This window comes from Muscardinus avellanarius, assembly GCF_963383645.1.
Source record: "Muscardinus avellanarius genome assembly, chromosome: 5".
Taxonomy (NCBI): domain Eukaryota; kingdom Metazoa; phylum Chordata; class Mammalia; order Rodentia; family Gliridae; genus Muscardinus; species Muscardinus avellanarius.
The window spans coordinates 70458122-70581472 of NC_137790.1; the positions used below are offsets into that span (position 1 = coordinate 70458122).

Here is a 123351-nt window from a genome sequence, read left to right on the forward strand (position 1 = left end):
GTCTATCCCCATTATATTTCTGTTTTTACCTGTGTGTTTTCTCATCCTAGGAGTACCTAATCAGGTCACCACCAATACTATGGAGGGGACGCTGACCACAGAAAGGAAGCTGTTGAGTACAGCTTTCCACCCGGTGCTGCCTCATTTTTATGAAGGCTCTGTGCTCAGGTCTTGATTCTCTCTGACTTCAGTCTCTCCAGATTATGAGCTCCCTAATAAGAGCCTGGTTTTTCATTTTCAACCATTTATCCCCAGCATCTTGCTTTAGAGCTGGTATTAAGGATTAAACACATGGTTACCAAATGGATTTATAAATGAGGAAATGGTAGGGAGAACAACTATTCCAGCTTGGCCAGGACTGAGGGGTTCCTGAGATACAGGGATTTCACTACAAAAATTGGAGCAGTCCTGAGAAATCCAGGACAGTAGATTAAACAAAGTGAATAAATTCTCTCTTCCTGATGCTGGGGTTCTTGTCCATTATCATCGTATTGATTGCTACATTACTACCAACATCAGATAGCCTGTAATTTTGATTGCCCATTATTTTAGATTGACACTGTCTGTTTGGAGGTCTATCAACTCCCTGAACTCCCCCATGCATTAACTTTTAAGAGTTTGACCTTGGGCTTCAGCCTCTGCTTATGGTTCTAATTCTTGGTCAGCCTTTCCTGGTCTTGTGGTCACTGATGGACAGACTTGTGTTCTTAGAATGAAGGCTTTCAGGTTGAGTATGTGGAAAGGAGCCCTAGCCTTGGTCCAGTCTTCTAGGTTTACTTGGCCCACCCATCCTGGCCATTGCAGGTCTGGCACATCAAGACTTGATTATAATCCACTTCCACCAGGTGTGGTGGTGCACGCTTGTTGTCCCACTGCTTAGGAGACTGAGATAGGAGAATCGAAGGTTCATGGACAGCCTCAGCTACTTAGTGAGGCCCTCTGCAACTTAGTGAGATCTTGTTTCAAAATAAAGAATAAAAAATAGGGTTGAGGTATAGCTTGCAGGTAGAATGTCCCTGCAAATCAATCAATCAATAACTACTTCTACAGAACACTAGCAAGTTTATTGAGTAATTAAGCTAGCAGCTATAGAACTTTTCAGATATGTTTCCACAAACGTTCTGGGTTACTTTACTGTGGAAACTGAGTTCTTTTTTTTTTTAACCAACCTCCACCCCTGAGACTAGCAAAAGGCAAGAGATTCTCAAGGAAACCACACACATGCGTTTTCAATTATGGTAGCAATGCTGCAGTCTCAATTAGGTCTTGTTGGGTTCCTGGTATTGGGGGTGAAGTGGCTCTTGAGAGGCTCCCAGCACTTGTAGTAGTTCTCATCCAAACAACTGGAGGTCTTGAGTCCCCACTTGGTGACAGCCATGCTTAGGGATGATTCAAACATAAATGCCTGTAGGAAATGAGGATGGAGGTGAGAGAGACAATAAAGTACATTTAATTAGCTGTCAAGAGAAGATAGCAGTGGGTAAAACCTTAGGCTAACCAACTGCATGTGCTAGCAAGACGAGCTCTCCAAGAGGCAGGCCAAGTCCTGGATTTGGGCTCTGGTTCTACTACCAAGAAGCTGATGAGACCTCAAGTCATACCTTCAAATACTCACAGCCTCAAGTTTCATTCTGTGAAATGGGATTGGGCGCTTGGGCTCACATTGTCCTCATAGCCTTATGGAGTGAATTCTGCTAGATCCAAGGGCAGGGGTGGGATAACCCTGGGATGATATTCTCAGTGGCTATCACTTACTGTGGCTAAGTCCTTGTGAAGGAAGGACATGCTTCCCCTTTTGTAAAAGAGGAAACTAAGGCTCAGAGGGGGGGAATGCGCTGTCTCAGGTGACAAGTCATGAAGAGCTGAGAGCTGAGCCTGCTCTTTCAAGATTCTGATCAAGAAGTGGGCTGGGAAAAGGCAAAGCATGGACAGGAGGAGTGGAGGGGGAAAGGCAAGGATGGCCGCAACACTCTTAAAGCCGTGTCCCAGGGGGTCTGAATGGTGGATGTCCTGCTGTGTTCCAGAGGTTTTTATCCACAACAGAAAGAACATACACATTCTCTGGGCCTCTTAGACATTTTAGCTTCATCAACATCTGATTTTCCTGCTTACAGTGGCTTTTAGAAATCAAGAACAATGCCGGGCATGGTGGCGCACACTTATAATCCCCGCGCTTGGGAGGTGGAGACAGGAGGATCGCGCTGGTTCGGAGCCAGCCTCACTGGCTTAAGAGACCCTGTTGCCAAATTTAAAAAATATATAAAATAGGTCTAGGAGTGTATCCCGGAGGTAGAAGGGCTTCCAGGAACCCCAGTACCACCAAAAAAAAAAAAAAAAAAAAATCAAGAACAAAACCAGCAGGTACAGTAGCACCTGCCTCTAATCCCAGTGCTTAGGAGGGTGAAACAACAGGAGAATCACAAGTTTGAGGCCAGCTCCAGTAATTTAGTGGGATCCTGTTTCAAAGTAAAAAAAAAAAATAGAAAATAAAAAAAGGGCTGGGAGTATAGTCTGGGATTGGAATGCCCCTTCAATCCTTAGTATACCCTCCACCCAAGAAAAAACTAACAACAAACAAACAAAAACCCCAAACACTACAATTCTTCTATGCTTGCATGTAAATGATATAGGACAAACAGGCAAAATAAAATAATAGAATTTTCTTGTGACACAAGCACCCACATTAATGTTGGGTCTCATATAAATGAACAACTTCTTGCCTAAGTCAAAGGAGACCAGTGTTCTTGCCTGACTTTCTACGGCAGGCTTCATGTGGGCCTAGATGAGATTGTATAGAGGTGCTCTGCACAGTGTAAAGCACTGTCAAGGTCTTGGGGTAATTGTTATGGGCATCACTAGTGCTGCCTTTTGCTGATCACTTCTTAGGAACTTTACTGTCTGGCTGGAGTACAGAAAGCCTGGAGACCAGAGGATCGCGGTTCACGGACAGCCTCAGCTACTTAGTGAGGCCCCCTGCAATTTAGTGAGACCGTTTCAAAAATAAAGAAAAAATAGGGCAGAGGGTGTAGCTCGGAGGTCAAATGCCCCTGGGTTCCATCTCTCTCTCTTTCTCTCTCTCTCTTTCTCTCTCTCTCTCTCTCTCTCTCTCTCTCTCTCTCTCTCGCACGCACACACACACACACACACACACACACAAAATAGGGCTGGGGATGTAGCTCAGAGGTACAATACCCCTAGGTTCCATTCCCAGTACCACACACACACAAAAGCCCCATCCTAGTTGAACTGTGAAGATAATAATGTATAAAGTTAACCACTCCGAACTGGAATAAGGATAAAGCTTATAGATTGACCTGGGTATAAATTACATAATGGGAAAGAGGAAGCCCTGAAATTGGATCTAGGTAAGGTGTTGGGTCCTCCCCCACCAGGGGTTCTGGGCTCCTAGATACCCAGGGTCTGCCATCCTCCTAATTCCCCTACATAGGAGAGCTTGTTCTTGTTACTAGTCTAGGCCCTAGACATTACCCCAGGTCTTGCTCCTCATACAAGCATCCTTCTAGTGTGTCTTGCTGTTGTAGAATGCTGCTCCCTGGGAACACTGACTATCCCAAGGCACCAACAGTTATTGGGTGGCATCTCTGGGGTAGCCCATTCACTTCCAGGAGACTCCAGAGGCAAGAGCTTCACTGAGATAGTCAAACCACATTGTCATATAAACACAGGGGTCCTACAAGAACCCTGAAGAAACCCTTGCAAGGGAAAAGGAGTAGAGTCCAAGAAGATAGGAGGTACTCTGTGTCTCTTCCTTCTCCAGAGTGGCTCCACCAACTTTGGCTCCAGGGTTGGGACTGAAAATGACTGCAGTGGACAGATGGACAGCAGGTGCACACCGCTTAGGTAATTTACAAGCTGGGCATGGAGTCAAGCAGGTTGGTATTATAGATTTTAAACCAGGTAGTGCTGAAGGCATTTCTTTAAAAATGTAAATCAAATTTGCATATGACTTAGCATAAAATTACTTCTTGTGGCCCATTAACTCTACCTGCAAGAATGCAAAAAATAAAATAAAATCAAGCACCGCAGCCAATTGCAATTGTATTCAGCCTCAGTGTTTACAGTCTGACACAGGAGGAATACAAAACAGGTTTTAAATCCCATCAGTTTCATTCTGTGCCAAAGTAGAGCAAAAGAAAATCAGAGGATAGCTGAGGACTGCTGTCCAAAAGCCTTGACTACAATCGAGCAAAGACTTCTTGATCTTCCTTGGCTCAAGACTCTGGCTGAAGGTGACATCCTGCCTCCCTTGGTATTGTGGTCCCAGAGGATTCTTTCTTAAAGCAGAAGACCCAGAAACAGAGCACAGGCACAGGGCTGCATATGGATACAGCCCCTCACCTAGTATTAATATAAATTAGAACAACCCATAAGGTTAACTCACAGCCATCTGCTGGATTGGATAGTTTAACTTTTCTACAGATGGGAAAATGGAGTACAGAGAAATTAAGTGACTTGTTTAAACTCACACCGTAAGAGTTGGGATTTGGATCCAGACCCAATTCCAAGTCCAGAACTCTTCCTAGATACCATACCAGGAGTCTAGTATATATACACATAAAAGTGTGCACATACAGACACGCGACTCTCCTTTGTCACCTCTGACACTTTGCAGAGAAAAAGAAGACAAAAAAAGCTATCTCCCTCTGAACAAGCTTGGGCTGCCCAGAGGCTACCGGAGCCTGGCACTTCCTTTGCTCACCATGGTGCCATCCGCAATCCTCTCGGGTTCCAGCTTGGCCTTGCTGGCCTTCTCAAAGCAGTCGGCATCTGGGCCGTGGGGGGTCATGGCGCTGTGCAGGCTGCCTCCACCCGGCAGGAATCCTCCTTGCTTTGCCTCATAGTGACCTTTGATGAGTCCCATGAACTCACTCATGCAGTTCCCTGGGAAGGTTGAAGCAGCATTATTTTTATTATCCAAGGCAAGAGCCTGGAATAATTAAAAACATCAAGACGTGAACAATAAGACATCAAGACATCTCAATCATTGTTATTATTATGTCTTACTGAGTTGCAAAGGGCCTCACTTAGTAGCTGAGGCTGTCTGCAAACCGCCCACGATCTTCCTGTCTCAGCCTCCCAAATGTGGGATTATAAGCATAGGCCACCATGCTGGGCTTTCAAACATTATTTTTGCAGAAGGCCAAGAGGATAGGAGAATCTGATCAATTTTGCAGGAATAATAAAAAGTATGAATTGACAGAAGAACAACAAGAAAGCATTCATCTGGTAGAATTCCTGGTAGCCAGAGGCCAGAGATCTACTCCATGGCCATGTGGAGCATCAAAAATCTCTAGTTCCTGTATTTGAAAAAAACTAGGCTAATATCTTAAAAAAAAAAACAAGGTGAAGAAATCATCATAAAAAGTGAATGGATTCTATTATCTAAGTTTATGGGTTCCGTATCACAGTCATTATTGTGGTTTGGATATAAAATGTCCCCCAGAGACAATGCAGCCAGGTTCAGAGGTGAGCCATGGTTGGAAGGATGACTCACTGAAGGCGTGGCCTTGGGGATTATATCTGTCCCTAGCCCCCTTCTCTCTTTCTCCCCACCCCCTCCCTCCCTCCTTCCTGGCCATCATGAGGTGAGAGTGGCTTTCCCTCTGTCATGGCCTGAAGTCCTGCCACCAGCTGGTTTCTGTCTTGGAGCCAGCCAGCCATGGACTGAAACCTTGGAAACCTCTAAAACTGTCAACAGTAAATCTTTTTTTCTTTAAGTTGTACGTGTCAGGTTTTTGGTCATGTTTTCTCCCAGATCATAACTCCTTCACAAACAGTTGTGTGTGTGTGGAAGATGATGTAACAGAAGAACCCTGGATTTACAGTCCTCTATCAAATGATAATCCCAGTACTTGGGAAACTAAGACAAACAATTTCAGATCTGAGGACAGCATCAGCAAAGTAGCAAGACCCACTTTCCAAATAAAAACTTAATTAGGACTGAGAGTATGGCTCAGAGATAGAATGCCCTTCAGGTCAATCCCTAGAACCAAAAATAAATAAATAATAAGTAAATAAATAAATAAATTAGGTATTCTGACAGAATCTTGGTGTCCATAAAACACAGATTATAAATGCTATTTATCACAATAAATATGATCATCTCTAATTTTTTTTTTTTTTTTGCAGTTCTGGGGAGTGAGCCCAGGAACATTTTACCTCCAAACTATACCCTCAGCCCTATTTTTTATTTATTTTTTTTATTTTGAAACAGTGTCTCACTAAGTCACTGAGGGCCTCACAAGTTTGCTGAGGCTGGCAACCTGTGATCCTCCTGTCTCAGCCTCCCAAGTACTGAGATTACAAGTGTGTGCCACCTCACCTAGTGATCATCTGTATTTGAATTGGAGATAATCTTATTATTCTGCTCTTCTAAAATACTAAATTCTTCTACTCAGTACAGAAGAATTTCTTATATTATTTTTAACAGATTCCTGGGTTCTGCCTACATGCTTTTTATGAGTGGAAGCTCTCTACAAAGCAACCTATCATATAATCGAAGAGCTCTGGTTGTTAGAAAGTTCTTTCCTATATTAGGTAGAAATTTACTTCTCTATATATAACATAAAATTTGACCAAAATCACTATTCTTTTACTCTTATGTTTCTATTAAAATAAAGCTACTTCTTAAAACAACACATTTTAGAGCCGGGCATGGTGGCTCACACTTGTAATCCCCGCACTTGGGAGGCGGAGACAGGAGGATCACGCTGGTTCAAAGCCAGCAGTGCTGGCTTTAGAGACTGGCTTTATTGTTTCCAAAAATAAAATAGGTCTGGGAGTATAGCCCGAAGGTGGAAGGGTTTCCAGGAACCCCAGTACCACAAAAGAAAAGAAAAGAAAAGAAAAAAAGCAAAAACAAAAACCATTTTAAAGCAAGAATTAAAGTAACACCTGAGTAAATTTAAAGTGTCCTTCCATTTCTATCCACCTATCTATCCATTCATCTATCCATCCAATGTCTATAATTAGACACTGTGCCAAGTACCATGATATAGAGAGGAACAAGTTATAGCCTGTTTAGAGCTGTGGATGGTGGTGCATGTCTGTAAACCCAGTACTTGGAAGTTGAGAGAGGAGGATCCCGGTTCGAGGCCAGCCTCAACTACTTAGTGAGGCCTCTGCAATTTAGTGAGACCCTGTTCCAAAATAAAGAATAAAAAATAGGGCTGAGGGTGTATCTTGGAGGTAGAATGTCCCTGGGTTCAATCTGGAGTACCGTTAAAAAAAAAAAAAAAAAAAAAAAGCCAGGCACAGTGGTGCGTGCTTGTAATCCCAGTATTTGGGAATCTGAGATAAGAGGATCACGGTTTGCAGACTGTCTTAGCTTCTACTTAGTGAGGCCCTTTGCAACTCAGTGAGACCCTGTTTCAAAATAAAGAATAAAATATATGGCTAGCTTGGAGGTAGAATGCCCTTGGGTTCCATCCCCAGTACCGAAAAAAAAAAAAAAAAAAAAAAACAGCCTATTTAAAGCTCCTCATAATCTGTCCTGAGAGTGTTGAGAGTGCAAACCTTGGATAGAGTAGAGAAATGTTCTTCTTTGCATGTGAAGTGTAAGCTGGTGCCAAAATATTTCTTTAATTCACTAAGCAGCCACACCATGGAAAAGCTGCTGCTGGGTCCTACACAGTGAGTGGATGGGGCAGTCCCTGCAGAGGAGGTGGGACCCAGGCCATAACTCTGCTTGCTTCTCCACAAAGCAGAAACAGAGGGCGAGATGCCAGTGGAAGCACAAATTGTATTTCAAAAGCACTTCTGCCCATGACTTAAATTTACTGTCAGGCTCCTCTCTCTGGTCTGTGTGCTCAGGGTCACCTTCACAGCTTAATTTTAAGAAGAAAGCAAGATGGAATTCAGCTTTGATCTGAATATGAATTTAGGTAGCAGTGAGTTTGGGGATGACATTTCTACATCACTTTCGATATTTCAAAGGACAGCGGGAGGGTAGACCTTGCCTTTCTGATTAAAGCTGAATCTCGTGGACTAAGATGCATTAAAATGACTGGAGGCAATATTTCTGCAGAAATAATTCCTGGCTTCCCTTTTAAAGTCACATCAAAGTAGCAAAGACTTTTGAGTATTGCTAAAGCAATATTTTTAATATCTCTGGTAAAACCAATTTCTAAGTTGGAGTTCTGTGGTGTGGTTTTTTGTTGTTGTTTTTTTGTTTTTTTTGCCAAGCAACTCAGGGCAAGCATACCGTTATGAGATTTATCCTGGGAAAAATTTACTTTGAGAGTCACTAAAAAAAATTAGAGGAGGCATTTCAGTAGACCTCTTTTCTTTTTTCCTATGTGGTCTGAAGTACAAAATGAGATGAAGAAGTGGGTTGAGAACCTATAGCACATAGTGAACTTGTCCAAGTTACACAGCTTTGTTATCCCTCCAGCTAGGTGGAGCAGTAAAGCCTTGGCCACTGTGTCTCAACATAAGGTCTGTTGACCTTCTGCATACACTAAACCTAGCATACATGAGGCCCTAGGTTTAATTCCCAGTCCTGAAAAAACAAAAACCAAAAACAGATCGTGAAGTTCTGTCTGAAAGCCAATGAATGATATAAACACTCTAGGGTTGGGTCTTAAGAATAACCTTTTATTTTTTTTTTCATGGTACTGAGAATTGAACCCAGGGGCATTCTACCTCTGAGAGACACCTCCAGCCCTTTACTCTTTTTTATGTTAAAATAGAGTCTCACTAAGCTGCTAGGGTGGCCTCAAACCTGTAATCATCTTGTCTCAGCCTCCCAAATACTGGAATTACAGACCTGTGCCACCATGCCCAGCTGAGAATAAATAAAAAAAGGCATTCGTGATGGTGACACCTGAAAAGGAATTGCTGACATGTAACCATCAAATGGCCTCCCTCCATCCTGAGGGTCTCATTTCCCTACCTCCCCAAATTTCTAAATTGCCCATTCAGTGCACTCTTGAGCCCTGGTCCCTGGGCTATTACCTGCAAAAAAAAAAAGGTAAGGTTAACTATGGAAAGAAATTTGTTTTCTAGAATGTTCCAGCCAAAATCCATTGTACTTTCCAGAACTCTATTTTCAGAAAATGCAATTTCTGGGAATCAGAATATACATCAACATTTAGATTTGGTTTTCAGCTAGCTATTGCACAATTAGAAAAGTCGACTTGATATGGTGCACACTTGTTATCTCAGTACTTGGCAGGCTGAAACAGGAGGATCACAGGTTCACAGCCAGCCTCAGCTACTTAGTGAGGCCCTCTCTAACTTAGTGAGACCCTGTTTCAAAATAAAAAATAGGGCTGGGGTGTAGCTTGGAGGTAGAATGCTCCTGAGTTCAATCCCTAGTACCAAAAAAAAAAAAAAAAAGACCCACCTGATTAAAGATAGGCATGGTGTACCTTACTCACTCCTGGGGATGTATTCACTTACTGTTATTCAATGTGTTTTATGTATTGAGTACTATGCAAGCTACTTCAGTTAGTGGCCATGAGCATCTGCTCTGCCAGCGGACAGGCTGCGATTAAATCTTGACTCTACCACTGAACTAGCTCTGAGGCCTGAGAGCTACTTAATCCTTCTGTGTCAGTTTTATCTTCTGGAAAATAAAAAGGGAGATACTGATCTTATCTATATTTTGCAGCTGTTAATAGGAATTAAATGACTTAATACTTTTTTTTTTTTTTTGCAGTACTGGGGATGGAACCCAGGGGCATTCTACCTCTGAGCTACACCCCTAGCCCTACTTTTATTCTTTATTTTGAAACAGGGTCTCACTGAGTTGCAAAGGGCCTCATTAAGTGGCTGAGGCTGTCTGTGAACCGTGATCTTTCTGTCTCAGCCTCCCGAATGCTGGGGCTACAAGCATGAGCCACCCCACCCGACTGACTTAATACTTATAAAGAACTTTTAACAGGGCCTTAGAAACTGGCCAGTAACCATTAGCCATTAGTCACATCATATTAATAAAACAAAAATAGTAGATTTGTTAGGTTCTATTCTAGGCAACAAATGCTCTTCTGAAACTCCTTCCAGAACAGTCTATGCCCTAAGGGAGGCAGCAATCTGCTTTGTCCTGCTAAAATAACTGTAGAAGGCATATTTTACTGGCTCTTGAACCAGACTTGGGTAATAAATGCCTCCAAATCAACAAATTAATAGCTTAGCTGTCACTCCCCAACCCTTAAAAGCAAGATGTGAAATGTGCAGAAAGTTCTTTCTTACCAGTTTACTGGGCTTTCTGCCTCTCTTCAGGGCAAGGGAAATGTGGATCTAGGCTCTGAGTCATGGTGACCCTGCCATTCCCGCGGGCAAGGTGGTGTGTGAGCAGCTTCCCTGGCCAGCAGTAGGACTGGGGAGGCCGGATTCTGAACTCAGGGCAGCACTGTGTCCAGAACCAGCTGGGGCATCATTCCCAATGCATGGCATTCACTGCTTTGCTGTCTGGCTCCCCACTGCGGCTTGGTGAAAGAGACTTACTGTGGTAATAAGGAGGCCTGAAGGTCTTATCAGCGACTCCCCATCGAGGTGGGAAGATGACAAAATCAGAGATGGCCACTCCAGTGCGGACAGACTTGGCGGTCAACACTGTGAAAATGGATGGGTCCTGTAATGCATAAGGAGAGACAGGCTGCCAGATGCAAGGGAGGTGACCGGACAGTGACATACACGTCACCCACACAAGAAGCTGTTCTCAAGTGACAGGCTAATTTCTGATTAAATGACACAGGTCAGGCTTAGAAGTCTGGGCTCCTGGTGGAGGTACACTAATCCCTCCTCTGACTGACCCCTTCCTGTGCTTGAAGCAAAACAAATTCACACCAGCTAAGAGGATTCTGAGCTGCCTTTTCACCCGGCTGAGCCTGCATCACACACATCCTACAATACTGTGACTCTGAGAGCCAGCGGTGCCTGCTTCTAATCTTGGGTCGGAGCAGCAGGGAGTTCTGGGCCAAAGAGATGCTTGGAGTAAGGTAGAAACAGAAAGAACACACTAGGCTTGGACGTGGATGTGGCTGTGGAAACTCATCTGTTCCAGATAGTGTCCAAGGGCAGGAAAGTCTGCGAACCGGTTCATTGCATTCTGACCCTTGATTGGCTAAACGACACCCTTTACATCACTAGTCTTGATTATAGTAGCACAGAGGTAGAGAGGATGAGGGACAAGATTATGTTTTAAATGGATTTTAGAATCCTTCAGCAGAAGGGCTGAGATTTAACTGAAGGCAATACCATGTTCACCTTCACATGCCATGCCAGCATCTGGAAAGTCAGAGATGATTAGGATCAATTCCCTGCCCCTTTAGCTGTAATTGGGGAGAGAGGAAAGTGGCTGTTTCTATTGAAAGGATCAGAGAAAGCCTCAAAGAGGAGGTACCTTTTAAGCTAGGTATTGGAGAAAGGACAGAAGAAAAGAAGAAAAGGAGGGAAGGGAACAAAAGATATTTTATTACGGAAACCAAGAACAGTATCAACGTGCACAGTGATTTTGGTAAGAGGAAAGAAGGTTAAAACCCAGGTTGCATTGACAGAAGGAAGAAGGGCAAGAGCTGGTGTTGGAAAGTGAGTCCAGGGCCAGATGGTGCGCGCATCAGGCCACGCTCCAGGGCCCAGACTTAATCCTGCACCACGGGAAGCCCTCAAAGGTCTTCTAATGCAATGGTGGAATGATCAGATCTGAATTTTGAAAAAATAACGATAGCAGTGGTGCAAAGAAGATCCTGTGTAAATTCAAGTGAACAAAAAAACCAAGCCTTACTGCTGGGAGAGTTAACATTTCTTCATCTGTAATGGGAAATGGTCTGAAACTACTAAAGAAAGGAAAGGTTAGTGAGATAAAAAAAGCTTTGTCAGTGTCTCAGGATGCTTTCTTATGTTGTTTGGGCTTGGCGCCTCGATTTTCTTTTCCCCTTTGGTTTTATTAAGACCTACTGTTGCTCAGAAAGGTAGTTTTGTTCCTCTAGAGAGCAGCTGAATTGACTCAGAGTAATCCTTCTGTCTCTGATTCTCTGGCTTCTGCCCTAATTATCCCTGTGGCTTGTGGGTTCAGTTAATCTATTATGAACTAGGTTGCAAAAGAAACTTTCCCCCAGGATCTTAGAATTAGCACTTTATCAAGAATATGGGTCCTTGGGGTCCTGAACTGTAGACCAGGGACCTATTTGTGGCCCCCTAATTGACTAAAAAAGATGGCCACGTCTGTACAATAGACTTTCTTTGGTTGAAGCTCAAGCACTGAACGTTATGAGTAACTTTGAAGTCTCTGCTCACTCATCACCAACAGCCAGGAGTGGAGGCATCTGGGTAGGCAGCAGGATAAGGGGCATAGACTTCGGACACTTGTGAGAAGGATAAGACTTGTTCAAATCCATAAATGCTATTTTCTCCTGACTCCATCACCAACATAAGTAAAAGGTTTTGTTTTGTTTTTAGGTACTGGGGATCGAACCCAGGGGCATTCTGCCTCTGAACTACACTGCCAGCCTTTTATGTATGTATGTATGTATGTATGTATGTATGTATATGTATGTATGTATTTATTGTGGTACTAAGGGTGGAACCCAGGGGCTTTCTACCTCTGAGATACATTACCAGACCTATTTTTTATGTTATTTGGAAACAGGGTCTCACTAAGTTGCTGGGAGCCTCACTAAGTAGCTGAGGCTGGCTTTGAACCTGTGAGATCCTCCTGTCTCAGCCTCCCAAGTGCTGGGATTACAAGCGTGCGCCACCACGCCCGGCTCTCAGCCTTTCATTTTGAAACAGGGTCTTTTCCAAGTTCAAGTGAGGGTCTTGCAAAGTTGCTAAGACTGGCCTTGAATTTGTGATCTTCCTGTCTCAGCCTCCCAAGTACTGGGATTACAGGCTACTCATAGGTAGCCTAAAACTTTAGCTTACCTTTGAGTGTGACTGTGCTCGCTCTGTAGAGTCAAGCTGTGTTCATGAGTATCTGCCTTGGCTTCTTCACCAGCTATGTTATTTGCTCTTTTGCCAAATGACAAATGAATATATCTAGGCTTTCTAAGGCTTACCTTGAAAATGCTACATCTGCAATGCCACAGATGTGCTGTGGACTCCTCCCACCCAAGGCCTGCCTCCTCCCCAGGCCCCTCCATGGCCCACACTTACTGCGTGGTCAAAAGCCACGGAGTTGATGACCATGAAGTTCTCCAGGTTGTACTTGTAGGGTGTGTAGTTCCCATGCCAGGCCACAACATTGAATGGGGAGACATCCTAGTCACAAAATACAGGAAAGGATGACTTTAGCATTGAATGTTATTATAGCTATGATCCTACAACATATACTGGGCGTAACTCCTTCTCTTTTTATTTGATACAGTTCTCAATTTAATTATACCATCCTACCCTCTACCAGGCCCTCAATTTAGCCACTGACCCTGTTTTTCTGGTCTGTAAGTTGCAGCTGCCTTCTGATCCATGTGCTGCAGAAGCACGGCACATTCACCAAGTGGTGCCTTTTAAATAATTTTTAACATAACTGGGAATCTGTGGGGGCCAGAAATCCTCCATCTGGGCTACCCTCTGTTTCCTGGTATAGCAGGCACTTGCTGTGACACATCTTCAGGATTTTGTTGCCCAGAGGAGCTTCCAGTAGACATGCTGCCTGGGTTGGTGAGTACAGGGGAGGGGAACAGACCTCTAAGAGTTCTAGCCCCAAGGATTTGATTTCAGAGTGATTCTGAGATCCTTTTGGTCCTGTCCTGGGGTAGGTGGGGATCAGTGTTCTGCTATAGGAAGGTAGTCTCCACTGCTGCTATGAGTCTATTGGGAAAAAGGATCCAACTAAGAATGTTTTAAAGATTTTAGTCACTTCCGGGAAGATGGCGACCGAGAAAAGCAGGGCTTAAGAGCCCCGCTAACAACCAATCTCCATTACCACAAAATCAGCGCCTTTCATAGCCAGAAAACACCATCACCACGCCGGGCGTGGTGGCGCACGCTTGTAATCCCCGCGCTTGGGAGGCGGAGACAGGAGGATCGCGCAGGTTCGAAGCCAGCCATGCTGGCGTAAGAGACCCTGTTTCAAAAAATATAAAAATAGGTCTGGGAGTGTAGCCCGGAGGAAGAAGGGCTTCCAGGAACCCCAGTAACAACACCAAAAAAAAAAAAAACAAAAAAACAAAAAAAAACCCACCATCACCAGAGAAACAAAAAAATCACCAGGCTCCTGAGAGAAAGTGGACTGAGAACAGAGCTCAGAGCCACAGAGGAGATACACCGGCCTCACGCCCAAGGACGCGGCAGCAGCGCCATACTGCCGGCGGCAGCGGCAAATTCACCGGATGGCTACAGCAAGCCGAGGTGAGCCGCTGCAGAACAGCCAGGTGGGATCTTTCGGCGCAGAGAGCATCTAAAGCTCCCAGTGGCTGAACTCAGCACACGCTGCAGGGACTCAGAGTGGAACTCAAAACCAGAGAAGAAAAAATATGCCAGCCTCACAGCCGAGGGCATAGCAGCGGCGCCATATTGCCACCGGCGGCAGCAGCAGTGAATTCACCGAGTCCAGTACAGCTACATCTGCGTGAGTCAAATTGCAGTGAGTCAAATTGCGGGCCACAGAGGAGAAATCCCAGTACTGTACTCCCTGGGACTTGACCCAGTCGGGGAGGGGCGGTGGCAGAGATATCACACCATAGGAGAACACCCAACCTGGCACCCCCCACAGTCTAAAGCAGCCTCTATCGACTCTCTGGGTCGGAGACTCTGTGATACAACCCAGTAAAGGAGTAGTGGGGTCTGAGATACTACTGACTCGAGATCCAGAACACCTTAAGTGAAGTCATAGTGACCCAAGGGAAGAACCCAGAGAAGGCACAAACTTCCGAAATCATGGGAAAGAGGAATAATACTGGAGCAATGAATGCCCACAACCCCACAACATCAGAACCCGATAAAACAGAAAATCAGAGATTTCTAGAAGATCAAATCAGGAAAATAACTGTAGAAATAATAGAGGTGCTTCGAAAAGAACTCAGAGAGAGCCAAAAAGAGATAAAGGATGCAATTAATGAAGTAAAGGCCTCAATTCAAAGCACAAACAACCGATTAGACCACATGGAGAACAGAATCTCGCTCTTAGAAGATGATCATTCCAAAAATGAACGCATAGTTTCTAATCTAGGAAAAAATATCCGACAGCAGGAATCTGATATTGAAGAAATATGGGCCCATTTTAAGAGAGCTAACCTAAGAATAATTGGAATAGAGGAGGGAAAAGAAAGTGAAACCAAAGGGATCAACAATCTCTTCAAGGAAGTAATAGCAGAAAATTTTCCAAACATAGAGCAAGAGGTTGATACACAGGTCCAGGAAACTTATAGAACTCCCTTTAGACAGGATCGGAGAAGAGGATCCCCACGCCACATAATTGTCAAAATGACCAATGTGGAAGCCAAGCAGAGAATCTTAAAGGCAACAAAAACAAAGGACCAAGTGACATTCAGAGGCAAACCAATTCGAATCACTCCAGACTTCCCAAACCAAGTCATGAGAGCCAGAAGGGCTTGGAGTAACATATTCCAAACTCTGAAAGAAAACAACTTCCAGCCAAAAATTTCCTACCCAGCAAAACTATCTATCAAATTAGATGGAGAAATAAGAAGCTTCCATGACAAACAGAAACTGAAGGAATTTATGTCTTCAAAACCAGCGCTAGAGAAAATACTCAAAGAGATTAACTACAAAGAAGAAATAGGTAACACTCACCAGAACCAGAGAAACAAGATTTTCCATCCAACAGACAACTAAGATTGGTTATCTGTGGAGATTCATTATTTATGTTAGTCTTTTACCTATCTCTAAATGGTATTGTTTGCCTTTATTGTTATTAATTTTTAGGATTTCTAGTTGGAATATTAATATACCCTCAGATATAGCATTTGGAAATATTTTATCCCATTCTATCAGTAACTTTTAACTCTGTTTACATTGTCTTTGGATATACAATATTTTTTTATTTTTTAGGGAGTTTGTATACTCTTCTGTTGCCTGTGCCATTGAAATCATATCCAAGAAATCACTGCCAATTTCAATGTTGTGAGGTTTTATGACCCAGATTTTCTCCTAAAAGTTTATAGTCTTAAGATTTATATTTAGGTCTTTTATCTATTTTGAGTTAATATTTGTATATGGGATTAGGTAAGGGTCCAATTTTATTCTTTTCCATGTAAGTATTATTTTTCAACAATATTTAGTTAAAAGATTATTATTTCCACCACCAAATGTTCATGGAAACCTTGTCAAAAATAAGTTGACAATATAGGGAAGAATTTAGCTCTAGGCTTTTATTTAACTCCAATGGTTTATATATCTGCCTTTAGAATAGTACTACACTGTTTCAATTATTGTAGCTTTATATGGTTTGAAATCAGAAAATATATATCTTCTAGCATTGTTCTTTTTCAAGATCGTTTTGGGTATCTAGAGTCCATATTCCATATTAGGATAGATTTTTTTTCTGAAAAATAAATATATAAATATATGATAGTTTCACCTAAAAAATAGAAAAAAAATATTCTCTGGTAAGAAAGAAAGTAAAAAGAAATATTGAAATGTTATCTTTAAGTCATCAAAAGCTTGGTATCAGACAAATGAAACTGTTATGTGAGATTATCATTTTTAATTTTGGATAAATTGCTATAATACTAGATGTCAACCACTAAGCCAAGCATGGGAGGGAGGGATGGAGAGAGAATGGGGTGGGGATCGGGTGGGGGCTGACTGGGCGTTGTGTGCATGTATGTCTACAAAAGTTTGTATGCCACTATGATGTATGAATACAGTGCACCAATAAAAAATAAATAAATTAATTAAAAATAAATAAAAATAAAAATAAAGATTTTAGTGAACAGACTACTCACAGAGGTTTGGTTAGGGTTAAGTGGAATCATTAAGAGGCGTGGAGGTATCTGAGTCTCACAGAAGTAAACAAAAAATATCATTCTTGGGCATGAGGAATAAGGGTGGAGAATATTGCTATAGGACTCCATCCAGAGTTAGAACCAGCTGGGTGTGGTGACACATTCCTGGAATTCTAATATTTAGGAGGCAGAGACAGGAGAATTGCAAGTTTATGGGCAGTTTTAGCAACTTAGCGAGACTCTGTTTCAAAATAAAATAAGAAGAGCCAGGCGTGGTGGCACATGCTTGTAATTCCCACGCTTGGGAGGCAGAGACAGGAGGATCACGCAGGTTCGAAGCCAGCAGCACTGGCTTAAGAGACCCTGTTTCCAAATAAAAAAGTATAAAAATAGGTACTGGAGTGTAGCCCGGAGGTAAAAGGGTTTCCAGGAACCCCAGTACAACAACAACAAAAAAACACCCCAAAGTTCAATCCCCAGTATCCCCCCCAAATAAAAACACTGGGAGACTTCAAAGCTGTGATTTATAGCATTTGCTCATTTCTAAGGTATCAATACTCTCACCATGATCACTGTTGGGCTGCCAGTGTGATGTTGTTGAACACAGAGCTGTGAAGAGAGTGTGTGCCAGCTCTTGCAGGTTGGCATGAACTGGCTCTAGCACACCACTGGGGCCCCCCACCAGGAGCCACTGCCAGAAACAGTCTCAAGAAGGAAAGGAGTAGAGAGTGATACCCCATCTTGTCTTCCAATTTCCTGTGGGCTGAACTCAACAAATCCAGGAGACCAGGGGCCCAGGTGGTACCACTTGTATAGAACAACCGCCCAGGAGGATGGAGAATAGGTCAGTGGGGCTCACACATAAAATAGCCAGCACAGGTTCTGACTGCTTCCAGAATGGCGATTCTCTACCAACTGCCTTTAAAAATGATCTAAGAACCTACTTAAAATGAATGCAGATTTCTACCTCTGAGCCCCAGAGGTTATCACTTTTGCCAAGCTGGAGTACTACCTATGAATCCGCCTTTTATTTGGTCCTGGGGACTGAACCCAGAGCCTTTCTACCTTCAAGCTACAAGCCCAGTTGCCCCCCCACCATATTTTTAAAAATAGGGTCTTGCTAAGTTGCCGAGGCCAGCTTTAAGCCTGTGATCCTCCTGTCTCAGCCTCCCAAGTACTGGAGGCTTATTATAAGACATATGCCACTGGTCCCAGCTATGGATGTGCACTTTAAACCATCTTTCCTGAAGAGTTCTGATACAATGATCCCTTAACCACTTCTGAGAAACCTGACCCTGAGAATATAGGTGACAATGTGTCTGCATCAGGGGTTAATTTTTAGTGCCAAAAAGGTTGGTCTCTGTGGTTTGACACAACCTCTAGATGCTGTTTAAGAAAGATAGCATGCTTTGGCAAATATAAGGAATAAGTCAGACCAAAAAAAAAAAAAATCAAACAAGCAATGTTAACAGAAGACATTTTGGGGTTATTTATAGTATACAATTAATTTATTCTAATATATATTTGATATGTTAAGCCATAATGCATAGGAACATACAGATTGTATATATTGTTATATTGTTATCAGTTTTTATTTTTTTGTGGTACTAGGGATGGAATCCAGGGGCATTCTACCTCAAAGCTACACCCTCAGCCCTATTTTTTATTCTTTATTTTGAAACAGGGTCTCACTGAGTTGCAAAGGGCCTCACTAAGTAGCTGAGGCTGGCCGCAAACCCTTTCCTCCTGTCTCAGCCTCCCAGATACTGGGATTACAAAGTGTGCGCCACCACGCCCAGCTCTATTGTTATCATTTTTAAAAATTATTTTTATTATTACCTGTACCTAGGTTTATGTTCTGAGCTTTTCAGGTTAATGATATAAACCAAGTCATGCTAGTTAACTGCATTCTATTTGTTTTGTATCAACTATTACTTGTAGTTGAAATAGGGTGGTCAATTGGGGAATATGTCTTGATTGATCTTGTTATCTCATTTTCCTTTTCAAATATATTACTCTGCTTTTATATTATATTTTCCACACCATTTACAGAGACCAACATATAGCTAGGATTGTCATTGCTTCATGAGTGGAAAGAACACAACCTTTAAAATCAGAGAGATGTGGGTTTGAGTGCTGGTTCTGGCACTAACTGAGACACTGGTAAATTATTTATCATTCCCTGACCTGTTTTTATGACCATGAGTAATACAAATAGTACCTTATTTGTAGTACGCTGGTGGTGTGGTAAAGTCCTGAACACGGGCATCGTCAGCCTTCGGTTGGTAACTTGATAGATATCAGCAGTAGCTCAGTAACTATGAGTAGTGGCCCAATAACTATTCACTCCCTCCCCTGGGTACCAACCCTCTTACCTGTTTGGCAGCAAACAGCTTGCCCTGGTATTTATTAATCACAGTGTAACCCCCTGGTACTTGACGATCTTCATACCAAGCAACTGGTATCAAGAAATCACGAGGATTGGCCAAGCCATTGGCTCCTAAATCACATAAGATACTTTTTTGAAATCACATAAGATACTCACAACAAGAAGGGCTTTATTTCATGTCAAGAGCCATTCCACAAGTTGCTTTCATTGCTCAAAGACTCACTAGATTTCCAATTTGGTATCGTTTTAGGAAGACCCAAGGAATTTGCTTGGAAATTTTATAAAAATCATTAGTATCATCAACCAGCATATTTTCCTAACGTTGTGGTTTGCAAAACCACTCTATATGCATTGTCAAGCTATGATTGAGAGCTGACCAGATCAAAGATGAGGGACAAGAAGAGAGAAAAAGGGGAGACCTGACAGCATACTGGGCTTTCCAGGGAAACCTCACGACTCTAGATCACATTTCCAGTCCTTGATCTCAGAAGGAAGGGCTACACGGAGCTGTCCCAGGCAGGCCTCTGATCCTCAGACAGAACTCTGCATTCAAGGCTATCAAACTATGCTCCAGCCTAAAAACTCTGCCTGCCACTAAGGGAAAAAAGTGTTCAGGACTTGTCTGCTTAGCCTTGCTTATGAAGAAGTGTTCCATCAGAGAAAGAAAATCAATCAAAAGACCAAATATGAAAAGCATAAGTGCAAAAACATAATTTAACTCTGAGAGGAGAAACCTGGGGAGTGTTTTATCATTTCCGGCTCCTGGGGTTAAAAAAAATAAGCCCCCAGCTGGTTAGTAAATTATATATATTTTCCAGAGGGTACATGTTCCGTGGAGCCCGCAGGCTTTGCTGCCTGTGGAGCAGCAGGAAGCCAGACCAAAGTGGGAAGAGTGGGTGGCGGGCGGGCAGGATGACAGACGGCCCACTGCGCTCCGGCTGCCTCTGCTGCCGCCCACCTTCCTCTGAGACTTTGGATCCCTCAGGGGAGTGACCAGAAGGCACATGCTGGCCTGTCCCTGTTTGGCTCTGAAAGCTGTTGACAAGGAAGGGAAGAATGGAGGGGTGTGGTCGAGGCCGATCCCTGCAAACACCTTCACTCCTCTCCTGACACTCCTGCTCACTTGCCGGAGGAATGGGAACCGGGGACCTTGGTTCATTTTTGGACATTTTAACCGGCTGCACAGGCACTGCTGATTCTTGCTCTTTCCTAACACTGAATGATGGACTTTATTTACTTATTTATTGTGTGTGCTGGGGATAGAACCCAGGAGCATTCTACTTCCAAGCTAAGCTACACCCCAGGTTTTGTTTGTTTGTTGCTGTTAAGCATATGGATTTTGTGGCTTGTGCTCAGTAGCAATGTGCAGCTCAGGCCACTCCCACTTTCCGTAGTGACAGAGCCCCAGATGTTTTTTATGGCTTTTTTTTTTTTTTTTTGGTGGTACTGGGGTTCCTGGAAGCCCTTCTACCTCCGGGCTACACTCCCAGACCTATTTTTACATTTTTATTTAGAAACAGGGTCTCCTAAGCCAGCACACGCGGCTGGCTTCGATCCTGCGAGATCCTCCTGTCTCTGCCTCCCAAGCGCGGGGATTACAAGCGTGTGCCACCACGCCTGGCTTTAAGCTTTTTTCACTTGATTGTCTACACACAACCCATTGACTTAGCCGGGCATGGTAGTGCACACCTATAATCCCAGTACTCGGGAGGCTGAAAGAGGAGGGTCACAGGTTTGAGGACAGCCTCAGCAATTCAGTGCGACTCTGTTTTAAAATACAAATAAGAAGGTCTGAGGTAGAATGCCCCTGAGTTCAATCCCAGTACCCAAAACAAACCAAATGATGATTATTCACGAGGCTCATTCCCACTTGCACACTTGTGCTGTTGCTGTTCCCTTTCCTCTTCGACTTTTCACTAAGAAGTAGTCAAAGCTCATCTCTTCTGTGTAGCTGTTCCTGGTGACTCCAGCTCACAGTAATTTAGACGTCTGCATGTGTGCTCTTGTGACCAGAAACCCATTTTGCACTGTGTTTATCTCCAATGCTCTCTGTATTATTCTAGAAGGAAATTTCTCATGGTTTGGGTTTGGGTCACTGTATTACTCATGTATTTTACAAGAAGACAACTTGGTTTAGAGAAGTTGTCTGAAGAGGAAAGTTGAGATTTAAGTGAGAAAGTAAAGGGTGGTGGGGGGATGTTTAGCTCTTGTGCACTTATCTGAGTCCTCTATGTCAAGTGAGGCTTAGAGGCTATTTTGGAGACTTACCAATGGGTCCCAGGTCAGGTAACTCAAAGTGGACTCCGTAGACCTCCAGGATGTAGCCCCTGGTCTCCTCAAAGACATCTATGCTGAACCGCATTCCTCTCTGGAATGAAGGCAGACACATGTGTGGCCTCTGATAGCATACTTGTCCTTACAAAGAGGCTGCCCCAGAGCCAGGGGCCGTCCCTCACGCAGAAGCAAAGTTGTGCTTTGTTAAGCTATGATTGAGAGGTGATCAGATCAAAGATGAGTTCGAAAGAAAAACCGAACTACTAATCACATCAGGGACTCAAGGCTATTTTAGTCTAATCTCTCAGTGGATCCAGAGAGAGAGCCCAGATGTAACCACATTAAAAACCAAAATAATCCCTTCACTCCCCTCTACCCCCAACAGAGCCTTACCCAGAGTAGATATAAACATGTAGGAAAGTGAAACGGCCAGTGCCCTTGCTTTGTGGTTGTGTGCTACGTTAAAACAAAAGACAGCCCAGCCTTCTTAGCCTTCCACCCAAGAACTCTCCTGCGTGACTCCAACTCCCTCCCCATGTCGCCCAGACATGACAGAGAAATTTTAGAGTTGGAAATAGCAGCAGCTGAAACATCTGATTGCTCCCAAATTAGGGAGAGGCAGGGAGGAGAAGGGGGCGCATTCCCAACCTGAATGACGCAGATCTCGTTGGGCTGCACCAGCATCTTGCCAAACTCAGTGTAAATGAGAAGCTTCCCTTTCTGGGGAACTGACAAAAAAAGACCGGGCAGTGGTGAGCAACCCTTTCCATTTCACGCAGCCTGCAGGCTGTGTCTGCTTTTCATTCCAAATAAAAAGAGCTTTGATTCAGGCTTTGGGAGGGGGGGAATGTATATTCTGATGACTTCAGTTAGCTATTTTATGATCTGGAAGAACCTGTATGCCTTTTTTTTTTTTTTTTTTTTTGGTTGCCAGATGAGAAGCTTGAATATGCACAATTTTGTGAATTGACCAAAAATGGCAGCAGAAGTAGGGCAGAAAATCACCCATTTCTGACAATTCCAGTAGGAGACTGGCATGTACATTTCTAATGACTACACCAAAATGTTGCCTCTGACACCATCAAATGTGGTGGGGGAACCGGAACAATTTCTGAATGACCTTTTATTTTAGTTGATCTCAGGAAAATGTGTACTTTAATTGCAGTCATCAATGACAGGCTTTCCTTGGGGGAGTTCAAGGCAGGTGGAGTTACTTTAAGAAGTTAATCACACGTTAGTGTCACTCACTCTTCATTGCCCTCCGCTGCCCGGCTCTTGCACTTCAGAAAGGCCCAGAAGAGATGGGCAAACACAGAGGCCAGGGGTAGGGTAAGGGCTCTGAGGTGCACTAGGAATCTTTTCCAGACCACGAGTGGCCTCTAGACCTGACTACAGATTGCACTAGGTGAAATAGTGAAATAAAAACATTGGATAATGAAGGAAAAGAATGTATAGGAAACCAGAAAGAAGCCGGGTGTGGTGGCGCAAGCTTGTAATCCCAACATTTGGGAGGCTGAGACCAGAGGAGCATGGTTCTCGGACAGCCTCAGATACTTAGTGAGACCCTTTGCAACTCATTTGAGACCCTGTTTCAAAATAAAGAATCAAAAAATAAGGCTGGGGAGTATGCCTCTGGGTTTCATCTCCAGTACAAAACAACAACAACAACAAAAAAAAAAAAAAAAAGGAAAAAAGAAAACTAGAAAACAAGCTAGGCATGGTGGCATAGGCCTATAATCTCAGTACTTGGGTGGCTGAGACAGGAGGACCACAGCTTTGAGGCCAGCCTCAGCAACTCAGCCAGGCCCTTAGCAGCTTAGCAAAACCTGGTTTCATTCCAAATGAAATATGAAAATAGGTCTGGGAGTGTAGCCTGGAGGTAGAAGGCTTCTATCCCCAGTACCACCATATATAATAGGGTTGAAGCTTGAAACTGTGGGGTTGTGTGGTACACACCTGTAATCCCAGTACTTGGGAGGCTGAGATAGGAGGATTTCAGGTTGGAGGCCAGCCTTAGCAATTTAGTGAAACTCTGCTTCAAAATAAAAAGAATTAAAAGGGCATGGAGGAAGAACATCCCTGGTTCAATACTTAGTACCAAAAAATGAAAAGGGCTGAAGGTGCAGCTCAGAAGTAGAATGCTTCTGCGTTCAAATGCCAGTACCAATATAAATGAATGAATAAATAAATAAATAAATAAATAACAAGAAAGATAATTAGAAAGAGCTTGTGGCTAGGGATCAGTGAATAGTTAAGAGGTCTGAAATAGAACTCACCAATCAAGAAGTCCCCATCTGAGTTGTAAAAGCATCTGAAACATACAGAACACTTCCTGTGACTTTCCATTCTAACACTCTGTGGACAAACTCATTCATTCTAACAATTGTTGTTTAGTGTCCACTACGTGCCAGGCTCGGTGCTGGGTATAATACGCCGAGCAGAATGACCCAGTCTTTGTCCTCATGGAGCTTAGAGCCTGGCAGGGAGTCAGATCACAAATAATTACAGAACAGCGTCATTCCAAAATGTAATGGCTCTGAGAAGGTCAAGTTGTGAAGAATGAAACAATAGAAGACAGGAAGAGCTTCACTGAAGACGGGACATTTGACTGAGGTGTGAAGATATTATCTAGGCAAGAGGAGAGAACATTCCAGGCAAACGGGGCAGCATGTACAATGCCCCGAAGTGAGGATCCAAGCGAATGAAGGCTGCTATGGCTTGAGTGGAGAGGGGGGCCGGGATTGTATGAAGCTGGACCCAAGGGAGGCTTGTCACAGGGCCGTGATCTTGGCCTTGAGCTGCGGCTCACACAAGTTTGTTCTGCTGGCAAGACAGACACAACATGTGGTTCCAGAGATCAGCATGCAAAGCTGATACAATATCTGCTTCCCAAAGAAAAGGCAGGAATGTCATTTATATATTTTTTTAAATTTAAAAAAGCCATTATTTTTATATATTTTTTTAAATTTAAAAAAGCCATTATATAAACTTCTCAACTCAGAGACATGACGTTTCCACAGCTATTAGCCAAGTCTATTCGTTTGACCTGCCACCAACAGGTAGACCTAATGGCTGCTCGTGCTGTGTGACTTAGGACTCCAGAACAGACCTGGGAAACCTTAGAATTTAAGACTATTCAGACTTAAACCATCCTACAGTCACAGTGCCTTTGAGTAGCTCCTTCATTCCAGGATCCCATCCTGCCTTTTCTGTTTGTACTGTTAAAAGTCATTCTTGTCCATGTCATAAGAGATCGTCAAAATAGAAATGCTTATTTATTATCATGCACACACACAAACACACACACATTTCTTTGAGGAAAAAACAACAACATATGCATGTGTGACTCTCTGAGTGGGACTCGGCTCTCGCCTCTAGCCAACAGTCCTCAGGGAGCTGCCACCCAGTCCCGAACACTTACCTGTTCCCCATGGAGGTGTTACACAGGAAAATGTGGATAGCAAGCCCGTTGTTAGACCTGATGTCTCCAGCTCCACACAGGGTGTGCAGGCCCTGGGAGAGGACCGCAGGAGAGGAGGGTTGAATATGAGCAGTGCCCAAGAGACCAGCTTCCCCCCTGCCCCGAGGGTCATGAGATAAGGGTCTAGAAGGGCCTTCTCTGTGGGTCAGTGGGATGTCTCAGATCTAGGCTACCTCTGGGGAACCTGGAATTTACAGACTTATGTTTGATAGGTTGTGGTTCATCCTGATTGCCAGCTATGGTCTAAATCTCGATTGTCTTAATTACTACATGATATGCATTTATAAAGTATGAATACATTACCGTTTTTTTGGTTCTGGGCATTGGTCCCGGGGGCATTCTACCTTTGAGGTACACCTCAGATCATTTCTCATTTTTTATTTATTTTATTTTGAAACAATCTTGTTAAGTTGCTTAGGGTCTCACTAAGTTGCTGAGGCTGGCCTCAAACCTACGGCCCTCCTGTCTCAGACTTCCAAGTACTGGGATTACAGGTGTGCACCAACAAGCCTGGCATGAGTACATTATGTTTAATGAATTAAAAAGTGTCATTTTATCAGTTCGACGCTTAAGATTGACCCGGAGGATTGATTCTGATGAAGGGGCTATCAGATGTCTAGGAGATTTGGGGAAGAAGGTTGCAGCTTCAGATGTCAGTTAATGCCCCTCAAGTTGACCACACCACGCGGGCAGCCTCTGCTTGCAGAGGGTCGGATTCATCTCCCCAGAACAGGACAGAGGAACACATTCTGAACTGCTGTAATGCTCTCTGCTATGTGACCAGATTACCCACAGTGCTTGAAATTGTAGCACGTAGACCTTCTCAAAACAAGCCGTTGGCTGCAAACCTGCAATCACAAAGGGAGGGAGCTCTGCTCCTCAAACTCCATCGTTCACGCCGGGCGTGGTGGCGCACACTTGTAATCCCCGCACTTGGGAGGCAGAGACAGGGGGGTTGCGCTGGTTCAGAGCCAGTCTCGCTAGCTTAAGAGACCCTGTTTCCAAATTTAAAAATATATATATAAAATAGGTCTGGGAGTGTAGCCCAGAGGTAGAAGGGCTTCCAGGAACCCCAGTACCACCAAAATAAAAAATAAAAATAAAAAATAAGTAAAAATAAATAAAAATAAATAAAAAAATCCATTGTTCACACAGAAAGGGGGGGGGTTCTTTTTGGATTTTAACCCAATTTGCAAAATTGAGGTGTAGTGAGTCTATACAGGGTTTGGAGCACTTAATAAAGAGCCAGGCAGAGCCTGGCTTGGTGGCACATGCTTGTAATCCCAATACATGGGAGGCCGAGGCAGGAGGATCACAGGTTTGTGGACAGCTTCAGCTACTTAGTGAGGCTCTCCACAACTTAGTGAGACCCTGTTTAAAAAAAAAAGAATAAAAAATAGGGCTGGGGATGTAGCTCAGAGGTAGAATGCCACCTGGATTCAATCCCCGATACCTAAAAAATATATAAATATAAATAAAAAATAAAAAGCCAGGAAAAGTGGCACCTGCCTCTAATCACAGCACTTGGAGGCTGAGACAGGAGGATTTCAAGTCTGAGGTCAGCCTCAGCAACTTAGCGAGAACTTCACTAATTTAGCAAGACCCTGTTTCAAGACAAAAAAATAAAAACGGGCTGGGTATATAGCTTAGAGGTAGAATACCCCTGGGTTTAATTCCCAGTACTACAAAAACAAACAGCCCACCCCATAGCTGTATTAGAAGTGCCCACAATGTTGTCATTGCTAGAAATCATGGATATTTTTCTCAAAATACCATTTATGCTCATCCTATAGTTATTAGATTTTTCCACAGATATTACTGTTTAGTACATTAACGAGGAAGCAGATACATGACTATAAACAAAACACAATTTGCTTTGTGAAACATTTTTATCATTGCATTTCAGTGTAATGACTTCTTGCAATTTAATGTAATAGCAGGCATGGTAGTGGTGGTGTATGTCTGTAATCCCAGCTACTCGGGAGGCTGAGGCAGTAAGATCACACATTTGAGGCCAGCCTGGGTGACTGACCAAGACCCTGTCTGAAAATAAAAAAAAAATTAATAAAAAGGGCTGAGGATGTAACTCCATGATGGAGTGCTTGCCTAGCACGTAGGAAGCCCCAGGTTCAATCCCCAGCACTACACACCTAACCAAAGAATAGCACAGGGTCACCAGACTACCAAAGGGGCCCACGGAGCAGAAAGATTAAAAGCCCTGTCCTAACCAAAGAAAGGAGCTGGAGGTGGGAACAGGTGCACTTTCTCTTGGCCTTCCTGAGACGTGGAAGCTCTTCTCAGTCCTTCTGTGTTAGGAGCCTTATAGAGCCAGTAAGTAAGACCCCTCGGCCAGCCCCTGGGGCACAGGCAGGCGGTTTTGTCTCTGCTGCCTCCCGAGGTGGGGGTGTGGCATGCAGCCTGGGAATGGTGCGTGACCCCCCACCCCCACCCCGCAGAGGAGAGGAGGGCGGCTGACTGACTTACGCTCACGAAGTCCACTTTCTTCTGAGACAGTTTTGGAATCTCAAATGGTTTCCATCTTAGCTGGAAAATAAAAACCCCCCAAAAAACCACATATAGGAAACGTCACTTCACCAGGGAAAAACATAGACGCTCTAAATAAATAGCATCAATTACATAGAGGAAAAAGGACAGCTGCTCCCTCTGTGAAGCTCCAACCACTTGTGTTTTTGTTATTTTAAAATTAATGATTATCCATCATTATCTTAATGGGGCTCCGTTGAGGTGTGTGTGTGTGTGTGTGTGTGTGTGTGTGTGTGTGTGTTTCAATTTCTATGAATATAAACTGTCTATGTTCCTTAGCATTTTCAATTATAAAAATAAAGAGAAGTCGTTGCTTCCTCCTTTGGAAGCTGTTTGTTTCTTTTAACATTTTGTGCAGGCACACCAGCGAGTTTTGACTGATGCCGCTTTTCATGCTATTTATAATCAGCTCCCTTTCCTGGCATGCCAGCCTCTCTGTGTGGGCTCCTGACACTGCAGGGGAAGGTTCTACTTCTACTGCCAGCCCTTCGAGTTTTGAATTATTTTTTTCAGAGAAAGAAAAAGCACCCAGCTGAGATTGGAGTTGGTAAATGCAAGACCAGGTTCAGTTTCTTCACCAAATCCCTGAGCCTTTGTCCCCAGGCTGTCTGATAGTTCAATTTAAATTACAACAATCTTTAATTTAATAATGAACCAATCTAAGGAAGTGGGGAGAAAACCCAGCAGGTTCGGGCCCTGCTCAAAATGTCAGCCCAGCACTTACTAATCGACCAGGCAGCAGCCTGACCCAGCTGGACTGGCCGCTGACACACCCAGCAGCCCCAGGGCACCCCTCCTGGAGTGACCTGCACCCCAGGGCTGCCGGGCACCTGGTGAAAGGAGGCGGGGCAGGAACTCCATCAGGTCCTGGGCTCAGCACACTCTATTTCAGAAGGGCGGCCCAATGGAAAAGGCGACCCCAGATTATACTGCCTCTGACGTGCACAGTCAGGCAGCAGCCTTTGGTTCTTATGAAGCAGATGATCTCATACTGAGGCTACTTTAAAAAAGATGTAAAAGATGGAGTTGAAAAGGATAGCTCAAGGTATGCTTCCGGAAAGGAAAAAGCATTTCAGGATTATTTCCATTAAGAATGCTATCTCTTGAGACAGGGGTCTGAGAGCAAGGATTATTATTATTATTATTATTATTATTATTATTATTATTTTATTTTTTTTGGTGGTGCTAGGGTTTCCTGGAAGCCCTTCTACCTCCGGGCTACACTCCCAGACCTATTTTTTATATTTTTATTTGGAAACAGGGTCTCTTAAGCCAGCACAGCTGGCTTCGAACCTGCGCGATCCTCCTGTCTCTGCCTCCCAAGCGCGGGGATTACAAGCGTGCGCCACCACGCCCGGCATGAGAGCAAGGATTTAGAAGAGGGTTTCTGAACCTTGACACTATTTTGTGCTGGATAATTCTTTGTTTGGGGGCTGTTCTGTGCATTACAGGATATTTAGCATCTCTCTGACTTCTATCCACCAGATGCCAGTAGCATTCCTCCAAGTTGAAACAACCCAAAATAACCCCCAAGCTTTGTTAAATATCTCATGGAGAACACATTTTTCTTGGTTGAGACCTATGGACCTAGAAGGACATTCCTTTGACCTCAGAAAGAGCCACAACTGAGCGTTGTTAGATTGTGTGTGTGTGTGTGTGTGTGTGTGTGTGTGTGTGTGTGTGCCCGCACACTCTGGGGATTGAACTCACAGCCTCATGCATGCTCAGTGCGTACTCTACAACTGAGCCACACTCAGACCTGAGCACTGCTCAAGTTTTGAGAGGAGGTTTTGGTCTACTATTAACCATTACCTACTGCTTCCCTCTCTGGTAGTAGTGAAATGTTTATGCACCCAGGAAAATTGTCCAAAAAAAGATTCATCAGTTTAGATTTCCCAGTAAAAGAGATTTAAGTGTCAGAAGAGACTTAAGTGGGCAGCCTGAGATTAGCTCTAGCCAGAGATTCTCCACCCTGGTTACCCATGAGAATCACTTGGAAAGGCTTTGAACCTAAGACTGAATCAGATCAGATGCGGGGACAGTGGGGCCCAGGCATCAACATTTTATAACATCTCTTCTAATGCTCATCAAGAAGAGTCTAAGAATTAGCACACCGCACTCAGAGATCTTGTGAGTATTGTATTGCTAAACCAAGCATCGTGCTCAGAGAAATCCACCCCGTCAACTAACCAGGCAGCAACAAACCAATCTAATAACTGATCAATTAAATTGTGGCATCTTGGTGGCGGTGGCAATGCCAGTTACCAAAGAACAGAGATGTTTAACTAAACAAGCTGAATGATTTCTAATTTTATCATAAAAGAGAGGGGAAAGTAAACAAAACAAAGGAGGGAGTAAGTCGGAGAGAGATGTAGGTCACAAGAGCAAGGGAATTGCTGCCTGGTTTGTTGTAAATGGGGCGACGGTTGTTTTTTGGTTTGGGGTTTTTGTTTTTGTGGCACTGGAGACTTCTTGTTCATCCTCTCTCCAAGTCTCCATCCTCATCAGTCACCAAGCTATCACGTCAGGGCTCCTGATCAAAATCTTGCCTGAGAATCCAAAGCCGGTTTCTTATGGTTACTGGGTTAGTCAGAACTACCTTGGGTCAGTCCTCAGACTGTGAGAAAATAAATTTTTGTAGTGTAAGCCATCCACTCTGTGATATATTGCTATGTCAGCCAACTGAAACTAACAAGATTCGACAACTTTTTAACAGTTTATTTTATGCATACTATATATTATTTCTGTGTAGCTCCTCCTATATATAATTTTATTATTAAACATTTCCAAGCCGGGCGAGGTGGCGCACGCTTGTAATCCCCGCGCTTGGGAGGCGGAGACAGGAGGATGGCACGGGTTCAAAGCCAGCCACGTTGGCTTAAGAGACCCTGTTTCCAAATAAAAAAGTATAAAAAAAAAGGTCTGGGGGTGTAGCCCAGAGGTAGAAGGGTTTCCAGGAACCCCAGTACCACCAAATAAATAAATAAATAAATAAATAAATAAATAAATAAATAAATAAATAAATAAATAAGAAACATTTCCAAAGCAGTGACATCACACCAGGTCTGGTGGTTCTTGCCTGTAATCTCAGGAATTGGGAGGCTGAGACGGGAGGATCACAGGTTGAAGACCATTGTGACGTAACTTAGTGAGAACGTGTTTCAAAATAAAAAATTAAATAGGGCTGAGGGTGTAGTTCAGTGGTAGAATGTCTCTGGAATTAATCTTCAGTACTACAAAAACTACTCCCCAAAAGCAATAACATAAATTGTAATACCTAATGCAATTGTCTTACCTACAGTGGGCATCAATAAATATTTCTTGAATGGTTAAATTATTTATTGAATGGAAAAATAAGCATAAGGTACTGAGAACATTGCTTATATTGCAAAGAGCAAGAATAAAGCAAATTTGTGCGTGTTTTTGGAAGTCAAGTGACATTGGAGAAACAGCTAGCAAATGGAAAAATGTTTCTAAAAGTCCAAAAATCATTCTAAAATATAAGCCAATTCTTCATGACTATGCAGAAATCATCAATTTCATATTCATTTTGAGATCCTTTCTAGTTCTATCAACTAGAGAAAGGTATTAAAGTCTTTGTAATATAGATTTGTATATTTTTCCTTGAAGTGTTATCATTGTTTCACATATTTTTCAGCTGTATTCTGCAAATTCTAAAATAGAATTCTACTTCTAGAAAATAAATAAAAATAAAATAGGACTTCTATGATCTAGAAGTGAGGTGGTAAAAAACAATTTGAAAAACATTCTTAAGGGTGTCCAAAGTAATAATTAAAAATTATTTAACATTACCAAAGGAAGACAGCAGAAATTGGTGGCAACATTTAATGATCAATATTCAAAATTCATGCTCAGAGATAAAAAGGAAATATCAAAGACTTAGCTTCAGTATTTCTAAAGTTAGAAGGCTGGGAGTTGGGCTAGATGACTCAAACATCTCTTTCAACACTGAGATTCTTTGATTTACTGATATTCCATTCAAAATTGCCATGAACTCAACTCAACTGGATGAATCAAATGCTCTCAACAATATTGGCTGGCTAGAGGTAGACATATTAGAAGTTAGTAGCATCTATCCCAGAATTTTGAAGTAACCACGGGTGAAATAGTAATTATAATGTTTAAGCAATTGTTAGCAGCAGCTATGGCTAAGAGAGGTCCAGGGTAATTGGTAGTGGTGAATTTCAGTCCAGATAAAAAAGACAGGGTGAATAAAACACAATAGTGGCTCATTGAATTCTTCAGAAAATCTAGCAATTTTAGGGGGGAAAGAAGCATAATTTATGTGGAAATATATCAGGCTGTGAGGCATTAAAACTTTTTTTTTTTTTTTTTTTTTTTTTTTTTAGTATCGAGGATGGAACCCGGGGGCATTCTACATCAGAGCTACACTCCCAGCCCTATTTTTTATTCTTTATTTGGAAACAGGGTCTCACTGAATTCCAAAGGGCCTCACTAAGTACTAGCTGAGGCTGGCCCAAGAACCGTGATCCTCTTGTCTCAGCCTCCCAAAAGCTAGGATTACAAGCATGTGCCAGCACGCCCAACTTAGAACTTTTTGATGTAATAGGCAAGAGCACAGAGAAGGAGGATACAAGTCACACTAATTTATTTAGAATTTCTAAAGTCAAAAGTATGAGCCATTATGGATAGAAATCTAGATTTTCATTTGACCTTGCCTTTGAATGTAAAGCGAAGGGCTTTATATTCATTACTCAGTGCCATGGTTTAAATATTGTATTAGTCAGCTTCCCATTACTATAACAAAATACTTGAAGAGAAAAGGTTTGTCTTGCCTTCTAGTTCTGAAAGTCCTAGTTCAAAATTGAGTATCTCCTTTGCTTTGGGCCTCTAGTGAAGGTGGCATATGAGGATGGGAGCATGGCTCAGAGCAAACTGTTCGTCTTATAAGGCCGGAAGCAAAAGTGAGAAAAAGACCATAATCCTCCCCGAGGGAACGCCTCCACCGAGGACTTCCCAGAAGGGCCTGCCTCCTGAGGGTTCCACCACTGCCCTGGGGACCAAGCCTCATACACATGGGCCTTTGGGGGACACTCACCCAAACCATCGCAAATGTGTTTCTCAAAAGCTTGTGTAGTGGAAACTTAATACTCCAGCTTATATGTCAATGGTCTTTGGAAGTGAAGAATTATGAAAATAATTAGGATTAAACAAAATCATGACTGTGGGAATGCCACAATGGTATTCGTGACCTTATAATATGAGGAAGAGAGACCTGAGCTAATACAATTGTCCTGTCTCACAACATGATGATGTCTATCATGTTAGGATGAACAGAAGGCCTTACCAGATACCAGCACCACGCTCTTGAACTCCCCAGCTTCTAGAGCCCTGAATTAACAAAGTCTCTATTCTTTATAAATTTCCCTGTCTTGGGCATTTTGTTGTACAAACAAAATATACTAAGAGGGCTGGGGACATGACTCAGTTGCCAGAGCACTTGCCTCGCATGTGTGTGGCTTTGGCTTCCATCCCTTGCTCTACTAAAGAGAAAGAAAAAAATAGACAAAGGTACCCAGACCTTAGCATAGATCATGGAATACAGTGGCTACTCAATAAATATTTGTTGAATGACTTAGTTTTCACAACTTTCTGTGGCACCTATGATTACTATCTCTCTTTTTAAGAAGTGAGAAAACCGATTTAGAGCAGTTGTATTTTTTCTCTATTAAGTACTGACACCGATATGTTTCAGTCACTTTTGTTAACCTGCAGTCTGAGCATTTCGATTTCAACTAGTCATGATCTGCTTCCCAAACTACTCCTGATCCTCTTGCCTCCTCGCCCAGCTTTGTCTCCATTTAATAGTCTTGTATTGCTGAGTACGGGGGTCCACCGGGATTTGGGAGGCTGAGGGAAAGGATAGACAAATTTGAGGCCAGCCTAAGCAACTTAGTGAGACCCTATTTCAAAATAAAAATAAAAATTAGTAAACCCACTCCTGGGTTCAATGACCAGTGCTGCAAATAAATAAATTAATTTAAAAAATACTCTTGTATTGGATCTTTCATTCTGACCCTTATTTACTATTTCTCCAATGCTGAGTCTCCTTGACCCTGTCTGACTCCTGAGATCCTGCTTCTGCTAAGGTTCTTCAGTATCTGCATTCTTGCCAATTCCCTTATGTTAATTCATTCAAAAAATATTTATGATGCTCTGTATTTGCCAGGTATTATGCTAGGCACTGAAGGTGAACATGACATAGTCTGTGCCACCCAGGGAAAGCATTACAGAAAGATCCTGGAAGAGGAGAGATTACTGAAAGGAAAACAAGGAAATAGTGGGAATGATTGTCAAAGAGAAATGTAAACAGAACTATTCCCTCAGGAATAAGTCCTGGCACAGGGCCTATAGAACTTTTTTTATACATGAAAAATAAGAGACACAAGCAATAAAATCATCAGGCTTGCAGACAACTCCAGTATCTTTCCAAGGAGTGAAATGTAAGTTGATGAAGATGTACTATAAAAAAAAAAAAAGATCTAGCAAGCTGTCCAAAAGGGCTGAGCAGGGCAGTGTGCACTGCAATGTTGGCAAACTCCAGTGAAAGCATTTAGGAAAATGCAATCTAGTCTATTTATAGGATGATGAGATCCGAGCTATTAGGGAGTATCAACAAATGCCTGCAACTTTGCTAAATGAAAAAAGGGTATGAGTTGGGTGCTGCAGATCAGCTAAAGAATGGAGATATAGATCCTATTCTCATATATCCTGAGAAACACTGAAAGCGCATTGAAGAAAATGTTCTTTAAAGTGGGTCATAAATTATGGGTGGGATTTTGATGGGTGAATATTCTCAAAGAAGAATAGAAAATTTCAGATAAATGAAAGAACATAAAGTACCAAGAGAGAAGAATTTAGGTTATTGTCTTGGAATAGTGATGGTTATAGTGTGACTGGAAAGTAGGGATTTTTTTTTCATCAAGTTTTCTCTTCACTGTGACCAAAATACTTGACAAGAACTTAGAGAAAGAAAGGCTTATTGGCTCATGAGGTTTCAAAGGCTTCAGTCCGTGGTTGGCCAGCTCCAGGTGGAAGTGGCTCACTGGCAGAGTGTTAGGATATGGCAGAAGAGGAAAAGCTGCTTTCACCTCATGAGGACCAAGAAGCAGAAAGAGGGAGAGAAGCAGACAGGAATATAGTCCTGGAAGCCATGCCCCTGATCTACCTCCTCATGCCCCACCTCTGAATCTTGCTGCGTTCCCAACCCATGAGCTTTTCTGGGGGTCATTCCATATCCAAACCATAACAAGGGAACACATCATGAAGTCAAGTGTTTGAAGACCCGTGACAGTGAGTTGGGGTTCCGGATTTTCTGCTTTGGGAGCCTATACTAGACTGTTTGGGCAATGGAGGGGAGAGGTGATGGTGGAGTTTAAAGATTTTGAGATGGTTAACTCTTATGTGGACTTTGGGAATCACCATTCTATGGGCTTAGCACCTAATTCTATGTGGAGAAAGAAAGATGAGTAGTTCTCCAAAATGACTCAAAGGATTCAAAACTGTTATGGCAGCCTAGCAAACTAATACAGAGGGCAAAGAAAAGATTAATGTGATACAAAAGAGGAGAGAAAAGAAGGGTAAGAAAATTATAAAATGACTGAGAGAGCCGGGCGTGGTGGCGCACGCTTGTAATCCCCCCGCTTGGGAGGCGGAGACAGGAGGATCGCGCAGGTTCGAAGCCAGCTGTGCTGGCTTAAGAGACCCTGTTTCCAAATAAAAATATATTAAAAATAGGTCTGGGAGTGTATCCCGGAGGTAGAAGGGCTTCCAGGAACCCCAGTACCACACACACACACAAAAAAAGACTGAGAGAGTTCAGCACCAGGGAGAGCACCTGTTTTTGTAGATTTAAGCTTTGATACACTATCACAGGAGCCAGAAGGGACAGAGAGTTTCAGAAAGAAAAGAGGGAGGTCAGCTGTTCATGCTTTGGGATCTGTAGAGATAAGGACTGCATTTATCCATGGATATTTTATAATAGTAAAAATGGAAATAACCTACATATGGGATAACAGAGGAATCATTTTACAAATGTACATTAAATTATGATACAGCATTAAAAAATATCTGCCTCTTTGGGGAGATGGGAGAAGTGGGGAGAGAGGTACAGTTTGGAGGGAAATATATCAGGTGTTGTATGCATGTGTGTTTGTATCCCTTCGAATCTCACAATAATGTACCAATAAGTGAATAAAAAAATTATCTGTCCTCAGCCAGGTACAGTGGAATGTGTCCTGAATTCCAGTACTTGAAAGGCTGAGACAGGAGGGTCATCAACCTTGGCAACTCAGTGAAACCCTGTTTCAAAATAAAAAGTAAGCCAGGCGTGGTCACGCGTGCTTATAATCCCAGTATTTGGGAGGCTGAGACAGGAGGATTACAGGTTTAAAGCCGGCCTCAGATGCTTAGTGAGGCCCTCTGAAACTTAGTGAGAGCCTGTTTCAAAATAAAGAATTATAAATAGGGCTGGGGTGTAGCCAGGAGGTAAAATGTCCCTGGGTTCAATCCCCAGCACTACAAAATCAATCAATCAATCAATCAGGCAGGGCATGGTGGTACAGGCCTGTAATCCCAATACTTAAGAGGCTGAGACAGGAAGATTGCAGGTTTGAGGCCAGCCTTATCAACTTAGTGAGACCCTCAGCAACTTAGTGAGAACTTATTTCAAAATAAAACTAAAATAAAATAAAATAAAGCTGGAAATGTAGTTCAGTGGTAGAGCACCCCGGGTTGACTTTCCACTACAAAAAAAAAAAAAAATGTTCTCAAGGAATTTATGAAGACATTAAAAAGGCATAAAATATGGTATCTAAATTTTTAAAAAGGATATAAAGAATATAAAATATTACATTATGACCATAATTATAGTAAATATATGTGTCACTGATTTTTTTTATGGTACTGAGAGTGGAACCCAGGGGCTTTTCTACCTGTGGGCCATACTCCCAGACCTATTTCTATTCTTTATTTGGAAACAGGGTCTAAGTTGCTGAGAGCCTCACTAATAGCTGAGGCTGGCTTCAAACCTGTGTGATCCTCCTGTCTCAGCCTCCCAAGTGTGGGGATTACAAGCGTGCGCCACCACGCCCAGCATCACTGATTTTTTTTAAAGCATTAATCTAAGAGTATTCACAGCTTCTTCCCCTCCCATTCAGATTCTCTGTGGAAAATTCTGACTTCCCCATTCCCAGTGGAGTCCCTTGAACTGCAGTCTTACCATCTCACCATGAGATATGTGTCTCTCACCCATCTATATGTGTGTCTCCTAGGAAAAGAGAATGGGGGACCTGTACAGCAAGTGCCATTCTGTAAAGGCAGAAAACAGGAGGAGGAAGAGGCAGGGCAAGGACCAGTGGTGACAAGGTGCTAAGAACTCGGGGAAGGTGAGAGGCAAGGAAAGAGAGGGTTCTAGGCCAGAGAGGTGAGAGTCTGGAAGAAGTTGAAGAAAGAGGATTTTAAACAAGTTTTGAAAGGGCTTGGGTGTAGCTCAGTGGTAGAGCACTTGACTAGATATATGAGGTCCTGAGTTCAATTCCCAGTGCTGCACAAAACAACAATAACAACAATGAGCTGGCTGTAAATAGAGACTTTGGCAAAGGCTTTTTTTTTTTTTTTTGGTGGTACTGGGGTTCCTGGAAGCCCTCCTTCCTCCGGGCTACACTCCCAGACCTATTTTATATTTTTGAAACAGGGTCTCTTACGCCAGCACGGCTGGCTTCGAACCTGCGCGATCCTCCTGTCTCCGCCTCCCAAGCGCGGGGATTACAAGCGTGCGCCACCACGCCCGGCTGGCAAAGGCTTTAAAGAGGTAGAAAACCCCAAGACATTTGTGGAAGGAGAGGGCCTTTAGGATGGTGACACTTGAACAGTTTGACAAATTATACAGCAAATACTCTGTACTGGTGTATTGTTTTGAACCATTTTTGATAAATTACATGTACTGGGGACAGAAGGAATTCTATCATATGGCCTTTAGTTAGCTTTGAGATAATTCCCACTTGGTCCAGATTATACTAGTCAAGAACCAAGAGGTAATTTTCTCAGCTCAGGCTCTAACTGGGTCAAGAATCTGACTTTTCAACAGTCAAAAGTTTGTGATGTAATAAAAGGAAAATGAATTTTAAAGGACTCTGATTTCTTTTTTCTTTTTCTTTTTTTGGTGGTATTGGGGTTCCTAGAAACCCTTCTACCTCCAGGCTACACTCCCAGACCTATTTTTTTTTTATATTTTTATTTGGAAACAGGATCTCTTAAGCCAGCATGGCTGGCTTCAAACCTGTGCGATCCTCCTGTCTCTGCCTCCCAAGTTCAGGGATTACAAGCGTGTGCCACCACGCCCGGCCAAGGACTCTGATTTCTTGAGTGGATGGTGAGTCAGGAATGTTAACTGAAACCTGTAAAATTATAGTTGAATTGGATGCAGATTTATTCATTAAATTCTGAGATTTCACAAATTAGAGGATGATACATGATAAAATTCTTATGTGAGATATTAATAGACTAAATTTATGTCTATGGACCAAATTTAAGTACACTTGAGAGTTTGCATTAATCCTTGGATGACTGATTATATACATACTAAAAAATGAAGGCTTTTAGGGGGAATAGTCCCCATCTTCCTGGGAGGAAGTCAAGGATAAGATAGATGATAGTCTATCCCATGATGCTCTTGGTGGGACTTAATGTTGGACTACAGGAAACTTAAGGCAATATTCAGGTCTTCAAATATGGGGAGATGAGCTGAGTGTGGTGTGGAAAAATTCTAATGCCAGTACTTGGGAGGCTGAAACAAGAGGATTGCAGGTTCAGGACCAGCCTCAGCAACTTAGTGAGGCCCTCAGTAACTTAGTGAGACACTGTTTGAAACTAAAAAAATAAAATAGGGCTCTAGGTATAGCTTGAAAGTAGAATGCCGCTGGATCCAATCCCTCCTCCTCCTCCTCATCATCATCATCATCATCATCATCATCATCAGAGTGATGTAATAGTTGGTAAAGCTGTTGATTTGGGCTTTCATAGGTGAAGACATAACTTATCATAGAGGCTTCTTCTGGGCAAGACTGTCAGATCAGATAGATACCTAACTATAATTTTCTCAAGCTTTCTTTGTGAGAGTGTGGAGTACATATTTGGAAAAGGTTATGAGGAGGGAAAGGGATGAGTACAGAATTAATGCATGCAACTGGAAAGAGAAATTAACTTGTCAAGAAGGAGTAAATGAAAAGACAAAAGGATGGATTTTGTAAGAACAGCCAGGGTATGTGCGTTAGGACAAGGGAAGCGGGTGGCAGGTGAGGAGGCCGTAGGTCAGGGTGGTGAGCAGCCACCGGATGGAGCACTGTGGAGTGCTGAGGTGCATCTCCTGCAGTGTGTGTGAACACAGGGTCACAAACGTGCAGGGAACACACTGAAGAAGAAAGTCATGTGATGGTCACCATAAAGAAAGTATTCATGGAATGCACAACAGGAGAAAAGCAACAAGTTCAAGGAGAAATGCAAAGCAACATCATAATAATGGAAAACAAGAGAAGCAGCGGAAACAGATAGGAGGGTCTACTAGGCAGCAAGCAGAAAGTTCAGAGACAGCTACTGTAGTGACTCTATTAACTCAAATTGTTAATAAAGTGCCGTGAATTTCTTTGTGAAAATGTGTGTTAACTGTGAAATAATTAATATATACTATTGATGTACATATGACTCACCTATGACGAGAAACTTCTGTTTTCTACTTTATTAATTTCTACATCATTTGAGTTGTGCTTATGTGTGTTGGGGGAGATAGTAGAATTGCACACACAGGCATTCTACCTCTGAACTATACCCACAGCCCCATTTTATTTTTTTTATTTTTAACAGGGTCTCACTAAGTTGCTGAGGGCTTCGCTAAGTTGCTGAAGCTGGCCTTGAACTTGCGATCCTCCTGTCTCAAGCTTTCCAGTACTGGGATTACAAGTTTGTGCCCCTACATCTGGCCGCATCTCATTTCTTAAAGGCCACGTAATTGACGTTACTGAGATCCATCTATGGACTTTTCCTGTAGCTCCCATTTAGTGTAACTCAGTAGTTCTCACACCTAGCATACATGAGAACTACTATATTGGGTAGCACACACAGAATTATGTAGCCTATATTTCATGGGTAATTAAAGGAACTTTCAGAGATAATTTTGTTTTGCTTAATTTTTATCTCACTTGCTGACTTTAAAACCACTTTGTTCCTTTGTATAATGTGATACCTGGCTCAGCTGCAGAGAACTGTCAGAAACATAATAGAGAATTCTCTGTGCAACCCAAAGAATGAAATAGAAAACTTATTTTGGTCCAAATACCAGCTCAACCTTCCAAAACTAGTATATAATAAATGTCGAATGGGCATTTAGCCTGACCGGGAATCCTGCAAAAGCACAGAGAGAAGGCTAAAAGTTGTGACCATACCCTGATGAGTTTTTCATCTGTTTCTCTGAAGCAGTTCCAAGAGGGCACTAGGAGACTTCATCTGCACTGTAAGATGGTCTTTGTTCCCAGTGAGGTTCCTCCCCTTCCCTTTGGTAACTTGTCCCTGCCTTCAACCATTTTCCTCTTCCCTACTGATATAGGAGAGAAGAAATAAGGACAGAGAGAAAGGAGATCAGTAGGAAAGGGAAAAGAAACTGTACCTTCAAATCTAAAAAGCTCCATGAACATCCTCACCTTTGCTTCCCAGGCCTGCACTCCTCCAGCCCAGAATTCTTAAAAAGCTCCTGACCAGAATGCTGAGAGTCTACTAATGCCTACATGCATTGCTGGCTTACAAAATGTATTTTGTTTAGATTAGGTAAAGCCAAGGGAAAATACTGCTACAGACTTAGGACATGAATCCAAACATTATCTGCTGACTGGATGATATCAATCTAGAGATCCCGAAAGAACCAGGCCACGGCGACCCCTGTGCCCCACAACTAAGAACTGAGCTCTCAGGTTACTCTATGCATTTCTTTTTTTTCCCTATTTACAAAATTTCCTTTAGAAAAAAGAGCTCATGAGCCCCAAAGTACACACCTCCTTTTAAGCATGTATTTTACTCAGTTGTTTGCTTTCCTAAAGAAATCTCTTTGCTTTTTTAAATGAACCTTTGAGTCTCTTTGACATATCCTGAAAATTCTTTCTGTGGTGTAAGTCAAGAACCTGCTAGGGATGAATTGAGGCCTCTCTTCTGGGGGACACTGCCTCCCATCTGGTGACACTGTAAAGAAGGGTATATAAGCACTCGAACCTGGTGGGTCATCACTCTTCTCTGATACCCACCCTCCTCCTGTTCATACATGTGCATCCCTTCTCCTGATTGGTCTATTGTTCATGCTTTCACTTTACCTACGCAGCCCACTTACAGGTCAACAGGTTCTCAGAGAATGAGCAGAGACCTTACGGCCTTTGAATGAGGAGGTAAGTGATTAAATGAGAACAGCCTGCCAGATGCATCGTTAACCCCAGTGTGAGACACAAGGTGAGAAATGTGGTGGGGTTAGGAGCCTGATACTCCAGGGGCCCCGGGTTAGCTGTGCAAATATGTCCCGCACAACAGCCCAGTCTGGCTGGAGAAGGGGCAGGAGCTGAAGCCTGGGTTTGTGTCCATAGGCTTGGGGGATGGAGCAAGGGCTGCCTTTCCTCCAATATGCGCAAGGGTAATATGTAGGCTGGTGGGGAGCAGAGAGGATGTCTGCTGTGCACATTAAGCTTCAACAAGGTAAAAGGTCAATTATTCAGATAAAATATCCCAGTTTCACAATGGCTATAAGGCAGGTAATATTTTAAGATACTAACTCACATTTTTCCACCCAGAATACTTCCCTTTCTGTCCCTGCTGAAGAGGAATAGGCAGCATTAAAGCTATACTTCATTCTTTGAAATTTCTATAATTATGGGAAGAGATGGAGCAGGGTAGAAAACCAAAGGGGATTATAAATTATTGCACCTTTTGTTTTATAAAAAGGTTAAGCATTTAGAGGAAGTAGATGTGCAGACATCTGCAAGTATAGACAAAACGTCTTGGTGAACAAAAGGAGAAATAGATTTCCCTGGGCTGAGAGGGGGAAAAGTCAGGGAAGAATGGGATTTCTGAATAAAAACTAGTATTAAATGAAAACAACATGGGGAGGGAGCAGGGTGGGGATTGGGTGGGGGCTAACTGGGTGATGTGTGCATGTATGTCCACACAAGTTTTTTACCCCATTATGGTGTATGAATACAAATGCACCAATAAAAATATTTTAAAAATGAAAACAACAAATGTACCTGAATATTGTGAGCTGTATAGGTGCTAACACTGCATTTAAGTGACTATATCAAAAGGGCTATATCAGAGTGATGTTTCTTGCCCATTGCCTGCCAGGCACCTTGTGAAGCACGCTCACACTTACTCTTTCATGTAATCTTCACAATAGCACTACAAAGCAGATGCTACTATCTCAATTACAAGTGCACCGTTGTAGCTCAAGGATGCAGCTGGCAGGCAGAGGGGCCAGGGATGCAAATCCATGTTGTTTTGTTTCCTGTACTATATGCCTGTTATTGGTGACATGTACCTGAACTCAGAGACAGACAAAAACAATGCCCTGGGGTTCTCAGAAGGTTTAAAATAAAAGAGCTCAGTCCATTACAGTGTTGAATCTGCCTCACCATATGAGTATCTATCTCATTTATACACTTTATCAGAGAACGTTAAGACTGGTACCCAGAGAAAAAGCCCACTCATCACTGGACCAAAATGAGGAAACTTCTAGGCAAACACTAGAAGTCCTTAGGTGTAAAGAGAGTGGGAAAGCAATCCATCACCATAAAACAGACTCCTGCTTAGACAGCAAGACTCTTATTCCCATAATCAGATTTTGAAGGCTTCTCTTCTGGGGCATTAGTATTGAAGATGTTTTTCTGTATTCTGTGGTAAGATTAGGTTAGCAAAACAAAACTAAACTAAGCCAAAAAAAAAACAAAAACCTATGGGCATGTAGATATTTTGACCAGCTTATATAATTTTCATTTATCTAACTTACTTCTCACTCCTACCAAGTCTGAACCACTCCTGTGCCTATATGTATGCCATTAAGCTAGAAAGACACAAACTTGCGCGCGCGCGCACACACACGCCAATTCCTCAATCCCCACCAAATCTGAGCCAAACACAGACAACTAGCATTTATTTTAAGAAATCTAATTTTTCAAAGCTCCTAGCCCCAATTTAAATATTTCTATTTAAATATCTTTAGATACATAAGTATGTGTCAATTTATAAGACTAGATTACCTGGTTAGGATCAGGGTCGACTTCATCCCAGTTGTGAGTGATGTGGCCTTGGTCAATGGATTCAAAGGGCTTGTGAGAAACTGAAGGTAGAATCCTATACAGCCAGCTAGGGGAGATAAGAACACACATGGCTTAGGGTAATGATCTGCGTGACCCACAGACTGGCTCAGGAGGCGGCCTCAGAAAGACTCAAGTCAGCAACCATCTGTGGGCTTTAATGTGGGAAACAACGACACAGCTTGTGTGTGTGTGTGTGTGTGTGTGTGTGTGTGTGTGTGTGGTTTCACCCCCAGCCCTTTTTTACTTTTTGTTTTGAAACAGGGTTTCACTAGGTTTTTGGGTCTTGCTATGTTGCTGAGGCTGTCCTCAAATCTGTAATCTTCTCACAGCCTCCCAAGAACTAATGCTAGAACAGCATCGTTTTTAATAGCCCTTTGCCGCCTGTAGCTCTGGTCTCTTCCCTCCTTTCTACTTCACCTATCACGCTTCAGATCAAGCCTCCAGCTCCTAGCTATTCTCATGCTGTCCCCAAAAGAAGACTTGTCTTTCTCAACAACTCTAAGGGAATAGAAAATATACGAGGTATCCCTCGTATACTTCCTGTTTTTCTATGGATTTCCCTGAATATATATATATATATATTCAGGGAAATCCATAGAAAAACTTAAGCTTATTTACATCCTCAGATGCTAAACCTTGCTCTTAGAGATGAGGACAATGAATTCTACAGAGATCAAGAACATATGGGTGTTATTTTTGTTATTCTTCTAACACAATCCTATTTTCTTTAAAAATTATAAAAATTATACATGTCAATGATAAGAATAATTCAAGTACTTAAAAAATTGTGAAAGCCAGCCATGGTGGTGCACACTTGTAATCCCAGTACTTAGGAGGGTGAGACAGGAGGATTGCATGTGTGAGGTCAGCCTCATCTATTTAGTGAGGCACTCCACAACTTAGTGAGACCCTGTTTCAAATTAATAAAAAAATAGGACTGAGGGTGTATCTTGGAGGTAGAATGCCTCTGGCTTCAATCCCCAGTACCAAAAAAAAAAAAAAAAAAAAAAGAAAAGAAAAGAAAGAAAGAAAGAAAGAAAGAAAAGAAAAAAATTATGAAAGAGCCAGGCTTGGTGGCAAATGCCTGTAATCTCAGTATTTGGGAGGATGAGACAGAAAGATCATAGGTTTGAGGCCAGCCTCAGCATCTTAGTGAGACTCAGCAACTTAGTGAGGCTATTTTGAAATAAAAAAAATAAAGAGGGCTTGGGGTATAGCCTGGAGGTAGAATGCCCCTGGGTTCAACCCCAGCACCTAAATAAATAGCTATTGTGAAAGATAAATGCCTTCTCTAATTTCTTCAGGGCTATTCCTTAAAGACATTAGGGCTTAACACTCACACGCACATACATGTATATATGTGTGTATATACATATATATATACATATATATGTGTATGGGAACATATATATACACACATATACAAATATATGCACACATATAAAAGTATATATACTCAGATACATTCAGTGCATATATGAGGAAAATTTACAAATTGTTGTATCTTTTATTTTCATAACTACTAGTAATGTTTGAGAACGCCTCATCATCCACATCTTCCCCCAAATTGCTATGTGCCCTGAACAAGTAAATATTAGGGCTGAAATTAGGCTCAAGACAAACATTTATATAATGGTAAATGGGGTAGAAATTATCTTTATATAAATCAATAAACATTTCATAATAGAAAATATAAGAATAAGGAATTATAGTAAAAGAGAATAGATTAATTACTTTTACTTGGAGTTGCCAATTTTTTGGTTCTTAAAACCAACAGATTACTCCCTTAAAAGGTAAGAAAGGTATTTTATTAGAAAGAGGCTTGAATTAGTAGTTCTAGCATACTTTCTCAGTAAATGAGGCATTTTAATCTTCTATTAAATCTTCCTATTAAAGGATATCATTAGTAGTTTTAGTCTTATGGTGAATTATTGGTGTAAATTGAGGATCTGCTGATTTGTTTATTAGCCTTTTGCAATTTTTCTGAGTCACTTGTACAAGTCCTATACTGTTCTCAAGTTGGCTGTCATTTGTCTTTTTGACATTAATCTGTAATAGGCTTTGGAAATTAATACTTCTGTACTCCAAAATTAGAAGAATATGTGTCTGTGTTTTATTATAGTATACTTACATATTTTTCCTCTTTCTTTCTTTTTTTTTTGTGTGTGGGAGTACTGGGGATTGAACCTAGGGGTTCATCCTACCTCCTACCTCTGAGCCACACCCACAGTCCTTTTGTCATTTTTAATATTGAAATAGGGTCTAAGTTGCTGAAGCTGGCTGGGAACCTGTTATCCTGTCTCAGACTCCCCGGTACAGAGATTACTAGCGTCACCTCGGTGCCCGGCTCTTTCTTTTACTTTCTAAGTTTTCTCTGTACATGTCAAGGCCTGAGCCAGTGTTCTCTCTGACAGGACCAGATCTCAGGCTCTAGGAAGGAAAGAAGAGTCTGATAAAGGAATCTGGAAGGATATCAGAAGGACAACCTTCCAGACCTTGAGAGAAACACTGAAACTCACTGAGAGGGACCTAAATCGTTTCAGGGACCATTTACCTTAACAGGAAACAAAAGAAGAAGGATCCTACATCTTAACAATGAAAGAACAGATCTGTTTTATATTTTTATTTTGTGAGTGCTAGGGATTGAACCCAGAGGCATTCTACCTCCAAGTTATACATTCAGACCGATTTAATTTTTTATTTGGAAATAGGGTCTTGCTAAATTGCTGAGAGCATAGCTACTTTGCTGAGTCTGGCTTTAAACCTGTGACTCCCCCACCCCAGTCTCAGCCTCTCGAATATTGAGGTTCTGGCACATGCACTGCCACACCCGGCTCAGGTCTTTTTCGTTTGTTTGTTTGTTTGTTTGTTTGTTTTGTTTTGGTGGTACTGGGGTTCCTGGAAACCCTTTCACCTCTGGGCTACACTCCCAGACCTATTTTTTTTAAAATATTTTGATTTAGAAACAGGGTATCTTAAGCCAGCAAGGCTGGCTTCAAACCTGCGCAATCCTCCTGTCTCTGCCTCCCATGCGCAGGGATTACAAGTGTGCGCCACCATGCCCGGCTCAGGTCTGTTTTAATAGCTTCTTTAATCTGAAAAATGGCCTACTCTTAAGAGATGGAGTTGGCTTGGACCAACAGTGAGCCATCTGGAGATAAATAGACGGGATCTGTTCATTTCCATCTGATTCCTCCAGCTCTTGATGCAACATCAGACCTTGTGCTCACTAAGCCTCTCCAACACCCAGTGGGATGTGGAGTTGAGAACATGCATGTGTATCTTAGAACCAGCTGTGTGACTCTGAGTAAGTTACTAAACTTCCTGGATCCTGTGTTCTTCATCCTGTCTCCTAGGATGACTGTGAGGACAGAACAAGTTCACATACCTAAGGTGCCTGGCGCATAGTAGGTGCAGACTTATCAGATGCTTGCTGAGTCGTATCTCCTCCTTTACTCATCTGTTTGGTTTGTTTTTATCATAGCCCCAAATTTCCTCATTCTCTGTCCTGTCTCTCACCTTCTCAGGACCCAAAGGATCAGCTAACTATTCTAATAAAAACCAATCCCTGAGAGGTAAATAGAATCACTAATAGTTCTGTGGTTAGGTAGTGACTGAGAATTTCAGATCCACCTATAGTTAGGGCTGTATCAGTCTTCCTTCTGGGAATTCTAAACATTTTCACAACATTCCTGTGGAACCCAGTAGAGAGTTCTAAGCGAATGGGTGAACCATGCCTAATGTTCTGTTCCGACCCCAACTGTTGTTGTTGTTGTTGTTGTTGTTGTTGTTGTTGTTGTTTTAAACTTGAGTTAATAAAATCCTCAGGCAGTACTATATTGCCCTGGACAGAGATTTAATTCTGATTCAGGGAACTGTGCCAGCTCCTTAATGAAATGCCAACAGCTCCTTTCAGCCTCCTGGAATAGAGCTGAGCTCCTGCTGGCTGAAGACATTGCTGAATAATGGGGGCAGGCAGCAGAATCCGGGGACCAGGTGGCCTGTTAGTGGATGGCCATAAAGTCAAGAACATAGTCACAAAGGCCAGGTTGTCATAAATTAGAATGGATCGCAATCGTCTGCCTGCTTACCTTACTCTGTCTATTTGAGTTTGCAGAAAGAGAGATGATTAAATAGCAAGAGAATTAGCCCCTGAGTTTTGACATGCTTGAGAAACTCTATCTCTTCACCTGCCGCTTCATGCACATATCTATCAAGAGAAAAAACAGTATTGATACTGACACTGTAACATCGCACCTGCCATGTCTTGTGTTTGGCTCTTTTACAACCTCCTAGAGAGACCCTGGAACCAAGGCACAAGCTCTTCTCTGGTGGTGGTAACAATGATGATTGTAATAAGAACTGACATTAATTGAACACTAATCATGTGCCAGGCAATGTGCTAAACTCTTTTTTTTTTGTGGCACTGGGGATTAAACTCAGGGGTGTTCTATCTCTGAGATACACCCCTGCACTATTTATTTTTTATCTTAAAACACGGTCTCACTAAGTTGTGGAGAGCCTCCCTGAATTGTTGAGGCTGGCCACAAACCTGTGATCCTCCTGTCTCGGCCTCCCAAGTGTATACCACCATGCCTGGCTCTGCTAAGCTCTTTACATACATTGTTTCCTTTAATCCTCACCATGACTATGAAATCAGTACTATAATTATCCCTATCTCATAAAAGAACTCTAGGTTCTGAGTGCGTCCATGATTTGTCCAATGACATACAGCTAGAAAAGAAGGAGCAAGGATTCTGGCTGCAGAGTGGCTGACCGCCGGGGAAGCGGTCTTTGTCACTTGTGTGGCCCTTGGTGCTTTAGTCTTCACTACCTCTTTTGCTTCTCAGGAGGACCCTGTAGCAATAATCCCACTCCCTCCTTCTAAGCCATACAGGACCCTGCCCTCTTCCCCAGATTGCCACTGTCAGCAGCAGCCCTCTTCACAGATGCCTTAGCCAGACACTCCTACAACTAGATTTTATTTACTTATTTATTTATTTGGTACTGGGGACTGAACCTAGGGACATTCTACCTCCAAGCTACACCCTCAGCCCTTTAAAAACTTTATTTAGAAACAAGTTCTCGCTAAAATTGTTGAGATTGGCCTCAAACCTGTGGTCCTCCTGTCTCAGCCTCCCAAGTACTGGGATTACAGGCGTGCGTCACTATGCCTGACAGATACTATTTGTTTAAATCACAATGCTTACTGCCTCCTGAATCCACATCTACCGCTTCTGACCTGCCCCCTAGGAGTTAATCAGAGGAGAGAGTTCACTGACCTGGCTTGCGGGAATAGTGCAAGCATGGAACATGACATATGGTACAAAGTTTTCTAGCAAAGGCGAATTTCAAAGAATAAAAACCTGATTAATTCAATTCACAAGAGCACAATGCATGAACCTTTCAAATACTCAAACCTGGATTAACCAACATTTTCATGCAAAGAATATAATGTATTCAGCTGAGGAATAATAAAAAGAAAATAAGTAAATAAAAACCAAAACAAAACTCTGCTGGTTGCTGGTAGTGGTGGCACATGCCTGTAATCCCAGTACTTGGGAGGCTGAGATAGGAGGGTTTTGCAGGTTCAAGGACAGCCTCAACAACTTAGTGAGGCTCTCAGCAGCCTAGCGAGACCCTGCTTCAAAACAGAAAATAAAAGGACTGGGCTGAGGGTGTAGCTAAGAGGTAGAATACCTCTGGGTTCAGTCTCCAGTACTATAACAAGCCAACAAACTAACAACTCACTAGACGGTCCCTAGAGGAAGTCCAGAGTGTTAGAAACATTTTCTTCATACTAATGAGAATTCACAAGTGGAAATGGACTTGTGTGGTTTTCAGGCTCTGTGTAGCTTTTTCCTCATCTTCTCCCACCAGACACTTGATTCTAGCTGAGAACAAGGCCCAGTCTCCCCTGACTGCGACCCAGAATACTGAAGGCTCTATGGCCCAGGTAGAGGAGGCCTCACAATGTTCTGTTCATATTTGCCCTGTCTGCAGGTCAAGAATCAACTTAATCCTTGTACCTTCTCTTATTGGTGCTCCGTGGACAAGTGAAAGCCGATCCCGAGAGCTGCTCAGCATACAGATTGTAGGGGCAGACCTGAGGGTTATTCTAAAACAAAGGAGGGAATAAGTAACATCACTCCAATCCAGAAAGCATCCCGCCTGCCCACCACCAACCAACTCAGTGGGGGAATCCTGCCCTGAATGGGAGTCCTCAGGGCCACCGGATGTTTCCACCCCCAACACATATATACTTCTTGTAATAATCTTATGTGTGACTCCTTCCCAATTATAAAAGTAACACATATTTATGGTAGAAAACTCATAAAATATATCACCCACTACCTCAGCAACCAAAAGTAACCCAATGTTAACATATTTAGTATATTTCCTTCCAGTTTTACCCTTCAAAATGGGGATTCTATGATATGTATAATCCTGTAATAATCAGAACTTTACTCTTTATGGAAACTACACCATAAACATTTTTTCATGCCATGAAATGTTCTAAAAAAAGTTTTGAAAAAAATTGTTGTGTGCTAGGTATGATGGTGCATGACTGTAACCCTTCAGTACTTGGGAGGCTGAAACAGAAGGATTGCAGGTTCAAGGATGTCTCAGTAAGTAGTGAGACTCTCATCAACCTAGCAAGACCCTATTTCCTACCAAAAAAAAAAAAAAAAAAAAACACCAGTGGGGCTGGGGGAGTAATTTGGAGGTAGAATGCCCCTGAATTCAATTTCCAGTACCACACACAAAATTTTTGATTGCTACAGTTTTGCTGTTATAAATAACACTGCTGTGAACATCTTTGTGTGCACATTTCTAAAGTAACTTTTCTTCTCATAATTGTCATATCTCAGGTTGTTCAAGAGAACTACCAGGAAGTCCCCTCAGTGCTGGACTTTGGAGCTTCTCCCGGAAGTCCTACCGTTAACGGTACTAATTTGGGTTGCACTTTGCCGTAGTTAACCACCAACTAAGCATTTTATTCACATGTACCTGTCCTTCTGGCAGGGAACCTGGACAGCGAGGGTCCTCTGAAGCACATTCATTCCCAAATCCAGAAATGTACTGTATGAGACAAAGACACAAATGTTACCATTAGTAGGACGTAAAGAATACTCCTCAACATTGGTGGTCCAGGAAGGTGAACATGTGAACAGGGTAAAGTGTTTGTGCATGATGTTCCATATGAAGTATCTTTCTTTGCTATGTCTGGATGCATGAACCAGGTAGGAAAGAAGACAGACTTTGTGTGAATTTTAAAGACCTCCAATTAAGAAGAAGTGCTGGATATTGCATAGGCTTTTCTACAGTTAGTTCTATTTGGTTTATTTATGGCTTATTTTTCATTATCCCATCTCAAGAACAAGATGTGTGTGTGTGTATATGTGTTACTGAGGATTGAACCCAAGGAAATTCTACATCTGAGCTACACCCTCAGCTCTATTTTATTTTATTTTTTATTTTGAAACAAGAGTCTCACTAAGTTGTGGATGGCTTTGCTAAGTTGCTGAGGCTGGCTGTAAACCCGCCATCCTCCAGTCTTAGCCTCCCAAGTACTGGAAATAAGAACCAGATCATGAAGTCTAGTGTATTCTAGGAGTTCCTGAAAGGGGAGATGGTTCAGGCAACACCTCAACTCCAGATTAGTAGGATCTGACCTGGCCCAGATTGTAACCTCCCTAAATTTGAGGCTCTATTGCCCCTCTATACCACAGAAAAAAGCAACTGGGAAGAAGTATGTGGATCTGGCAAAATCCTTGCCAGAAAGCTCTCTCCAAACTAGTCTTGATGCAGCTATGTTCTCTGGGTCATCTGTGGAGCACATGTATGTATTATGTATGTATACATGAAAATGAAGTTGAAAGATAGGAGTGGTTTTCAGGAGATGTGTCAGCCCAGAATATTTTTACAATGGAGCCTACTATGGTTGCCATCTCTTAACTTTACAACCAGAAAGAAAACTAGGTTTCTCAATAAAGACTTTGGAGCTTCTCCCAGAAGTCCTACAGTTAATGGTAATAATTTGGGTTGCGCTTTGCCATAGGTAATCACCAACTAAGCATTTTATTCAAATGTACCTGTCGTTCTGGCAGGGAACCTGGACAGTGAGGGTCCTCTGAAGCACATTATGGAGATCCACTGAAATTTACTCTTTCATAGCAAAGACTGCTTTATTAGTGGTAGTTAGTACAAGTCAATATGTATCGATCCCCAAAGAAGAGCTCGGTTATTCATCAAGTTACTGGCCCATAGAGAGCTAGTGAAATTGAACCGAATGATTTCTGGGATGACTGAAGTTAATCCTGATTCTTGGGAAATGAGTCCACAGCCAGATGACATATGGCATATGCTGTTCCATCAGCTATAAGAGCCATGGGGGCTCTATGCAGCACAGCATGAGCTACTCCACCCTTAACCACCACCACCACCACCACCACCACCATCATCATCATCATCATCATCATTTGTGCTAGAGACTGAACCTACGGCCTTCTACCTCTGAGCTACATCCCAGCCCTTTTTATATGTTATTTTGAAACATGGTATCACTAAATTGCTAAGGTTGGCCTCCAACTAGTAATCGCACTATGCCAGGCTACCCCATCCTTTATGCACTGGAATTCCACTATCCTCCTGAAACAGCTTTTGTTTCCCTGGAAATTTATCTTTAAAATGCCTGTGTGAAGCAGTGCTTAGGGTCCTCTGAGCAATCTGATGAAAAGCCAGCAGATCTGGGCTCAATGACTACCCATCAACCCTGACCCGAGGTTTGCCCTCGTGAGGCTTAGCAGGCCTGCAAGTTTTGTCACAGGTCTGTCACCATCTGACTCTGCTCTTCTATCAGTCCCGTGAAGCCCAGGACTAGGGCAGTCATTTGCCTCTGTGTACCCTGTGCCTTGGCCCATAGAAGGTACTCAACAGATGTTTGTTGACTGATTTTGTTCCTCACTGAAAGGCAGCTCTCCTGTGAGTGCACGTCTGGTGTGCTAAGTGGGGTTAGAATTCCCTTAGCTCTACCTCAACCACTGCCTGATTTTACCAAGGATGAGAGCGAGTGAAATGCCACCATCTGAACAAATTTCTTTAAGAGATATGAGAAGGATGGCCGTGGGTGGAGGGTAGGCCCTCCAGAGTGCTTGGCAGCGTGTGGAAGATGAGCTAGATGTAACACGCCTGGGTGTGTGAGCGATGATCAGGCCAACAGCGTCTATATTTAGAAGGGATATTGAATGTGAAATGTTATGACCTAGAAAGCAATGGAAGTGAGATTACTCTTTTGCCTTCAGACACAGTTTTCTGGGGAAGGGGGGCGTGCTAAGGATTGAGCCCCAGCTTCACAAATGCGAAACATGTACTCTACTGCTGAGGACACCCCCAGCCCCCACATTTTTTGGTACATTTGAAAATTTTTCATCACACACACACACACACACACACACACACACACACTTATAATAAAACGAGATTTGTTCCCAGCAGCAGCAACAGCAGCATGCAGTTTGGAATGCTATCTTTGGGGGAAAATGGCAGAGACCATTCAGTATCTTGATTTGTCACAGAGTACAATTTTTCTTTCTCAAAATGGACCTCAGGCTCACCATCTGCAGGATTGAATCTGAGCTGCTGAGGTTCGGTAATGACCCCAAATTATCTTCAATTCTGGGAGATGGAATTTTCAACGCGCCTGTGACGGAAGCCACTGGGCATTACAGTGCCTTCCCTCAGCTGTACTGCCATGGCATTGCTCTCTGTGAGGAAGAAGGAAGGCTCGAGAGCTGCCAGGTACCGCTGAGCCTTCAGGCAGGCCTGGGTGGGTTTACTTATTAACCTTTCCCATTCTTTCCAACTGTGGGCCTCAGAACGGAGGTGACCTGAGAACAGCGGTCATATGTGTTCAGAACAAGGAAAAAGAGAGTTAGTGATTCTGAAGCATTTGATTCAGGCTGTGCCTTAGAAAACAAAAAAGAAAGCGGAAAGAACAGCTGGTGGTTTGGAAGGGAGCCACCCAAGGCTGAGAGAGGTGTGATTTCTGAATCCCTTTCTCCTGCTTCACTGCAGTGCATTGGCTAAAGAGGAGGTGGAAACTGCTGAGTCACTATCGACTCAGTTGTTTTTCTTGATCCTCTGGGAGCAAAGTTACAGATGAGTTTATTAAGAGCTTTAAAATGCCACGTTCCTCCCTGCTGAAGGCATCTGAATCGAGGAAGCTGTATTTTGCAGCTGCTTTCTCGAGGCTTTTGAGCTCAAGGACAGAAGCTGAACTCTGCTTTGATCCGCTGTGAAAAATCCCAGCATTCAACTCCAGCTGGTTCGGTGATTATGTAAAAATATACCTTATAGGAAAATGACATAGCATAAAATCTGACAGTAAGCAAGTGTGTTTGTATGTTTTCTTCATTTCAGAGTTGTGAATACTTTGATCCGACATAAAAAGATTTTTTTTTCCAAGAGAGTTTTATGCACCCTTTCTAAATGAAAGAGCAAATTACTGAGCTCCATATGACTTTGGGACCTTCAGGTCTTTGGCAGCTCACTGTATCCAGCTTTTTAACTCTCACCTGGTCCTTGGGATATGACTTACTCCTCAAAGGAGTTTTATGAGGTGCTTTCTCAGTAACACCAATGGGACTGGCAGATAGTATACCTTACTTCTTTTTACTGGTCATTAAGTAAAGAGAGAGAAGTCAGAGTAGAGGAGGAATTATTGCTATTTGGGTTTTTTTTATTCCCCTCTCTGCAAAGAGTCTAATATTTCTGTTAAAACTTGACAGGAGCAGAGAATATAGATTGTTAGGGAAATGTTCAGATTATTGTTGTAGGCTGAATAATGGCCCTGAAAGGTATCTATCTGTTATTAATCCCTGGAACCTGGGCGTGTTACCTTATATAGTGAAAGAGAATTTTGCAGATGTGATTAAGGAAAAGAGTCTCAGGATTGGGAGATTCCTGATCACTGGGATGTAACAACCTAACTGTAATCACAAATGTCCCTTTAAGACAGAAGCAGAGATTTGACTGCAAAAGAAAGTTGGTGACAACTTTTCAGTCTCCAGAAATGTAAGAAAATAAATTTGGGTTGTTCCAAGCCAATGAATTTCTGGTAATTTGTCATAGAAGCAACAGGAAACTTTGTAAGCCAGAGGGTTCCATCTCTAGCTAATCATTAGAATCATTTCAGAAACTTGACTCAAAGCAAGTGAATGATGATCCCATTGGTGGTGCCCATGTAAAGAGCTATGTGTATAACCAGCTCTTCTCTTTAAAAATGATGAAACCAAGGCTTGGGGAAGTGAAGTAACTTAGTCAAGAATGTAGGGAAGCCAGGCGTGGTGATGCACGCTTGTAATCCCAGTACTTGGGAGGCTGGGGCAGGAGGATCACAGGTTTGAGGACAGCCTCAGCAAGTAGTGAGACTCTCACCAATCTAGTGAGATTCTGTTTTAAAATAAAAATAAAAAATAAGACTGGGAGTATAGCTCAGAGGTAGAATGCTTCTAGGTTCAAACAACAACAAAAAAGCAGGAAAGTTTGTTTACATTGGATTTTATTATTTTATCTTTTGAATTCTCTTACCCCAGTTGTGTTTTTATGGACATGTGATTTCATTTGAGGTTTTGTGCTGATAGATCCATTAACATGAAGAAATAAAAGATGAGAAACATTTTTTAAGGTTGCATAATGTTTATTGATTAGAATGGATATGAGGCAATCTGCCTTTCTGTGTTTGGATTTCTGACTTCTGGAGCTAACCTTTCCTTCCAGAGAGCAGACAGCAGGCTGTAGATGCCTTTGAAATCGAGAACAAAGACCAGTGTGCAATTTACATTGGTGTGCTGATGTTATGCATAACAAGTTGCTTAAAAATTATAGCAGGGTGGGATTTTAGCTATAATTTATTGACAAATGGTTAAGAATGTTACCGACCCCTGCTGAAGTTCCTCTTAAGACTTTCATCATAAAACAGTTTCTATATGTTCTCCCTTTTCTAAGACTTCAAGTACTACCGTGGATGCAATGATCCCTATATCTATTCCCCTACCCCTGCCCCCTGCCCTGAGATCCAGGCCCATATATATTCTGTCCCCTCCTGGGTGTCTCCATTTGGCTGTCCCTCCAGCAATTCCAACTTGGATGGATCACTGGGATCCCACAAAACACAGGGCTTTCAGCATATTTTGTGATTTTACACATGCTATTTCCTCTGGCCCATTCTTGTCACTTCACCAATGCCTACTTCTCTCAAGATTCAGCCTAGGAACAGCCTCCTTCAGGAAGTTTCTCTTGACTCTGCCTAGCCCACACTTAGTTCCTATCCTAATCTGCAGCATCATACATTAGTATATAATATTTACTGAAGGAAACAATAGAGTTAATTCTCAGCCAGGTATAAAAATAAAGACACAAGCTGGGCGTGGTGGTGCACGCTTGTAATTCCAGCACTTGGGAGGCTGAGACAGGAGGATCATGGTTCGTGGACAGCCTTAGCTACTTAATGAGGCCCTTTGCAGCTCAGTGAGATCCTGTTTCAAAATAAAGAATAAAAAATAGGGCTGGAGATGTAGCTCGGAGGTAGAATGCCCCTGGGTTCCATCCCTAGTACCACAAAATAGAAAGAGAAAGAAAGAAAGAAAGGCAGACAGACAGACAGACAGATACGAACTGATGCTGAGAGCATTTAGGATCCCTGTGAATTAGGGAGGTGCCTAACTGTTCAAACTCAGCATTAGTTGGAAGCCATTAGGGCAATGCTGTGAACACTATATTCTGGGAAGAAGCGGGGGCGGAGGAGTCTGGCCCACCTAGCTTGAGCCAAAGTTTAGGGCAGATTTTCAACAGTGGAGACACACTCCCCAGCCTTATGACACAAGTCTAATAGGAGCCACCAACTCTCCTTTCTGAGTGGGATTTGGATTTAGATAAGCCCAAATTCTAATCCAGTTTCCATCACCTATCAACAGCCATTTAATCTCTCTGAGCTTTGCTTTTGTTACTTGTTAAGTAGAAAGAGTAAAGAGGATCTATATCCCAGGATTATTTTGAGGATTACAATATGCGCTAATGCACAGTTAAAATACCTAGCACCCAATAGCACATAACCTACTCATGATGTGCAATTGCACATTAAATGAAAAGAAGGAATTATTTCCCAGAGAAGGTGCTAGGTCTGTACTGGCTAAAGCTGATTCTGAATCTCAAATAACTGAATAAAGTAGACCTATTTAATTGGTTGGCTGGAAGCAGGCCAGGAAGCTGGAGCTACAAGGGGTTAGAGAGCCAGGGGACAGAAAACAGATAAAGTGAAAAATATGTGTGTCCATGGTGGAGAAGACCCCTTTGGATGTCCACAGATCCCCAAGACAATATTTGAAATGAATAAAGTCGAGAGATAGCCAATATCCCTTTCCTTGTCTCTCCAGCCATGCCCATAGAGACTATTGTGAAGCCTCTGTACACAAGAGGTTATAACAGAACCCCCTCCCCACCAAATCATTTTCAACTTTGACCCCTGGAGTTTTCAAAAGCTTCCATAAATTCTGGCCAAAGCAGCCACAGAAAATTTGTCAGGTGGTTTATATTCTTTTGGTGCTAGGGATCAAACTCTGGGCTTCCAGGATGCCGAACACAAGCTCTACCACTAAGCTACTGTCCCAGCCCCAGCTGCGTGATTACTTACCTTCAACTCAGCCATTGTCTTTCTGCTGCAAGTGTGATAATTTCAGGAAGCCCAGGCCAGAGAGAATATGAAGCCAAATACTTGTTTCTCCTTCAAATTGTCCTCTGGATGTTCTTGTTTCCACGATTTCACTGGTAGGCAGGTCTTTCAAGTTAGCCAGAAGAATTGCCTCACTCATATATTAGGGAGAAAGTCTGGCAAGCTTTTAACTAAACTTATGTAACATTTTTGTTTTGCAGTGCTATGGGTGATACCCAGGGCCTTGTGCATGTTAGGCAAGTGCTCTGCCCCTAAGCTACATCCCCACCCAGTATATACTCTTGGTTTTTTATTAAACACAAGCTGTTTTTGAAAGTTTGCAGAGGCCTGGTTCCTCTTCACTGGAGGTAAATATTGGCCAATGATTTATTCCACTTTAAAGGCTGAGAATTTAAAGCTATCTGGGAAAGAAGTTCTGGGTTAGTGCCTGCCAGCTATAGCAACGAATTCTCCACTCAGTCCTAACTCAGTCCAGGAAGGAACAGGGAATTGCCCTGGAAATCAGTGAGAACATGAAGTGCTCTCCACCCCAGCTGTTCCCACAGAGCTGCCTGAAGCCAGGGACTGGGCCCAGGCAGCTGTCTGCAGCTATCTCCCAGGGATGAGCTCAGGTTTTTTGGTGAACTGTTCAGAGCCTGAAGCACTTCATGGAAAACAAATTGAGATATTTACTATTGTTTCTCCTGATTTCTTAAAATATAGTGTTCTTATAAATTCATTAGAAATTTTGTTTCCTACTACTCTTTTCCTTCTAATAATGGACAAAGGGATTATTCTCAACACTAGTCCTTCATTGTGGTGACCCTCCTCAGTCATCGGAAGGAAGCAAACATATTGAGTGCTTGCTTGTGCCAGGTTTCCCCCACAGACATTACCTCATTTAATTTCACAAAAACAAGTTTTTATAATGTGGGCAACAGAACAGAAAGGAAATGTAAATGAGTAAATGAGTAAAGCATATTAGGTGATTTTTTTTGAGGTATGATGCAGTTGCAGGCTTTTAACATTGACGAAAGAGAGGATGTAAACTTCTGAGAGTAAGTGGTCTCTGAATATAAAGGGTTCATTGAGCACTACAGATGTCAGCTAAAAGGTCCTGGGACAAATTTCCTAAGCCACCAGCAGCATGGTTGGATAGTAGAAAAATATCCAGTGGACCTAAGGGTTTGTGATATTTTATAATAACTCTTTTGGGGCAAAGAAACAGAAATAATTTACATTGACCCTACAATGGTTATAGAGAAGAGGGACAGGGAAATGTGAAGCGGGCAGAGTCCTGGGAAAGGAGGTTATTCCATAAAGAGAACTTTTTGCTACTTCTTGGTTGGTTTCAAAATCAGAATGTGATGTACCTTGATGGACAGTTTTCAGCATAAAGGAAAAGAATGTAAAGCATTTTTTCTTTTTTATTTAAAGTCGAAACTAAGTTCAAATGACCTTCCCTTATCTCTTTCCTCTCTTCATTCTCTGGCCTATAACTTAATTTAGGACATCTGAGAATTCTTCTGAAAGAACAAAAGGAAGGAAGAAGAAAAGAAGAAAAGAAGGGAGGGAGGGAGGAAGGCAGGAAACCATTATGTTAAGTTATAAAAAAAAAAGCCCAAATTCTTCATTGTTATGTGTGCTCCTTTGACTATGACTTTGATGCTCCTCCCATCAAGGAGTTTTCTCTGAATCTTAGTAAGCATGACACTAGAATATATGATACAGAGGCATAAAAAGTGTTTGTGCCTTAGGACTTAGCCATTTCCTTTAGCCCGAGACCAACATGCCTGGCTAGCCTCCAGAGATCCAGCCAACAGCCCCACACTAACTGCCAGGCATGTGAAGGAGGCAGATTGGCTGCAGATACATGAGCAATCCCTAGTGAGACCAGCAGATGATCTATCAGCTAAACCCAGCCCCGACTGCTGACCCACAGAATTGTTTGAGCAAATAGAATGGCGTACTTTGCACTAGTAAGTTTTGGGGTGGTTTGTTAAGCAGTATTAGATAAATGGTTCAGTCATGCAGTCAGAAAACACATGTGCAGGTTTGAAATGACTATAGGCTGCCAGCTTGAGACCTTCTCTTTTAGAAGCAAGCTCCAGAGGTCCTTGGGCTGCAGCTTATCGTAGCAGCAGCACAATAACTTGTCTGTGCGTGAGGTGCTCACACAGAAAGGGCCAGATGAAAGGGAAACAAGTGATGTGTGGGTGGCCAACTGTGGACGGATGTGTGTGGACCAGGCAGCTTACAGCACATCTCAGCATATGTCAGCATAAACAGATGACACTATGGTATTATGTAAGCATCTCTGGAATTTATGTGCAAACCCAGGGGAAAGGGAGGTGGAGACCTGTGCTTTATTGGGGCTGTTTTCACTATTTATGTAAGACGCAGACTCAAGACAGAAAATATATTCAAAAAAGATATCTCTTGCACATCTGAGTTTATGAGTACCTTGGGTCTTGAATTTCTGTTGATCTTGGAAGTTAGAATTTGGTAGTTACAAACCAAATGAACAAAGCCAGTGAAAGACAAAGGAAAAGCTTTACTTACTTTTATTTTTTGGTGGTGGTGGTACTGGGGCTTGAACCACCAGGAGCAGTCTACCTCCGAGCTATACCCCCAGTCCCATTTTCATTTTGAAACAAGGTCTCCCTAAGTTGCTGGCCTCAACGATTCTCCTTTCTCAGCCTCCCAAATACCAGGATTGCAAATGTACCACTGCACCTGACTACTTTTCCATATCTTTCTGTGCTCTTTTTATTTAACCAGCTTTGATGGCAGCTTAAGAGGTGTTTTAGTTCTTTCCTAAGGTCTGAGAGACTTCTGAAGAGATAAGAAAACAATAATAGATCCTTGACTGGATGAAAATTACTTTGATGGGCCTGAAAATATTTAAAATAGAAATCACCTATCACTAGACTTTAGAAATCCCTCCTAGGTAGGTTAACTTTATTTTCCATCCTTTTCTATTTTTTGTAACAATGATTCAGTTTAAAGAGTATTTGCTTTCTAACTACCATATGCCAAGTACCATGCTATATACATTCAAGGGATAGGAGAATAAGTAAAATATTGGTACAGATAGTTCTGATTCTCTAATGGCTTTCATTTTAATTAATGAGATCACACATTCACTTATTTTTGTGTGTGTGTGTGTGTGTGTGTGTGTGTGTGTGTGTGGTGCTGGGGATAGAACCCAGAGCCTCATACATGTCAAGCAAGTGCTCTGCCACTAAGCTATATCCCCAGCCTTTATTTAATAATCTTTGAGAATCGTTACAACAGTGTGTGATAAGTGCTGTAATTGTAAAGAGCTCAGGTGTCATGGAAGGATCGAGGGGCACCGCGTCCAGACTAGTGGGGCCAAGGAAGGCTTCCCCGAGATGATGATGACGGACCCAGGTCTTACAGAATGAGAGTTGGATAGAAAGGGCATTAGACAGAGTGAACAGTCAGTACAGATAGAAAAATGAAAGTACAGTGCATTCAGTGACCTGTGTTGAGGACAGCGTGACTAAAATGAGCAGAGTGGAGGAACCTAGTCAGGGAAGGGTTCTGAGAAAAGGAGAGTCTTGGTGGAGTTGGAAGCAGGTGAAAGAGGTGAACTTCTGGACAAGACCAGCTTCAAAAGACCCCGAGTGGAAGGAGTAGGTTGGACAGGGGTAACCAAAGGCACACTGGACCAGAACAGAGTCACAATATCAAAGCTGTGAGCAACAGAAACAAAGTTGCTGAAACCCAGACAGAGGAGGACAATTGGGTGAACTAGTGTGGGGAAGATGTGATGCAGAGAACCTGAAAAGGCACTGGAGACAGGTGTCTGCCTCTCCAGATTCCAGCACAAGGTAGGAGGCATACTCTCTTGCGGAAGCTCCAGGGAGTAGGGGGAGGTCCTAAAACAAGTGTGGTAAGTGGCGAGGAGCCCTCCACCCTGCTGAGGGCTGTGGCACACTCCTGCAGCCCATGACACAGAAGGCTGGGGCAGGAGGAGCGCTGGAGCTCAGGACTTGGAGGTCAACATGAGCAACATAGTGAGGCCCAGTCTCAAAAGAAAAACCAGAAAGACCCCCAGTCTCCTTTTCCCATTGCACTTTCAGAATGTCATGGGCAAGTGTCTTCCCTCCAGATTTGAGTCTGGAGGATTTTCTAGGTCAATGGCCTGTACATATGAATAAATTAAGTACGAAAATTATTTTTTTCTGAAAATGCTTTTTTTAAATCAAGTGACTACTTCTCCTCCTTTATTTCTCATATCCATGAATGAATAATTCTTATTTCTAAGATGAAATAGGAATTCAGTATCATTTAAGACTCAGTATCATTTCATCCTATTTTCAGGCTTTATAGATAAAAGTGCTGAGAAAATTTGTATATATAAAAAAGTAGATATGAATGCAAGACATTTTCTTATGGTTTCTCTCCATTTTTTCTGAACTAAACATGAAAATCACAGTGATTTATCAGTAAATATTATTTTTAATGATCTACCAGTCAACAATTCAATTAAGTTACTTTTTAATTGTGTTGAAGCAAATAATTGAAAACCTGATTGAAAAAGGCTTCATTACCCAGCTACTGGAATCACTTACTTTAATTAAATGTTATACTTGAATTTAGAGGTGCTTTGTCTAACTCATTTACTCAGAAAGGGCTGAGGAAACAAAAATGTTAATTTGATATAACTTGGCTTGTATAGTCATTATTCTTTTGTGGTACTGGGGGTTGAAGTCAGAGGAATTCTAGCTCTAAGCTACACCCCTAACCCTTGTTATTCTGAAACAGGGTCTTGCTAGGCTGCTGAGAGGCTCACTAAACTGCTGAGGCTGGCCTTGAACCTGCGGTCCTTCTGTCTCAGTTTCCTAAGTGCTGTGATTACACACATATACCACCATGTCTAGCCTGTATAAAAATATAATAAGCCAGGCATGGTGGTGCACGCTTGTAATCCCCGCACTTGGGAGGCAGAGACAGGAGGATTGTGCAGGTTCGAAGCCAGCCTTGCTGGCTTAAGAGACCCTGTTTCCAAATAAAATATAAAATAGGTCTGGGAGTGTAGCCCAGAGGTAGAAGGGTTCCATACCCAGTACCACCAAAGTAAATAAATAAATAAATAATATATAATAAAAATATTAATACTATGATAGGCCAGACAAGTTTGCCATGAAAAATGTGCCACAGCTTTGGATATTTCTTGCCAAAGTTCTCCTCTTTGCTTTTAGGAACTTTTTGTTTGGTTTAAATAATTATGGGGCATAGGACAGGCAAAGCCCTCAAATAAAACAAATACTTAGGATTGACCTTTTGTTGGTATTTTGAAGACATGTACACCATGTAGCAACATACTGTAGTACTGGTACTACAAGTGAATTGTTCCTTCCTTGTAGTAGAAAAGGGTGCTCATAAAAGTAGAGGTGGGGAGAGCTGCATTCAAAAAGCTGTTTATTCAATTTTGACAGAGATGCATGCATATGGAAATTGTTTCACTTAAAAACTCTCTGTGCTTATAAACCTTTTGGGATACTCCCAATTTAAATACTTCTGACCCACACCAAGAAAACAGAAAACATTATATTCAGGAACCTGGGGACTGTTATAGGATATAAATTAAATGTCACAGGACCACAGAGCAATCACTCCACGATGGTGTTAGAGGATAGAGAACTGCAGGATGAATAGCTCCAACAAAAGACGGGTCTGAGCAATGGTATTTTGTTGTTTGGTGGTACTGGGGATGGAACCCAGGGACCTTCTACCTCTGGGCTACACTCCCAGACCTATTTTATATTTTATTTGGAAACAGGGTCTCACTAAGTTGCTGAGAGCCTCACTAAGTAGCTGAGGCTGGCTTTGACCCTGCCGATCTTCCAGTCTCAGCCTCCCAAGAGCAGGGATTACAAGTGTGCGCCACCACGCCCGGCCTGAGCAAGGTTTTCCATCTTGGAGACTGGGGACTCTGTTCTTCACCATTGCTTAGTCATAACCTCGGTAAAATTTAGTGGCTAGCCAGCTGAGAAAACAAAGATGGTGCAAGAGAAGGGTGGATGCAAGATGGCAAGGCACTGATTAGATTAGAGACTGACAGAGACCTGGGAAGAAGAAAGTGACAGCAACAAAAATGACAGCAATACATCAAAGACAAACACTTCATGTTTGCCAGTATGTGACCTCATGTTCACCTGGGCATGTGTAGCCTAGAGAAGAGAGAAACAGGCCAGTTCTTTAAGGTGAGGTCACACAGAGGCAGCCAGAGATGAACTTTGACGAGCTCTACTGTGATGGTGCTCACAAAGTTTACAGTGTATATATTCTCGACTTTTTGATAAATTTATTATTTGTTCTAAAAGGCTAGATCCCGATTACCTGAATCAGAATCACCTGGTTTGTCTATTAAAAAAATAAAAATTTTAGCTGGGTGTGGTGGTACATGCCTATAATCCTAATACTTGGGAAGCTGAGAAAGGAAGACTGCAAGCTCATGAAGATTCTAGCTTCAGCAACTTAGCAAGATCCTGTTTCAAAAATAAAATAGAACTTTGCTGGGCGTGGTGGCGCACACTTGTAATCCTCGCACTTGGGAGGCAGAGGCAGGAGGATCACACAGGTTCGAAGCCAGCTTAAGAGACTGTTTCCAAAAATAAAAAAAAAGGGTCTGGGAGTGTAGCCCGGAGGTAGAAGGGCTTCCAGGAACCCCAGTACCACAAAAAAAAAAAAAAAAAAAAAAAAAGAAAGAAAGAAAGAAAAGAAAAGAATTGGGGGCATAGCTTGGAGGTTAAATGCCCCTAGGTCAATTCCCCTGGGTCCCCAATACCACCACCACCACCACCAACACCACCACCACCACCACAGTAACAACAATCTACACCAAAGTACAAAATCCTTGCCATATGCCACATAGAATTGGCAGAGGAGAGGCAGAAATCCTTGAATTTGCATTTTAAATGAGCACTTGGGGGATTTTTATATTCTTTTGAGTTTAAAAGCCATTGATTTAAATCCTTAAGTGACAATGCAGATGAACAGTAACTAGAAGTCAGAGCCTTTTGCTACCCCATGAAGCAGCTCTGGTAAACTCTAGCTCCACGTATTTTGCACAGGCAAATATAATGTTAATATTTGAGGCCCAGGGCTAGATTTCCTGGAACATTTCATCTCCCACCAGAGTGATTTAGCTCAGTCTCACTATGGAGAAATTAATTTTTAATTTCCTTCTTCTCTTCCCCCAAACAGTATCCTCCGTTGAATTTTAACAGATATTAAATCAATGCAGACATTCTCTTAGACCTTCAAACTTCTTAAAACAGGATGATACTTGGGCTTTAAAAAATTCAATTAAACCACCATCTATTAAGTACCCATAAAAAGCTACACCTGTGTTGGGTGCTATACCACACACTATGAAATGAAGGCTCAAAACCATAATGGCAGTGAACAGGAGCTCTTCATCTAAGTTCAATGGCCCAGCTCATCTCAATTCCGTGAAGCCCGTTTTCAGAATGAACAAGAAAACAGTAGTGTGTGTGGGGGCCCTTAGATATTATGAATGCCTCAAGTAAGGGGGACTCTGAGAACCTGAGATAAACCTAATCCATATCAATCCCTTTGGGGGTAGTTCTTCTTAAGAGCAATGTAGGGAAAGAGATTTCTTTTCTCATTCACAGCTAGGCTCATGGCTGAGGCACCTGTAACAAAAGGCAGACTAACAGGAGAAAAGAATACACATTTATTTTACATAAGTTTGAAGACTCAGAGTAATGGGGATACCTTTTATTTTTTATGGACAGTTCTATGGATATATGGTTGGAGGATAAAAGGATATGGTCTAATGGCAAGAAACTTAGCAAGGCCTGTATGTTCTGATTTTTCTTGGTATCTCTATCTTTGGGCAAAAGGATGTTCTCTGGATAAAGGGAGGGTACCTCTAGAATAAAGGTTTTATGATCTACTTCAGGTCAGCTAGGTTTTATGGCTTGCTTGAGGGTTGAAGAGGAGCTGAGTGACCCTCCTGTTCCTATTATTTTCTCAAATGCCAAGGTGATATATTTTGTGGTGGTATGTTCTAAACCCCATTAGCATTAAGGTGGAGAGACCAGCCTAAGTCCTTAATTAGATTCCAAATAAGCGTCTTGCCCACCTGAGGCACAGATGAATGACTCTATGCCTTCACGTCTGGTTGCCTCTGTGATGAGACTATTGGTTTAGAATTATAAATTACACAGAGAGGAAAAACACACAGAGCTCTCTCTACTGCTAGCAGTCTGCTCCATCAAGAAGCTAATAAAATTAAGATTTAGTTAATACCTAAGAAAACTATATTGGTATTTATATTTATTATCTATAAGCAATTTTTATGACTAATTCTTAGCAAAAAATTATGCTTTAAAAACATTCCTTTGACTAAGTATGCCTAATAATATTTTGGCAAACAACCTTATTTTGCTGCCTACTAATACCTGTAACAAATTTACCTTAAATTATTAAAAATTATTTTTTCTTAGCTATAATTCAAGGAATCAAGATGGTAGCAGGAAGAAACAGAGCTGAAGAACACTGTTAATTTTTCAAGGCTGACCCTACGGCCATTAGTGATGGGTTATTTTTATGTGAAAATATTTTCATATGCATATATGTATGTTTGTATGTACATACTTTTTGAGACGGTCTTACTATGTTGGCCCACATTAGCCTCAAACTCACAATCTTCTTCCCTTTGACTTTCATTTCTTAATAAGAGAGAAAGTAGAGACATTGGGATGGAGTTTTGTGCAGGAGTGGTACTGGATTGAACTCTGGAGAGAGGGGGTCTACCTCTGAGTTATACCTTAACCACTTTAATACATACATATATATATATATATATATATATATATATATATATATATGGTGGTACTGGGGTTCCTGGAAGCCCTTCCACCTCCAGGCTACACTCCCAGACCTATTTTATACTTTTTTATTTTTGGAAACAGGGTCTCTTAAGCCAGCAAGGCTGGCTCCGAACCAGCGCGATCCTCCTGTCTCTGCCTCCCAAGTGCGGGGATTACAATCGTGTGCCACCACGCCCGGCAATATATATATATTTTGAAACAGGGTTTTACTAAGTTGCAATCCTCCTGTCTCAATCTCCCAACTACTGTAATTATAGGCACACATCACCATGCTCAGTGAAAGAAGGAACTTTGATTCATTTTTAAAAATTTAAATGAAAAATTTTGCAATGCTTGGGATAAAACTGAGGGCCTTGTCCATGCTAGGCAGGCACTCAAACACTGGGCTACATACCTAGCCTCTTGATTTATTTTTAAAATGGAAAGTACAAAGAGTTTTAGTTGGTTTAGGTCCTTGTGGAGCATTTGGCTTTTACTTCCCATTGCACAGCCTAGGGCACAACACACCGGTGCCAAATTCTACACACTGATCATGATTTGCATAACTCTCCTTTATGTCAAAAAAGAAACCAGGGCTAGCTCTTGTCAGTGAGGAAGTAAAAGGGACTAAAGAATAATCTAGCTGATGAAAAGTGCTTTAAAAAAATGCCTTTTCAAATTCCCAAGACTGCCTTTCTAAAGGTACTTGCTAATGTTCTTTTAATATCCTCTTTCTGTATACCTCGATTTCCAAAGTATTTCTGAAATTTAATTAAAATGGAATAGAAAATGAATTTAATGTTTTCCCTAGTTTTAACATAAGAACTGCAACTGCATTGATAATTATTATTTTTAAATATGGAACAAAATCAGACAATAGAGATCTGTAGCAGAGATAGAGAATACGAAGGATAAGGTGCTGAATAAGGCAACAAATTACAATTTTTTGAAGTCAATTTTATATACTAAGAAAGAACTGGGGCAGAGAGAATTAAACAAGCAAAAAAGGTGAGTAAGAAAGATAATGATGAACAATTATACATATATACAGACACATACACACAACACCCACCAAAAACTTCGGAGTGATTATGAAATCCAAGAATTCTAGTTCATAACTCATGTAAATGGTTGCAATGGAACTTATTTTTACTTTTCTCCATAAATACATGTTGACACAAGAATAAAATTCTTAGTTTACTGACTATAGTTAAGGGATATTTTAGGAGTTAAGTTTTCTTAATACAGAAAAGGTTGTTAATCTCTCCTACTGTCTTTGTGTAGATCTTAAATTTCACCCTGCCTATTTCCAAACAGAAAACACTGAGAGAATGCCAACAGCTGCAACCTAAAGAGTGAAGGGGCTGTCGATTTCTTGCAGAATTCTTCTTTTCTGGTACTGCTGTTCTCTATGTATTATTAATCCGTATTTATATTTAACTCCAGCTATTAGTCTGCCTCTCACACAGCCACTAAGCCATTTGCAAAGGAAAGGAGAGGGAGACAAGGGTTGCTATTCTTAGGCATCCCTGTGTGCGAAGAGGATGCAGACAATTAAATAACACCATTTGGCTTCTCTGAAAATGACAGAGATTGTTTTGGGTGGACAACTCAGGGCTGGTTAACATAACCTTTCCCCTCAAGAAGGTAAAACAACAAAGATTCATTTTTGAAGTACTTAATTAAGCTTTCAGCAACGAGTGTGGGAAAATTACAGGCCCATAAAATTCCTCCAGTTCCGGGCAAGAGTAAATTTTCTCTGCAGTGTTCTGTCACTGCTCATTTACGGCATCATCTTGACGAAAATCTCATATTTCCACAGGGCTTTTACATAATCTCTAAAAAGGGACAGAAAGGTGAGGAACAGAGAGAATGGGAACACAGCCTGGACCTCCCACATGGTTACTTCCTTTCATTTTTCCATTAACGGGTGAGGCTGAAGAGCAGCATTTTGAGATGATTTCGTCAAAAGGCGGGGATGGTAATAACGGACACAGCTCCGGGAGCGCTGTGAACACTGCCACTGCTGGCTCACTCTTCCACAGGGTGAGTGTAATTCAGTCATAATGAAAGCTCTTTAGTGTTCCTCCCCCAAACCTTTTTCGATCAGGAAAGCCAGGAATCTGAAGGCAAGAAGGACAATCACATTAAGTTTCAAGCAGAAAAAACTCAAATGCTCATATTCATTTTTTTCTTTTGTTTTCTGTATATCAGCCTGTTGTTCATTATAGAGCCAGATTCCTGAAGTTTTACTCAGAAAACCATAGAAGATTAAATGATTAAAAAGTAATTCTACCAAAATGGAAAATAATTGCCAACGAATTGGTGATAATGTCAATTAAATTAGAAAGGATAAAGGTAAATCTCCTAATACTCACCTACTGGACTTTTCTATGAATTATATATATATTGTGATAGACTGTGGAATATGCCTTTGGAGTCTTAAGCAGATGATTTCCTCTATTATTTAATAGTATAACCTTATCCTGTAATTCTTGTTTCTTAGATCCTTATTTTCCCTTTGCTCTGATCTTCTCCTTTTGTACTTAACAGGATAGAAGAAAACAAGCTGCCTGTGCCTACAAAGGCTTTCCCCCCAACTTCTTTTTAACTACCTCTGGAAATAAATTTGGAAACCATTTCTTAAATTCTCCAAATTTAAGAACTCATTTTATCAAGAAAAGACAGACACTAACCTGGTTACCTTCTCTTAAAAAGTATCTCTTCTCTATGACCTGTGAGAAACAAAGATTTTAAGAGCTTAGCATACTTACCTAGAAAAAAACAGCTAATTTTAATGGTCACTAAGAAGACTAAAAGGAATACCCAAATTAGAAATATTTTCAATAGCTAGAGACATTTAGTATAGTGAGTAAAATCTGGTACCAGTAAGATCAGGATTGTGGGAGCATTTATATAAAGTCCTGCTTTATTTAATAAGCATGATAGATTAAAAAAAAAACAACCTAATGACAATGACATAAGGTCCCATGCAATTCCTAGAGTATGGCAGCAAATTTGGTTCTAAGCTTCCTGGCAGTCAGCCCCCACAGGTACCAAACAGAATCCATAATACTGCTGCTACTCTGTATAGAAGGGTCTGTGTGAATTGCCACATCCCTATAGTAAATGATGATGGATTCTGCACCTCCTTAATGCAGACAGATGACACCACATCAAAAACAGTCAATTAGCCTCCTCCTGAGGCTTTATCTGAACCCTTTATTCAGGAGTTCCAGAACTGTCTGTATTTGGTCAGTAGGAGAAATGAGTTAAAGCAGTGGGTGCATGTGCACAAGTCCATCACTGTGACTGAAAAGAAGCCTTCAGGCTATATACTGAAATGTAATGGGTTTAAGAGCACCATGTTTTCAGAGGATGAAGACTATTTTAAAGCATAACAAATTCTGTTCGGATACTTGAGAAACTGCAATGGTTGCAGAGGCAGTGTTATTTTCTTTACAGAGAACTGTGGTGATAAGAACAGTTCATCAGGAGCCAGGCATGGTGGCACAAGCCTTTAATCCCAGTACTTAAAAGGCTAGAACAGGAGGACTGCAAGTTCAAGGCCAGCCTCAGAAACTTAGTGAGATCATCAATAATTTAGAGAGACCCTGTCACAAAATAATAAAATGGAGCTAGGGGTGAAACTTTGAGGCAGAATTCCCCTAGGTTCAGTGCCCAGTACAAAAAGGAAAAAAGGGAATTAGGTAAAAATACAGATTAGTTTAGATGGGCGTGGTGGCAAACGCTTGTAATCCCAGTGCTTGGGAGGCTGAGACAGGAGGATCGCACAGGTTCAAAGCCAGCCTCAGCTACTTAGCGAGGCTCTCAGCAACTTAGTGAAACCCTGTTTCAAAATAAAGTATAAAATAGGCCTGGGAGTATAGCCTGGAGGTAGAAAAGCCCCTCGATTCTACCTCCAGTACCCCTCCCCCCCACACACACAGAGTAAAAAAAAATACAGATTAGTTGGAGATGAGCTCTAAGATATTCAAATCTGGAATGAAGAAAAAATTCCATTGTACCAGTTGTTCTCACTGGCCTGAGAGCTAAATTATCCATATTATTTCTAAACTGGAGAGTAAGGCTCAGTTAATAAGCCACAATAAACCCAGGGCAAAGTTGCATTTACTAGTCTCAGAGGTAGAAAAGCTGGTTCCTGACTGGTGTACATCTCAAAATATCTGATCCCACAAAAACTAACAAAGGACTAATTCCCTTTCCTTTTTCCATGGCGGGACAGAAAACTCTTGGCATTCTAGCCTACTAGCCAATGGAGTTTGGAGAAGAAAACAGACTACCTCTAGGACAAGAAATATTTATGTCTGGCCAATTTCCTAATCCACCTAAATTTTGTTGATATTTAGACAACAAAGATTAAAAAAAAAAAACCCTTTTTGCTTTTGTTGATAATTCTTTACCACCAACCTGCAATGTTCTTTTCTTACTACTTTTGTTTCCTTCCTAGGACTAATCAAATTGCTTCTGATTCTGTAAAATAAGCCTTGCCTAGGGTTGTATGTTTTCTCTCATATGTTCAAGCTAAAGAGAAAAAAAGAAAAAGAAAAAAGGGAAGAGGATCTCATGAAAATAGAAGTGAGATCAGTAGAGTAGAGGAAGAGGACGGGGGTGGGTGGTGGAAGGAAAGGGAGGTACTGGGAAATGAAACTGATCAAACTGTGTTATGTGCCTATACTAATATGTAACAACAAATCCCACCATAATGTATAATCATCATAGTATACCAATGAGGAGAAAACTACAAAAGAATAAAGAAACCTTGCCTGACAACTTGGCTTACTCTAGTCTATAACCCATCATGTCTCTAGGATATAACTTGTTACATCTTATTTTCTAACTTCAAAATTAGCCAAACATTATCCTGTGGAACCTTTGTGGGTCAGACACAGATGCATATGAGGTTGTTTTTAGGGGACAAAATTATGCATTAGATGGGGATGGTATATCTAAACCAAAAGGAAGTTCTTACATCTTAAGTTTAAAAGGTATGTGGAAAGAAAATCTGGCTTGGTGCAGTGCACTACAATGTGGCACATTTAGAAAATGCTAATATTTATATAGCACACTGGGTAGATGAAGAGGCTGCTTACCACCCAGGCCCAGGCCGGGGGCTCTGGCTGCTTTGAAAGCCATGGGAATCAGTATCTGGGCACATCTGTATCTTGCCACATACCAGTAAGATGTTCTGAGTGAGACAAAATTTTCTTAGTGTACTAATATTAAACACAGAGGGAGTGGGGCTTAGTTTATGGTGACATATTGAAAAAAAGGGCCAAATATTAGATTCTTAAATAGTTAAAAGAAAAATATTTCATAATAAGATCTATATGGAGAGGATGTTTTTCTTAGGATATTATACTTAAAAATATAATTCAGCCAGGTGTGGTGGCTCACACTTGTAATCCCAGCATTCGGGAAGCTGAGACTTAGTGAGGCCCTCTACAACTTAGTGAGACCCTATTTCAAAATAAAGAATAAAAAATAGGGCAGGGGGTATAGCTTGGAGGTCAAATGCCCCTGAATTCCATCCCCAGACCCGCAAAAAAAAAAAAAAAAAAAAAAAAAAAAAATATATATATATATATATATATATATATATAAAATACAGAAATTAATCTTTTTCAATGATACATACAGCTAAACATCTCTTTTGCTTTACAATGTCAACACTGGACAAAACAACTTTGTCTTGGTTAGTACCATGTGCAGTACAGCTCTATGGCATTGAAGGGAAAGACAAACAGTGTGCTACTGTATCAGTATGCTGAGTCACTCTATATTTTCATTAGAGTTCAGAGACTGTAAGATGATGATAGCAAAGAGTCAATGTGAATGCAAAGGTTTCTGATGAGAAGCATTAGGGACATAACCTCACAAAGTAACAGTAACGTTGGTGTGGAGAATATTAATAGCTGAGAGAGCAAAAGGAACTCAAAGCTTTAATTAAGCAGAATCTCCTTAGTTCAGGGCTTTTATGGATGAAGGGCATGAATAAGTATACAAAGAGCTAGAAATTTATGGGTAAACATAAATTGTTCTAAGGTGAGAAAGTATGTATCATTTGAAAAACTCCATTTAAATCCAGTAGTTTTCAACCTTTGCGTAGAGAACACTGGTGATGAAATAAATACGTCAGCAGGCCTTGAGCAATTATTTCAACAGATAAGAAACATCAAAACAGGCTGTGAAGTTTTGGACGAAGGAATAAAGGACACAGTATTCTACAAAGAGTTTAAACTCTCATATAACTTCAGTTTAAAAATAACTTAATTGAAGCCATTACCTTATCAAAAAACCTACTGATCTTGACAGCATTGGAAGAACCTGCAGCTAGGTACCGTGGATTTGTGCAATCCTAGAAAACATAAGATCTACAAATGAAACCTAGGAAGCAAAACTTTTTGTTAGTTATAACTAATGATCATCCTTATACTAAACAATTAGGATACTTTCATAAAACATTCAAATAAATTTCAAGTTATGATTTACACACAAACAGGAAAATATCAAAGAAAGGCCTCTTACTCTTTGTAATTTAAGCTATTTTAGAGTCTATTAAATCAAGGTATTCATCATCAAATTATTCATGATGAAAGACAAATTGTTAATAGCTTTTAACAATATACCCAAGATATTTATCAGGTAACCTACCTATATTTACTCTGAAAGCCAGAAATAGAGCTATTAAAAACAGGAACCATTTCAAACACTTCAGGACCAATTACTGACCAGTGCTCAACTAATTACTATGCAGTTTATATAATAGTAGGAAACATAAAAATAAGGATTTAGAAAAGCAGAGAATAAGTAGAACAGTTGCCAAGGATTCCTTCATCTCTTTGTAGGTTCATAATAAGTAACAGATGTATTACTATTACTTATAAGGCTTCTTTAAAATAGGGGAAAAAATGGGCTCCAGAAGAAACAAAGCAATTTGGAATATTAAATCATTACAGTAACTTGTAAAGACCTCGCGATGCTTACTGTCCTTCTGGAATTCCAGCGCTGCATTGTCTTTGCTTGTCACCATTGACTTGCCACATCAAGAGACTGAGTGTACTTTGATGTCTACCTCAAATGCCATCTAAGACCAAACTATGAGGATAATATGTTGGCTCCTTTGCAAGGATATTTGTCTTTTATCTACAGACATTCGGTTGCCCCTAAAGAAATGACTGAAATTGTTTTTGCATTTATTGTGTTCTACAGTCTCTAAGCCTACATGATTCCTTTGTAATAAATTAAGTAAGCAATTATTTTATCCACATATGACATTTCAAGGATCACATTTTAAATGTTGGGCGGAAATTATAATATAGTCTCTAAAACCACACGAACAAAGAGATTACAATAAAAAATTCAAGAATCACAAAGCAGTAAAAAAATTAGGGGTCTTTAAAGCCAGCAAGCTCTGTAAATGAGTATCTATGCCAACATTTTTGCATTGTGTAACACTGCTTAGGTGACTGAGCCTTTAAAGTTGGGCTTACTCATTTGTGAAACGGAGATAATACTACTTTATTCATAGAATTTTTGTGAAATTTAAGTGAGATACTGCATGCCATGTACTTAGCAGGTACTAGAATATTAGTACCCTTCTTCATTCTAAGAAAGGCAGACTAAAGGCACAAAGCACTTAATATCATATATGGATTCAATATACTGAAACATCCTTGTTCACACTATTATATTTTAAAAAATGTTTAAACACATTTCTAAAGCAATTGGGGTATACAAACATAAACTTGTAGACCTGCATTAGATATGTTTTACAAAATGGATATTGATCACCTAGTCATCAGATGTCTAAATATTTCAGAGATGATTCTAAATGGAATTAAATTACCTATGCAAAAACTAAACCAAACAGTAAACAAGTCCCTATCCTCCAAGAAGCTTAATTCTATGGCTCCACAATTTCAGGTTGACTATGGAATCTAAAACTCTATAATTTCTACGATAAAAATTTAGAGCTGAAAGAGCCAGCTGCCATTGATCATGGCTGCGGGCAAAGCCTAGAAATTAATAGCTCTAAATAGCTTGTCTGAGCTTGCGAAAGGACCATTAACTAGGGAAGATGCTTCAATGTGATCACTTTGAAATAGACACATAATACAAAAATTTACTTACCAGACATAGAAGTCTAACAGGATTTTAAAATAAGCAATCTACATATTTATAATTTTAAAATTTGCATTTACTCAGGCAGAAGATAACTTTGATTTTATTTTTGATGTATATCTTTCTTCAGCCTTATTTTTCTATACTTTGAAGTACATTCATACAATAATCGATGAGCCAGTACTAGTACTGTTACATGAGATTTTGAGGTTTTATATTTATTTGCTGGGTCTTTATTGACTATTATCTTTCTGAAACTCTTTCATTGTATGAAATTTTCCTCAATTTTCTTCCCTGCTTCCTTACGGCACTCTACTATCAATGTTTCTGCTGTATTCTTTTTTTTAATGGGACTCAGGGGCATTCTACCTCCAAGCTATATCCCCAGCCCTATATTTTATTCTTTATTTTGAAACAGGGTCTCACTGACCTCCAAAGGGCCTCACTAAATAGCTGAGGCTGTCCGTGAACCCAGATCCTCCTGTCTCAGCCTCCCGAATATGGGATTACAAGTGTGCACCACCACACTCGACTCTGCTATATTCTTGGAGCTATACACTAATTAAAGCCAAAAGCATGTTGTTTTTAAACTCATTGGAGACTTCATATTTTGAAGTCTCATCACTAAGTACCTTTACGTCCACTAACAAATAAAGGTGGCCCTGCCTTTGTGAGGTAAGTAGGAATAACATATATCTAGCTGGTGTCACAGAAACCCATATAAATATAAATATTCAAATATGCAGTCAGGTCTTAGTAATTGTTGCCCTACACTAAGAGTTTCCCAAGCTTATTTGGTTTACTGTCCCTTTTCAGAAAAAAAAAAAAAAAATATATATATATATATATATATACTTAGCACTCCCTGGAAATCTACCTTCTTTAAACAAATAAACAGAAAGATGTAGAGATAGATTTGCATTCTTTCATGTATCTGTACTTGTTCTAGCACCCCCACTTTGGAAATCTACAGCAAGAATTCTTTCAGATCCAAAATTGTTAATGTGAGGTGAATAATTAAGTGGGAAATGGCTTTGATTGTACAGCACAGGCTCTGGAGTTAGACTGTGTAATTTTGGCCTAGTTACCGCTCTGCTTCTTGTTTTCATTTAAAATAGGGATAATAAAGAGTTCCTACATTATAGAGTTGGTGGGAAGATGATGTAAGATACTGTACATAAAGCATTAGAATAGTGTTTGACACATAGTCAATGCTCAACATATGTTGGCCATTAGTGTTATTAAACCACCATTTCAGTACATCTGGAATGCAGTGCACTGAGTATGGTATAGAAATCCTAATTGTGAACAATGACAGATAACCATGCCTGAAGCTGCCGGCCAAGATCCTTCTCTGAGTCATGCTAACTGGCTTATATGAGAACAGTTTCTTAGGCTTTTTTAGTCCTCAGTTCTAATTAAGCTAGCCATGTAATGAGCAAGTCAGTCCTCTATATATGTATGTTTACATAAGTTGGTCCTTATGATGCATTCCTAGTTTACAATTTATAATTTTCTCATATGTCTGTTTGGTTGCTGTTTAAGACAATTTTTGTTATTTAAGCAGCTAGGATGCTTTTCTAAAGTAAGAATGATCAAGGTATAGTATCACCTTAATCAATTTATTTTTATTTTGGTGTGATTTAAAGAAATCATCTCAAGAAAAAGTTTTCAATAATGTCTTACATTATTGAATAATGTTTAAAAAGTCTCAATAATGTTTTACATTATGCACAGAATAAAATTTGAACATTTCAACATATCAGTATACAAGACTGGAGTGACTGTGCCCACCTCACAGTCTAGATCTGTTGACTCCAATCTTGATTACATTTTGTACTAGAATCCCAATAGCCTGACTTCAAGTATAAAGCTTCTTTTGCTTGACTATTTGACTACCTGATACAAACATACATTAGTGAAAATACATACCAAATTAATTTCTTCTGCATTGAAATCTTCAGCCAGAAAAGCAGTCCTAGTTAAAACTTCATGACGCTTGTTTTCATGAATCTGGTCCAATTTAGTCCCTATTACCAACAGTGGGATTTGGTTATCAGCGAACTGTTCCCGATCATAATCCCTGCAATAAACAATAATGAAGAGATTAATAGAATTTACCTTTCCAATGCAGATGTGTAACATTCAAATGTAAGCAGTTCTGATAATTAACTGATTCCTGCTCACTCATCTTCTATAAATCTATTTTTCTCCAAGTTTCTTCTGCTTCTTTATCAGTCCATCATCATGAACTAGTCCAAGCTCCAACTATTCATCTAACTACCCAAAATTTGTGTCTTTATAAAAGACTATTTGAACAACTGAGTGCCTAACGAGAACAGTGCAGTCATGTGATTTGAATTCCTCCTAAGGTCTGTTTTCTAAGGCTAATGGCTCAGAAAATTTTCAACGTAGAAGCAGAGAGTGGATTTAAACCTCAGTGCAGAAAAATCCCAGGAGATAAGCATGGTACCCAGGCCCTGTGCCAGAGAGAAAAATGGCAAGCTTCTGGGTATCTTTTGGGATATGTATAAGCTCTATATCTATCATTTATATTTCTATGAATAAAAATAGATCATTTTAGGAAAAGAAGAAATAGGGAAGCTGAAGGCTGGAATAAATTGAACATAGGTGTCATCATAGTCTGCGAAAGGTGGATTAAACAAATGGAAATGGAAGGAAAAAGCTGAAATAAAAAATAGTAAAAGCAAAGACTTTAGTACCAATAATTGTTTGTCCTGATATGAGAGTCATGGCAGACAGAGTGGGGAATCAGAATCACTCTGGGTTAGTGGCTTTAAGTCACTAGCTATGACAATCATTTTTTCTCATATTTGTCTAAAGGAAAGAGTGGCAATACAAATGGTATATCTCATTACTGAAAGGAACATAAAGCCCACTGTTGGTGAACTAATTGAAATTCTGTTAATATATTGGAATAGATTTGCAGTTCTGATATGTTATAAACTCAATTTATTACAGTCAGCAGAATCTGCTTTTCAACAATTTATGACAGTAAATCAATATTACATAACTAATCAATACAACCTTGCTGAGCCTAACTTTTCTTCTTTTTTCAATATTACTTTTCTGTCTTTTTTGAGTAATCTAAACTGGGGTATAAGGCAAGTTTACCAAGTATTTATACCATTTAAAATAATCTTACAGTGCCTCAGTTACCGTTCAGCCTTTGAACACAATTTTTTTTTGTGTGTGTGGTACTGGGGGTGGAACCCAGAGGCTTTCTACCTCCGGGCTATACTCCCAGACCGATTTTCTATTTTATTTGGAAACAGGGTCTCACTAAGTTGCTGAGAGCCTCACTAAGTAGCTGAGGCTGGCTTCGAACCTGTGCGATCCTCCTGTCTCAGCCTCCCAAGCGCAGGGATTACAAGCATGCGCCACCACGCCCGGCTGAACACAAATGTTTTGGTCTATTTCACAATAATATTATCATTTATTGCATTAAAGCCAATAGTGGCTCAAGTTTCAGTTTTTTTTTTTTTTGTGGTACTGGGTTCATGGAAACCCTTCTACCTCTGGGCTACAGTCCCAGACCTATTTTTATATTTTTATTTGGAAACAGGGTCTCTTAATCCAGTGGCAGCTGGCTTCTAACCAGAGCGATCCTCCTGTCTCCACCTCAGAAGCGCGGGGATTACAAGTGTGTGCCACCATGCCCGGCTAAGTTCCAGGTTTTTTAATCTTATCAGCATCAACCCTGATTCAGGAGACATGTTCTGAAAATGAAATTTGATTTATTAGAGAATAGTTTTCAGAGTATTATCCTATTGCAGTGTTTCCTTCTCTTATATTCACAAATTATTTTTTTATTGTGAATGTTTACTGTCATAAATCTATACTTAGCAATTTTATGGCAAAGAACACCTACCAGAGATATTAAACACATAACAGGGATTAATACAATTAACATTTCCAAATGCTTGACTTGGAAATTCAAATTTACAAAAGTTCTATCAACAAAGATGCCATTCCACTTCTTTAAAATATTATAACTGAAAAATTTCAGAAGAATCATTTACATAGTTTTAATCTTCTTATATAAAACTATATTATGGGATGAGCAAACAAACACAATGGTCTAAGACATAAAAACAGGAGAAAATAAAAAGCAACTTGTCTAGTATGAATGTTCTACTGATAGAATGAACAATTAAGAATCACATCCTTTAATATGCTGCTCCACTAAAAACATAATTTGGGGAAGGTGAAAGTTTCACAATAAACAGTCTTCTTACACAGTACAGTTTAATTGTGTTTGTTTAGGGTTGTTCTTGCATGTTATTATTTATGTTGCTTTTATAAAATAAAAGTCATCATTGTAAAAAGGCACAGACTTTTCTACCAATGAAAATATGTAGATACTGGATTGGTCTTATTGTTCCAGGCCAATTAACAAAATAACAAATGTATAAAAGAAATGAAACCATACTCATATGACTGACTTACAAAATTAGAATTTTCCCTGAAATCAAAGTATTGCCCTTTATAATATCTATAAATTTGAATTTGCCACAGCAGAGATAATATATAGGCTAAATATTTAACCAAAAAGTTCAAAATAAAATTATCCAAATTACTTATAATTTATATGGAATAATTACTTTAAAGTCATTTAAATTTTATCTTACATCTCTGCTAAGTCACAAAGAACTTCAAACCTTTGGAAAAAAATTCATCCCTGAGGAGGAGAAAGATAGAAAAATTCTAAAAAAACAGAAGCAACAGTCCTATACCCTTTTAGCAATTTTTACCATTGCATGAATTATAATTAACAGTCAGCAGTCAAATGTATTTCAATCCTGGAGAGCCATTGCTTCTGATGAGCTGATATTTTTGTATTGAAACTACAAGTGCAATGTAAAAAAAAATAGATAAAAATAAACTCTGGTTTTATTATCAACTATATTTTTGCCAAGTACAAGGTCGGCCTGCTAAAAAATGATTATTCCAGTAATGACCAAAGTAACAGTTTCAGCTGGTATCTCTTCTTCTGAGTTTCCATTTCTCCCTTTGATGTTCACCCAAATAATAAAAGTAATACAACAGCAATAGAGTTGACTATTATCAATGGCACTGTCATCACAATTCCTACAGACCCAGTAAGGTTCCTTAGCTGATATTTAATTCCTGGCTCCTCTCTGAATCTGCCAATTCCCTAGGCTGTTCCCCAGACAATGCTTTTGAGGAAGCACTCCTTGTGTATAGCAAGGCAGTGGCGTTGATGTAGGGCCACTACAGTCACAAATACAGGATAAAGGACATGGTCCTCCTGCAAGTCCAGCTGATTTATCTCCAGTCATCACAGGGGATGTGGTGCCGCCATCACCAGATAGTCACTAATTCTTTCTCATAAAGTTTTTTTTAAAATATATTCTATCAAACTTCATATCTTCTTTTTCTTTTTAAAATTTTGTGGTGCTTGGGATTGAAGCCAGGGTCTTGAATGCATGCCAAGCAAGAGCTCTACCATTGAGCTACATCCCCAGCCAAATATCAACTTTGATACACACACATCTCTGCCATTTAAAGTCTTGTGGAATCTCTTGCATATTAACATATGTAAAACACAGAATTTATTCTCTTATGTTTCTTTTGAGCTTTCCTTTTTTTACTTTCTTTTATGAAATCTTATCAATATAAAATTTGATCTTGAAATATTTTTTAAGCTATTTAGTAAAACACTGATGCAGAATTTTACCATGAATCAGTAAGGATGATAACTGCTCGAAATTACAAAGAGAAAATTAGGTAGTGAGCTATATGCAAAATAACACTTTGGGAAAACAAAAACAACCGATAGGGATATAATCAGTGATATTCAGGATATAGGAAACCATATAGAACAAGTGAGCCATCTTCTACAAATAAATTGCTAAGTAGTTTAAAAACGGTAACAAGAAGAACCTAAGCTTACAAGAAACTTAAGGCACCAAGTATAATAGATGGACCTTATTTAGGAACTGTTTTGAACAAATCAACCATAACATCTGAGGTAAGTGGGGAAATTAAATAATATTTGATTATTCAAAACATTGTTAAAATTTTAAGTGTGATAATTATACATATGTTGTGTTAAAAAGTCCTTATCCTTTGAAGTTATGTACTGAAGTATATGTTGATTAAGTGATAAATGATATGTCACCTAACATTTATTTCAAAGTAATCTATTTGGGGGTGGGAGAAGGTAGGGAGTAGGTAGAGGTCTGGAAGAAATGAGACTGGCCATATGGTGATAACTATTAAAATGGGGCAACAAGCATATGGGGGTTCATTTTCTATTATTTATATATATATGGTATACTTGAAATTTTCTATGATAAAAAAACAGAAAATTTACTGATCTTTTATATAGTTCAAAACTTATGCTGAAAGCTGGGCGTAGTGGCCTGTGCTTGTAATCCCAGCATTTGGAAGGCAAAAACTGGAGGATCCGGGTTCATGGACAGCCTCAGCTACTTAGTGAGGCCTCTTGCAAATGAGCAAGACCCTGTTTCAAAAATAAAAACGACTAAAAAATAGGGCTGGGGGTGTAGCTCGGAGGTACAATGCCCCTGGGTTCCATTCCCAGTACTGCAAAACACAAACAAGCAAGCCCCCACCCCCTCAAAAAAAACACACACACAAACTTATGCTGATATAAAAGATATAGGCTAAGCAGTCTTTTTTCCACCTTTGTCTTTATGTACTTACTTCCTGGGGACACTAGTAGGTAGGTAAACTGTATTTATCCTTTCACTTTGTGTGCGTGGGAGTACTGATTGAACCCAGGGATGCTCTACCACTGAACTACAGCCCAGCCTTTTTTATTTTTTATTTTGAGAAAAGGTCTTGCTAAGTTGCCCAGCCTGGCTATGAACTTGTGATTCTCTTGCTTCAGCCTCCAAAGTAGATGGGATTACAGGCGTGTGCCACTGCACCCAGCTCTTTCACTGTTGCCTTATACAGATATAAGTACATGTTCTTCTTTCTCCTTTTCTTACACATTAAGAGGTATAATTATACACACACACACACACACACACACACACACACACACACACACACACATTTACACCTTTATCTTTTAAGCCTAACACTGTATCTTCTGTAGGTCTCTCTCTTTTAATACATAGGGAGCTTCCTGATTATCCAGAAGGTCATATACCATTACTTAATGAATCTTATGTTGGTGGGCTTGAGTTGCTTCCAAAATTTTTGCTGTTATAAATAATGCACCAATAAAGCACCAGTGTCTTATGTTTTATATGTTTGTAGATTCATCTATAGGGTCAAAATACAAATATATCTATACTTTTTACTGCTGCCTTGAATTTCTCGGTACTAATGCAAATTTTTTATATAAATATACTTTCTCCTAACCCTAAATTTAAGAATGTACCTAATAAAAAATAATAAAATAAAAAAATCCTTGTTTGAAAAAAATAAGACAACTAGACAACAAGAAACAAAGTGCCAAATTCAGAAGTGAAAAAGGGTATATTATAGACTGTGAAGATACCAAAATGATAATAAATAAATAAACAAATGACTCTATCCACATAAATTTTACAACTTAAAGAAAATAGATGAATTCCTCAAAACCCCAATATTGCCCAAACTCACCCAAGATGAAGTAGATAAATTGAATCAACCCATAATTATTAAAGAAACTGAATTTGGAGTTTAAACTCTTTCAAATAAGAAATCTCCAGGCCTAAATGATACCACTGATAAATCCTACCAAGCATACAGAGAAGAAATAGCAGCAAATATATAATCTCTTCTAGAAAATAGAAGATGAAGGGACATTTTCAATTTACTCTATGAGGCCAACATTATCCCCAAACCCCAACAGGTCAAAGTTATAAGAATAAAAGATAACAACCAATATCCTGCATGAACACAAAAAAATCCCCAGGAAAATATTATTAAATCCAATTCAGCAACAGATAAAATGAATAATACACCATGACCACGGAATGCAAGGCAGACACGGTACTTGAAAACTGGTTAAGTGGGGCATCATGGTGCAGGTCTGTAATCCCAGTATTTAGGAGATTTAGACAGGAGGATTGCAGGTTAGAGGCTATATAGCTTTAGCAACTCAGTGAGGTCCTCAGCACCTTAGTGAAACTTTGTTTCAAAATGAAAAAGCAAAATAGGGCTGAGGGCAAAGCTCAGCAGTAGAGTACCCTGGGTTCAATCCCCAGCATCACAAAAAGAAGAGATGAAATAAAGAAAAAGAAAATTGGTCAATGTAATCTATCATACTAAGTCTGAAGATGAAATCCACATGCCCATATGAATTTATATAGAAAAAGGTTTTGATAAGATTTAATCTCTTTAAGAATTTCATGGTGGCCGGGCGTGGTGGTGCACGCTTGTAATCCCCATGCTTGGGAGGCGGACGAAGCCAGTGCTTAAGAGACCCTGTTTCCAAATTAAAAAAAAAAAAAAAAAAAAGGTCTGGGAGTGTAGTCTGGAAGTAGAAGGGCTTCCAGGAACCCCAGTTCCACCAAAAAAAAAAAAAAAAAGAATTTCACGGGACTTCCGGGAAGATGGCAACCAAGAAAAGCAGCATTTACGAGTCCTGCTAAAGCTCAATCTCTCTTGCCACAAAATCAACGCTTTTCATAGCCAGAAAAAACCACCAGCAGAGAAATAAAAAATGTAAACACAAGAGACAGAGAAAAAAACAAGACTAGAAGAACAACCAGAGACCAGAAATCAAGCCTGCAATTTGGCGGTGGAGCCGGGCCGGCGCCATCTTCTCTCACAGCACCAGGCTCCAGAGAGGAAAGGTAAACAAGGAGCTGAAGCGAGCAGCTGTGGATTATTCGGGTGTAATTCAGCAGTTCTTTCAGTGCAATGAACGTCTAAAACTTCCAGTGGCCAAGCTCATCACGCCTTCCAGGGCTCAGAACGGAGCTCAAAACCGGAAAAGAAATACGCCAGCCTCACGGCTGAGGCCGTGGCAGTGGCACCATATTGCCAGCAGCAACAGCGAGTTCACTGTGCCCCGCCACAACTCCAGATATGCGTGCACAATAACCATGAGTGAAACTGCGGCCCCCTAAAGGTGAAATCTCTATACTGCACTCCCAGGGACTTGCACAGCTTTGATAATCTCCTTGGGTTGGATATTTTGCAGTCTAACCCAGTGAAGGAGTAGCAGTGGCAGAGATACCACACCCTAATCGCAGCTCCCCATGGGAAAATGCCCAGCCCGGCACCCACACGGTCTCGTGCAGCCACATTAACTTCCTGGGTATGAGACTTTGCGATACAACCCAGTAAAGGAGTAGTGGCGGCTGAGATTACAACAGACTCGAGATACAGAGCACCCTAAGTAAAGTCTTCATGACCCAGGGAAGGCACAAAATTCTGAAATCATGGGAAAGAGGAACAACAGTAGAGCAATGAATGTCCACAACCCCAAATTATCAGAACCTGATAACAAAGAAATTCAGAGATCTCCAGAAGATCAAATCAGGAATATAACTGTAGAAATAATACAGGACTTTCGAAAAGAATTTAGAGAGAGTCTAAAAGAAATAAATGAAGCAATCATTGAGGTAAAGGCCTCAATTCAAAGTATAAACAATCAATTAGACCACATGGAGAATAGAATCATACTCCTAGAAGATGATCACTCCAAAAATGAACGCATAGTTTCTAATTTAGAAAAAAAAATCCGACAGCAGGAATTTGACATTGAAGAAATATGGGCCCATTTTAAGAGAGCTAACCTAAGAATAATTGAAATAGAAGAGGGAAAAGAAGGTGAAACCAAAGGGATCAATAATCACTTCAAGGAAGTAATAGCAGAAAATTTTCCAAACATAGAGCAAGAGGTCAATACACAGGTCCAGGAAAGTTATAGAACTCCCTTTAGACAGGATCAGAGAAGAGGATCCCCATGCCACATAATTGTCAAAATGACCAATGTGGAAGCCAAGGAGAGAATCTAAAAGGCAACAAAAACAAAAGGCCAAGTGACATTCAGAGGCAAACCAATTAGAATCACTCAGACTTCCCAAACCAAGTCATGAAAGCCAGAAGGGCATGGAGTAACATATTCCAAACTCTGAAAGAAAACAACTTCCAGCCAAAAATTTCATACCCAGCAAAACTATCTATTAAATTAGATAGGGAAATAAGAAGCTTCCATGACAAACAGAAACTCAAGAAATTTATATCTTCAAAACCAGCGCTATAGAAAATACTCAAAGAGATTAACTACAAAAAAGAAATAAGTAATACACACCAGAACCAGAAAAACAAGATTTTTCATCCAGCAGACAACTAAGCAAAGAATATATTCATGTGTTTATAGGTAAAATCTTTGGAGATTCATTAGTTATATCAGTCTTTTACCTATTTCTAAATCGTATTTCTAAATTGTATTGTTTGCTTTTATTGTTGTTAATTTTTAGGATCTCTATTTGGAATATTAATATACCTTCAGATATAGCAATTGGAAATATTTTATCCCATTCTATCAGTAACTTTTAACTCTGTTTACATTGTCTTTGGATGTATAATTTTTTTTATTTTTTAGGAAGTTTGTTTATTCTTTTGTTGCCTGTGCCTTTGAAATCATATCCAAGAAATCACTGCCAATTTCAGTGTTGTGAAGTTTTATGACCCAGGTTTTCTTCTAAAAGTTTATAGGCTTAAGATTTACATTTAGGTCTTTTATCTATTTGTATATGGTGTTAGGTAAGGGTACAGTTTTATTCTTTTTCATGTAATTATTATTTTTCAACAATATTTAGTGAAAAAATTATTATTTCCTTCACCAAAAGTTCTTGGAAACTTTGTCAAAAATAACTTGACCATATATGGAAGAAATTATTTCTAGGCTTTTTATTTTACTCCACTGGTTTATATATTTGCCTTTATAGCAGTACTACACTGTTTCAATTATTGTAGCTCTATAAGGTTTGAAATCAGAAAATGTGTATCTTCTACCTTTGTTCTTTTTCTAGATTATTTTGGGTATTTAGAATTCATATTTCATGTTAGGATAGATTTTTTTCTGAAAAAAAAAAGTATGATAGTTTTACCTTAAAAAAAAAAAAGAAAAAATACCCTCTGGTAAGAAAGAAAGCAAAAAGAAATACTGAAATGTTATCTCTAAGTGATCAAAAGTTTGATATCAGACAAATGAATCTGTTATGTGAGATTATCATTGTTAATTTTGGATTAATTGCTATAATATTAGATGTCTACCACTAAGCCAAGCATGGGAAGGAGGGATGGGGAGGGAATTGTGTGGTGGTTGGGTAGGGGCTAATTGGGCGATGTGTGCATGTATGTCTACACAAGTTTTTATCCCACTATGATGTGTGAATACAGTGTACCAATAAAAAACTTGGAAAAAAAGAGAATTTCACAGTAAAATTCACATCAAATTAGGGATAGAAGGATATTTTCTCAATCTTAATAAATGATATCAACAACATAAAAAAATCTACAGTTTACATCATACTACTGTAAAGACTGCTAGCTTTTCTTCTCAGATCAGGAAGAAAGTAGAGATGTTCACTCTATCACTTCTATTTAGTACCACACTAGGAGTTATAGCTAGCGCAGTAAGACAAAGAAGTCAATAAGACAAAGAGACTGAAAAGGAAGAAATGAACGTGTTAAGAACACCATAGAGACTTCCGGGAAGATGGCGACCGAGAAAAGCGGGGCTTAAGAGCCCTGCTAACAACCAATCTCCATTACCACAAAATCAGCGCCTTTCACAGCACCATCACCAGAGAAACAAAAAAATCACCAGGCTCCAGAGAGAAAGCGACTGAGAACAGAGCTCAGAGCCACACAGGAGATACACGCGCCCGAGGACGCAGCAGCAAGCGCCATATTGCCGGCGGCAGCGGCGATTTCACCGGACGGCTATAGCAAGCCGAGGTGAGCCGCTGCGGAACAGCCAGGCGGGATTTCTCGGCGAAGGAACATCTAAAGCTCCCAGTGGCTGAGCTCAGCACACGCTGCAAGGATTCAGAGTGGAAATCAAAACCAAGAGGAAATACGCCAGCCTCACGGCTGAGGACGTGGCAGCGGCGCCATATTGCCACCGGCGGCGGCAGCAGCAGCGAATTCACCAAGTCCAGTACAGCTACATCTGCGTACTCAAGAACAGTGAGTCAAATTGCGGGCCACAGAGGAGAAATCCCAGTACTGTACTCCCTGGGACTTGACCCAGTGGGGGAGTGGCGGTGGCAGAGATATCACACCATAGGAGAACGTGCAACCTGGCACCCCCCACAGTCTAAAGCAGCCTCTATCGACTCTCTGGGTCGGAGACTCTGTGATACAACCCAGAAAAGGAGTAGTGGGGTCTAAGATACTACTGACTCGAGATCCAGAACACCTTAAGTGAAGTCATAGTGACACAAGGGAAGAACCCAGAGAAGGTACAAACTTCCAAAATCATGGGAAAGAGGAATAATACTAGAGCAATGAATGCCCACAACCCCACAACATCAGAACCCGATAAAACAGAAAATCAGAGATTTCTAGAAGATCAAATCAGGAAAATAACTGTAGAAATAATAGAGGTGCTTCAAAAAGAACTCAGAGAGAGCCAAAAAGAGATAAAGGATGCAATTAATGAAGTAAAGGCCTCAATTCAAAGCACAAACAACCGATTAGACCACATGGAGAACAGAATCTCGCTCTTAGAAGATGATCATTCCAAAAATGAACGCATAGTTTCTAATCTAGGAAAAAATATCCAACAGCAGGAATCTGACAATGAAGAAATATGGGCCCATTTTAAGAGAGCTAACCTAAGAATAATTGGAATAGGGGAGGGAAAAGAAAGTGAAACCAAAGGGATCAACAATCTCTTCAAGGAAGTAATAGCAGAAAATTTTCCAAACATAGAGCAAGAGGTTGATACACAGGTCCAGGAAACTTATAGAACTCCCTTTAGACAGGATTGGAGAAGAGGATCCCCACACCACATAATTGTCAAAATGACCAATGTAGAAGCCAAGCAGAGAATCTTAAAGGCAACAAAAACAAAGGGCCAAGTGACATTCAGAGGCAAACCAATTAGAATCACTCCAGACTTCCCAAACCAAGTCATGAGAGCCAGAAGGGCTTGGAGTAACATATTCCAAACTCTGAAAGAAAACAACTTCCAGCCAAAAATTTCCTACCCAGCAAAACTTTCTATCAAATTAGATGGAGAAATAAGAAGCTTCCATGACAAACAGAAACTGAAGGAATTTATGTCTTCAAAACCAGCACTAGAGAAAATACTCAAAGAGATTAACTAAAAGAAGAAATAGGTAACACACACCAGAACCAGAGAAATAAGATTTTCCATCCGACAGACAACTAAGATTGGTTATCTGTGGAGATTCATTATTTATGTTAGTCTTTTACCTATCTCTTAATTGTATTGTTTGCCTTTATTGTTAATTTTAAGGATTTCTAGTTGGAATATTAATATACCTTCAGATATAGCATTTGGAAATATTTTATCCCATTCTATTAGTAACTGTTAACTCTGTTTACATTGTCTTTGGATATACAATATATATATTTTTTTATTTTTTAGGGAGTTTGTATACTCTTCTGTTGCCTGTGCCATTGAAATCATATCCAAGAAATCACTGCCAATTTCAATGTTGTAAGGTTTTATGACCCAGATTTTCTCCTAAAAGTTTATAGTCTTAAGATTTATATGTAGGTCTTTTATCTATTTTGAGTTAATATTTGTATATGGGATTAGGTAAGGGTCCAATTTTATTCTTTTCCATGTAATTATTATTTTTCAACAATATTTAGTTAAAAGATAATTATTTCCACCACCAAATGTTCGTAGAAACCTTGTCAAAAATAACTTGACAATATAGGGAAGAGTTTAGCTCTAGGCTTGTATTTAACTCCAATGGTTTATATATCTGCCTTTAGAACAGTACTACACTGTTTCAATTATTGTAGCTTTATATGGTTTGAAATCAGAAAATATATATCTTCTAGCTTTGTTCTTTTCCAAGATCGTTGTGTGTATCTAGAGTCCATATTCCATATTAGGATAGATTTTTTTTTTCTGAAAAATAAATATATAAATATATGATAGTTTCACCAAAAAAAAAATAGAAAAAAAATATTCTCTGGTAAGAAAGAAAGTAAAAAGAAATATTGAAATGTTATCTTTAAGTCATCAAAAGTTTGGTATCTTATTCATAATTTTACACATGTTCAAGTGTAGACCCTTATTAATCAAGACCGGCCTTCCTCCTCTCCTATCTTACCATCCAAACTTAGCTAGTATTTCCCCTTCAATATCTGGAGTCCCACTGATGTTCTATGTGTTTCCTAGTTTGGGCATATTAGAGGAAACATATGTATCTTCTTCTTCTGTGCTTGGCTGATCTCACTTAACATAATGTTCTCCAGGGCTTTCCATCTTCTTTCAAATGATATAATTTTGTTCTTCTTTATGGCTGAATAGAATTCCATTGTGTGTATTTCCCACAGTTTTGCTATCCATTCATCTGTTGATGGTTAACCTGGACAACCATTGGTGGGAGGGGGGAAGGGAAAATGGGGGCGGGGGGGGAGAGGGCACCAAATATAGTATAAATGTATACTATTTATGTTCAATAAAAAATTGTTATAAAAAAATAAAAAAAATAAAATATATTTACAACAACAACAACAAAAAAAGTTTGGTATCAGACAAATGAAACTCTTATGTGAGATTATCATTTTTAAGTTTGGATAAATTGCTATAATACCAGATGTCAACCACTAAGCCAAGCATGGGAGGGAGGGATGGGGAGAGAATGGGGTGGGGATCGGGTGGGGGCTGACTGGGCGATGTGTGCATGTATGTCTACAAAAGCTTGTATCCCACTATGATGCATGAATACAGTGCACCAATAAAAAATTAAAAAAATAAATAAATATTAAAAAAAAAAGAACACCATAGAGATCCTGCTATAAAACTCTGGTCACAGGATATAAAGCCAGCAATCAAAATAAATTGCATTTCTTCATTCTAGCTATGGACAATTTGAAAATAAAGTTTAAAAAAATATACCATTTAGCCAGGCATGGTGGCACACACTTGTAATACCCACGCTTGGGAGGATGAGACAGGAGGATCGTACAGGTTCGAAGTCAGCCTCAGCTACTTAGTGAGGCTCTAAGCAACTGAGTGAGACCCTGTTTCCAAATAAAACATAAAATAGGTCTGGGAGCATAGCCTGGAGATAGAAAGCCTCTGGTTTCCACCCCCAGTACCAACCCCCCCAAAAAATATCATTTATAATAGCTTCAAAATACTTTGGTATAAATATAAAAAAATGCACAGAATTGATGTGCCCAAAAGCACAAAATGCTAATAAAAAAAGCCACAGAAGATCCAAATAAATGGAGAGACATTGTATTCATGAATAAGGAGATACAACAAAATAAAGATGTCAATTTCCCCAATTTAATCTATAGGTTTAATTAATTGCAGTCAAAATCCAAGCTGCTTCTCAAATTTATGTGGAAAGACAAATTAACTAGAATACTTAAAAATTCTGAAAAAGAGCCAGGCATGGCGGCACATGCTTGTAATTCCTGTGCTTGGGAGGCAGAGACAGGAGTATCGCGCAGGTTCGAAGCCAGCCACTCTGGTTTAAGAGACCCTGTTTCCAAATAAAAAAGTATAAAATAGGTCTAGGAGTGTAGCCCGGAGGTAGAAGGGTTTCCAGGAACCCCAGTACCACCAAAAAAAAAAAAAAAAAAAAAAAAAAAAAATTCTGAAAAAGAGCTGAGCATGGTGGCGCATGCTTGTAATCCCAGCATTTGGGAGGCTGAGGCAGGAGGATCACGGTTCGCGGACAGCCTCAGCTACTTAGCGAGGCTCTCCACAACTTAGTGAGACCTTGTTTCAAAAATAAAAAAAAAAACTATAAACTAGGGCTGGGGGTGTAGCTCGGAGGTACCATGCCCTTGGGTTCCATTCCCAGTACAAAAAAAAGAAAAATAATTCTGATAAAGAATGAAGTGGAAGGAATGATGTAGACCCGTATAAATATGGTCAACTGACTTTTGGCAAAGGAACAGAAGCAACTTAAAGAAGATAATCTTTTCAACAAATGATGTTGTAACAATTGCACATTCAAATGCAAAGTTAATCTCGGCCAAAACCACATTTCTTATATAAAACTAACTTAAAGCAGATCATAGAACTAAATATAAACCTAAAACTCGAAACCTACACGATCTTGAATTAGGCAGTTTTTAGACTTGATATAAAATGATTGCTTTGTGAAAGACAATGTTAAGAGAATGGAAAGATAATCTATAGTCTGGGAGAAGATATTTTCAAATCAAACATGTTACCAAATGTTATTTTTGCCAAGTACATTCTTGTGATTGTTATAACATTTCAAATCAACTGTAAAGTAATTCTGCGCTTACCCATTTGTCACCAAAACGCCAGTTGGTACCAAATCCCTGTTGAGAGCTTCTGATAACCAACGATTCAAGTTTTGCGATGACTTCTTATTTGTTAAGTCATGTACTAAAATAATACCTAAAATAATCAGAGGAAATAATCTCGGTATTGTAATAACTTCTCTCCATTTCACAATGGCAAAATGAAGCTTACTAGGTACAAGTATTATGTGGCTTAATCAATCTGGCATTCTAACTAGTATAACCAACAAAGACAACTATTTTAATATTTCCTTTATAAATAATTAACTATAAAACTTTGTCAGTTATATAACTTTAAAAATTCTAGATAGGCTGACAAAATATCATTGAACATTTATAATGTCTTTTCTTATTCTTCATTCAATTCTTCCATAGTGCCTACTCTCTGCTTGTTCCTACTTACAGAACCCATCAGTTGAAACTACTTAAGTATAAATTATATTAATTTTAAAAAGTTATATTTTTTCTGAACTGTACATGGGTCTGCCACAGATGTCAGTAGAAAGATATAATGATATGTTACTTATAGTCACTAAAAATAATAAGAAGTAATAAAAATATATTATAAAATGGTACTGATTTACTTTGTATAACTTTTTCCTTGGCAGATAAAATACCATTCTGTAGATTACCTGGGCCTGATCTGCTTGAAAGTTTAATTTTCTATACTCCCAGACCTATTTTATATTTTATTTGGAAACAGGTTCTCACTAAGTTGCTGAGAGCCTTACTAAGTAGCTGAGGCTGACTTTGAACCTGTACGATCCTCCTATCTCAGCCTCCCAAGTGCGGGGATTACAAGTGTGCGCCACCACGCCCAGCTATTTTTTTATTCTTTATTTTGAAACAGGGTGTCACTGAGTTGCAGAGAGCCTCACTAAGCAACTGAGGCTGTCCATGAACCACGATCCTCCAGTCTCAGCCTCCCAAAATGCTGGGATTACAAGCGTGCGCCACCACGCCCGGCTATTTTGTTTTGTAATAAATGGTTAGCTATGTAAGCTTGCTATATGTAAGAGCTTTGGTAAACAGAGTGGTGAAAGAAATACATCCAATGAGAGAGTAGGAAGAAATAATCAAGTATAGATATTAGAAAATACATGAACTTTTAAGAGATTAAGAACAAATAAAATGTATGAGCTTCAAAAATAAAAATACAATTAAGGAGAATCAGTTAAAATCCCACACAAAAAGGTAAGACAGGTAATCATTACAATACGATAGAGACAACAGAAGAAAGACTTTAATGCCTACTAGAATTTAGAGTATCGCTGTACAGTCAAGAGAGTATAGGTTTTCAAACTCCCAACCCTTTGCTATATTACCCGTATTAACTTTAGGAAAGAGGTATGAAACTGATAATTCCTTCATTCTCAAATAGAGGACTCATCAATTTGAAAAAGAAGAGCAAAAGAGTATTAATTTGCTTCTCTAGTTTTTCAGCCATCGGTGTAACTAAGGTGCCTGAATTACGTATATCTTGACTTGTTCCCATGGCTCAGATAAACCTGTATCTCTTCTGGTCTCTTGAACAAATATCTGAAACTTTCCCCATATCCCTCTGTACTCACTGTACCTTCCTCAATGAGGGATTCTCATTGGCATCAAGAGCATAAACATAGTTAATATTTATTGGGATGTATATGCTAGATGTCGTGCTTTATATGTGCTGTCTAATTTAATTTTCAGAACAGTCCTATGAGGTAAGATTACTATTATCTCCTTTCTACACATGAGGAAATGAAGCTCAGAGAAGCTAACTTGCCCTCAGTAACATTTGGTAAGTAGGGTAATTGGAATCTGCACTCAAGTAGTTTGACTATAAAAGACCAGGGTAAAGAAGAATAAAATCTCATTTTAGGGCAAAGAAATGGCATATTTTCTCCCTTTCCTATTTCCCAGCTAAAAAAAAAAAATACAAAATGTATGGGTGAGACTTTGAGTTGAGAAAGTAAAAGGATTATAAAGGCCCAGGTTGGCTATTAGGTAGACAAGGACAAGTCTACTTTTTGAATATCTCTGCATAAGTCTTTTGAACTTTAAGGGCCTTTGGATACCCGTTTTCCTAATTCTTTCTCTTGGATTTGGGATGAGAGTTTTTGCTTTGTAGAATATGACCTAGAAGAGTCAAAATGAGGCCCAGATAAAAGTAGTCAGAATGACAAATGATAAGAACATGCACTAATTTTAAGAGAAAGAAGTAGAGTCACTTCATAGGTTTCCTGCTGATTTTACTACCCCGCTCATCAGAGTGAGAAGGTAGAATACTGAGGGAAGGAAGCTACTGATTAGAATAAAGGCTGCATCTGAATGGAGTGATCCTTGTGCTCTGTTACATAGGGTTGTAGATAAAGAAGCTTCAGTGCTTCTACCCTGAGAGATGTTCCAAGAGTTGAGGTGAAGAACATGAAAATAAATTTCAGGTTTTTTAATAAACAAGATTTTTTTTTAACTTTAGAAAAGAGAAATATATTTCAGTCTTATCAGTAAAATCAACATAGGATACATGAAACTTTTTTCAATGATATTAAAGGAGGAAACAATTTACTAATGAATAGTAGGTACAGAAGAGATAAATGATAATGTCTCCTTCAGCACTTAAAAATCTGTAGCTTCAGATTCCATGGCTACTATAAATAGTCTTTACCTGTATTACTTATTTATCATTTTTATCCTCCCTCTGTCTCAGATTAGATTGATAGCTACTTGGACAAATGACTTGACTAATATAAGTTTATCATCTAATTTTAAGTCTTAACCAGGTTTCATTTCCTTTTCTCCTTTTCTCTAAGAAGCCACCTCATATTATAACAGTTTAATTTTCCTGATTTTCTCATTTATATATATTCTATTAATTTTGCCATTATCTTGTACTTTCTTGCATGACAGTGGCATATATCAGTGTCATCTTTTAACTATGTTTTATTTCATTTATGTTTTGTTTCTTTAATTATATTGTGATGCTTTTAGATAGAATTCTGAGCTAAATGAGACATTAGTCTGAATAAACACAAGTTGTTAGTATCCTACAGAATGGACCCAAGAACCTTCTCTGTTTTGTAGTATCCACAACACCTTAATGATATACGAAGATAATGAAAGAGGAATATAAAGAAGGTAGGTATTGAATAAATATATTTACCTAAAATCAAATGAAATCTAAACACAGTATAAATAAAGTTTTATCAGTGACTACACATTTGCCAGAAGGAAGAGGTGAGATGCCAAAACTTTTGGTATATCAAAGACAAGTTAAAATTTTATTTCAAAATAAAAATTAAAAAATAAAAAGAAAGACAAAGCTACAGGCAAATCAGATGATAAATGGCTTACACAGCACTCCATGAACTACAATTATATCAGCTATTACACACCTCTATTACATGCCTCCATCTGGATGTCTGCTTCACATACTTAAATATTTATAACTGGATGAAATTTCTCAGTTCCTAAAAACACCCTTGGGCAGTTCTTTATAATTACATAGGACTCTCTTTAACTGGTAGATGAAAGAAATCTCTCTATCTCTGGATATCTGACTTAAGGCTTTGGAACTCCTCCTTATTCAGCTGTCTAGAGAAATAGCGTTGTAGGGACAGTGTTTCGAAAGTTCCATGCTTTATATCAAGTACTAAAATACAATTTTATTTCTCAATATTTAGTTTATGATAATATAATATAAATAGACTTTGACAAAGCAGATGTTTACTGTTCTGAATCACATGGTTAGAATCTAGAAATATAAATTGGAACATACCATGTGTATTTAAACTAAGAGCTGTGAATATTTTAAATATTTTTCAAATTAGAATGAGTCTGGCATGGCACAACGTTTCATATCAGATTATCTATACTCTTAGACTGCTAAAATATGGTAGAAATAAAAAAATGCTTTACCATTTACAGAGTTGTAGAATACTGCTCTTGTGCTTTTCACACTGCTGGCACTGCCCACAGATCCTCCAATATCCCATAATTCTATATAGTAAGTCTTTTCTTCTGGGGTTCCTTCTTTATAGTCATGAACCTAACAAATCAATCAATTAAAATAATTATTATAGCCACTAAACAAAACAGTAAGCATCTCATTCAGTTTATAGCACTGGACTTTCCATATCAGCATTATTCTCTGACTCTAATCACTACCTCCTTTCTTTTTTTTTTTTTTTTTTTTTTTTGTGGTACTGGGGATGGAACCCAGGGGCCTTCTACCTCCGGGCTACACTCCCAGACCTATTTTATATTTTATTTGGAAACAGGGTCTCTTAAGCCAGCTGAGGCTGGTTTCGAACCTGCGCGATCCTCCTGTCTCAGCCTCCCAAGCGCGGGGATTACAAGTGTGCGCCACCACGCCCGGCTACCTCCTATCTTTCAATTATTCCAACTCTAGTTACCATTGACCCTAGAGGACCCTAGAGTTAACTGACACTAACATTTTTTTGCAGTTCTCTCTTCCACTTTCAAAGCTTTAATTTCTTCCTTAAGCATACATACCATGATCTAACCTTATGATAGCTTCTCTGTCCCTCTCTCACACTGTATTCATCTGACAAAACTCCAATCCTGGCTATAGCCACCTCTCTCCTTATTCCATGTCTGAGCCAGCTAACTGAATGTGGAGTTCAGAAAAACCCATATTCATGCTGACTGAATTCATTTTAAATTCAAGTATACTTTGGAGCCATTCTTCTATCAATTCTGTAGTCCATCTACCTCTTTCTTCATCCAGATAATTATTTCATACTTTCTCTTCTTTTTCAAGCTTCCGATATCTCTTCCACATGCAATAAAAGCTACTAACTTTGTTTCCTAGGACAGAATCAATATAAAACTTCTACAACCTGATCTTTCCATATCTACTTACCTCTCCACATATATAGTCACATCATCTACTTTTCTTCCTGCTATCACCTACGCTGCCTGTGCCACTATGGCTAAATATTCCTCTGTACATAAAGTCTTATTCCATTTTTTACTCAAAGCTGTAGTTACACCAATTCTCCCCTTTCTCTCTATTATCATTTTTTTCTTTCTCTGTTAGATAATTCTCACCCTCATATAACATGCCATAATGTCCCACCCTTGTAATGGGACTGAACCCTAGGGTACTCTACTACTGAGCTAATCCCATCCATCCATCCATCCATCCATCCATCCATCCATCCATCCATGCATCCAGCAACAGGGTCTCACTAATTTGCCTAGGCTGGCCTAGAACTTGTAGTTTTCCTCCCTCAGCTTCCTGAGTACTAGGATTACAGGCGTGAGCTACCATGCCTGGCAATTTTTCCCATCTTAAAAAGTATAACCTTCTCGTAACTTCACATCTTCCTCCAGCTACCGTACAACTTCTCTGTTCCTTTTCATAGAATAGCTCTCCAGAGAGTTATCTATTTTAAGCTCTAACTCATCTTTTTCTGACATTCTCTTTTGACCTCATTTCTATGAAACTTTCTTCCTTATCCCACTGATCATTCCTGGCCAAGGTCACCAGTTATTTATACATTGCTAATTCCAAAGGTTAAGTAACAGTTTTCATTTCACTCTACCATTTGACACAACTAATCACTTCTTATGCGTTGCAATACTTTCTTCACTTAGCTTCCAAAATTTCATACCCTTCTGGTTTTCTTCCCACCTCACTGGCTAATTCTTTTCAGTCTCTACTTGGATTCTCCATGACCTCTAACTATTAAAGTGCCCAAGGTTTAGTTCTTTAGTTTCTTATCTTTTCTATCAACACTTACTCTTTTGGTAATTTCACCTACTCATGATTTTATTATATTATTTATTTATTTATTTAGGTGGTACTGGGGATCCTGGAAACCCTTCTACCTCCGGGCTATACTCCTAGACCTATTTTTTACTTTTACTTGGAAACAGGGTCCCTTAAGCCAGCTAGGCTGGCTTCGAACCTGAGCGATCCTCCTGTCTCTGCCTCCCAAGCTCAGGGATTACAAGTGTGTGCCACCACGCCCAGCTATATTTTTTATTTTTATGTGAATCATATTGAAAATGGCATACATTCAAACTGTGCTTGGTGCCCCCCACCATGTCCCTTTTCTCCCCTCCCAACAATGAGTGGCCGGGTTGACCATGCTACATTTACACTTATTTGAATCCAGTTCCTCCATTAAATAATAACCCCAGCCTTCTTCCTCTCCTACTTTTCCTTTCTAGCTTTGCTGAGGTTTCCCTTCCATTATCTGGAGTTCCTCTGGTATCCCTAATACTCCCTAGTTTGGGCATATTAGAGAAAACATATGTCCCTTCTCTTTCTGCACTTGGCTGATCTTACTTAACATAATGTTCTCCAGGTCTTTCCATCTTCTTGCAAGTGGCATGATTTTGTTCTTCTTTATTGTTCTTTATTGTCCACTGTGTGTATTTCCCATAATTTTGCAATCCACTCATCTGTGGATGGAGACCTAGGTTGGTTCCATATTTTGCCTATTATGAATTGTGCTACATACTCTTATGATTTTAAATGTTATCTTTATGTTGATATTTTCTAAATTTATATACATCTCGGGACCTCCAGACTACCGCTTCCACCAGACTAGAATCTGGATGTCTAACTGGCACCTCAAATTTAACATATCCCAAAATAAGTCTCCAATCTTCCTCTCAAACCTATTCCTTTTGATTTTCTGCTTCAGAAAAAGGCAACTTGGAATAAAAACTTAAGAGTGATCTTTGATTCCTTTCATACAGCACATCTGACCTGTCAGTAAATCCTGTTGCTTTGATCCTAAAAATATATCCAAAATCTGTTCATTTCTCACTACCTCCACTATTACAACCTAGGTTGAAGCCTTTATCTCTTTGCCTGAATTAACGTATGGTCTCCTGACCTGTCTTTCTAGTACAGACATCCCACTCCATTCCCCATTTGTCTTGTATAAGGTAGGTAGAAGTCTCTTTTTAAATTCCAAGTTAGATCATACCACCATTCTGCTCAAAACCCCCAATGCCTTTCTCACTCATAGTAACTCCAAAATATTCATTTTCATGGTCTAGACTTTACTGCCTATTTTAATGACTCAGAAACAAACTCTGACATATGGCAACCAGATTAATGTGTGGTGGTTTAGGGGCATATATCAGAACCTTCTAAAATTTGTGTTTTGTTTTTAGAAATATACATGCCAGACTTACCAAATCAGGATCTTTGGGGTAAGTTGTAGGCATGCATATTTTAAACAGTTCTTTAAGTCATTCTGCCATAATCTTCTAGTTAAGAACTGCTGATTTAATAGAATGGCACTATTCTGATATCAAGAGGCCTATAGTTTTTATTGCCATGGATCATCCATAGTCTCTTTGAGCCTCAGTTTCTTTGTCTATAAAATGAAGAAGTTGTGTTATGTGGTGTCTGTCTGTCTGTCTGTCTGTCTGTCTGTCTGTCTCTCTCTCTCTCTCTCTCTCTCTCTTTAGTACTGAGGATTGAACTCAGGGATGTTTAACCTCTGACCTAGAACTATAGCCCTTTTGAAACAAATTCTCCCTAAGTTGCCGAGGGCCTTGCTGAGTTGTCAAGACTGGCTTGGAACTTGCTATTCTCTTCTTTCTGCCTCCCAAGCACTGTGATTACAGGCCTACGCTACTACATCTAGCTGTTATGTGCTTTCTAAAGTATTTATAGTCCTTGAAATAATAACAAGAAACAGTTCAGGAGCTAAAATACACAAAAACTCACTATATTCAACAGGATGCTTTACACTTTTACTTTATTCACATTTTTTTTTGTTCAAATCCTTTTAGCCAAGAAAAAGTTTAAATGTGGTACTGTATATATAGCCACACTGATATTAAGAATATAAAGATCAGATTGATAAGAAAAATATGACAGAAAAATGAGAATAGCAAAGTCATTGTAGTTGAAGGCCATATTGGATAATAAAAATCAATCCTGTATGTTATAATAAAAAGTACCACTTTCACAACATGGCATAAATGATGTTATCATGCCAAACCATCTAAAAAGGTTATATTACATGAGTTATATTTAAGAAAACAGGGAAATATATTTCTAAACAAAATGGTTGAAACAATAAATGACGCTATAAGGAGAAAGTTTTCTGTTGCAGAAAACTCAGCCACTTCTGTGAAGCTTTCCTGATCCTGTCCTCCCTCTACACACCAATCAGGGTAGGTGAGTTCCTCCTTCTGTTTGTTTTCTTAACATCTGTACATTTCTCTTTCCACTGACCACACTGTCTTATTTATCTTCTTATAGTTCTTCTATTAGACTGAGCTTGAGAGCAGATTATTTACTATTTATCTTTGTAGCTTTAGAAAATAGCATAATTTCTAGCACATATTATATGCTTGGGCATGTTTATTAAGTAGATGAATCAATTTTGGATATCTCACCCTCCAAGGTTTTATTATATTCAGTTTATTAGTTTACTGTATTCTGGTTCTTCTTAAGTACAGTTCTGAGAATGAACTAAATTAGGACTACTAGAAATTTTAGTAAAAATTATGGATTCCTGGGCTATCCCTGAAGCTTCTGGGATAGGCCTAAAAAGTTTATGTATTTTTTAAAAAGCTCCCTACATGACTTTAATATATAATTAAGTTTGGAAACCATGGAAGTATACTACTTTTCCTCTATAATTATTTTAAATGTCCAATGTTGCCTCTTCTAAAAGGCTTTACTCTGCTTAGAATCCTTATTATGTAATATAATTTCCTGGGAGCATGCCCCTTTAGTCTTGTAATATACCAAGTCTGTAGGCTAGTACTATTTGTGGATAGATTGACCCACTGGTCTCTACTCCTCTCTATCATATAATATCTTCCCTAATCAAATCTTTTCATATTTACTTCTAGAATTGTAGGAGAAGGTGCTTTCTTTCCATCTTTCTCAATAAATACTGGATAAATTTAACTTGATTCACATGAAATGAGTCCTAAGAACTAAAAACCAGTAGCTAATACCTTGTAGCTATGACACATCTTTTTCATGGGTGAGTAATCCCTAATGGAAAGCATGACATTATAACAAGTATTGCTCATGATATGTGAAGTGGCACCGTGGTGCTATACTAAGAGCCCAACACCATGAGATAATACCAAACTATAAGAAGTGTGTTTTAGCCAGTCGTGATGGCGCACGCTTGTAATCTCCACACTTGGGAGGCAGAGACAGGAGGATAGTGCAGGTTTGAAGCCAGCCGCGCTGGCTTAGGAGACCCTGTTTCCAAATAAAAATATAAAAATAGCTCTGGGAGTGTAGCCTGGAGGTAGAAGGGTTTCCAGGAATCCCAGTACCACACACACACAAAAAAGCAGTAACAAAAAAAAGAAGTGTATTTTAGCCAGCTGTGGTGGTGCACGCTTATAATACCAACATTTGGGAGGCTGAGACAGGAGGATTGCAGTTCGCGAACAGCCTCAGCTACTTGGTGAAGCCCTATGCAACTCAGTGAGACCCTGTTTCAAAATAAAGAATAAAAAATAGGGCTGGGGGATGGAGCTCGGAGGTAGAATGCCCCTGGGTTCCATCCCTAGTACTGCAAAGAAAAAAAAGAAGTGTGTTTTATATTTTAATCAGGTCATCAAGGGTATGATACTTTAAATCATAAGATATCTTACAGCTTTCTAAGGAAAGATTTTCTCAACAGGAAACAATAGTATATGCTGATCACCAAATGGGAGACGGCAACACACTCCTCAATTTTGCTGCCTCTTTGCTGTTTACTCACTGTTTGAGCTTTTGTTGGAAACCAAATCAAGACTACACTATACAAATGTTTTTTAATTTCATTTAAAGAGCTCACTATAACTAAAAAGTAGAAACAAATTTAGGAAGGAAAAATGACACACATCAAGAAACAACACTGGGTGTTGTACCTGATAATAAGTTTGGTTTAATAGCTATATCTGCAGAATAGTAATATTGTTAGAGAGATTCCAGAAAGGAAGACAGGAAGTCTTAGGAAAGAGTTCAGAGGAAAGAGAGAAGGGTATAAGAAGCAACTAGAAAAATATACCAGGGAAGCAGCAATTACTTTGTCTCATTCCCTGATATACTTCCAGTTCTCTGCACAGGGTTTAGTACCTAGTACATATACAACATATGTATTGAATGAACAAAGAAATGAATGAATAGTATAAAGGTTTACTAATTGCCTCTTCCTTTCCAGTAACTTCTCCTTTGCTTTCAATAAAGCTCATGTACTCTATTTTTTAAACTGTCCCCTTTATTCTGTACTTATTCATTTCTTTTTGTCTCTCTTTATTTTCTGCCCAGTCACATTATAACAGGGACTTGGGCCACCTTTGCTAAGAAGAACTGACTTAGGGTGCCGGTGCTCAAAAGGTAACTAAAAACAGGATGAAAGCTTGGAATCTCTGCCTTCATTTTGCATCTGTCTCCTTTATTCTCTTAAACTTTGGGTCATATTCCTGCTCAGCGCTGCACGTAGGCTAGTTAATCATTTAAGGTATACTCATCTAAGGTGGGTAATCAGCCCCCTGCAAGGCTAAAGACATCAAAAGTAACTAAGATTGCCAACTGTCAGCTTTGACGATGTCCTGTTCTAGACCACTGGCGTGGTGCCTACAGCCCTGTACCATCCAGAACACAAGCCTTGCAGCCAGATCACCCACTGATGAAACTGCTCCCACCACCAGCAATAGCAACTGTTTTTGGAAACCAAACCGCCCCATTTCAGGATCAGAGGTCTTAGAGATAAACAGCCAGTGCAAACAGAGATTTCATGCTCCATACCCACCCAGCAAATGGAGACTGCCCCCTGAGCGGAGGCAACTTCCTTGACAATGATAAGACTCTGACCAGAACTGAGTTAATGATCAGCCAGGCCAGCTTGACCAAGATTGCTTAATTGTACATTCCCCTTGCTCCCTGCACCAGTCGTTCCTCTACTCAAACTTAAAGCTCATTTTAGTATCTCAGAAAACTGGGCTGAGCTTCTGACCTCACTCATCTTCCTATTAGGATCATATAAATTCAAGTTCCTTTTCTGCTTTTTTATTGTTAATGTTTTCCCACTTGGTTTTGGGGGCAAGTGCCCAGGCCTGATTTATTGGAACCCCAAAGTCTGGCTTCTGGCCTAGGACTTTGGTAACATTACTTGGTTTCTGTCACTAACATGCAATTGTACTTGCTACTCGCAAAGGTCAGTACTAACTTCATCATCCCAAATCCAATTTTTGCTTGCTTTTCTCTCTCAATCCTTGTATCTCTATAGCATTTCAACTAAAAATCAATCCCTCCTTCATGAAATTATCACCTGTTTGCTCGTGGAATAAGTTTATTATCTTGGCTTTCCTCTTACCTCTGATTAATCTTGTGTGTGTGTGTGTGTGTGTGTGTGTGTGTGTGTGTGTGTGTGTGGTACCAGGGATGGAACCCAAGGGCATTGTACCTCCAAGCTACACCCCTAGCCCTAGTTTTGTGTGTGTGTGTGTGTGTGTGTGTGTGTGTGTGTGTGTGGTACTGGGGGTGGACCCTAGAGGCGTTTCTACCTCTGGGCTATACTCCCAACCCTATTTTATATTTTATTTGAAAACAGGGTCTCACTAAGTTGCTGAGAGCCTCACTAAGTAGCTGAGGCTGGCTTCGAATCTGTGTGATCCTCCTGTCTCAGCCTCCCAAGCGCTGAGATTATAAGTGTGTGCCACCACACCCACGCCTGCCCTAGGTTTTAATATTCTTATTTTTGAAACAGTCTGAGTTGCGAAGGGCCTAAGTAGCTGAGGCTGTCTACGAACTGCGATCCTCCAAAAGCTAGATTACAAGCGTGCGCCACCATGCCCAGCTGATTAATCTTTTTCTGGCCCCTTTTCCCCCTCAACTCTGTAGATATACCCCAAGGTGGTTCTTCTCTTTCTAAATTATCTTTTTTATTTTATTTATTTATTTATTTATTTATTTATTTATTTTTTTTTTTTATTTTTATTTTTTGCGGGTCTGGGGATGGAACTCAGAGGCATTTGACCTCCAAGCTACATCCCCTGCCCAATTTTTTATTCTTTATTTTGAAACAGGGTCTCAATGAGTTGCAGAGGGCCTCACTAAGTAGCTGAGGCTGTCCGCGAACCGCAATCCTCCGGTCTCAGCCTCCCGAATGCTGGGATTACAAGCATGTGCCACCACGCCCGGCTTTATATTATCTTTTTTATTTTTATTTTTTGGTGGTACTGGGGTTCCTGGAAGCCCTTCTACCTCCGGGCTACACTCCCAGATCTATTTTTACATTTTTATTTGGAAACAGGGTCTCCTAAGCCAGCGCGCGCGGCTGGCTTCGAACCTGTGCGATCCTCCTGTCTCCGCCTCCCAAGCACAAGGATTACAAGCGTGCGCCATCACGCCCGGCGCAACGTGTGATTATTGAGCAGTTGAAATGTACCTCCTTCAACTGAAAAACTAAAAATTTGATTTTATCTAATTTAAATTTAAATTGTCACATAAGGCTAGTGGCTTACTGTATTTAACACCACCAGAATACTTATTTGTTAATACTGTTCTGGGACAAGAGGTAGTATAGAGTAGTAGTAAAAAACACAAGATCTTGAAACAGACTACCTGGGTTTGAATCCCAATTTAATTATTTACTAGCAGTACAACCTTGGACAGTCATATAATACCTCTGTGCCTCAACTGCTTCATGTGTTAAATGGGTACGCTAATAGTCCCTTCGTTGTAGAGTTATAGAAATTAAACGAATTTGTATGTAAATGGATGTCTAAAGTAAGCACTAAAAATGTTAGCTATCGGTGTTAATGTTACTTTAGATAATTAATATCCATGAATTTTGTTCCATCTACTAGTTCTACCTTATGTTCTTTGTGTGTGTGTGTGTGTGTGTGTGTGTGTGTGTGTGTGTGTGTGTTTGTGTGTGTGGGTATACTGGGGATTGAATCCAGAGGCATTCTACCTCCAAGCTACACCCCTTAGCCCTATTTTATTATTTATGTTGAAATAGAATCTCACTAGGTTGATGAGAATATCACTACTTGATGAGGCTGTCCTCAAACTTGTGATTCTCCTGCCTCAGCCTCCCAAGTACTGGGTATATAGGCATGTACCACCACACCTGGCTTTACCTCATATTCTTAATAAGAATAGCAACTATGCCTTTTCTATTTCTCCCCAGTGCTTGCACACTATTTATACTGTCCAAAGGACTTCAATAAATATTGATTATCCATAATGTATAAATTAGAGAGTTAAACTCCATTAAGGTGAACTAGAAAAGACAAATACATTTCTTTATTTGTAATTTGTGAAAAGATTAACCTCTGAAAGTCTTTTGTCATAATTTGGAGTAGCCATGCATTTATATTAGTCCATTAGACTTGAGGTAACAAAATTATAAAAGAGGAATAAATACCACAAAATAAAAATTTTTCTTCCTTTTCCCTTCAATTCAGTTATGAACACCTCTACACTGAATACTGAATTCAAAATGTTAATAATTACTGAATATATACATTAAACTTATTAGCTTCACCAGTACTTGAAATTAAACAATTAAATGATCACTTTTATCGTCTCTATTTTTAGTTGGCTCTTAAAAGATCTGAAGTGAACTAAATGGGGCAACTGTTTCTATGAGGTTTTTTGTTGTTGTTTGTTTTTGGTGGTACTGGAGATGGAACCCTTCTATTTCTGGGCTACACTCCCAGACCTATTTTTTATATATATATTTTATTTGGAAACAGGGTCTCTTAAGCCAGCGAGGCTGGCTTCGAACCTGCACGATCCTCCTGTCTCTACCTCCCAAGCACAGAGTTTTGAAGAATAGATTGGATCGACATTAATTCTGGAGATCCCTTCTCAATAACACAAAAGCTGCAACTGCAGTTTAAAAATTCCTCTAGAAGATAGTTTCCAAGCTATTTAAGTAAAGTCTTTATAAGCTTTAATCGTCTTTTTCTAGAGGGAAAAACTATTCACTTATAACAACAGTCAAAATGATTTACATGTCTATGACAACTTTAAGATTATAATTTAAAAATGCCTCTTATTTGTGTCGTTACTCAAGACATGCATTTTTCTCATAGATGCAAGACAGAGATCAACCAACCCGAGATTCAGTGAACAATAATAAAAGCATGGTCATTTTAGCCTCACATAACCCATTCTTCTACAGTAACACAATTCAAATCAGACTGGCTTTAAAGGAATCAATTAGAACCATACTTATTCCAGTAAAATGAGTCACATTATTATATGATATTTGTCTTTGACTAACTACTATAGCTTTTACTTCAGTTTCCTCTTAGAAAGTTTTATATCCTTGCCAGAATTCTTGGAACTATGTAAAGAGTTAAAAAGATGCAGTATAGCATAAACTAATAGCATGGGAACTCTACCTTTACATTCTCTAAATGCAGGAGTTTCCAAAGGGAACTGCTATTGTTACGTCTAAAACTTGGTATGACTCTCAACAACTAATTTCACTTTGGTCTGCTCTCTGGGACTTGCTCAAAAGCACTAACTGCAAGCATAATCAAGTCCCCATTCTCATATACAGGGTACTGTTGAGACAACGTTTCTTTTGAAAACTTTGCTATCAGTCATACTTAAAACATGTTTTGCATACCAGTTGGCCTCAGTATACATGTTGAATCCTTAATTGGTCTCTCATATTTTTGTACCCAAACTGCTTTCTGCTTTCTTTACCCATCATTTAACACTTGTTTCCTTTCTCCAAATATTTTCTCCTGGAACTTTATGGTTATAAAATTTCATTTCCATTGTATCCTCAACCACACTTGTATTAGAAATGCCTGTCTCCTCCCTTAATACACAATTTCTCCTTATGTCTCTCAGACAAATATTGTTCACTCTTCAACACTCTACCTTTGGGTAGAGAAAAACAACAACAACAACAACAACAACACTTAGGTTATTCTCCAGAGCTACTTCTAGTACATTATTCTTCTAACCTTGTATAGGAAACCAGTGCTCTTTAGAGGCTCTAAACCATCAAGTATACTGTCCTGCCTTGCTTTACTGTTAATACCTAGTAGCTTCCTATCTGCATCTGATTTTAGTTTCCACCTCTGCTTTTAGTTCTTGCATCATCTACTTTCATATCTACCTGGAAAACTGATTCCACATTCTGTGCAGTGGATAACTCTAAAACCTGGGGCAAGGTCCAACAAACAGATTAAAAGATGAAAACTGCCATACTGGTCACTGTAACAAAATAGGCCTATACCCTACTTACAACAGACACACCATAAATACAACCGCAAGCAGTATGAAAGTGAAAAGATGCAAATAAGATATGCAACACAAATACTAACTAAAACTAAGTTGGTCTTACTATTTTAATATCAAAGAAGAAGGTTTCAGGGAATACTAAGTTACTAAATATAGAGCAGGACATATCACAATGATAAAATAGTAAGTCCTTTAGGAAGTTTAAATAATCTTAAATTAGTATGTACCCACTAATAATAACAGCAAACTACATAAATGCAAACCGGGCAGAATTCAAATGATAAGTGGACAAATCTACAATTATATAGGAGATTTATAGGACTCATTCTTTAGTAACTGATGAAACACACAGGCAAAACAAAACAAAAATCAGAATTCAATAGAACTGAACAAAATGATTAACAACCTTTATGTAACTCACGTACTTAGAACACTGTACCCAACAATTATACAATATGCATTATTTTCAAGTGCACATAAAATATTTACCAAAGTTGGCCATAAAATGGAACATAAAGCAAATCTCAACAAATTTTAAAGGGTGAAATCATACAGCATCTATTCTTTGACCACAATGAAAGTAAACTAGAAATAAATAATTAAGAGATAATTGACACTGTCAAATGTTTGGAAATTAAGAAGCACATTTTAAAATAACACACAAGTCAAAGAAGAAATCACAATGAAAATTAGACAATATTTTGAACTGAATGATAATAAAATTTCAGAAATGTAGCTAAAGCTGTGATTAGTTAGACATTTTAAGGTCTCAATACTATGAAGGGAAGCCTGAAAAAGAAAATCAATGAGTCAATTACTCATTTCAAGAATTGGGAAGACAGCAAATTAAACCTAAACAAAGTATGTACATTCTAAAGACAAAAGCAGAAATTAATGAAATACAAAGCAATGATAATAATACAGGAAATCAACAAAGCCAGAGAATGGTATTTATAGACTTTCTGGCAAGACTGATCAAGAAAATAAAAGAAAGCCACAAATTCTGCATACCAGAAATAAAAACAAAAAGTCCTCTGTAGGATTTGTGGTAATAGTCTTATTGTTCTATTGCCTGCTAAAAAGACAGTAGAAAGACAGAAAAGCAATTTTTTTTTTACAATTTACCTGAAAAAGATATTTTTCCAAAAACATAAATCACAACTGACACAAAGTAATAGTTATTTTCATATTTTTAAATGTTATTTAAAAACTCACACACAAAACAATCTTGGATCCAGATGATTATATCTGTGAATTAAGTATCCAAGGAAGAAAATGACCATGGTTTTTACAAGCTCTTCCAGAGAATACACACAGAGATAATACCTGTCAACTCATTTTATAAAGCTAACAGAAGCCTATTACAAAAAAAAAAATTTAAGAAAGGAAATAGGAGACTTCCGGAAAGATGGCGATGGAACAAAACAGGGCTTACAGCCCTGCTAACAACCAATCTCTATTACCACAAAATCAGTGCCTTTCATAGCCAGAAAACACCATCAGCAGAGAAACAAAAAATGTAATTTTAAGGGACAGAGAAAAAGAGGGCTGAAAAAACGAGACACCAGAAACCAGACCGCAGTGCTGCAGCCGGAGCCGCAGCGTGAAGCGGCGGACGCCATTTTGCCTTGTAGCACCAGGCTCCAGAGAGGAAGGTAACTCATAACAGAGCTCAGAAACCAGAGAGGAGATACGCCGGCCTCACGCCCGAGAACGCAGCAGCAGCGCCTTACTGCTGGCGGCAGCGGCGAGTTCACCTGACAGCACCAGACCAACTCACTCAACAGCCCAGCAAGCTCCAGAGAGGAGCAGCGGACAGCGAGCCGAGGTGAGCCGCTGCGGAACAGCCGGGCGGGATTCAGCAGATTTCTCGGCGCAGGGTGCAGCTAAAGCTCCCAGGGGCTGGGCTCAGCGCACCCTGCAGGGACTCAGAGTGGAATTCAAAAACAGAAAAGAAATACGCCAGCCTCACGGCCGAGGGCGTAGCAGTGGCGCCATATTGCTACCGACGGCAGCAGCAGCGAATTTACCGAGTCCACGACAGCTCCATCTGCGCACTCAACAGTGAGTCAAATTGCGGCCCATAGAGGAGAAATCCCAGTACTGTACTCCCAGGGACTTGACCCACTGGGGGAGTGGTGGTGGCAGAGATATCACACCATAGGAGAACGCCCAACCAGGCACCCCCCCATGGTCTAAAGCAGCCTCGATTGACTCCCTGGGTCTGAGACTGCGATACAACCCAGTAAAGGAGTAGTGGGGACTGAGATACCACAGACTCGAGATCCACAGCACCTTAAGTGAAGTCGTAGTGACCTAGGGAAGAACCCAGAGAAGGCACGAACTTCTGAAATCATGGGAAAGAGGAATAACAATGGAGCAATGAATGCCCACAACCCCACAACATCAGAACCTGATAAAACAGAAATTCAGAGATTTATAGAAGATCAAATCAGGAAAATAACTGTAGAAATAATAGAGGTGTTTTGAAAAGAATTCAGAGAGAGCCAAAGAGAGATAAAGGATGCAATTAATGAAGTAAAGGCCTCAATTCAAAGTACAAACAACCGATTAGACCACATGGAGAATAGAATCTCGCTCCTAGAAGATGATCATTCCAAAAATTAACGCATAGTTTCTAATTTAGAAAAAAATATCCGACAGCAGGAATCTGACATTGAAGAAATATGGGCCCATTTTAAGAGAGCTAACCTAAGAATAATTGGAATAGAGGAGAGAAAAGAAGATGAAACCAAAGGGATTAACAATCTTTTCAAGGAAGTAATAGCAGAAAATTTTCCAAACATAGAGCAAGAGGTTGATATACAGGTCCAGGAAACTTATAGAACCCCTGTTAGAGAGGATCAGAGAAGAGGATCCCCACGCCACATAATCGTCAAAATGACCAATGTGGAAGCCAAGCAGAGAATCTTAAAGGCAACAAAAACAAAGGGCCAAGTGACATTCAGAGGCAAACCAATTAGAATCACTCCAGACTTCCCAAACCAAGTCATGAGAGCCAGAAGGGCTTGGAGTAACATATTCCAAACTCTGAAAGAAAACAACTTCCAGCCAAAAATTTCCTACCCAGCAAAACTTTCTATCAAATTAGATGGGGAAATAAGAAGCTTCCACGATAAACAGAAACTGAAGGAATTTATGTCTTCAAAACCAGCGCTAGAGAAAATACTCAAAGAGATTAACTACAAAGAAGAAATAGGTAACACACATCAGAACCAGAGAAACAAGTTTTTCCATCCAACAGACAACTAAGATTGGTTATCTGTGGAGATTCATTATTTATGTTAGTCTTTTACCTATCTCTAAATTGTATTGTTTGCTTTTATTGTTGCTAACTTTTAGGATTTCTACTTGGGATATTAATATACCTTCAGATATAGCATTTGGAAATATTTTATCCCATTCTATCAGTAACTTTTAATTCTGTTTACATTGTCTTTGGATATACAATATTTTTTTTATTTTTTAGGGAGTTTGTATACTCTTCTGTTGCCTGTGCCATTGAAATCATATCCAAGAAATCACTGCCAATTTCAATGTTGTGAGGTTTTATGACCCAGATTTTCTCCTAAAAGTTTATAGTCTTAAGATTTATATTTAGGTCTTTTATCTATTTTGAGTTAATATTTGTATATGGGATTAGGTAAGGGTCCAATTTTATTCTTTTTCATGTAATTATTATTTTTCAACAATATTTGGTTAAAAGATTAGTATTTCCTCTACCAAATATTCGTGGAAAACTTGTCAAAAATAATTTGACAGTATATGGAAGAATTTATCTCTAAGCTTTTATTTAACTCCAGTGGTTTGTATATCTGCCTTTAGAACAGTACTACAGTGTTTCAATTATTGTAGCTTTATATGGTTTGAAATCAGAAAATATACATCTTCTAGCTTTGTTCTTCTTTGAGATTGTTTTGGGTATCTAGAGTCCATATTCCATATCAGGATAGATTTTTTCTGAAAAATAAATAAATGTATGATAGCTTCACCTAAAAAAAAAGAAAGAAAAGAAAAAATATTCTCTGGTAAGAAAGAAAGCAAAAAGAAATATTGAACTGTTATCTTTTAGTCATCAAAATCTTGGTATCAGACAAATGAAACTGTTTTGTGAGATTATCATCGTTAATATTGGATAAATTGCTATAAAACTAGATGTCAACCACTAAGCCAAGCATGGGAAGGAGGGATGGGGAGGGAACGGGGTGGGGATCGGGTAGGGGCTAACTGGGTGATGTGTGCATGTATGTCTACAAAAGTATTTTCTTTATACCATTATGATGTATGAATACATTGCACCAATAAAAAATAAAATTAAAAAAAAAGGAAATAATTGGCCAAACTTTCTCATAAATTTAGATGCAAATATCTAAAAAATATTACCAAACACAATCTAGTGATATATATATATACAATCTAGTGATATATATATATATATATATATATATATATATATATATATGTATAGCTAGTAGCCGGGCGTGGTGGCGCACGCTTATAATCTCAGTGCTTGGGAGGCGGAGACAGGAGGATAACCCAGGTTGGAAGCCAGCCTTGCTGGCTTAAGATACCCTGTTTCCAAATAAAATATAAAATAGGTCTTGGAGTGTAGCCTGGAGGAAGAAGGGTTCCATCCCCAGTACCACCAAGAAAAAAAAAAAGACTAGTACATTAAATGAAGAAATGAAGTTGGATTTATTCCAGTTTTTTTTTTTTTTTCCGGGTCTGGGGATGGAAGCCAGGGGCATTCAACCACCGAACTACACCCCCTACCCTATTTTTTATTCTTTATATGGAAACAGGGTCTCACTAAATTGCAGAGAGCCTCACTAAGTTGTAGCTGAGGCTGTCTGTGAACTGCGATCCTCCAGTCTCAGCCTCCAGAATGTTGGGATTACAAGCATGCACCACCACACCCGGCTCAGTTTTTTTTAACATTAAAAAAAATCAATCCAAGCTAGGCATGGTGGCGCATGCTTGTAATCCCAGTACTTGGGAGGCTGAGACAGGTGGATTGCAAATTTTCAGCCAGCCTTAGTTACTTAGTGAGGACCTCTTCAACTTAGTGAGACACTGTTTCAAAATAAAGAAAAATAGGGCAGGGGGTGTAGCTCAGAGGTCGAATGCCCCTGCGTTACATTCCCAAACCCACAAAAATAAATAAATAGCAAAAAATAAAAAATCAATCCACATAATTTGTCACAGTAATAGAATAAAGCAGAAAATTCTTAATTATCATGAAAATCAACAGATAAAATTAAATGCCCATTCATGATACAAACTCATCAAAATAGAAAAGTAAATTATTTCATAACATGTACTCACAAAAAAAAATTCTACAGCAAACATCATACTTGGTGGTATTATTATGAAGATTTACCCTGAGATTGGGAATGAAACAAAGATGCTTGTTATTGATACTTTATGCCATATTGTATTGTGTTTTAGGTGATTCAATAAGGCAAGTGGGGGGGGCAAACAAACAAAAAGGTGAATAATATAAGCAGACTGGGCTCTGTATGGGGATAGAAAAGAGGGGTATAATGAGTATAAAGGAATGGACAGAAAATTGTACATTTAATTTCAACTTCAAACTGTAAACACTAATTATAGCTTTCTGATCCTTCCTAAAAACCTCTGGCTAGATAAAACAGGTGCTGTTTTGTTTACTGTGTTATTGTGTGGATGATATAACCAAGCCTCAGGAGGTAAACTTAGTCTAAAGTCATTCTTTAGTAAGAAAATTCAATTGACCTAGGAAATAGGGGTTTAAATCCAAATTTCTTTTCAATATGCCATGCTCCTTCATAGAAAGGGAGCTAAAAAGTCTAAAGGAAAATTTTGTTCAGAATACATTATTGGGTTTCCCAGACCTAGATAAAGTTACCATTGAATTCATGATAGAGAACTTTTTTTCCCCCCATACCTATGAATTTACGAACAAATGACATAGAAAGGTCCCTTCCCAAATCAAATTCATAGAATTGCTTTGAGAGAGGGAGAGAGTGGGAAAAGAAAGAGAGGGGAAGAAAGAGAGAGGCACGAGAGAGGAAAGAGAGAAAAGCACAAAAAGAATGGGATATCGTCATACATTGGAAATAAAGGAAGAACTTAAAATCAGAGTCAAAGTGGGAACTGACACAAATTCAGATATAGCTTCAGGGGATGGTGCCTGAAATTTTCCTGCCCATCCAGAACAGTAGACCTGTTTTCTAGCTTGTAAGGCAAGAGTATGTGTTAATGACTGATAAAGACTGGACTGTAATTCCTTTTTGAAATTTGGACCCTTGATGAACTTGATGTCTCAGTGAAAGAGACAGTTGGAAAACTTTTCACAGGCTCAAGGAAGCAGAATATTCTTTTTGTCAGAGGCCTCTGGTGGGGGTGGTAAAGAAGAGATAAAAGACCCACAGGCCTGTGCTACAATAAGATGCTGAGAAAATTTACATTATCTAGATGGGAGGAAAACTGTGAGTGAGAAATTATGAAACCACTGAAATTCCTAGGGCCCTGGAAGCAATATTAAAAAAAAAAAAGGCGCTTTATAGGGATACTTTTGCAGCATCTAAGAATTTAGGAACATGGTAGGATTTCCACAGGAGAAGGGAAAAAACTTCTGCTTAAGATGTGGAGAATTATAAGCTATACAAAGAGATACATTTTCATAGAGTAGCCTATATAGTAAGATATCTGCTTCTATACCCAAATATAGTTCAATCCAAAAGATACTATAAGTATTTTGAAAATGATTACAATGAAATGTACAAACCATAATGAAAGATGAGTACATACTGAAATAGTCTGATGACTAAAAACGAATCAAAACGAACATCTAGAAACTAAAAATTATAGTTACTTGAAGTGAAAAATTCAGCAGATACATTAAAAAGCATACTGGACACAGCTAAAGAGATTTTTAGTGAACTGAAAGGCAGATATGAGTTCATCATCCAAAATGCAGCAAAGAGAAATAAAGAACAGTATGTGAGTTCAATTAAAAGATATACAGGCCAAACATCTAATAAAAAGTTAAAAGGAAGAGACAGTGGGAATGAGAAGAGACAAAACAGGTAATGGCTAAATTTTTTCCACAATAATTTATAAGAAGCATGACAATTTCTGAATGGGATGATGAATAAAACTAATCTGTACCTAGATACAGGTTAGCATAACTTCAGAGAATGAAAGAGAAAAAAGCCAAATCTTCTAGAAGCAACAAGAGGAAAAATAATTTAAAAAGGAATAATAGTTAATTGAACAAAGATTTATATTTAAGAAAAATGTAAGTCAGAGGTTATGAAATAACAGCTTTAAAGAAGGGGAATAAAATAATTTTTAAACATTATTAAAATAATGTTTAACTACCTACCTACAGTTCCTTCCATATTTGTTTCCTAACTCAAAGGTAAGACGTGTCAGCAGATAAGAGACTTGTCCAGAGCTAACTGGGATTACTATAGATCATTAATATCTGGGAAGATACTTATTTCAGAGGAAACTGTACCTGATTCCTATATGTGAAATTAAACAGCTGACCTAGGCAAAAGGCTCCAGAAGCTTCTGTATCTACACTGTGCTTCTCGTCTAAATTTGGCAGTCTTTGTGGCACAGGCTCAAGCAGAATTTTTTTTTTTTTTTTTTTTTTTTTTTTTAGTGGTACTGGGGTTCCTGGAAACCCTTCTACCTACCTCCGGGCTACACTCACAGACCTATTTTATATTTTTATTTGGAAACAGTGTCTCTTAAGTCAGCTAGGCTGGCTTTGAACCTGATCGGTCCTCCTGTCTCTGCCGCCCAAGCACGGGGATTACAAGCATGCACCACCACGCCCGGCTCAAGCAGAATTATAGAGCATATTAAGTGAACTCTTGACATAGAATATTGTGACTAAAACTGATATCTGGGAATCAGACTAATTGGGTTCAAATCTTGACTTTGTTTTATATGAGCTGAGTGAATTTGATAAGTTATTTCTCCATGCCTTCGTTTTGCACCTGTAATGGCACAGTTTAAAAAAGATTAAATAAGCTGAGACATGTACACATTTGGCATAGTACCTGGCACATAATAGGAGCTTACTGATTTCTGGCTATTATTATTACTTAATATTGATGATGATACTGTAGTCTGATCATGTAGCTTGAAGGAGTTACCTTTATGACTACCTAAAAATTAAAATATAAGAGACACATACTCTGACATCCACTGAGCAACCCACAGTCCATGATGGATTTCCCAGCACTTGGTTTTGGCATAGAAGGTGGACTAGTGAAGATTTCCCAACACCTGGAAAAGATACAAGAACTCTAGTCATATAAAACATATGCTAAAATCTATTATAGCAGAGTAAAACTGAGAACATACAGGAACAATTATACTTTAAGGATAGTTGTTTAAAGAGTGCCCATACATTACCAACAACAGAAGCTTTATTGAATAAAATGAAGATGGTTAATGGCAGTAGTCCTCTCAAATTTAGCACTATAATCAGAGTTTATTAAAACACAGAGTGCTGCGCTTAGCCCCCGGCTTTCTGATTTAGGTCTGTCATGGGGTCCAAGCTTTGGTTTTTCTAACTTGTTCTCAGCTGACATTGATGTTACTAGCTTGGGGGCATAGAGCAATTTCATATAAACTAACCCCTTTCCTTTTGAATGGTTTAATATATATAGCCTATATTAGAACTGTAGAATCTTAGAGACAATCTCTCTATCCTCCACCCCCATGCTGAGGTCCCTTCCATGGCACGCTGTTAGCTTGAGCTTGACCGCTATAACAGGACTCAATACCATCTCATAATTCATATACTCCAGTTCTCTCATATAGTGATTTTTAAAATGCAGCTAACCACTTGGCACAGACTTACCCTTTGGATAAAAAGAGCAACTCTACTCTTTTCTATATCCTGGTCCTTTATTTTGAGGTAGCGCTTTATTTTCCTTCTTATCTTTTGGGCTGGAAACAACCTAGATAATAATGCTAAGGTAGCACTTGAAGATTTGTATGAGGAAGAAAGGGAATGAGCTCTCCCCATACATCCATGTATGGAGTCACTCATTCATTTAACAGTATTCTGGGATTTTACTATGACAGGCACAATTGGGGAACCAACGAATCACTAATTACATCAAAAATTAATCATCTTTGTGTAAATTATGTATGAATCTATCATGTTTATTTTTTACGAGTTATATTTACAGATAATTGAGAAAGCATTAAAATAAAAAAGAAAGAAAAGCTGCGTGGAGGTGTATGCCTGTAATTCCAGTACCTGGCAGGCTGAGAGAGGAGGAATGAAATTCAAGACCAATCTCAGTAATTTAGCAAAATTTTCAGCAACCTACAGAGCCCGTTTCAAAATAAAAAGGATTAGGGGTATAGTTTTTTAGTCATTTTTAGTCTGGTGACTAAAGCCCAGGGGTGTTCATACTGATCGAATGCCCCTGGGTTCAATCCCTAATAACACACACACACACACACACACACACACACATGAAAATCACTGAAGACCACAACTGTCAATATATAGGCTTATTTAATTCTATTGGATGAATTTTTCTATAAGCAAGTGGCTATTGTGATTATATAGATGGTATATTTAAAAGCAATAAAAACAAGATAAGCCTTTACTCACACAGCTTATTCTCCCTGGAATATTTTACCTATTTCCTCCCCTCTCACATTGACCTGGTAAAGTGCTCTTTTTAAGACTTAGCATTATTCTAAAATATTTTCTGATTCCACACAGATACAACTAAGCATGCCAGACACTGGGCCTCCACTGTATCCTGCACAATGCCCTCCAAAGCACTTTAAACACATTATTATTTCTAGGTTTTATTTACTCTAAGTTCCTTAAGGACTGGGGCTAGGTTTTACTCGCTTTTAAAAAAAATCTTCAATACTCAAAAGAGAGCCTTAATTAGTATTTATTTATTGGCTAAAAGTTTGCATGCTTGTAATCCCAGAGTCTCAGAAGGCTGAGGCAGGAGAATCACAAGTTCAAGGTCAGCTTGGGTAACTTAGCTTGATCATGTCTCAAGAAATAAAAAGAGATGTACATGTTCAGTGGTAGAACCCCCTTTGAGTTCAATGCAATACTAAAAGAAAGTTTATATATTATAGAATCTTCATAAACATTTTTAATATTTCAATAGTACTTCAGAGATATAATAATTTACTTAACTATTCTCCCATTATTAAATATGTAAGGTGTTTTAAAATTTTAACTACACTAAGAAAAGCTTTGTTAAAAACTGCTTTTAAAATAAAAATTATTTACTTCCTATATCTTCCCAGAAGGTCAATAAAAGGGAAAAAAAATTAAAGTTCTTGAAAAATACTGACAACTTTCTTCTAGTTACATACCCCTAGTCATATACACAGCCTACATATCTTGTTACCTCAGTAGTACAGTGAAGTTTACTTCATCTTTACTCATTTCATAAAAGAAAAAAAGAAAAATTGACTTTTGTCTGCATTTTTATTTTGGTAGTATTGGGGATGAAACCCTTCTACCTCCGGGCTCCAAAACTTTTTATTATTATTATTATTTTTTTTAATTTTATTTTTTATTTTTTGGTGGTATTGGGGTTCCTGGAAACCCTTCTATCTCCGGGTTTCACTCCCAGACCTATTTTATATTTTATTTGGAAACAGGGTTTCTTAAGCCAGCAAGGATGGCTTCGAAACTGCGCAATCCTCCTGTCTCTGCCGCCCACGCGCGGGGATTACAAGCGTGCGCCACCACGCCCAGCTGCATTTCTTTACTTTCTTTGCAGATCGTCTTTCCCCTCTTATGAATTCTCTGTTGATGAGCCCTGCCATTTTACTACTGGGTTTTAGTGTTTACAATTTGTATGACTGCTATATACTTAAAGACATTAATCATCTCATATAATTTAATGAAACATTTCCCTAGGTTTCCCCTTCATTATTTTTATTTATTTATTACATTTAAGATTTCTGAATTTTCAAATTTAGTTTTCTTTACTGCATTGCACCTGTTATCTAAAATCTTTAGGGCATAACATTAACTTTTGTGTTTGCACATAGGTTTAGGTTAGAAGCATATATCTAGACTTTTAGTTATCAGCTTGATGCAAGGTTTGAGCCCTAGTTTAGCTTAGGTTAGGACAAACCTCTCTATGCAATAATATTGTATGAATGAACTCCTTTGGCTAATAAGTATTAGCAACTGAACAGTAAGATAGTTGAAGTGCTAGGGAATAGTCAGTTACTATTCATTTCTTTGAGAATGTTGGGAGGTTCTGATTCTGTTTTCACCTTTAGAAGTAAATTAAATAAAAAGAATGCACTTGATTTGCTTTGGGGGGAAAAAGGCACAGTCAAATAAATGCCAGTTCTAAATATAGCTGTTATTAAGGTGTTAAATTCATTCCTAATCTCTGAAAGAACAAAGAGAAAATGGTATTGGGTATGCTACTGAGTCTTCCAGGATTCCTTATTAAGTTATGCAGTACCTCTGTAGGATACAAAACAAGCCTTGGAATATCAAGCCATTCCTTTATGTATGTGTGAACTCTCAAATTTTTACAAGGGGAAATAAGCCTTTATTCAAATGTAAACTTTGAAGTTTGAATATAAAGGTAGACAAAGTGTAAACATGTATTCTGACCTGTCAAAAATCACTATTGAAGTGAAAATTGATAAAAAGACAATAACTGAATTTGCACATATAGCTTAAAAGTGAATGTGTGACAAGATTAATCATTTTCTGGTGGGCACAGCATGGATCCTGGTGTCTGTTTTACAGCTAAACATGAGGAGAGGGGATGTGCTTAATAATTGTACTTTCCATATTTAATGCAGCTGTCAGTTCTACCTGCTATGCAATGTACTGATTCTATATTTATAACTCCAGCACCTATTCAGTACCTATAATAGGTATTGATATTAATAGAATGCCTATTTATTATATAACAAATCAACTAGTTCCGACAGTTTGAAACATGAAGGGACTGCTAGGTAAAATAGAAACAGGAATTGTAGAGGAGACACAATACCCACTTTACATATCATGAAGAACTGAGTCAGCTCTGAATTCCACTCTTAAATTGTATTTAGTAATACTCTTGACAAGTCCCTTTAGGCTACCACTGCATTCATCTGTAAAACCGAATGATTTTACTAAATTAATTAGCACCACTATAAGCTACGTAATGAAAAAAAAATGAAGTTGACATGCATTGGGATTATGTTCATAGACTTTCTTAATGCAATTTTCTTGGGGGAATATTATACAATACTCTCTGTAAAACATTTTGTAATGCAAATAATCTCAGGTAATGTGAAAATGTCCCTCTCGATACCACAACTTTATATACTTTCCATAAGGCTAGCTTTCTAGCTCTTTTGGGTATGTCCTCTCCACCTCCAAGCATCTATGACAATATCCTTTCTCACAGCACAGACTCAAATGTCAAATCCAGGAAAACAGACCTGTAAATACAGTTAATATTCATTCATGTTCTTAAGAAGAACCAGATTGGACATTAAGGTAGGAAAGAAAAAGGTAGTGAGGTGGGAGGGGAAAATGTAGCTGTCAACCTTACATTTCAAACATGCAAAGTGTCAAAAGAAGAATTGTAACACTAGGATTAAAATAAACTCAGCAATAAGTCCTGCTACTTGGGAGAGTGGACCTTATCTTACTTTCTCCATTCCCTACCATCTAGCATGTAATAGGGTTCCCAGTTAATATTAAAAACAAGAAAATCAAGTTTTTGATTAGCTGTGAAACAGAGTGGGGTGGGGTGATGACACTCAGTAATTCCAGTACTTGAGAGGCTGAGTCAGGAGGATCTCAAGAGTTCGAAACCAGCCACCGCAAATTGGCGATGTTCTAAGCAATTCAGCGAGACCCTGGTTCAAAATAAAAAATAAAAAGGTCCAGGGGTGTAGTTCATGGGTAGGATGCCCCTGGGTTCAATCCCCAGCACATGAATAAATAAATAGATAAATAAGTAAATGTCAAACAGTGTTACCAGCATTCCAGTGCACAATATAGTTTAGCATTTAAGTGCGTGAACTCTGGGTTTTAACAAGCTACCATTTACATTTCTCTGCCTCACTTTTCTTGCCTGTAAAATGGGGCGACAGGACTAACCTCAGAATTAAACGAGTTAATATATGCAGAGCGCTTGCCAGTGTCATTCTTCTTAGTGCACGTTTGACTTAATAAATATCAATGTCTTCAAAAAATACAGCTATTTTCAAAATAGTCTAAGCTCGGGTTTCAGAACACCGACTTGGAAAGCTAGAGCGCTGAGATGGGCCGGGGCTCGGCCCCCCGACCCGCAGGGCGTCAACGCTTTGTCAAAAGGAGCAAGGTCTTCTGGGAAGTGTAGTCTTTAGTCCTTCAGAGGGACTTCTGCAGTGACCAAAGAGCCAGGGAGTTGAAGGAAATCAGTGAAGAGTGAGGGGTGGTGGGTAACTCAAGAGTGTCGGGAGCCCCCGAGGTGGGTTAAGCCGCTCACCTGAGTCTCCCAACACCAGAACCTTCACCCGATCCAGGGACGCCATCTTGCCACTGTGCCGGTTAACGCCTGTTCCGGGATTCTAGGCCAATCAGAGCGGGGCACGGAGGGCGGAGCCTCCGATGTCATTGGCCGGCAGAAGTGTGACGCCCTTGATTGACGGCTCTACTGTGCCGCTCGCGAGTCTGGCTAAAGATAGCGGGTGGTTTCTAAAGCTGGTCGCAGGAATAAGGCGTTTTACTTGTCGCGCAAGTGGCGTGAGCCCGTGTAAGCCGGTAGTTGAGGTGCTGAGGGAAGCTGTAGTGGGAGTGTTCGAAGATTCGCTTCGGTAAACCTTATTCCCTGTTCCTTGTTCCCAGCTCCCGGGCCCAGCGCCGTATTCCATAGCTTCTCCTTTTCGCTCCCGCTCTTAACTGCCTCCCTCTCTCTAGCCACCCTCTTTCTTTGGCTTTTTTCTTGGTCCTCCGGGAACCATAGACCCCGGAGCGGCCCACGTGCGACCTCGGGTAGGACGGGCTTGGGCGCCGAGCGTGGCCCTGGACCCGCCCGGGAGACCCCGAGGGATGCGGGGTCTCGGGACTCGCAGTGGGAGGACCGCGCCTGCTGAGCGGCTCGTGGAGGGCTGCGGGTCCGGAGCTTCCGTGGCGGTGTGCCGCTTTATGTGTGAAGGCGTGGACCGCGCTGTGAAATACAGTGAATGAGAACACTGCAGTCAGATGCATAGAATCCAAGTTCTAGAACTGGAAGAGTATGCCGAAATAATCTTCCTAGACCCTCAGCATCCACTCCTTTTATTTCCCACCCAGTTAGCAATTTTTCTCTTCCTTTTTTCCTTTCTCTTCCCTCCTTTCCTTTTCTTACCTCTTTCTCTTTCCTTCCCTCCCTCCCTTCTTTCCTTCTATTGAACCCAGGGCCATTGAACCCTCTTCTTTTGTGTGTTTTGAAACAGTGTCTTACTAGGTTGCTGAGAGTCTCGCTAAGATGATGAGACAGTCACGCCGGGTTCAGTATAATCTAAGTCGTGAATTTGATCCAGTCACCTCCAGTTTAAAACCATTTTAAGTTTAAAAAGAAGGTAGCCAAGAACCTGCCTTACTATTTGGAAACAGGAGTGGAAAAAGAATTGGGGGCAAAATGGCAGCTGGGCATGTTAAAAGAACATGTACCTAGTACTGAAAGTTTCTTGTAAGTACTTGAGGGTGTTGGAAATTCAGCGGTGAACAAGATAAAACCTTTGGTTATGGAGAAAGTACTAGGAGGGGAAAGAGCTATGGAAACATGCGAAAGGTCTGTGCTACTGTAGACACTGGAAAGGCCTCTCTGAGGAAATGCCACTTGAGACTTGAAGGATGGGTAGGAGAAAGGGGTGGCTTTGGGGCCAGAGGAAATGGCTTGTGCGAGGGCCTGGAAGCAGGGAAATTATGTGAGGCTCGTGCAGTTGAGAATGTGCTAGTGTGCTGGATGTGACACACGAGGATAGACTTGGTGGGCAGAGTGTATTCTTTTCAACTTAGTTTCCACAACTCCATGCCTGCAGCACTAGAGTCCTTAAAATGTTTGCATGATTAGAATACTTGTGGGTCTGGGCTATGTAGGAAGGTAGGTGAGGCTGAGAGATGACTGATGGACTCTGAAATTAAAGAAAAAAAAAAGGACAGCTGGGCATGGTGGCACATGCTTGTAATCCCTGAACTTGGGAGGCTGAGACAGGTGGATCGCACAGGTTCAAAGCCAGCCTCAGCTGGCTTAAGAGACCCTGTTTCCAAATAAAATATAAAATAGGTCTGGGAGTGTAGCCCGGAGGTAGAAGGCCCCTGGGTTCCATCCCCAGTACCACCAAAAAATAAAAATAAAAATAAAAAAAAGGACACTTAGAGATCACACACTCCTAAGTCTCCAGAGACCAGCCAAGCACCTTCCTCGTCTAAAAATGTCACTCCATTCAGCTTCAGCTTTTTGTTTCCAAGTAGAAAAATGGGCTCACTTTTTTCCTCAAAGATTTCCAATTTGCAAGAGGAGCTGGATGTTGGAACTTATGTTAATTTTCATGGTATTTAAATGTTGGCAGCTACTTCAGAAACGTTCAAAACATTCTTTGGATGAAAAAATATGTATGGGCTGCTAATTTTAGACGTTTGTCCTAACTAAGAATCCAGGGATTAAATGAGATTTCAGCTTGAGCGGTCAGCCAGTGGTCAGGAAGGAGGATTTCGAACTGCAGAGACTTTCAGCTTGATCTCATTCCTGAGCTCCAGTTCTATTTGTTGAGCTGCCTGCTGGGTATCTTCAGATGAGTATATTATGGTACTTCCTCAGAGACAAAGTACTAAAAGTCAAGGCCTCATTTTTTCCAAACACTCCTCTTCAGGTATTACTGATTTCTCATAGTAGTATTTTTTTTTTTCTAGTTTTAATGCCTCAAAACTAAGAGCTGTTTTAAGATTTTTTTCTTTTCTGGTTTCCAGTAAATTGTTGCTCTTTTTTTTTTTTTTTTTTTTTTTTTTTAGTGGCACTGGGGTTCCTGGAAGCCCTTCTACCTCCGGGCTACACTCCCAGACCTATTTTTTACATTTTCATTTTGGAAACAGGGTCTCCTAAACCAGCGCGCGCGACTGGCATCGAACCTGCGCGATCCTCCTGTCTCTGCCTCCCAAGTGCGGGGATTACAAGCGTGCGTCACCACGCCCGGCAAATTGTTGGTCTTTTTTATTGCATTTCTATCATAAGTTACATTCATCTTGTCTTCCTCTTGTAATTTTTGACTTTTTAAGTGTTTTTTTTTTTTTTTTTGACAGCAGGAACAAATTTATTTGGGGGTAATCTGGGAGGAAGCACCTGACTGGGAGAGAGTCCACTAGAGTCAGGGGCCCCTGTCTTACAGACGAGGGGCTTTTGATGGGGCATTAGGAGGGAGAAATAGTTATACAGTTGTGAGTATTCCCATTGGTGGTCTGGACAGGTAGGTTTATGGGCTGGGGACAGAGGGGGGGTGGTTAGCGTCACTTTTTCTTCTACTGCTAGAGTTCTTTGTTCTCCATCTCGGGCCAGGCCTCATAGCCAAAACTCACAGTGCCCACATTCCAGAAGTTTTTAAAATATTTATACTGGGAGATGGGCAGCTGGATTTTCTTTGAATACTTCCTGCATGACAGTGGGACGAAAGTAGATGGAGGGCTGGGAGCTGTGTTGCAGGCACTGCAAGGGTCTTCAGAAGTCCTGTGCATTTGGGAGGAGAATGTACTGGCCTTTGGTCTGTAAGGGAAGAACCTCGTTAACAGAGTGGTTAGTGGCTTTGTGTGTGTGTGTGTGTGTGTGTGTGTGTGTGTGTGTGGTGCTGGCAATTGAACCCAGGGGCATTCTACCCCCAAGATACATCCCCAGCCCAGTTTTTTATTGTTTATTTTGAAATAGGGTCTCACTAAATTGTAAAGGCCTCACTTAGTAGTTGAGGCTGGCCACAAACCCAGATTCTCCTGTCTCAACTTCCCAAGTACTGGGATTACAAGTGTGCGCCACCATGCTCAGCAGTTAGTGGCTTTTTTTTTATTTGAACCTAATCTGTTGATTATGGTCCAAAGAGTAGAATGAGGAGGAAAATGAGTAAAGGAGTTAGAATGGGCAGGAGCCATGCTATCCAGGAGGACCCATACCCAAAGATTCCACTTGATTGGCGAGTATTGTCCAATTGTTCCTGCATATCAGATTTTTTTCTTTTTGCAGTACTGGGAGTTGAACCCAGGGGCATTGTATCTCTGAGCTATAGCCCCAGCCCTATTTTGTATTCTTTAATTTGAAACAGTGTCTCATTAAGTTATGGAGGGCCTCACTAAGTAGCTCAGGCTGGCTAAGAAAGTTGATCCTCCTGTCTTGCCTCCCAAGTACTGGGATTACAAAGCGTGCGCCACCACACCCAGCTCTAGTTGTACTTTTGAATTTTCAGTAATATTAAAACAAGAGCTGGGCGTGGTGGTGCACGCTTGTAATCCCAGCATTCGGGAGGCTGAGACCGGAGGATCATGGTTCGCGGTCAGCCTCAGCTATTTAGTGAGGCCCTCGGCAACTCAGTGAGACTTGGTTTCAAAATAAAGAATAAAAATAGGGCAGGGGTTGTACCTCGGAGGTTGAATGCCCCTGGGTTCCATCCCCAGACCCGCAAAACAACAACAACAAAAAAAACCCACACACACATCCCAGGAAATTTCTGACATCCCAAATGATGGGGTAAGAGCAGGTTATCAATTGTTGTCCTATTTTCTCTGTTATGGGAAATATGGACAAGGGATGAAACATGAAGGGCAGACAAAGCAAGGCAGAGTGAAAAGAAATTTGGATGGGGGTATTGAGGGTAACATATAACACGGTTGATCATAATCATTGAGCTGTAGGGCTGAAGGAGTCTGGTTATCTTGGCTTAGTCATTTTATGGTGGTTCAGTGAGCATCTATATGAAAAAAAAAAAAAAAAACACCTGTTAGAGTAATCCAG

General features: G+C 39.9%; 2 protein-coding genes across 4 annotated transcripts; both read right to left on the bottom strand.

The window, feature by feature from the left end:
* Positions 1-1255: 1255 nt before the first annotated feature.
* Positions 1256-56650, bottom strand: HGD (homogentisate 1,2-dioxygenase; the record flags this gene model as incomplete). The annotated part of the gene is made up of 16 exons (XM_080696525.1): positions 1256-1405; positions 4721-4902; positions 10471-10597; positions 13120-13224; positions 19247-19371; positions 21529-21628; positions 22183-22262; positions 23811-23845; positions 24956-25047; positions 27500-27559; positions 42883-42988; positions 48972-49060; positions 49954-50025; positions 52672-52832; positions 53134-53266; positions 56636-56650. 16 exons carry the CDS (start codon positions 56648-56650, stop codon positions 1256-1258), a joined length of 1632 nt encoding a protein of 543 aa, XP_080552651.1.
* A 10933-nt stretch (positions 56651-67583) lies between these two features.
* RABL3 (RAB, member of RAS oncogene family like 3) lies at positions 67584-118971 on the bottom strand (the record flags this gene model as incomplete). Of its 3 annotated transcripts, XM_080696427.1 has the most annotated exons (9): positions 67584-67649; positions 67823-67860; positions 68219-68261; positions 71834-71905; positions 75604-75754; positions 90121-90235; positions 94036-94165; positions 113562-113653; positions 118867-118912. In XM_080696427.1, the coding sequence occupies 9 exons, from the start codon at positions 118910-118912 to the stop codon at positions 67584-67586; spliced, it is 753 nt and encodes a 250-aa protein (XP_080552553.1). The 3 variants fall into 3 exon arrangements, with proteins under 3 accessions (XP_080552553.1, XP_080552555.1, XP_080552554.1); XM_080696429.1 differs by lacking the exon at positions 67823-67860 and having other exon boundaries at positions 68223-68261; positions 118867-118971; XM_080696428.1 differs by lacking the exons at positions 67823-67860; positions 71834-71905 and having other exon boundaries at positions 68223-68261.
* Between the last annotated feature and the right edge of the window lie 4380 nt (positions 118972-123351).